At 44.8% G+C, this 103,871-nt stretch overlaps 2 protein-coding genes and 1 non-coding gene across 13 annotated transcripts; all 3 read left to right on the plus strand.

Annotated features, from left to right (window-relative positions):
* Positions 1-18,053: 18,053 nt before the first annotated feature.
* Positions 18,054-18,160, plus strand: LOC122233299. The gene has a single exon (XR_006210861.1). It is a non-coding gene; the product is annotated as a U6 spliceosomal RNA (small nuclear RNA).
* A 13,765-nt stretch (positions 18,161-31,925) lies between these two features.
* On the plus strand, positions 31,926-53,965 carry ZBTB43 (zinc finger and BTB domain containing 43). 4 transcript variants are annotated; one of them, XM_015543096.2, is made up of 3 exons: positions 31,926-32,046; positions 35,324-35,447; positions 49,235-53,965. In XM_015543096.2, exon 3 carries the CDS (start codon positions 49,258-49,260, stop codon positions 50,659-50,661), a length of 1,404 nt encoding a protein of 467 aa, XP_015398582.1. In that variant the 5' UTR covers positions 31,926-32,046; positions 35,324-35,447; positions 49,235-49,257; the 3' UTR covers positions 50,662-53,965. The 4 variants fall into 4 exon arrangements, with proteins under 4 accessions (XP_015398582.1, XP_007094470.1, XP_007094471.1 ...); XM_007094408.3 differs by having other exon boundaries at positions 31,926-32,023; XM_007094409.3 differs by having other exon boundaries at positions 31,971-31,992.
* Positions 53,966-56,178: 2,213 nt separating this feature from the next.
* On the plus strand, positions 56,179-102,880 carry ZBTB34 (zinc finger and BTB domain containing 34). 8 transcript variants are annotated; one of them, XM_042965082.1, is made up of 3 exons: positions 74,849-74,891; positions 78,039-78,155; positions 95,314-102,880. In XM_042965082.1, exons 2-3 carry the CDS (start codon positions 78,124-78,126, stop codon positions 96,836-96,838), a joined length of 1,557 nt encoding a protein of 518 aa, XP_042821016.1. In that variant the 5' UTR covers positions 74,849-74,891; positions 78,039-78,123; the 3' UTR covers positions 96,839-102,880. The 8 variants fall into 8 exon arrangements, with proteins under 8 accessions (XP_042821022.1, XP_042821021.1, XP_042821016.1 ...); XM_042965083.1 differs by lacking the exon at positions 74,849-74,891 and adding an exon at positions 75,133-75,385; XM_042965086.1 differs by lacking the exon at positions 74,849-74,891 and adding an exon at positions 92,539-92,762 and having other exon boundaries at positions 77,352-78,155.
* Positions 102,881-103,871: the final 991 nt, after the last annotated feature.

Consider the following 103,871-nt stretch of genomic DNA (forward strand, 5'->3'; position numbering starts at 1 on the left):
TGGGTCCCCCCCTCCCCTGCCTCTCCCTGCTGAGGAGAGGGACTCCCATCACACCGACAGCCCTCCCCAAAAGTCCACGGTCAAATTCTCTTGCAGTAGCCACTGCCTTGCCCCTTTCCGACACTCAGTGTGGTGAGAGGTTGGGGAGGTGTCTGGCGAGTTCCTTGCCACGGACCCTCTGCAGATCCCGCAGGGGAGCTGGTCTCCCGCTTCCCACCCGTACCTGGGTACCTGACGGCTATTGCTTAGGGCGTGGCCAAAACTTCCATTTCAACATCCAGTAACGCTGCTGTTGGACTAGGAATTTGAGAACCAGAATTACAGGGAAAATAGATCAGCATTTCCAGAAAGAGAAAACAAGTTACCGACAAGGGAAAGAAGAACAACTTGTCAATAGACATCTCATTTACCACACTGAGTGTGAGAAAACGTTCAAGGCTCTGAGGAGAAAGAACAGTGATGCTAGGATACCCAGCAGAATATTCATATGAGAAGAAAAAAGAAAATTCCAGACCCGGGCCACCAATATATCCCTTCTGAAAAAGTGATTCAGGGGCACCTGGGTGACTCAGTCAGTTGAGCATCCAACTCTTGATTTTGGCTCGGGTCACGATCTCACGACGGTTCATGAGATCGAGTCCTATGTCAGGCTCCACGCTAGGTGTGGAATCCGTGCTTGGGATTCTCTCTCTCCCTCTCTCTCTGCCCTTCCCCTGCTGGTGCACGCGCTCTCTCAAAATATATAAACGTTCTTTTCAACAGGGATTCAAAGAAGTATCTACTCAAGACAAAAACTTTTTAAAATGTGGTCTATAAGAACTTAAACCTGGTAAGATTTTTTTTTTAATAGCTTAGGTACATTTTATTGGTTTTCTTTCCGAACTGTTTAGCTTATAGTTAATTCTAACCAGTAGCTGGCAATGTGGGTGTGAAATTGTGCAATCTCTTAAAAAGGATTCTTGAAATATAAGATACATACAGTGACAATTAATAATAATGCAAAATTAATCTTATATGTTTACTTAATAGTGCTTTTTAAGTGTGGGTGTAAGGAACACTGTATCATTCTAAAGGGCAAATCTTGCTTGGAGATTATAGATACTTAAAGTTTTTTGACATTTTTATTAGAAATATGGGGTGCCTGGGTGGCTCAGTCGGTTGGGAGGCCGACTACAGCTCAGGTCATGATCTCACAGTCTGAGTTCGAGCCCCGCATCAGGCTCTGTGCTGACAGCTCAGAGCCTGGAGCCTGCTTCGGATTCTGTGTCTCCCTCTCTCTCTGCCCCTTTCCTGCTTGCTCTCTGTCTCTCTCTCTCTCTCTCTCTGTCTCTCTCAAAAATAATAAACATTAAAAAAATTTTTTTTAAAGAAATACAATTTTGGGGGCGCCTGGGTGACTTAGTCGGTTGAGCGTGAGACTCTTGATTTCAGCTCCCATGGTCTCAGGGTCATGGGATTGAGCCCCGCATCGGGCTCTATGCTCAGCTTAAGATTCTCTCTCCCTCTGCCTCTCTCCCCCACTCAAGCTCTCAATCTCTCTCTCTCTCAAAAAAAAAGAGAGAGAGAGAAATATAATTTTAAATACATTTAAAAATTTTTTATATTAAAGAATAGTATGGGCAATAGAGAATGGCCCAAAAAAGGAGAGAGAAAAAGAAGAAAGATCACGCTAATAAACGTCAATAAAACAAAGAGAAGAAACAACGCAAAAGTAAAAGAAACAGGAAACGTAACACAAGATGTCAAATGCAAGACAATTATTAACAACTGTAAAAAATTCAACAGGATTACATTCTCCTATTAAAAGACAAAGACTCTCAGGTTAAGTAAAAAAGAAAAATCCAACTCTCTTCTTGGTTCAGTTATCTCCTGATGAGTAACAAGTCACCCCAAAACTTAGTGGCTTAAAACAACTGATGAATTGTTAGTTCTCACGATTCTGTGGGTCAGGGATGCTAGCAGGGCCTTATTGAGGTCTTTGCTCCTTGGGTCATGGTCTGAGGTCACCCAGCTGCATTCTGCAGGTGGCTGGGCTGGGCTGGACTCTCCAAATATACTTCACTCACATGTATGGAACCTCATGCTTCTCTACCACGGCCTCTCTTTTTCTAGACATGCTTCATCATTTAATGTTAGAGTCTGATCCTGAAAGTATGGTGACTGTCTGCCCAGACACAAGTGGAATTTACCTGGCCTGTTAAAGGCTAGATCTGGAACTGACCAACGTCACTCCCTCTGATTTCTATTGATCAAGGCCTGATACAAGGCTGATTCAATGAGACGGAGAAACGGACCCTACCTCCAGGTGAGTGGAAGGACTCGGCTTACAGGGAAGGAAAGAATTTATGGTAGCCACCTTTGGCTGTCTCTTTGGAAACTGTCTACAATTGTTCTTTATAAGAGATCCATCGAAACTTGAATAATTATGAAAGATTTAAAATAGGCAAATATAGGGGTGCATGGCTGGCTCAGTCAGTGGAGCATGTGACTCTTGATCTCAGGGTCATGAGTTTGAGCCCCATGTTGGATGTAGAGCTTACTTAATAAATAAATAAATAAATAAATAAATAAATAAATAAATAAAATCAAGAAATGTATTTTGAGAAAATTCAAATAGAATAAAGACAGTGGCAATGTTCACATTTTTAAAGGTGTAATTTAAGGGGGAAAGCATTAAATGAAACTGAAGGTTATTTCTTAACTGACAAAATTTGTCCAATCATCAAGAAAATGTAATAATGGCCATCTATTGAACACTCCCATGGATAATTCTATTTAATCTCACAACAATTCTGGGAGGTCAGTGCTATTCTTTGCCCTATTTAATTTGGGGATAAGGAAACTGAGGCTTAGAAATACTAAGTAAGCAAGCCATCCGCATGTACATATTTTGTAAAAGGACAAACCAAGATTCAGATGCAGAGAACCTAACACCATAGTTCCTGCTCTTAATCACTAAGCAATTGATCAATTATTAATCTGGATCATACACATGGACAAGTATGCTGAAAATAATATATAAAACAAAAACTGAAATATGAAGAGATTTTTACAAAACCACAACCAGATTAGGAGATTTTAAAACATCTGTCTCAGAAGTTAACTGATCAGATATTTTAAAAATCATATAGACAACCTAAATAACAAAATTAACAAGATCGTTTTAATATATCTAGATGGATCTTGAGCAGGGAATGCCTTTTCCCCCAAATGCTCACAGAACATAAAAACACATTGATTAAGTAATGAGTCTCAAAGTAAACCTCAATAAATTCCAGACAGTAGAAACTACAATTTCTACAAATCAATAATAAAAAGACAAATGACTAAACAGCAACAACAACAACAAAAAAAAATGGGCAAAGAATAAGAAGGAACAATTTACAAATGAGGATATATAAATGACCCAAAATATATGAAAAGATGATCTAACCTCACTAGCCAACAAAGAACTTGAAATCAACTCAACAAGATATCTTTTTTCACCCAGAAGATTAGGAAAAAAATTTAAAAATTGGATATCAGTTGTTGGTATAAAGGAAGGATTTTGTATCATGCTCATGGACTGTCAATTGATATGGCCATTTTATTTTTTTTAAAAAAATTTTTTTCAACGTTTTTTATTTATTTTTGGGACAGAGAGAGACAGAGCATGAACGGGGGAGGGGCAGAGAGAGAGGGAGACACAGACTCGGAAACAGGCTCCAGGCTCCGAGCCATCAGCCCAGAGCCTGACGCGGGGCTCGAACTCACAGACCGCGAGATCGTGACCTGGCTGAAGTCGGACGCTTAACCGACTGCGCCACCCAGGCGCCCCTGATATGGCCATTTTAAAGAACAATTTGGGAGTATCAGTTAGTAGTTTAAATATATGTGACTATGTTACACAGCAACTCAATCTGCAAAATCTACACTGGGCTTCTTCTGGTGCTGGCCAAGATAAAGTGAGCCACTTTGGCCGATCTTTCTCTCTGATTACGAGGAAAGGTCTGGACAAAAGGCAAATGGCAATTGCCTGAAGACACTGAAATTGGCAAGGGGGCCAAAAACTTGAAGGTTGACTCTTACGGGGTACGTTTTTAGGGTTTTGTTCCTCTTTTATCATCCAGCTTTCACCAGCCCTGCATCAGGCTCTGCAATGGGATTCATCCCATCTCCCCCTCTCTCTCTCTTTCTGTCCCTGGTTCGTTCTCTCATGCTCTCTCTCTCAAAAATAAATAAATAAACTTAAAAAAAAAAAGAGTAATCCATCATTAAGGGGTTTATTCTTGGAAAGCAAGGTTAGTTTCACTCAAGAGTGGGAGTTTGGGAAGCAAACTGTCAGGTTCTGAATCTGGCTTCACCACTTACCAGGAACTGGCTGGGTGACCCAGGTAAGTGCTGTGGCCTCTCTGTGATTGTTCCCCAGTTTATAAAAATGTAAATAATAGCATCTGGTTCAGAGGGATGGGAGGATTAAATTAATTTGTTTGACAAACTTAGCCAAGAATTGGTACGTAGCAAGCGCTCAACAATGGCTAAACATTAGTATTAATTTTAAAAATAATTTTAGGGGCACCTGGGTGGCTCAGTTGGTTAAGCGCTCGACTTCGCCTCAGGTCGTGATCTCGCAGTTCCTAAGTTCGAGCCCCACATCGGGCTCTGTGCTGACAGCTCAGAGCCTGGAGCCTGCTTTGGTTTCTGTGTCTGCCTCTCTCTCTGCCCTCCCCAGCTCATACTCTGCCTCTTTCTTCCAAAAATAAACATTAAAAATAAAATAATAATAATTTAAAAAACCCTTGATGATGTAGTTGGCAATTGGCTTGAGCTCTCCATTCAGACCAACTTCTCAACCAGGGGTCAACTAAATGCCTTAATTTCTGAGTGGGAGGAATGGGGACGAAGGGGGAACAGGGCAGGAAACGCAAGGGGCAAGAACGGCCCTCTGTTCCCAATATTCTTCCAGCCCAGCCTCCCTAAACTGGTTTTACAAAATTAGTATCAAATAAACTAGGGGATTCTTAGAATTGTTGCTCTTAGCCTAGAAGTCTCAGCCAGCCGTAGAACTCAGAATCATCCTCATGGATACTTAAGTCACAGCAGCAAACAACTCCCAGGAGGCAGTCTGCTGTCTCCTGGTAGCACAGGGACATATTGGGCGCTACAGTCAGACCCTGGGAGCCCCCAGCCTGCTGGCTGCACAGTCTCATCCTGTTTCTTCCACCATCAGGTGATCCTGTGGTTTATTTACCCAATGGTAAATATCTTGAACCACACTTAATGCATTGTGGTGGACTTTATGCAAATTTAAAACCAGAAAACTATATGACCATCTTCACAGATACCTAAAATTCATTTGATCAAATTCAACTTCTACTTCCGTATTTAAAAAGAATTTTTTTGAATGTTCACTCATTTTTTAGAGAGACAGAGAGAGACACAGAGCACGAGCAGGGGAGGGGCAGAGAGAGAGAGAGACACGCACAGAATCTGAAGCGGACTCCAGGCTCCGAGCTGTTAGTACAGAGCCCAACACAGGGCTCTAACTCACAAACCGCGAGATCATGACCTGAGCCGAAGTTGGATGTTTAACCCACTGAGCCACGCAGGCGCCCCTACACTTCTTCTTCTTCTTCTTTTCTGTTTTTAAGAAAATTCTGACTAAACCAGAAATTGAAGAAAGTCATCTCACCGTGATAAAACTATTGGTGCCCTTCCCCCACCCCTGCCCAGCAAATTCCTTTCCCAGAAATCACAGCAAACATTGTACTTGCTGGTGAAACCTTAGAGCAGCAGTGCTAGCACTATCCTGTTAGAACACTGTTGCAGGAGATGTTAAACAAAGCGGGACAAGAAAAGGTCGATGGTCAAATCAGTCAAAGATATGTTACTTAGTCTTGGACATTCACAAGGCATATTAGCATCATATTTTCAGATTGCAGAATTAAAGAAACAGATTTGTCTCTGTTTTCCTCCACATATTCCAAAGTTATTTGGGCCCAGCACACTTCTTTTCTCAATAAAGCTGCCAGCATCTTGCAGGCCAGCAGATGTCAGTTTTGGAAACATCACGATAGACTCTTCTACTCGAGGTAGCAACATTTCTGTCTGCTGTCACTCCTGTTCCTTGACTTCGTTCTGAAGGTTCCAGCCAAGACAATAAGACAACAAAAAGAAAGAAGGGGTAGACAGCTCTTCAAGGCAGAGGCAAAATTATTATTTGTAGATGGAGTGTTTGCCCTGAGAAGGCAAGAGGATAAGCTGGAAAACCACAGGAACTAATTAGAGCATTGAATACAGAGGACAACAGCAGGTGATAAATACACCAGGATCGATGTCTGTCCTCTACACCAGCAATAACAAGTTGGAAAGCACCAGGGGATAAAAAGAATGCACTTAGCAAAATATGTGCAAAGATATATGTCAAAGTTGGATGAAGGACATTAAAAAAAAAAAAAAACAAACTCGAATCAATGGAGAAACAGATCCCGGGCTTGGCCTGTATTGCAAAATTGTCAATCTTCCCTCAAGTAATCTATAAATTTGATGTGATTTCAATAAAATCTCCATGGGACACTTTTATCTTGAGAAATTGGTCCTGTAGTTCATCTAGTAGAGTAATTGCACAGAATGGTCAAGAAATTTGGAAAGTAAAAGGCTATGATGGGGGACTTGCCTTACCAAGTTAGTTTCAGTACTATAAAAATTAACTAAAATACTGATAGGAAATTCGGCAAATATCAACAGAGCTTTTAAAAAAAAAAAAAAAGGCACAGCAACAAAACACCCAGGTATCTGTGGTGGTTCTGTCATGGCTTTAGGAGTTGCAAAGTTAGATTATCTGACGGAATCCAGGTCAAAGGTGAACACGCAGACCTCGGACAGGGCAGGAAGCAGGGCTGTGCCAGGAGGATCAGCAGCGACCTATGGACCTCCCCAGACCAGGTGCTCATCCCTGGTCCCACTAGACATGGCTGGTATTCAGGAACTTACTTCCGGTTGGAGAAAGGAACAACTTTCTGACAAGAAGCATGTAGGTACCTCGATGCCCCAAAAGATGCCTCCACCCTGACCTCACTCGTGATCTTCATAGATACATCCAACTCTAGCGTGAAAAAAACCGGGCACAGGATCTCCCCCTCCCCCATCTCCCGCCAACCTGGTCCTTCACCAAGGGTTCTCTGGTTCTGAAAGATACCCTCATATTCCCAGGCAGACAAGTCAGAAGCCAGAGGTCCCCTGACCCCTCTGCTCTCTTCCATCCCACACGTCCAACCTGCCATGGAGTCCAATTGATTTTATGTCCTAAATACTTCTAGAATCTATCCACTTTTGTCACTCTCTATCACTGCCACCCTAGTTTAAGGAATTGTCATCTTTCACTTCTTTGTAGTGCCACCTGCCACACTATTCACCACACTGCAGCAGTGACCTTTAGCAAAGGCAAAGCTAATCAAATCCCTTTCCAGACTCTCCCGCAAGACCAGCAAGTCTCTGTAGGCGGGTCTATCCCATAACCATGAGATCATGACCTGAGCCCAAATCAAGAGTTGGACACTTAACCAACCGAGCCACCCAGGCGCTCCGATTTGTTGTATAATAATTTTAAGGCAGCTTTATTGAGATATAACTTGCATATTTATGTTTATTTTGTATTGTTGAGACAGCACAAGCAGGGTAGGGGCAGAGAGAGGGGGACAGAAGATCCAGAGCAGGCTCTGCACTGACAGGCTGACGACAGCAGCAAGCCGGATGTGGGGCTCGAACTCACTCACCTGAGATCACGATCTGAGCTGAAGTCAGACGCTCCATCGACTGAGCCACCCGGGTGCCCCAGAACTTGTATATTTATAAAATTCACCTCTTCCTGGCGTATAGATCTATGAGTTTTCATAAACATACAGCTGTGGAAGCAGCACCTCAATCAGGACATAGAATTTTTCTACCACCCCAGAAAGTTCTCTCATGCCCCCTAGAGTCAATCCCCCCCCAAGTCCCTGGAACCACTGATCTGATTTCTGCAATTAGAGTTCTGCCTTTCACAGAATGCCGTATAAGTGGAACCTGTGGCATGCAGCCTATTAAGTCTGGCTTCTTTCACTTAGTCATTGTATAATAATTTAATGTGTGTCTTCCCTGCCAGTGGGTAAAGCTCTGAACAGTGAGGGACCATGTCTGACTCAGTAGCTACCACATCACCAAAGCCTACCATGGTGTTTCTCAACCTTTTTTTTTTTCTTTCATTATTGCTCCTCTAAGGAGAAATTTTTAATTTAATTTAAATTCTCCCTGATGGGAGAAATTAAATACTAAGGGATAAGATATTGTTGAATAGGCTTGAGCTTTGGAGGGCCACAAAACATTGTCATAGCTAAATATTTTTCACCTACCAAGAACGAATTTTCATGCCTGGGGGGGGGTGAAAATTTTCACCACCACCACCCCCCCCCGTTGAACGTGCATGACCTAACACATAGTAGGTGCTCAACAAAGGTCTGTCAATGAATGAGAGACCACTTGCAGACATTGCCACATGGTGGTGCTTCCCAGCTCATTTCATTGGAAGATTCTGCTGGTTTCAAGCAGGGCTAGGAGTGACCGTCCACCCACATACAGAAACACCCACCCCCCCACATTCCGCTCTTGAAAACACCACCAGGAACTGCAAAGTGCCATGTTAGTGGCTTCAGAAGTGAGGCCAGCATCTTTGTACTCAGAACACAATCAGATCTGTGCTTTTCCAAGTCCACTCTGGCTCCAGAGAGGGAGAGGGATTAGAGGAAGCAAGATAGAAGTGGAGAGAGCAGGTAAGAAACTGATTCGTGATGGCAAGAAATTAGTGATGGCAAGAAAACTGCCTGTTGGTGATTAGTGATGGCAAGAAATAGAGACAAATGGATGTTCTTGAGAATAACATCAAGTAGAATCAACAGAACCTAGTGATGAGTTCGTTGTGGGAAGGGGAGAATGTGGACATCCATATTTCTAGCCTGCATATCCAGGAAAATGGTGGTGCCACCCACTGAGCTCAGACCCCCGATTGCAGGAGGCTGAAGGTGACACATGAAGTTTAGTTATAGACTCTTGAGGTTGAAGTGGCTTTGGGTTATTCAAATGCAATGTCCAGATGGCTGTTGGATATACAGGTGAGAAGTTCAAGAGAGCTATCTGGGCTGGAAGTAAGGATTTGGGAATGGTCAATGTGGATGGTCTTCCAGGCCATGGGAGAGTGTATAGCATGGGAAGAGGCCTGACTTCCCCTGGGAGTCCCTCCCATGGGAGAGCATGGGAAGATGCACCATCAAGACCAGACCCCTGGAGAACAGCAACAGTGATGGATACCCCACCGGGAGAGAGGCACAATAGTGCAATTAAACATGACTCTAGCCCTAACATTTAGGTTGTGTCTAGTTTTTTGTCACTGTTACTGTTTGTTTTGGGGTTTTGCTCATATAAACAATACTGTCATGAACATCTTTGTGCAGAAAGCTTTTTTTTTTTGCATATAGGATTGCATATAGGATTTTGCATATAGGATTATTTTCTCAGGACAGATTCTTAGAATAAGGATAACTAGATTAAAAGATAAAAACAGTTGTGACTATTGACGCATTCTGCCACACTGCCTTGCAAAAGGTTATCATTGTGACCTCTTGTCATCAAAGTATGAGAGCATGCTGTCATCAGTATGGGTAGTCTTTAGTCTTGTTCTTTTAATCTGTGCTAGTTTGATAGGAAAGGAAGGAAGGAAGGGGGAGAGAGAGAGAAGAAGAAAGTCGGGGGCAGGTGGACGGACCCCACAAGATTTGGTGACTAATGAGACATGGAGAATGGCAGCCACAGAGAAGCCGAGGGTGAGTCTTAGGCTGTCCACTTGGGTGGATGCTGGGATGGACAATTAGGAGGAGAAACTGGTTTGACACAAAGGTAATGATTCAGTTTCGGCTTCTTTGAGTTTGAGGCACATGCGATGTCAGAGTGTCAATCCTGTTGACGCATCTGAAGCTCAGACAGGAGACAGGTTCCAGAAGGAAATGGCGGCCATAGTAGCTCCTGATCCCGTAGTGGAATGGAATGGTGCAGTGCAGAGGGCACATTTCAGGGAATCCAGGACCCCGCTTTCCATCCTCTCGGCTCCCCTCTGATTTCCGCTGCAGCTGCAGCGGACAGTTCCATACAAGCTCGGGCTCCCCTGGAGCTGCCAGTACAACCTCAAGTGCACTCCACACGCTTCTCCCTTCTCCGGCGCCCTGGCTGCGTGCTCGGCCTGCACTCAAGTGCCACCTGGAAATGTAGGGAATCCGTGCCCCTGCGGACACCCTCCCCCAAAGGGCGCAGGAGCCAATGGATCCGTGTTCTGCCCCCATCCTTCAGGGAGATAGTCTGGGGAGGCATTCTGTACACTTCACCGGAGCCCTGGGGGAGTCGGCCCCTGCTACAGGCCGCGGTAACCTCAGTAATGCATCCTTACGCTCCCTGCCCCCTCACTCCTGCCTCCTGGGATCACAGCCCAAATAAACTACTTGCACCCCGGTCCTTTTCTCAGACTGTGCTACAGGAGGCTGCAGGACCCCCCTGGCCTCCACTCTCTTTCCTGCCAGGCAGACTCATCACTGGGCTGGGCAGCTTTACCTTCTCCCTCTGGTGGGGCCGGCTTTTGGGAGGGCAGGCAAACAGCTGGGAAAACAGCCTGTTGGTGAGGAGAACTTGTCAGGACCCATTGGCACCTTGGTATCATTAAGAGTGACAGCTTCCTGTCTCTCCGTCTGTACCACGTTGGACACAGAGGGGACCAGCCCTGTTTTTTTCAGCAAGGATGGTGGCACCCCCAGGCAAGGGTTCAAGAAATTCATTTTACTCGTTTGCTTATCCGTATATCTATTTATTTATCCAACAATTATTTAGCAAGCACCTACTGTTTGCCAGGCTACGTTCCCAGCGAAAAGCCCTGGGATCCCTTCCCCAAACTCTGGTGATTCTTCTCTTGGCCACCCACGAAGGGAGCCGTGTTTACGCCACACAGGACTCCTCTCTGGCCAGAGGTGAATTCTGACCAAGCTGGGCAATGAGATTCTGTCTTGGGCATATGGACCTGGGACAGCAGAACATTGGTCAGCAAGGTGATGGGGGTGGAACAACAGGAAGTGTCCCTCCAGACAGGGGTGACCATTTCCCGTGTGCAGGACTGGGCAGAGAAAGACAGGGTGCAAAGGGAGAAGCAGAGGGAAGAGGAGAGGAAAGCACATGTTTCTGCCCTGGTTCCAGAGCCTCCATGTGCCCGGTACCGGCTGCACACCCTGCCCTCTGATCCCATGAAAGATTCCTATATCCTTCTCAGGATGCCTCCCTCTTCCCATAAGCAAATTTGCGTCCGTTTCTGTTACCTAAGAGCAAGCAGGCTCCTGGGCTTCTGTTCCTTTCTCCCTAACCCCTTACCTCTCCTACCTCCCCGCATCATGGTTGCCAAGCGCCTGGGCCTCACTGATCAGAAAGCATCTGAGGACCAGGTCAGTGGAATGACTTGGGGCTAGGGATAGCCCATGGCCTGCCTTGCAGTGCACTCACTCTCTGAGCCTGAGTTCCAATCCCCCCGCTCCCAGTCAAGTCTTTTGAGGAGACTACATCTGGCCTAAGGCCCCAAAGGTCACCATAAAGAAAAGAAGGTAGGGGCAGAAAGACCCTTTCTTTAGCAGGCTGATCGAGATTTACCTGCACATTACTGAAATCCTGACCCTAAACTCTCTCTACAGAGCCCAAGTCTTTATAAAACAGTGTCCTGGAAGGTGTATGGTCTCAATGCTCTCCATGGATGAGGTCAAGAAAGGAAGGCGGGTCTCCAGTCCAGGACTCTGCTCTCCTGGCGGGCGATCAATGCCCCTGCCATCTTCCCTGCTCTGTATAGCCTCGCTTGCTGGTGAGCAGGGCCTCACCCAAACCCAGAACAGCCTTTATCGTCCTCTGAATGTCATCCCAGCCCAGCCTCACCAGTGCAAACGGATCACCTGTCCTTGCCCAACTGCAACAGCGCCACCTTCAGGCCATCTTGGACAAATGTATTTTCTGAACCCCACAGGGATTACAATCCTTTGGGCAGGGAGGCACGATGGCAGGGGCTGGGTTTACGTTGCAAACTGATGGCGTTGGGCACTTCTCTAAGCCCTGTTATAAAATGGGCATGGCAGTAGCTTGAGGAGTCGCTATGAAGACAATGTAAGATGGTCACCTATCACACCCAGAATGCGCCTAGCACCCAGCCAGTGCCCAGTGACTGGTTCTCAGGTTCAATAACATGCTTGTTGCCTTGGTGTGAAAACCACCAAACAACCAACAATTTCTGGGTCTTATTAAAAATTTATAGAAGTCCTCGGCCCCCTTTTCTGTCATTCTTTGCTTTTTTGCTTTGGATCTCAGAGGCACAGAATTCGATTGCTCACGTGGTCAGTTCAGCTGGCAGTCGTTATTGGGCACACATGGGTCCCCTTGTGTATTTGCTTTGTTTTTGTCTTTTCATCTCCCTTCTCCAACTGCCTCCCTTCCCTTCCCCCTCTCCCCCCAGGCAGACATTCTTAGGTTGTCAGTGTTTGAGTGTGTAGGACCATGAAAATATATATTGCAACATATATAAGTAGTATTTGCCAGACATCTTTTTTTGGCATTACATTTTTACGATCTGCCTGTGTTAATACACGTCATTCTAATTCATTCCATTGAACTGTCTGCATGATGTTCATCATTTGCATACGCCACCTGTGATTTATCTATCCCTTTATGAGTCGGCTTTTTGGTCGTTTCCATCCCTTGACTATTACCCGCAAATGCTTCGAGGAACATCCTTGGGCAAGTCTCTTTGCCTACTTGTGTGAGAGATGTTTTGGAGTATGTGCTCAGAAGCGGAACTGCTGGGAGCGCCCAGGTGGCTCAGTCAGGTGAGTGTCCGACCTTGTCTCAGGTCATGATCTCATGGTTTGTCGGTTCGAGTCCCGTGTCGGGTTCTGTGCTGACAGCTCGGAGCCTGCTTCTGATTCTGTGTCTCCCTCGCTCTCTGCCCCGTCCCCACTCATGCTCTGTCTCTCTCTCTCTCTCGTGCTCTCAAAAATAAATAAACATTTAAAAAAGAGTGGAATTGCTGGAGTGTGGGGTCTATGCTCTCCACAATGGCCCCACCGGCTCAAACTCCTACTAGGACGAGGGTTCCTGTGTCCCCGCATGCCCATCTGGTGGTGACAAAGTAGGGCTTATGGACAGCTCCTTTTGCTGTTCTGCAATGGCCGTCCATCCTGGATGTGCTGCAGAAGGAATTGATGAGGCCTACTCTGTTACCTTTTTTTTTTTTTAAGTTTTTAAAATTTATTTTTGAGAGAGAGAGCGAGAGTTCAAGTGGGGGAGGCGCAGAGAGAGAGGGAGACGCAGAGTCTGAAGCAGGCTCCAGGCTCCAAGCTATCAGCACAGAGCCCCACGCAGGGCTCGACCCTGTGAACCGTGAGATCATGAGCCGAGCTCAAGTCAGACACTCAACTGACTGAGCCACCCAGGTGCCCCTACTCTGTTACCTTTTCAGACAAGTGGCTCCAGCCGCTGGATGTGCCCACACCCCATCACTTGCTATCATCCAGGCACAAAGCACCAAGTTGATCAGAGCCAGCTGAATAAGGGATGGCACCTGAGGCCAAAGACATACCAAGGTGAGTGAGCAGCCCCAAGATGGACCCACAAACTCCATCCATACTGAGAGTGCCAAATCGATCCATCAAACGCAGCGTGCATGCCCCCCACGTCTCTCTAGGAAATAGAAATGTGGGGCAAACAACAGTGATGTCGGTGCTTTTGTTTGGACTGCTGTCCTGAGTCCCCATTAGCAATTTTCTCTGTGGTCTCTGAGGCATGAGGGGCCAGCGAAGTGTGAGACAAACTAGAGTCTGGGACTGGGTGGCGGTGTCCCCTTCAAGCTCACATTTCTCTAAATACCCGAAGTGACTTTGCATATAAGCTTTCTGAGTCATGGGCTCAGGAGTCAGAATATCATGGGTTCAAGTCCCAAATTAGCCATCTCCCGGGACTGTTACATGCGAAGCCTCAAAAATGGTCATCTATTGTTAGTAACAATTCATAAGTCAACATGCTCTACTTTAACAATAACACAAATGACTCCCAGAGAGGTCGAGCCACTTGCAGGAGAGCAGAATTCAAACTCGGGTGTGTCTGTCTCCGTTTGTTACCATTTTCTCAGCAGCCTGACTTCACTGACTGGTTCTCTGCCAGGACCTTGGGCTGCATCCAGCACTGGATGCCTTCAGGAGTCCTCTCCAGGGTGGGGAACGGCCCCCAGGGCTGTCTTGGCACACGTCCCTTAGGGGGTGGGAGGCCCAGGGCAGGCCTGGGCCCAGGCCGGGCTGCAGGAGGCTCCCAGGTGTGGGGGAAGAAGGCGTCCTGGCCGTTCTCCAAGCACATTCGGAGCCAACCCAAGGGAAACCCCAATTCTGTCAGTGCCTGTACGCCTGGGGCACAAGCATTGGAGACATTAAATATTAAACATATCGGCTGGCTTCCAAGCTTGGTAATTAAAACTCTTATTTCATATTTTACAGAGGATGGACGGGGAGGTCATGAGGCTGCTCTAAGAGGTTTCATAGCTCCCTTGTTCACAGACGAAGTGGCTCTTCTGAGGAAAACCTCCCTCTCACTCAGGACCCAGGCTGCCCTATTTATAAAGTGATTTCCTGAGAGGGTGGGGAATGGAGGCCTGGGGGTTTCTAAGGAGGCACCATTCAGGGCTCCCAGCAGGGTCTTTCTACTTCTCCAAAATGGGTCTGTGTGCCTAGGAACCTGCAGAAGGCTCGGCCTCAGGCTCCTCACCCCTGCTGCAATGGCAGCCTGGGAGCTGGAGATGGCTCTAGAAATGGGAAGGGAGAGGAGCTCCAAAGGGGGCGGACTGGAGGGAGGGCCAGAGGGAGGGCAGCCTTCCCTTAGCCTCTAGCGCCATCTGCTGACCAAGTGCTGAACTGCAGCTCTCCCAGAGGCCCGCTGGAGACCAAATTCTAGCTTTGCGCAAGGACTGGGAAAAGAGGGATCAAGGAAAATCAGACCTGGTGCTTCAGGGAACACTTTTAAAGCAAAATTTAGACTTGTGAATTGTTCGTGCCATCATTCTCCGGGGTCAAGGACATGGACTTGGATGTGTGTGGACATAACAGGGTGTGTGTGGTCATTGTGGCCTGTCCTTTGAGTGTTCATTGTGCTGAGCACTGGCCTACATGATTTGCACCGGTTATCTCCCTGTGGGTGCTGTTCTCACGTTGCACGCCCATTTTACAGATGCAAACTTAGGCTGAGAGAGGACCCCAAACCAGATTACCCCCCTGCCCTCACCCCCAGAGTCAATCTTTATTCAAGGCCCCTCCTTTCCACCTCCAAACAAACCAAGAGCCCTCTTCTTTGTCCCATAGTCATTGCTACCTCAAGCACCTCTCAGCTTTCCTTGGACCACTGCAAAAGCTTCCTACTGGGATCTCCCACAAGGATTTTGATGCCTCCCACCTTGCCCTCTCTAATCTATTCTTCACAGAGAGCCATTATGATTTTAAGACGTGAGTCAGATCACACCTGTCCCTTGCTCAAAAATGTTGATAGCTTCCATTACCTTTTAAATAAAATCTAGGGGCACCTGGGTGGCTCAGTCAGTTAAGCGTCGAACTTTGGCTCAGGTCACGATCTCACAGTTCGTGAGTTCGAGCACCGCATGGGGCTCTCTGGTGTCGTTGCAGAGCCCACTTCAGATCCTCTGTCCCCCCCCCCGCCCCTCCCCCACTAGCTCTCGCTCTCTTTGTCTCTCAAAAACAAATAAACGTTCAAAAAACTAAAATAAAATCTAAGCTCCTTGCCATACTCAAAAAAGCCCAAAGAGTCTGGAGGGGTGCCTGGTTGGCTTGGTTGGTAGAGCATGTGACTCTTGATCTTGGGGATGTAACTTTGAACCCCATGTTGGGCATAGAGATTACTCTAAAAAAATTAAATCTTAAAAAAAAGTAAAATCTTAAAAAAAAAAAAAAAAGCCCTAGTGGTCTGGAGGTGGGGTTCTCACCAGCCCCATTCATACCCCTCTCCCCTTCTCCCCCTCAGTGCTCCAGCCATGAGGGCCCTCAGGTCTTCAAACATGCTAAGTTCTTTCTGACCTCAGCCCTGTTGCCAAGGCTGTTCACTCTGCCCAGGGGGCTGTTCCCTTTACTGCTTCTCCCCTAATTGAAAATTCTCTATGTCATGGGCACTCTTCACAGAGGTCTTAGAGGTGGCCTAATTACATCTTTCCTTGCCCAGGTCACGTCAGATGTAGCCTCACAGGATGCTACATCAGGATAAAGTAGAGAACCAGGAGGTTGGCTAGCCATATAAAACAAAACAAACAAACAAAACAAAAACACACAGAAATCCACTTGAATTGGCTAATGCCCCAATTCCATATTTCATACACTGAAAATCAGAAATCCTGTCAGAGCCCAGAGGACCTGGAATCAGGAATGAGAGATCCTCTGGGAAATGAGTGGCCCCTCCTCTTCTTTCTCCCCTCCTCCCCCCCCCCCATCTAAAGCCTTTCAGTTACTGGAATACAGATAGACGTATAGTTCAATGAAATAGAATTGAGAGTCCAGGCATAAACTTACATATTTATGGTTAACTATTCTTCAACAATGGTGCCAGGACAATTCAATGGGGGAAAGTTTAACCTTTTCAACAAATGGTGCCGGGACAACTGGACATTCTACATGCAAAAGCATGAAGTTGTACCCTTACCTCACACCATATACAAAAATTAACTGAAAATTGATCCAAGACCTCAAAAGAAGAGCTAAAACTATAAAACTTTTTGAAGAAAATGTAGGTATAAATCTTCATGACCTTGGATTAGGCATTTGTTCCTTGATAACACCCAAAGCACAAGCAACTGAAAAAAAAAGCGGGGGTGGGGAATTGGACTTTGTCGAAATTAAAGCTTTTGTGTTCCAAAGGACACCATCAAGAAAGTGAAAATATTTGCAAATCACATAAATGATAAGGATATAGTATCCAGAATATTAAGAATTGTTATAAATCAACAATAAAATGGCAAATAAGCCAGTTGTAAAATGGCTAAAGGGTCTGAATAGACATTTCTCCAGAGAAGTATACAAATGCACAATAAGCCCATGAGAAGATGCTCAACATCATTAGTCACTAGAGAAATGTAAGTCAAAACCACAAATTACACCCACTAGGCTGGCTACAATAAAAAAGACAAAAAACAAATGTTGGCAAGGATGTGGAGGGATTGGAACTCTTCTATCCTGCTGGTGGGAATGTGAAATGGGACAGCCACTGCAGAAACATTTGGCAGTTCCTCAAAAACTAAGCACAGGGGCACCTGGGTGGCTCAGTCGGTTAAGCATCCAACTTCGGCTCAGGTCACGATCTCAAGGCTTGTGAGTTTGAGCCCTGCGTCGGGCCCTGTGCTGACAGTTCAGAACCTGGAGCCTGCTTGGGATTCTGTGTCTAGCTCTCTCTCTGCTCCTCCCCCACTCACGCTCTGTCTCTCTCTCTCAAAAATAAATCTTTTTAAAAATTAAAAAAAAAAATTGGGGCGCCTGGGTGGCTCAATCGGTTAAGCGTCCGACTTCAGCTCAGGTCATGATCTCGCAGTCCGTGAGTTTGAGCCCCGCGTCGGGCTCTGTGCTGACAGCTCAGGGCCTGGAGCCCGTTTCAGATTCGGTGTCTCCCTCTCTCTCTGCCCCTCCCCTGTTCATGCTCTGTCTCTGTCTCAAAAATAAATAAACGTTAAAAAAATTAAAAAATAAATAAAAATAAAAATAAAAATTAAGCATAGAATTACCATATGACCCTGCAGTTTCACTTCCAAGTATGTACCCAAGAGATCTGGAAAGATGTGATGTCCACGCAAAACTTGTCCGTGCCCATGCTCTGTGGCAGCGTGATTCTTAATAGGCAAAAGGTAATCAAATGGCTTTTAACAGATGAGTGGATAAACAAAATGTAGTGTGTCCATACAATGAAATATTATTCAGTGATTTTCTTTAAAAGTACCAACAGTGCTCGCTTCAGCAGCACAAATACTAAAATTGGAACAATACAGAAAAGATCAGCATGTCCCCTGCACGTGGATGCCATGCAAATTTGTGATGCATTAAAAAAAAAAAAAGTACCAATGTATGTGACAACATGGATGAACCTTGAAAGCCTTATGCTAAGTGAAAGCAGTCAGACACAAAAGGCCACATATTGTATGAGTCCATTTATGTGAAATGTCTAAAACAGGCAAATTCAAAGAGACAAAAAAGTAGATTAACAGTTTCCAGAGGCTCAAGGAAGGAAAGGATGGGGAGTGATTGCTAATGACACGGGGTTTCTTTTTGGGGTGATGAAAATGTTCTGGAATGCAATAGTGGGGATGGTTGCACAACTTCATGAAGGTGCCAGAAACAGTTGAATTGTACACTTTAAAAACATGAAGCTTACGGTATGCAAATTATATCTCAATTAAAAAACAAAACAAAACAAAAAACTCCCATGGTTCCCGTGACTTTTCACCATCTAACCCTTGCTTACCCTTCCAGCTCTACCTCTGGCTGGTCCTTCCACTGATCCCTTTGCTCAGAGAGGCAGAAACTCTAGGAATGATTTTTTTTTTTTAAGAGAGAGCATGACTGGGGGGAGAGGGGCAGAGCGAGAGGGAGAAAGATGATCTGAAGCAGACTCCATGCTCAGTGCAGAGCCCAGCGCAGGGCTCGATCCCAAGACCTGGGACCATGACCTGAGCTGAAATCAAGAGTTGATGCTTAACCGACTGAGCTGCCCAGGTGGCCATGGAGTGATATTTTAAAGAAAGGATTTAATTTTGAGATTTGACCTTAGACTGTAGACATGAATGAGCAGATTTTCTTTCTTTATTTTTTTAATTTTTAAAGGTTATTTAAACCCAAGTTAGTTAACATATAGTGTAATAGTGATTTCAGGAGAATTTAGTCACTCATCACTTACATATAACACCCAGTGCTCATCCCAACGAGTGCCCTCCTTAATGTCCCTCATCCACGTAGCCCACTCCCCCACCTCCTAGTTTTCTGGATTTAAGAGTCTCTAATGGTTTTTCTCCCTCTCTCTTTTTATCTTACTTTTCCTTCTCTTCCCCTGTGTTCATCTGTTTTGTTTCTTAAATTTCACAGATGGGTGAAATCATATGATATTTATCTTTCTCTGACTGATTTGAGCAGTTTTTCTGAGTCTGGGCCGGCGTCCACATGGGAGCCTCAACAGCGCCAGAGTAACCTGGCTGCTGCTTCATCCCCGCCCTCCTAACTTCACAGAAAGTTCTAGCAGAGCCAGCCTGTCAGAAGGGCATTCTGAGCAATGCAGCGTCAGCTTCGCTAAGCTGGCTCAGCACAGAGCCCCCCACTGCTCTTCTCACCCGCTCATCCAGACTCAACCCTTAAATCTCAACTGCCAGCACGTGGTGTCTCTGGCCCTTCCTTCAGACTTGGGTGGGTCCCTCATCTGGCCGCCATTCAGTCCTGTATATGCGTCTTTATGTGACTGTTTTCCCATGGGCGGCAGTAAAATGACTAGAGCAATGGGCATCTTCTTCTATTCTAACAAAGGTGTTCATAGGCTGTCACAGGGCTGGCTGCGCTTCCTTTTTCTCAAGGGATGGTGGTTCTTTCTGGACCTTGGGCCCCAGTTGGCAGGGACCACATTGGAACAACTCATCGTGGGGTCCCCAACATTTAAAATGAGGCCTGGCACACAGCAGACCTGGCACTCAATGTTTATAAAACAAAGGAATAGGGACACCTGAGTGGCTCAGTCAGTTAAGTGTCCGGCTCTTGACAGCGGCTCAGGTCATGATCTCACAGTTCGTGGGATCAAGCCCCGCATGGGGCTATGTGCTGACAGTGTGGAGCCTGTTTAGGGTTCTCTCTCTCCCTCTCTCTCTCTCTCTGTCCCTTCCCCACTTGCACTCTCTTTCTCTCTCAAAGTAAATAAAGATGAAAATTTAAAAAAAAAAGGGGGCGCCTGGGTGGCTCAGTCGGTCGAGCATCCAACTTCAGCTCAGGTCATAATCTCACTGTCCGTGGGTTCGAGCCCTGCGTCGGGCTCTGGGCTGACCGCTCGGAGCCTGGAGCCTGCTTCCGATTCAGTGTCTCCCTCTCTCTCTGCCCCTCCCCTGCTCATGCTCTGTCTCTCTCTGTCTCAAAAAAAAAAAAAAAACATTTAAAAAATTGTTTTAAAGAGTAAATAAACATGAAAAAAACCACAAAGTTATAAATACCTAGGAGACAAAATAGGAGTAGCAGGAAGATGGTGGAGGTGGGGGCCTCAGGCAGACGGAAGAGGCTGCACAGCAGGGTAGTTCAGAGCACAGGTTCAAGAGCCAGGCTCCCAGCTCAGTCACTTACCAGTTGTGTGATCTCCAACAAGTTACTTCACTTCTCCGTGCCTCAACTTGCTCATCTTTAAAAAAAGAGATAAGAGGGGCACCTGGGTGGCTCAGTCAGTTGGGCGTCTGACTCTTGATTTTTGGCTCAGCTGGTGGTCTCACAGGTTGGAGAGTTTGCGCCCCACATCAGGCTCCATGCTGACAGTGTAGAACCTGCTTGGGATTCTCTCGCTCTCCCTTGCTCTCTGCCCCTCTCCCACTAGAGCACATGTGCTCTCTCTCACACTCTCTCTCAAAATAAATAAATAAATTTAATAAAAATAAAAAGAGATAAAAATAGCACCTCCCTCAAGGAGTTAGTAGAAGAATTCATTGGGCTAATGTTAGCAAAATGCTTAGCAGTATACAAGTGTTTGTTGATAGATAGATAGATAGATAGACAGGTAGATAAATGAAGGAAAGGCCAATCATTCCGTTTCTCTCTCAAAGCCAGAGTGAAAGGCAATCCCTCTAGGGAAGCTGCCGCTGGGGTTCCCCATTTGAGCAGCTGGAAGGCAATGTGGCACTTCTCTAAAAATACAGAGGTTTAAAGCACCAAGACAAACGCCCACACTGCTAAGAACATCTAGACTAGAGGGTGTTGCATTAGCATACTGTTAGTTAAGGAATTATAGCTCTTAGGGTACCAGCTTCTGCACAATAAAATGATTTTTAAAACAACATTTTAAAAGGCTGATTAAAACATAATGCTCTGTTTAGTTACTGCCACAAAATGTTTCACTTGCAAATGATAGCCTAGCGGATTTAATTTACTTTCTGCTGACACCCGTATTAGATGTGATGGACCAGGCAGGCTCGGCAAAGGCTGCAGGCTGCAGGCTCCAGAGTGGCGGCGTGCGGATGTGAGCTGGTGAGTATTTTGGGAGAAGGTGGCAGGACCAGGCCTCCCCCCACCCCTGGGCCCTGAGGGCCTCCCAGTGGCCTGCACACTAGTCTTCCCCGTGGAGGACCTGGGGTTTGGTAGAACACCACGTGCTGAGAACACGGACTGAAAACTTGTTTTCCCAGGACCGAGTTCTGCCAACTGATCAGTGACCTCGCTCACATCATGATTTAAAAAACAAAAAAAAAAACAAAAAAAAAAAAACAAGCCGACATTTACAAACCCGGAGATGTCACTTAAAAGTCTGGCTGTTCTGCTACTTTGGGAAAATGGGGAAAACGAGCGGCACTGCTGCGCTGGTGTCGTCATGGCAACAAGAAGCTGGCATGTGAGAGGTCACGTGCTTTCCAGTTTGTCACAGTCCCTGCCCTTCCCACTGTCTCCCCAGCCGCCAAGTCCAAGTTAGGGGCCTCCTCTCTGCGACCACAGCCCTTAGCTCCCACGCTGTACCGAAATTGCCTTTTTACTTCTCTTTTCCTGCTATACTGCAGACTTCGTGAAGGCAGGAATTGTGGCTGCTCCTCTCCCCACTAGATCCCATAGCCTGGTGTGGGGGCTGGAATATTGCAGGCCCTCAAAAAACATTTACTAACTGTATCAATTTCCTATTGCTGCCACAACAGATCACTACAAATTTAGCAGCCTAAACACCACAAATTTATTATTTTAAAGCTCTGTAGAGCCATCCTGTAGAGAGAGGGTAACGGTCAAAAGTCTATCTGACATGGATCTCACCCTTCCTAGAACTTCTAGGGGAGGATCCATTTCCTTGCTGAGGTTGTTGGCAGGATTCGATTCCTTGCAGGTTATGGGACTGACAGTTTGCTCGCTGGCTGCCAGCCAAGGGCCATTTCCAGCTTCTGGAGGCCACCCACATTCCTTGGCTTGTGGCTGCCTTCCTCCATCATCGGAACTAGCAAAAGCGGGTTGAGCCCCCTCTAATGCTTCAAATCTCTCCTTTTTCTTCTTCCACCACATCACAGGCCCAGGCAAGAAAGGTTTTTCACTTTTAAGGACTCATGTGTTTAAATTGGGTCCACCCAGATAATTCAGGTTAATCTCCCCACTGCTGGGTCTTCAACCATCATCACACCCGCAAAGTCCTTGTTTCCACGTAAGGTAACATACTCGTGGGTTCTGAGGAATCGGACGTGGACATCTTTAGGGAGCTGTTATTCTGCCTACCACGCTAGTGAATGAAAGTTATTGAAACATCAGCCGGATGGAGAAACAGGCATGAGATGTGTACCCGGCACAGTGTGCTACCTGCTGACAGGAAGGTGGAGGAGTGAGTTAGTGGTCCACAGGGAGGGTGGGGACTTATGGGAGGCAGGAAAGGAAGACTTTTCTCCATCAAGGTAAGGATTACAGTACAACCCTCTGGGGCCAATGAGGAAGCTGGGTCAGGAAGAATTAAAATCCCAGGCAGAACAGCAAGGATGTGGGTTTAACTTCCCTTGGACTAGAAATTTATCTTCCCAGTTATAAACCAGATTTCAGTTAGACTCCTGGCCCTTTAATGCAAATATGGTCAGGGGCACCCAGGGGGCTCAGTTGGTTAAGCGGTTAAGCGGCTGACTTCGGCTCAGGTCACGATCTCATGGTTCATGGGTTCGAACCCCACGTCGGGCTCTGTGCTGACAGCTCGGAGCCTGCTTCAGATTCTGTGTCTCCCCTCTCTCTGCCCCTCCCCCACTCACGCTGTGTCTCAAAAATAAACATTAAAAAAAATTTTTTTTAAAAGAAAGGCACTTACTTGTATAGGAAAACTGAAGAAATCAGAGCATGCATAACAGGAATCAAAGAACAAATAAAGGAAGAACTTATGTATAGGATGAAGTTGGTAGAAAAGAGGTCAAGCAATGGCAATCCATGTGATTTGCAAGGAAAAAAAATGGGCACTCGACGGTAGAGCACAGTAGATTGTGTTGAAAGGGATAGTGTGAATAATGAAGTACTTTTTACGAACTGCTTCCAGAGCAGGAAGAGTTACATTCTGAGATTAGAGGATGTGGACCAATGACAGAATTAAGACCAAAGAAGCAAACAAGTTAATGGCAAAGAAACCCTCAACCTCCGAGAAGCAGAAAGAGTAGATTCTCCACGGGAGGAGGACTGGCTGGGCCTTGTCCTGACTCAGGTACCTCATGAGGCACCTGCTCCTTGGGATTCTCCTGGTCATCTCACTCTTCTCACTGGTTGCACCCTGCACCCTTCATAAAGTCAAGCCCAGATACTCTAGGCTTAGAAGATGGGCATTATCAGCAAGAGAGAAGAACCTACGAGGGCCTAACTGTGTAAAAGTGTGTGTGTGTGTGTGTGTGTGTGTGTGTCTTAAAGGAAGCCAGTCAGGTTTTTTTTGCCATTGAAACAGTTCTACAGGGGCGCCTGGGTGGCTCAGTTGGTTAAGTGCCCGACTTCAGCTCAGGTCATGTTCTCATGGTTCATGGGTTTGAGCCCCGCAACGGTCTGTGTGCTACCAGTGTGAAGCCTGGAGCCTGCTTTAGATTCTATGTCTCTCTCCCTCTCTCTCTGCCCCTCCCCTGCCTGTTCTCTCTCTCTCTCTCTCTCTCTCTCTCTCTGTGTGTGTGTCTCTCAAAAATAAAATAAAATCATTAAAATACAAATATGATCAGCTGAAAAGCACCACCTCTTCTCCCGTGGAGAGCTCAGGGTGCTTCTAAGGCACCTGCAAGTAGCCAGGGTGTACCTCTCACTAGTAACCCCTGGATCTAAGTGCCAGGTTATGCTGAATTTGTGCTATTTCTATCCCTGTACCTCGCTGTCTCCAGAGGAACTTGACGGTTCCTTTGATGCACACACACACAGACACACACACACACACAGACACACACACACACACACACACACACCACTCTTGCAGAGCCTTTGTGGGTCTAACAGAATTTATTGAAAGACTAGGATGACAGGGGTGGGGGTGGGGGGTGGGGAGGGGTTGGTTAACATCACAAGCATCCAAGCAAAAAAGTCCTTAAATTCACATATTAAATGTCCTTTATCTTAAACGAAATTTCATGCTTCCTGCATCAGAGATTTCTCTGTAGCCACACCACAGAGCCATACCGTCATGCTGTCTCCTCTATCCTTTCCTTCTTGCTCTTTACCCCCCTCCCCTGGATGGGCCCCTCTGAATTCTCCCCATTCTGGGATACAGAGTAATGACGATATGTTGTGCTATTGGCCCTAATTCTAAACCCCTCCCTTATCCCTTTACCAGGTGAGTTTGCAGCTCCCGCCTCACTAGAAGTGGGGTGCACTTTCCTACCCCCTGACTGTGGGCTCAGCCACACGACTTGCTGTGGCCCGTGGGATGCGAAACGAAACGATAGAGGTAAAAAAACCAAGAAATGTGTTTGCACGGTGCAAGCAGTTGCACGTCTGTATTTCCTGAGAAGCGTTTCCCCTGGGTAGCTACTGTCCCTTCAGCCAGGCGCAGAATGAAAATACACGGGCCGACCTGAGCCCAACCTATAATGAGGAGCCAGGCCCAGATGGACCTCCAGCTTGAAGCAGAGTTGCCCCATTGAGCCCAGCTCAAGTGAGCCACCCCAGAGCTGACCTGCAGACACATGAGTGAGGATAAATGATTGTTGTTTTAAACCCCTGAGTTGTGGGGCGAGTTGTTTTGCAATAACAGCCGACCAATACAGTCATTAGCTCTGGAAGTTGGGGGGGGGATGGGTTGCCATCATAAAAACCTCAACTCTGTGGCATTGGGTTTGGGGCCGGAAATAAGTAGCAAGGAAACACTTACAGAGGCCTGGAAAATGGTGGGGAAACTCTTGTAGGAGACCAGAAAAGGCACCCCGTGTTAAGTAGTGAGAGACAGCTCATAAAACGGTTGTACACGATGAGGCGAATAGCAGCAGATTTGCCTAAAGTACTTTTAGAGTTGGGGGAAGACATCTAGAGGCAAAAGGTGGAACATAGGGCTTTACTGCTACTAGATACATGTAAAAAGGTCCTACCACAAGAAAGAGATACACTCAACAAACTGCGGTACATCCATATAATGGAATACCACTTAGCAATAAAAAGGAATAAACTACCAAAGCCACAGCAACATGGATTAATCTCAAATGCATTATGCTAAGTGGAAGGTTAAAAAAGCTATATACTAGGCACTCCTGGGTAGTTCAGTCGGTTGAGTGTCTGACATCGGCTCAAGTCATGATATTGGGGTTCGTGAGTTCGAGCCCTGCATCGGGCTTGATGTTGTCGGCACGGAGCCTGCTTTGGATCTTCTGTCCCCTTCGCTCTCTGCCCCTCCCCCGCTGACACTCTCTATCTCAAAAATAAACAATGCCCTTTTTTTAAAAAAAGGCTACATACTATATCATATACGATTCCGTTCTGGAAAAGGCAAAAGTATAGGGACAGAAAACTGTTCAGTGGTTGCCAGGGCTGAGGAGTTGGCTACCAAAGGGCATTAGGGAATTTCTCCAGTAACTGGATCTCTTCTACTTCTTGATCATGGTGGTAGTTACATTATGGTATGCGTTTGTCAAAAATCATAAGACTATACTCCAAAAGGGGTAAATTTAACCGTAAATTGTACCTTCATTAAAAGATGCGAAGATCTAGGGGCTCCTGGGTGGCTCAGTCGGTTGAGCATCTGATCGGCTCAGCTTATGATCTCATGGTTCGTGAGTTTGAGCCCCATGTCAGGCTCTGTGCTGACAGCTCAGAGCCTGGACCATGCTTCTGATTCTGTGTCTCCCTCTCTCTCTCTGCCCCTCCCCTGCTCGCATTCTGCCTCTATCTCTCTCAAAAATAAGCATTTAAAATTTTTTTAATTTAAAAAAAAAGGAAAGATCTATCTGCCCTAGTCATGATAACATAGATTGTGCTAAAATAGTAAATACCCAACTCCAAAGTTTTAGAAGCTTATAGCTTCCAAAACATATCTCTTCATTGCTCTCTATTTTTATCGCTGGTTACGCTCTGCTTCATTGCTATCTTTACTCTAGGACATATTTTGTTGTTGTTGTTGTTGTTGTTGTTGTTGTTTTTAAAGACACACATTTTTTTCTTTGATATTTTATTTATTTTTGAGAGAGAGAGAGAGAGAGTGTGAGAAGGGGTGGGGCAGAGAGAGAGGGAGACACAGAATCTGAAGCAGGCTCCAGGCTCTGAGCTGTCAGCACAGAGTCCAATGTGGGGCTCGAAGCTACGAATCGTGAGATCATGACCTGAGCCGAAGTCAGACACTTAACCAACTGAGCCATCCAGTCACCCCTTTAAGACATATTTTGATGAGGCAGTCACCTTCCAGAGCATTGCTGGTCCCCACGGCAGGGAGAAAAATAGAAGAGGGAGATCATGCCAGATGGAAGCTTAAGAACCAGGGCATGATCTCCCTCTTCTATTTTTCTCCCTGCCGTGGGGACCAGCAATGCTCTGGAAGGTGACTGCCTCATCAAAATATGTCTTAAAGGGGTGACTGGATGGCTCAGTTGGTTAAGTGTCTGACTTCGGCTCAGGGCTTCCATCTGGAAGTGACACGTGTCATTGCAATTCCTTTCTCGCTGGTGAGAGAAAGTCACATGGCCATACCTATGTTCAAGGTTTACCATGCACACAGCAGAAAGACTGCAATTATTTGATAGACAGCACTAACGAATTCCACAATCTCCACTATGATGGTGAATTTGTCAATTTCTTTTCCTACTACTATCAATTTTTACTCTATACTATTCTTTGAAGCTCTAATATTGTATGGATACGATTTAGAATTATTATGTACTTCTGGCAAGCTGAAGCCTTTTAATTATAAAATAGCCTAATTTCATTAGTCATCTTTTGCTAAGTTAGGCTACAATATAGCAAGACAGTGCTCTTAAAGATACTGCTCTTAAACCACCCGCCTGAGAAGGGACACTTTTCATATCGCATTAGTCAAAGAAAGTTACATGACCACACCTAACTTCAACACGTCAGTGCCTTAGAACAATAAGGGTTAATTTCTCACTCATGTTATACGTCCTTTGTGGGTTATTGTAGTACTACCCATTCTTCATTCTGTGTTATCTTCATTCAAGGACCCAGGCCGCTGTATACTCTTGGGACATAATCTTGTGGCAAAGGGAAGGAACGATGGTTCTTAAAGCTCTGCTCAGGAATGCACACATAACTTCCATTCAGGGGGCGCCTGGGTGGCTCAGTCAGTTGACGGTTGGACTCCTGATTTCGGCTCAGGTCATAATCTCAAGGTTGTGAGAACGAGCCTTGCTTCAGGCTCTATATTGACAGCACGGAGCCTGCTTAGGATTCTCTCTCTCCCTCTCTTTCTGCCCCTCCCCACTTGTGCTCTCTCTCTCTCTCAAAATAAATAAACATAAAAAAAAGAAAAAAACTTTCATTCCTGTTTCAGTCACAAAGCCTGAGTCCATGGGGTGGAAAATACAGGCCTCTTATGGGGACGGGCTATAAATTATTGAAAACAATAATGCAAGCCACCACACTATTTTTGGCAATGCTCTTTGCCTTAAGGTCTATTTTGTCCGAAGTTAATATAGCCAACAGATCCAGCATGGAATCTCTTCTACCATTCTTTTACTTCAAATTTTCCATCTTTGTATTTTAAACAGTATATAGCTTGATTTAAAAAAAACTGTTGTTAGAATCTCTTTTAATTAGAAGGCTTAGGGGTTTTTTTAATGTATTTATTGCGATTACTGATACATTGGAATTTTTTCCACTTTATTTTGTACTTTGTTTTATGTTCTTTCATTTCTGCCTTTTTTACCTTCCTTCCTTTCTTGTTTGCCTTCTTTTTAAAATGTTTTTTTTTTTTTCGGGGTGCATGGGTGACTCAGCCGGTGAAGCATCCAACTTCAGGTCAGGATATGATCTCACAGTTTATGAGTTCGAGCTCTGAGTCAGGCTCTCTGCTCTCAGCACAGAGCCCGCTTCAGATCCTCTGTCCCCCTCTCTCACTGCCCCTTCCCCCCCTCCTTTCTCTCTCAAAAATAAACATTTAAAAAAATAATAAAATTTTTTTTCTTCTTCCGGTTTGGTCCATAACTCTATTTTTATTCTTTCAATGGTAAGCCCCCAATTTTAATGTTCATATTTAATTAAAAGTCTAATGTTAATCAGTATTTTTATGGACAGTGCACAGATTTCGATTAATTGAACCATTGACCACAATGCTTTGCTTTCCCTGTATGCAAACCCTTTGCGATGATCCTTCATACCTCCCTCCTACTATAACACTGAACTCAGTGATGTGCCTTGCTTTGGCCAATTAGATGTAAAAAGAGTTTTGAAAGTGTGCTTGTGTATTTCCATTGCTCTCTTTTGTGTCCCTGCCACTGCCATGAGAACTTATCCTGTCAGCCTGGCTGGCGAGTGAGACACACAGAACAGAGTAAAGGCCCCCAGCCAAGACCATTCTAGATCAGCTGATCCCAGACATGTAAAAGCAAGTCCAACCAAGCTCAGCAGTGCTTCTTAATCCACCCCCAGCTGACACCAGATGTGTGAGCAGTAAACAAATATAGTTGTATCCCTCCCAGGTTTTGTGGCTGTTAGTTATGCAACAGACAACCAAGGCATGCTTCATAACACTCTTACACTTTATATACAATCATTCCATTATTTGTTTCGCCTTTTTGAACCCCACAAATTGTAAGTTGTACTTGTTTCTTGCCCTGATACTTGTTCATATTTACTCATGTTTGCGTCTTCTTTACTCACCAATCTTTTTTTTTTTAGTTTTTTTTTTAACGTTTATTTATTTTTGAGAGAGGGAGAGACAGAGCGCAAACTGGGGAGGGGCAGAGAGAGAGAGGGAGACACAGAATCTGAAGCAGGCTCCAGGTTCCGAGCCATCAGCACAGAGCCCGACGTGGGGCTCGAACTCACGAGCCGTGAGATCATGACCTGAGCTGAAGTCGGACGCTCAACCGTCTGAGCCAGCCAGGCGCCCCATTTTGCTCACCAATCTTTATTGTTCCTCCGATTGCCTTCCTGGGATCACTTAATTTCTTCCTGAAATATATCTTCTAGAAGTTCCTTCAGTTAAGTTCTGTTGGTAGAAACGCTTCGTTTTTGTTGATCTGAATAGTGCTGTGCTTTCATCCCTGAGAGACTAAGTATACAATTCTAGGTAGACAATTATTTTCTCTCATCACATTAAGGCGATTATTTCATTAATGATATTATTTCATGCTCTTCTTATCATCACTGCTCCTGTCATTGAACAATCAGGAGTTGGCATCACTGTCATTACATGGTAGATTATAGGACTTTCCTACTTCTAAAATCATTTCTTGTGCTGGCGTGTTCTGCCGTTTCAGCAGAATGGATCTCAGTTTTTACGTCTTTATCCTACTTGGGGATTCATTGCATTTCCTGAGGATTCTTATCTCTCATCAATTCTGGAACGTTCTCAATCATTATTTGACAATTGCCTTGCTCATACTCACATTATAATCACCTAACAGAAGTGACAAGCTTATGATGGACGTTCTCACTCTTTTCCATTTCTTTATCTCTCTGGGATGCCTTTTGGGTTGTTTTCTTCAAATCTCTCTTTTAGTTCACAAACTTCTCTTCAGCTGTATCTTAATTTGGTGCTTAACCCTTCCAACGAGCTATACATTTAAAACAGATCTGCCTTTGGGACGCATGGCTGGCTCAGTCAGTAGAGTATGTGAGTTTGAGCCCCATGTTGGGTGCAGGGATAACTTAAAAAAATAAAATATTAAAACAAACAACCCCCCCTCCCCAAACAAGATCTTCCTCTGTACTGGACTTCTCTGCTTATTTCCTTATGGGTTTTGTGGTCATTGATTATGAGTTCATATTCATTTGGAAGACTACCTGACCTCTTTGGGTTGATAGTGAGTTCTTCCAGAGAGGTCAGGTGTTTGTTTCAGCCAAATACCATAGGTACTATCAACACAGGCCCATTTTAAACTAAAGCGTCCAGCCTGTGGGCTTTTGGACCATGCAAACATTGTGGCCATGTGATGGCCATTTGAGTAAAACGCATTACCTCTCCATCCAGAGCCAAGGCAGAGAGACAACTTTCCTTGTTGCCTATCGCAGCAGGGCAGATTTTCTTTCCTTCAGTTTATCCTTCCCTTAAAGAGATATTCCTTCTTGGGTCCCAACCTGACGTTCCAATTTGGCTCTCATCTTGCCTGGACCCATAGATGTCCCTACGGCTTGTAGCAGCATCATTGTTTACCTACCTCCAGAGACAATTTTCAAAATATTCATCAGTATAGCACACATGCTAACCCATCAGAACCGATGCAGACTATGTCTGTTCAAAGTTTCTAGTAATATTTTTAAGTTTATTTCTTTGAGAGAGAGAGAGAGAGCACACGTGAGCAGGGGAGGGTCAGAGAAAGAGGGAAAGAGAATCCCAAGCAGGCTCCACACTGTCAGCGCAGAGATCAACGTGGGGCTCAATCCCACCAACCATGAGATCACAACCGGAGCAGAAATCAAGAGCCAGATGCTTAAGAGACTGAGCCACCCAGGGGCCCCATCTGTACAAAACTTCTGAACATCAACTCTAACTTCCTAGGCTTGTGTTTCTGCTTCTCCCTAGCCTCAGATGATTTTCCTGACTTTTTCACAAGCTTATCTATGTTTTGAAAAGGGTGCTTTTCAATATTTCTCTTAGTTTTTTAATATAAATTGTAGCTGCTCTATTTGAAGAGTCTACAACATTGCTAAAAATAAAGTCTAAGTAAGAAATGCATTAGGCTCATAAAACAGAACATCCAGAGTTAAGTTATGACTGTAGCTTAATGTCATATGAGACCTAGGCTCTTTCCATCTTTTCACTTTGCCAGCCTTAGCATTTGCTTTTTACATCATAGGCACATGATTGGGACTGAACTTCCAACCTTAAGATCTGCTAAGAGACAGGAAGAAAATAAAAGTGGCAAAGCACTTAAGGGGCATACTTAACTAAAAGTCCTAGTGGATTTTGTTTAAAAAAAAAAAAAAAAGTACTACGTGCCAGAAGCTGGTCACATGACTATGGCTAGTTTAACCACTGGCTAATAATGAGAATGAGATTACCATTAATAGTTTGGACTGATTATGAGTCATTCCTTCTAGCAGGGGTGAAGATCTACCTCCCAGAGATCAAAAGATTTCCTCTGGTACCTGAACAAAATGAGCCTTTTTCCTGAGGGTTGGGGAGGGTACCCAGCTCAGCGCCTGCCACACAGAGGGAACTGTTTCATTCGTTGTAGATTTACTGAGCATCCACTACGTGCCAAAGGCATTGTGGAGGCAAAAAAGATTTGATACGATCTCTGCTAGGTAACATGAGAGAGAGAAAGTTTGTAAAGGGTTTAGGACTTGGAATCAGCTTCCTAATTCACAGTAGTGGCCTCACTCATCGTCCGTAAAGCAGATTAACCTGCTCCCGGTTACACTGCGCAGTCGCTGGCTACAAGGGCGCCCTCTCCTGACGCCCCGCCCCAAAAGCGAGTCCCGCATGCGCACACCGCCTTCTCTCTGACGCACCCCCGGAAGCACTGGCAGTCCCGGGGGCGGAACCGGGAAGCATTTCCGGGGGCGGGAGGCGCAGGCTGAGTCGGTCGCGGCGGCGACGGCTTGAACGGGCCTGAAGCCGGTGGCGGAAAGTGTCCCGCGGGTGGGTTATGCGAGTGCGGAGCCCTTAGCAGGTACTGCGAAGTTGAGACAGCAGGTAGCGAAGGGGAGGGGGGAGGCCAGAGAGGTTTAAGGGCTTCTCTGCAGGACCCGGCGCGCGCGCCCCCGGCAGGCAGGCCCATTCCGCCGACCGGGATGCTTTAGCCGCGCTCGGGCGGTTGGAGTCCCGGAGCCCCGGGCCGCCTCCAGCCAGTCCGGTGCGCTGACCGCGACACCAAGGCCCCCGAGGCAGCGTCTCGCCCAAGGTCACCCCGCGGTGGCGGACCTTGGCGGGCCAGAGCGCTTGGAGATCCCGCTCGGGTTCGTCCGCTGGCCTTTCGGGGGCGCCGTGTGGGTGCGGCGCGGTGGCCTCGGGTTCGAGCCAAAGCCAGGAGAAAGGTTGTGCCCAGACTTTGCTAGTATCTGTCTCTGTTTACTTCTAAGTAGTGTTTCCCCTCGCTTGCGGTCTCTGTCACCTGTTGTCACCTGCCCTTTTTGCATCTCAACTGGGCCCCTGTCAACTTTGTGTTTCTTTCCAGTTTGTCTCTCTCGAGCCCGTCTCTATCTGGACCCTGTCTTTATTTCTGCCTCCACCTTGCTTATGTGGTTTTTCACCCTGTGTTTCCCTCTCAGCCCTTCCTCTCATTCATGGCCTGCCCGTCAGCTCTGCTCTTTGGCCGTCCGTGTTGGTGCCAGTGTTGTGTCTTTCTCTCTTGTTTGTTGCCTCTCCTAACTGGGTTTGTCTGGGCGGGGCAGGGCAGGCCTGCCCGGACCTCTGAGCCATGCAAGGTGACTCATGACCCTGTGAAGCTTCTTGCCCTGGTGACATTCTCAGTGACTAGACTGCAGTCTGGCCTCAACTCTGACAGGTGTCGCCCAACCTAAGTGTCCGGTGCAGAAGCAGGCAGACCAGAGACCATCTCAGGGCCAGCGTACCTTGATAAATCCTTGCCTTTTCCTACCCATGGCATTTTAGGCCTGCACAGCTCCTGAATTCCCTTCGATCCCTCCACGTACCCCAGGATGGCCTCCACAGCTCCCAGGAGCCTCCTCTTTGAATTACAGCTGCTTAACTAGGCCTGTCTACAGGCTAAGGAAGGGTCCGTCTGAGATCTTGTGTCCCTGGGGGCTCATGGAACAGTAGCAGGATTTCTAGGAGAGCTGTATGCTTAGTGCAGAAATTGTGTCAGTATGTACAGTTAGATTATAAGAAACCTAATAATTTGGTATTCATTCTTTGCTTTACTAAGGTACTCCCTGGAGAAATAAGCCAGACCCAGAAGAACAAATGCTGTATGAGTCCACTTATACTTTGTCCAAAATAGGCAAATTCATAGAGGCAGACAGAAGGTAGAATGCAGTTTACCAGGAGCTGGTAGAGGAGGGAATGGAGAGTTATTGTTTAAGGGATACAGAGGTTTAGTTTGGGATGATGAAAAGGTTCTGGAAATGGATAGTGGTGATGGTTGCACACAACATCGTGAATGTGTTTAATTCTACTAATTGGACACTTTAAAATAGCAAATTTTATACTAAGTATATTTCATCACAGTACAGGGAGGAAAAAACCCTTGCTCATTGGAGAAGCTCAGTACTAGCCAGCTCTTTGAAAATGTGCTTTTAAAAATTTATTTTGTAGCTCTTAGGAACATTAAGTTGTTTGTTGATGCCTGCTCTTGTCAGAGCTAATGTCCTTAGAAAAGGACTTCGGTCAAAATAATTCAGTTAAAATCTTCCCTCAAGTTTTTTACTTGAGGCAGATTACCACTCTAGCTCTCCTCCCTCCATAATCCTCGGATTCAGTGCAGGAATCTGCTGCATAAATAGGGAATTTCAGGAAGACTTTACTTTTCACATGAAGAAAACCGTTAGGGTTGGAAAAACAGCCCTGTTATGATAACACAAAATTATGTGTCATTTCCTGTGTCTTTTCTGATGGGGGGGGGGCTTTGTATTATGTTCTTATTTAAGCTATTTTGTCTGCTATGGTAGTTTATCAGGCTTTCTTGTGAGATGTAGCAGCTGAATTACTACTGTATTGAATCCTAGGATACCATGGATTGAGGAGAAAACACCGCCAATTAAGCTATGGCATGTGCTTTTGTAATCACTTAGGCTTATGAAAATTCTTTTTGAAAACATTTTTAGACTTATTTAGACATTTTTACATGATACCATTCTAATGCCTAAATTTTAAAAAATAAGTGAAATAAATTGGTGAAAGTGTTAAACTTTTAACATTCATACTCTTGAATACTTGTAAGTTCAGAGATGGGTCCATACTTTCCCACAGTGTCCTTTGTGCCATCAGAAACATTGATGAGGGTCTCAGGCAGTGACAAGTATTAAAATTTCCACTTGACCATCACATCCTGATTGCAGAAATTTTGAAATATGCCTCTTAAAATCCGTTGAATGTGCTGTGTATTATTTTCATGAACTTTTCCTTTTTACTTTATCTACACTTACGGTTGGAAAGATTTTTGTCTTATTTGCAACATGTCGAGAAGACTTTCCTTTTTTATTTTGTTTTGTTTTGTTTTGTTGGTATGTAGCTAATCATTATCCTAAAATCCAGTGCTGTGTCTGCCTTCTGTTTTTCTCGATTTGAGCTTCTTACCCCAGTGCTAATGAATATGAGAGTGCATTTAAAACCATTTCCTTGGCTATATTGTAACGTAATGGCAGGATGACCGATAAGTGGGGTTTGTGGTTAGAACAATACCTTCTCTTTTGAATCTCAGAGAGTTTGCTACAATGGAGTATTTGCTTTTGGCTTTTTTTTTAAGTAAAACATTCAGCTGTGTCTTAAAATTAAAGGGAGACAAGATTCAAAGTCCATAAAGTAGGTAGCTTATTTTTAAAAAATCCTAAAATAGATTTTAACTAAGTTCTTTGGCTAAAGTGTTCCAATTAGGAGAACCTATAGGGGTGCTGATTGGCAATGGTCTGAAGACTGAAAACACTTTTCCAAAGGATATTTTAATTTTGTAAAATTACATAGACTCTGATCCATGTTGGTTTTCTATTTTTAACCAAAGTACCATGGTAATGTAAGACGGTTATTAAAACTGGGTGAGAGATTTAGGGGTGTACAGAACTCTCGGCATTTATGTAACTTTTCTGTAAATCTAAAATTATTTCAAAATTAAGTCCATTTTAAGTACAAGGCAGAAGCTAAGATAGTACAGACTAGAAGTTAATATAACCCAAGATACCAGTTTTCTTTCTGCTGCTCAGAAATAAATACTACACATGTAGTATTTATTAGCGAGGCACATGTATATGCTGAATGTCATCTCTTTTACATTTTCAACGTGATTTTTTTCTTTCAGAAGTCAGTGTGATTCTAATTTGAAGCAAAACTGAGAAATGGGTTCCTCTTCCTCATTCATCCATACTGCTTTGTGATGGCCATGGCATAAGGGGCTTTTTTCCAGGATAACACCTTTGCATTAGGTAGGTAAGCTATAAACTTACTAAAAATACAGGTTTTTAAAATTATTTACTAAAATGGTTTATTTTTCAGCAAAAATGAAGACGTATTTGTATTTAATTGTTCTAGACCATAGGTTCTCATACTTCTGAGCAGGAACTGTTGCACATTTTAAGGCCAGTCCCTGCTCTACATTGTACCATTACAGCATCTCACTTCAGAGAAACTTCTCAGGGACTTTTTTTTTTTAACTTAGAACAATATTAGATTTAAATTAAACTTTTAAAAAAAATTTTTTAATGTTTGTCTATTTTTGAGGAAAAGAGAGACAGAATGCAAGCGGGGGAGGGGCAGAGAGAGAGGGAGGCACAGAATCCAAAGCAGGCTCCACTCTTTGGGCACAGAGCCCGATGCATTGCTCAAACCCACGAAATCCAAGATCATGACGCAGGCCGAAGTCTGATGCTTAACCGCCTGAGCCACCCAGGCACCCCTAAATTAAACTTTAAATTTGAATTCTGACCTACCACTTTTGAGATATATAACCTTGGGCAAGTCTTTTAACCTTCCAGAGTTTAGTTTACTCGTCTTTTTTTTTTTTTTTTAAGATTTAATTTCTTAAATTTTTTTATTTTGAGAGAGTGAACTTGTGCATGAGTCAGTTGGGGAGGGGCAGAGAGAGAGAGAGAGAGAGAGAGAGACAGAATCCCAAACAGGCTCCATGCTGTCAGCACAGAGCCCGACACAAGGCTTGCTCCCACGAACCATGAGATCATGACCTGAGCCAAATTAAGAGCCAGATGCTTAACCTGACTGAGCCACCCAGACACTCCTGAGATTTATTTTATTTTTTCATTTTATTTGTTAGAGAGAGAGAGAGCGCATGAGAAGGGAAGGGCCCAGAGAGAGAATCCCAAGCAGGCTCCACGCTCAGCTCAGAGCCCAGGGTGGGGCTCGATCCGTGACCTCAGGATCACAGTCTGAGCCTGAGCCAAAATCAAGAGTTGGATGCTCAACTAACTGAGCCATCTAGGCACCCCAAGATTTGATTTTTTTTTTTTTTTTTTTTAACTAATCTCTACACCCAGCACGGGGTTCAAACTCATGAACCTGAGATCAAGAATCACATGCTCATCCAGCTGAGCCAGCCAGGTGCCCCTAGTTCACTCATCTTTAAAATAAGTGTAATGATTCAGGAGTATCGCAGTTGCAAGACCCAGGTTTACATAGCTTGCCCTTTGAACTGCAAAGCATCTGGCTAATATAAAGAAAGAACTTTGGTAGGCATGGGGTTTTGGTATTTTTGTGTATTTGTGCCAATCTTTAGATTTACTGAAGTAGTATTTACTGTGTTTAAATGTGCTCTCTACAGTAAGTATGCAAATTACCTTTATGGTCTAATTAAGAAATCTTTGGAGGGCTTTAAGACCAATGGGTCTGCTTCCCTATTGTTATCTGTGTTTTAAGATACGTAATTGTGTTTAAATAATGCGTAAAATTTGATATGCTGTTCTTTAGTTGTATAAGAAATACATTAAACTCATCAAAATTGAAAGAGATCGTGGAGGTCATCTAGAGTTTGGTGATTTCTTCAATATTTTCCCATTGTCTTCTGCTTTTAAAAAAGCCTGCGTGGCTCAGTTGGTTAAGCATCCGACTTTGGCTCAGGTCAAAGATCTCACAGTTTGCGAGTTCAAGCCCAGCGTCAGGCTCAGTGCTGACAGCTCGGAGCCTGGAGCCTGCTTCTGATTCTGTGTCTCCCTCGCTCTCTGCCCCTCCCCCACTTGCACTCTGTCTCCCTGTCTCTCTCAAAAATAAATGAACATTAAAAAAAAAAAAAAAAAAGCCAGAGAGCATCCATGAACTATGGAGGGAATGAACTGAGATAGGTGTGTATGTTTTAGAACTGTTACTATTAGTTTAAAAAAAAAAACAAAACAAAACACTGTGTGTAAGATGACAAATAAAATTGCAGTACCTTATTAAGTCTGAGGATGGTGAATAATTTGCTCTGGGGTTTAGGAATGCATCATATGTTATAGACGATTTCAGTTGTTTATTTGTGAAAGTAGTATTCACCTTTACTTTCCACACTATCATCGCAGGCTATATTAGGCCTGAGCAAGTGTTTTGAATTTAATTCCAACTTCACCACTTACTAGTTAAGCAAGTAGTTTAGCCTCTTTGTATCCTATTCTTCTTTTTTTTTTAATGTTTATTTTTGAGAGAGTGCATGCGCGTGCAAGAGAGGGGCAGAGAGAGAGGGGAACAGGATCTGAAGCAGGCTCTGCGCTGACAGCAGAGAGCCCGATGTGGGGCTTGAACTCACAAACTGTGAGGTCATGATCTGAGCCATAGTTGGATCTGAGCTTAACCTACTGAGACACCCAGGCACCCTGTGTCTATTTTCTATTCTGTACAGTAAGATAAAAACTACCTATCCAGTGGATCGTTATGAGGATTGATGAGATAGAATACATACAGTCCTTTTGCACAGACTCTGGTACAAAGCACACATTTAATAAATAGTAGATGCTGTTATTATTCCTACTAATTACAACATTTTCCTAGTTATCCAGTTTGGAAACTTCAGAGTCGGTATAGGTAACTAGTTTACCTTGCATTACTTTATTTCTTAAACAGCTTTACTGAAACATGATTCATGTACAATTAAAAGTTTTTTAGTAGGGGCACCTGGGTGGATCAGTCTGTTGAGCGTACGACTTCTGCTCAGGTCATGATCTTGTGGTTTGTGGGTTCGAGCCTTGCATTGGGCTTTGTGCTGTCCATGCAGAGCCTGCTTCAGATCCTCTGTCTCCCTCCCTCTCTGCCCATTCCCCACTCTCTCCCTCTCTCAAAAATAAATGAACGTCAAAAAAAAGTTTTTTAGTGCATTCAGTGGGTTGTATAAACCCATTCTAAAATTAGATTGTGGGACAATCTAATTTTAGAATTTTCATCCTCTCTCCCCCACCTCAAAAAAAAAAAAAACAAAAACACACAATTAGCAGTGATTCTCCTTTCCTTTCCCTGTAGTTTCTGGCAGCCACTGATTTACTTTTTGTCTATAAAATCTTTCTGTTGTGGACATTTAATGGAATCATACAAGATGTGGGCTCTTGTATCTAACTTCTTTCACCTGGTATAGTGTTTTAAGGTTCAGCCATGTTATCACATTTGTCAGTACGTCATTCTTTTTTATTGCCAAAAGAATGGCATAGTACAATAATATATGCATAGTACATAATAAAATGGAGTAATATTTCACTGTATGGATATACCACCTTCTATTTATTCCGTCATCAGAGGAGGACATTTGGGTCGTTTCCATTTTTTGGCCATTATGAGTAATGCTGTTATGGACATTCGCGTATAAGTAAGTTTTTGTGGATATCATATGTTTTCAATGCTCTTGTGTATATACCTAGTAGAATTGTTGGGTTACATGGTAACTTTATGGTTAACTTTTTGAGGACCTACCTCAAAAGTAGCCACACCATTTTATATTCCCACCAGCAATGTATAATGATTTTAATCCTTCCATATCGACATCAACACTTGTTTTTGTGTCTTATATATCATGGCTGTCCAAATGGGTAATATCTCATTGTAGTTTGAATTTGCGTTTCCCTAGTGAATAATGATATTGAGCATTTTTTTGTGTGCTTATTTGTATATCTTCTTTGGAGAAATGTTCATTCAAATCCTTTGCCCATTTTTCAGTTGAGTTGTCTATTATTAAATTTAAGAGTTCTTTATGTATTCTGGATATGGGTCATTTAACAGTGATGTGTGATTGCATATTTCTTCTCCCATGTTGGAGGTTAACTTTTCACTCTCTTGACGGTATAATTTGTGCCTTGCATTAGCTTTGAATCTTCCTGCCTACCAATTCAGTCAGTCCTACTGATTCTACCTCTCTGTTTTCCATACTCACTGTTACTTTCATTGCCTCAAACCTGGTTTCTTTGCTGAAATCTTATAATTAAGCCTGTACTTCAGACTCACTCCCGCTTTTAAGTGCATCAGCAGATTGTCTTTCCAGAACACATTTCACAACATATCACTGAGAAGTTTCCAGTGCTTCCCGGGGCCCACATGTAAATAGCAGATTCCAGGGGTTCCTGGGTGGCTCAGTCGGGTAGCTCTTGATTTCGGCTCAGGTCATGATCTCATGGTTCATGGGATCGAGCCCCTAGTCAGGCTCTGTGCTGACAATGCAGAGCCTGCTTGGGATTCTCTCCCTACCCCTCCTCTACTCATGTTCTCTCTCTTAAACATTTAAAAAATAAACTGTGCTCTTAAGGGACACCTGTCTTAGTAGAGCATGTGACTCTTCATTTCAAGGTCCTAAGTTCAAGCCCCACATTGGGCATAGGTCTTAACTTTAATAAAAAAAGAAAAAAAAGAAGAAGAAGAAAGAAAGAAAACCTGGGTGGCTCAGTTAAGTGTCCACCTCTTGATTTTGACTCAGGTCATGATTGTGGGATTGAGCCCCACATGGGTCTCTGATGCAGAGCCTGCTTGGGATTCTCTCTCCCTCCCCCTCCCCCTCCCCCTCCCCCTCCCTCCCTCCCTCCCTCTCCCTCTCCCTCTCCCTCTCCCTCTCCCTCTCCCTCCCTCTCCCTCTCCCTCCCTCTCCCTCTCCCTCCCTCTCCCTCTCCCTCTCCCTCTCCCTCTCCCTCCCTCTCCCTCCCCCTCCCCTCTCCCTCCCTCTCCCTCCCTCTCCCTCCCTCTCCCTCCCTCTCCCTCCCTCTCCCTCCCTCTCCCTCCCTCTCCCTCCCCCTCTCCCTCCCTCTCCCTCTCCCTCTCCCTCTCCCTCTCCCTCTCCCCCTCCCTCCCCCCCCAAACATTAAAAAAAAAAAAAAACTGAAACAATACCCTCAAAACTGTTCTTTGTTTATCCCTTGCTATTTTCTTTTTTGTTACTGTAGAATGTATTTACAGACCCCATGTACTTATAGAATAAAACTAACCAGGTTTTTAATTCTTTAGAGGGAAACATTCTGTTTGGGTCTGAAAAATTTCCCTGTGTGGGTGGATTGTTTGGGGGTCTTTTTCCCCCCCAATTTTTTTTTAATGTTTATTTATTTTTGAAAGAGAGAGGGCACGAGCAGGGGAGGGGTGGAGAGAGAGGGAGCACAGAATTGAAGCAGACTCCAGGCTCCAGCTGTCAGTGCAGAGCCCGATGTGGGGCTCGAACGTGCGAACCACGAGATCATGACCTGAGCTGAAGTCACAAGTCAGATGCTTCAAGGACGAAACCACCCAAGTGCCCTTTGGGGGTCTTTTACCGTAAACCTGAATGCTGTTAGAATCAACTCTTAGCTCTTTAGCTGACACCAGGGGTTAACTTGAGTTGAATGGCTGGGGCCAGAGGCTAGGTCTTACTCTTAGGACAGCTTGAGCTCTGTGTACTTTATTCTGTGTTCGTGAAATTGTGATACCACGGACCTACTTTAGTTTCTTTGGCCCAGCTGGCAAATGATGGGCCAATGTCTTTGCCGGTTACTAACTGAACTCCACCCTCTTGTGCCAAGTTTTTAAAAACTTTCTGCTGAGGCATTATACAAACATTGGTATTCCAGTACAACCACCTCTTAATGTTGCTAATCTGCAGGACCTGTCCCATAGTCCACCCTGGGATTTGAGCCACAGCCAGACCGTCCAAGTGAACAGGTGTTAGTGTTCTTCTCTCAAGATTGCTACTATTATACCAGGATTGCCTGGGGAACTAGGTGGAGTTGCAGAGGTAATGTCTCTTTCCAGTCTGGTCCCGTCTCCACTATGTCCTTAATTAAGATTTACCAGATAGCTCTGGTCCCTAGTTTCCAGGACTCAGGCCAATTTTTTTCATTTTCCTTAGATTAGTTTGGTTAGGATGTGGTAGATGAGAAGAATTATATACTGCTCTCAAGTCTTCCTCTTACCCTGGTGATACTAAAATTTATTGTGAAAGGATATGTAATTGTAGGCTATACCAGGTCCCCTCCTCTGAATTTCTCTTGGGTTTATAGTTCTCGTGTGGTGCTTCTGTCATGCTTTGCCTTGAATAGCAGGGCTGTATGCATGTTTTTCATTCCCCCCTACCAGATTATAAACTCTGGACGGTGAGATTCCTTGATCATCTTAGAAACCCACCCCCCCAATAATGTGCATATAGTGCTCTATGTCGGTTTACTTATTTATGTGTTCATTTTAGTGAGTTAATTACTTCTGTGAAAGTCGTTAAAAATTGAAACAGCACCTGTACTATCAATACAGATCACAGCTACCACAACTGCCTGTGAGTTTGTAAATATGGCTTATATGGCAGGAAAATCTGAAGGAGAGTTTCAGTCTTTGCACGTTAGTAAAATCAGGGAATATATAGAAATGCCGCACCTGCCCAAAGTTAAGGGCAGAGATCAGATACTTTTTTTTTTTTTTTTAAATAATCTCTACACCCAACACGTGGCTTGAATTCACAACCTGAAATCAAGAGTCGCATGCTCCACCAACTGGGCCAGCCAGGCACCCCAGAGGTCAGATACTTTTAAATTATAAGGACCATTACCACCTTGACATAGTTGAAAGTAAAGTTACATGACATTTTCCCCAAGTTTTGTTTTTAATGTGTGATAAAAAAATATATCACTAAATTTACCATTTTAACCATTTTCAAGTGTACAATTCAGTGGCATTAATTACACTCACAGTGTTATACAAATGGCAACACTTTCTAATCCCCCAGTTTTTTCATCACAAAACAGAAACTCTACCTATTAAGTAATAACTCCCATTCCTAACTCCCCTGAATCCATGGTAACCTCCAATCTACTTTTGTCTCTGAATTTGCCTGTTCTAGATATTTCACAGAAGTGGAGTTATACAACACGTGTCCTTTTCTGTCTGGCTTATTTGAGTTAATGTTTCTCATGATTTAACACAATGTTGCCAGGTTTATGTTGTAGCGTGTATGAGAAATTCATTACTTTTTGTGTTCTGTATTGTCTTTTAGGTATCATTGATTTGTTATAATGTTCAGGTTCTCTAGATTTTAAGTCTGGTTTTTCTATCCATTACTGAAAATGGGGAATTGGAGTCATAACCTGTTGTTGTAGATTGGTCTGTTTCTTCAGTTTTGTCCATTTTTGCTTCATATATTTTGCTCCATATAGATTTCTTAGTGAATATATGTGTATGGTTCTATCTTCTTGATAGAGTGAACCTTTTATCAATCTATTAATGTCTTTCTTTGTTCTTGTAACCTTTTTGACTTAAAATTTATTTTGTCTGGGGGCACCTGCGGGGCTCAGTTGGTTAAATGTCTGACTTCAGCTCAGGTCATGATATCACGGGTTCATGAGTTCGAGCCCCACATCGTGCTCGCTGCTGTTAGCTCATAGCTGCTTCAGATTCTCTCTCTCTCTCTCTCTCTCTCTCTCTCTCTCTCTCTGCCCCTCCTCTCATTCAAGCGCACACACGTGTGCTCGCTCGCTTTCTCTCTCTCTCTCTCAAGATGAGTAAACATAAAAAAAAGTCTATTTTGTCTGATAATAATACAGCCACTCCATCTCTCTTGGTTACTCTTTCAATGGAATATCTTTTCTATCATTTTACTTGTGTGTTATATGTTGTCTCTCATAGAAAAGATATAAATAAACCATGTTTTTTAGTCCATTCTGTCAGTCTCCACCTTTTAATTGGAGAGTTTAATCCATTTACATTTAAGTACTGGTGAGAAAGGATTTACTTCTACCATTTAGCTGTTTTCTGTATACCTTGTATGTTTTTTGTTTCTCGATTTCTCCATTACTACCTTTTAAAAACATTTATTAAAAAAATAAAGCATTTATTCTTATCTGGCATGCCATTTTGATTCCTTTCATTCCTTTTCATGTATATTATTATTTTCTTAGTAGTTACATTGAGATTTACAATTAATCTCTTAAACTGTTCCTTACACCTCCATCCCTTTCCCTTCATTTTGTTATTGTCATGGATTACATCTTCATACATTGCCTATTTATGTTGATTTATAAGTATTGTTTTATGAATTTGCATTTTCAAGCATACAGGAAAAAAGTTATAAGTCAAAATAATAACAGCTTTTATGTTTATGTTGTTAACCTTTATCATTGGTCTTTATTCCTTCATATGCCATTGAATTACTACCTAGTATTCTTTTTTTTTTTTTAATATTCATTTATTATTTTTGAGAGACAAAAAGAGACAGAGTGCAAGCAGGGGAGGAACAGAGAAAGAGGGAAACACAGAGCACTTGAAGCAGGCTCCAGGCTGTGAGGTGTCAGCACAGACCCCGATGCAGGGCCCGAACCCACGGAGATCATGACCTGAGTGAGCTCAAGTCGGATGCTTAACCGACTGAGCCACCCAGGCGCCCTTACCTAGTATTCTTTTATCTCAGCTTGAAGGATCCCATTTTATCATTTCTTGTAGAAAAGTTCTGGTAATGAGTGGGGCACCTGGGTGGCTCAGTCGGTTGAGCATCCGACTTCGGCTCAGGTCATGATCTTGCAGTTTGTGAGTTCGAGCTCCACGTCGGGCTCTGTGCTAACAGCTCGAAGCCTGGAGCCTGCTTCAGAATTCTGTGTCTTCTCCATCTCTCAGCCCCTCCCCCGCTCATGCTCTGTGTCTCTCTGTCTCTCAATAATCAATAAACGTAAAAAAAGAAAAGTTCTGGTAATGAATACCCTTACCTTTTGTTTATCTGGGAGTGTCTTAATTTCTCCTTCATTCAAGAAAAGGTAGTTTTGCCAGATACAGAATTATCGGTTGACAGTTTTTTCTTCTAGCATTTTAAATATGCCATACTACTACTTTCTGACCTGTATGTTTTTTTTTAAGGTGTGAATCTTAATTGAAGATGTCTCTCATGTGATGAGGCATTTCCTTCTTACTGCGTTCAGCTCCCTTGTCTTTGACTTTCTACTTACTATTTAACTTACAATGTGTCTAATGTGGATCTCTTTCGTTTTATCCTGCTTGGAGTTTGTTGAGCTTCCTGGATGTATAGGTTTCTCTTTTATCCAGTTTGGGAAGTTTTCTACCAGTATTTCTTTTAATACCTTTTCTACTCTTTGAGACTCCCATGGTGTGCATTTGGTACATTTAATGATGTCCCACAGTTACCTCACACAGTGTTCATTTCTCTTCATTTTTCTCACCACTCCTCTGACTCAATAATTTCAATTGCCTTGTCTTTGAGTTTGGTGACTTTTTTTTCTTCTGCCTATTTTAAATCTGCCATTGAACTCCTCTTGCGGACTTTTTACTTCAACTTGTATTGGTTTCCTGTGTCTTTCAAACAAAACACCACAGACTAGGTGGCTTAAATAACAGGATTTTTTTTTTTTTTTTCTCACAATTCTAGAGGCTAGAAGAGCAAGATCATGGTGTCTGTAGATTTGGTTTATCCTGAGGCCTTTCTCCTCAGCTTGCAGATGGCCACCTTTTCACTGTGTCTTCACATTGTGTACCCCCTAGATGCTGCTGTGTGTCCAAATTTAATTTCTTACAAGAATACTAGTCAGATTGGATTAGGGCCCACCCTAGTAACTCTATTTTAATGACCTCTTTAAAGGCCTCATATACAAATACTGTCACATTCTAGGGTTTTGAGGGGCGGTTAGGGCTTCAGCTATTCTTCTCAGCTCCAGAATTTCTGTTTGGTTCCTTTTTATAATTTCTATCTCTTTACTGACATTATTCTCCCAATTTCCTTTAGTTTTTGTCCATAGTGGGGTTTTTCGTGTGTGTGCACGCACGCGTGTGTTTTAAGCAATTTGAGCATATGTAAGATAATTGATTTACTTTAGTATGACTAGTAATTCCAATGTCGAGAATCCCCCAAGTATAGTTTCTAATATTCTTTTCCTTGTGAATGCATCTCTTTATACTTTGTAATTTTTGGTTGAGAACTAGAACATTTTAAGTATTCAAATATGGTAACTCTTGAAATTAGATCCTTCCCATCCTATGGGATTTCTTTTGTTACTTGTTGAGGGCTGCAGTTGTCGGTTTGCATGACAGTTTTTCCAAGCTATTTTTGCCAAGTCTGTATCCCTTGTTGCATGTGGTCACTGAAGTTTCTGTTGTTTTATCTGTGTGGTCAGCCTGTGACCTGACAGACTTCCTTAAATACTTTGACCCAGGCTCGGGGGTGGGAGGGAGGGGGAGCATGTTTGTCTTTTGAAATCTTATGATCAAAAAAAAAAAAAAACAATTATGCTCAGTGCTGCTGGGGAAGCCACTGCTGCCTGAGAGGGCCAGAACAAAGCTGCATGGATCCACCATACTGGCCAGAATGTAAATGCCCCAGTTTTTGGCGGACATATTCCTTGTTGTCCTCCCTGCCACGAGCCAGCCACTCTAGGAGTGGGTCGGGGGTGGGGAGTGGGGGTTATAGCTGGTTTGTGCGGGCAGCACTGCTAGTGAGGTTCAGCAGCCTCTCTCTTCAGCAGGCATTGCCTTGGTTGCTACAAGTGTCTGATCAGATTCCAGAGTTCTCAAATAGTTGATTCTGATCCTTCAGCAGCTTACTGGTTGTTTTTGATGGTGGGACTGATCCCAAGAGCTTCCTACTCCACCATTTTCTCTGTTATCACTTATGACATTTATTTTTATAGAGTTGTTTTTAAAAGTGTTGTTCTCAGTCATTTAACATTCCACAACATTATTTGAAATCTTGATGAGAAGATTAATATTCAATAATAGTGTTGGAAAATAGGCTAGACATTTTGGAGGGAAAAGGGCTGGATTCCAACCTTACTCCTTATGCCAAAACAAACTCTTTGTGTATTAAACATTTAAAAGCTTTAAAAAAAAAAAAAAATGCTACCAGGGAGGGGCACCTGGCTGGGTAGCTCAGTCAAGTGTCCAATTCTTGATTTTGGTTCGGGTCATGATCTCATATTTTGTGAGTCAAGCCCCACATCAGGCCTGCTTGGGATTCTCTGTCTCTCTCCTTCTCTCTGTCTGCCCCTCCCCTGCTCTTGCTCCCTCAAAATAAATTAATTACTTAAAAAAAAAAAAGTGGTACCGGGGAAAAAAACTAAATCTTTTTATTTATTTAAAATAATCTTGGAGTTGGGGATGCCTTTCTATGTCTAACACAAAACCCTAGAGCCATAAAAGCAAAGACTGGGTAATTTATATAAATTTCAAAGTTAATTTCTTACATTTATAAAAAACTAAAAATCAATAAGATGAATTGCCCAATTTATTTGAACAAAGACTATAACTGATAATTTATAGGAAAAACACATGACCAGTAAACATGAATAAAAAATATCGTTCTCATTCATAATTAAATAAATGTTGATCTAAATAATAATGAATCATGGATTATTTACTTAGGACGCTTGCAAACTTTCTTTTTCTTGTTTGATAACGTCCAGAATTGTTAAGGGTGTGGAGTGTTATTTACTGTTGATAGGAGTGTGACTTGGTGCAACCTTTCTGGAAAGTAGCTTTGTAATACACATCAAAATGTCAAATGCACAGTCCTTTGACCCAGCAATTCCGCTGATAGAATTTACCCTATAGATGTTTCCAAAGATACGCCAAGATAGTTATGCACAGTATAATTACATTGTGTATTTATCATAGCATTCCTCATAATTTCAAAAGCCTAGACAATTGAAATTCTATAAGAGAGCTGCTTAAATTATGGTAAGTCCATATAATAGGAACTATATAGTCATTAAACAGCATTGAGTTCTTTTTGTGCTAATGAGAAAGTGAGAGAGAGAGCACAAGCTCCAGATGGCAGAGAGACGAGGACAGAGGATCCTAAGCAGGCTCTGCACTGACAGCGAGCTGGATGTAGGGCTCAAACTCGTGAACCGCAAGATCATGACCTGAGCCAAAGTCGGACACTCAACTGACTGAGCCACACAGGTGCCCCTATTTTTGTTTTAAATTACTATGAAATGTTTTAAGAGGTATAAACCATAAATTAATACTTATTTCTAAAAACACCATCTTACCTCTTAAAATTATTATTGACTTATCTGGTATTTTGTTATCTTCCTAGAAGAGGGAGAATGATGTTATAGGAAAAATAGGATAGGCTTTGAAGTGATGAAGACCTAGAATCACAGCCCAATCTCATAAAAATTAGCTCTGGGGTGCCTGGGTGGCTCAGTCGGTTAAGCGTCAGACTTCGGCTCAGGTCATGCATGATCTCACGGTCCATGAGTTTGAGCCCCGCGTCCAGCTCTGTGCTGACAGCTCAGAGCCTGGAGCCTGCTTCAGATTCTGTGTCTCCCTCTCTCTGACCTTCCCCTGTTCATGCTCTGTCTCTCTCTGTCTCAAAAATAAATAAACATTAATAAAAATTAGCTCTTATTTTAACCTTGGTAAAGTTACTTGAACCTGAGTTACTTGAACCTGAGTTACTGAACCTGAGAATATTGATCTCTATATTTGCAGTCATTATAAAGTGGAAAAAAGGAGTACAGTCCCTGCTATACAGTACCTACTCAAGAAACATTAGTTTCTTTTCTTGGTCTTTCTCCCTATCTCTCAAAGATGACTTTCAATCTTTGGGTTTTTGGGGTTTTTTAAATGTTTTTTATTTATTTTTGAGAGAAGACAAGTGGGGGAGGGGCAAAGAAAGGGGGGCAGAGGATCTGAAGCATGGTCTGCGCTGACAGCAGTGAGCCCAGTGTGGGGCTTGAACTCACGAACTGTGAGATCATGACCTTAGTAGAAGTCGGACGCCCATCCGACTGAGCCACCCAGTGCCCCTGGGTTTTGGTTTTGGTTTTGGTTTTGGTTTGGTTTTAATCTCATACTTAGAAAACCTGGCATTTAGCAATGTTTGGATATAGTTTTAGAGCCAGATGATGGATAGTGCCAATAAATCTCTTGGGTTTACTGGTTTATTTTAATTTACTGTGGAATTATGGGGCATGAGTAGGTGTCTGACAGAGTTTATCTTGTGGATTGCTGCTGTTAGCTTCTCTAATGCTTGACTACCCCACTAAATATATTTACAGTAACAACACAGGCAATCCTTTATTCTTTGTTATAACTTTATCTTCGGATTGAGGTCATTCAGTAACAGGGACAATATTTAGTATGCTCTTTGGTCTGTAAACAATTTGGAAACCATCAGATAGAAGGAATACCTTGCCTTACTTACCGCTTCATTCTGCTTCACGTCAGAATCTCCTAAAAGGGCTAAAATTCTGCTGGCAACTCAAGAAAGTCACATTGTTTGGGACTTCAGTGAGTTTGCACCTTTGGTGCTGAAGGACCAAAGGCAAGATTGTTCTGACCACTTCAGCTCCCTTCCCCTCACTCCTGCACTGGATTTTAGGCTAATGGTCTCCTTTCAGTTCCTTGCACTGGCTGAGTTCATTCTAGTCTCAGAAACTTTACATAAGTCTTTCCTTCTTCCAACAATTCCATCCTCACTTCCTCACCCCACCTTGGCAAATGTGGATTAAATCGGAGGTCTCTTAAAAATTCTACTGCTTGCACAGGCATCATGTTTGTCTTGACTAGAAATATGTACTTTGTTTTATTCAGGAGATTTGTACAGCTTACAAAGCACATCTCTGAATTCTATTCTCATTCATAGACATAGGCAAAATCAAGAGTTAATACCAGGAAGAGTAGCGGGTCGTTCCTGGCACCCCCGCACCTGCAGGCTTTGCTCTGGGGGATGAATGCTCCACCCACTAATGCCCACAAGCAAGGGGACTCTATGGAACTGTGGAACTTGTCTTAGTTTTCTTAGTGATCAATAAGCGTCTCTTTGGGCTGGAATTAGCACTCGTTTTTCTTTCTCTTGTAGCACTGAACAAGATTTGTGATGAAATGGAGCCTGGAACAAACTCTTTTCGAGTAGAATTTCCTGATTTTTCCAGCACCATTCTGCAGAAACTGAACCAGCAGCGCCAGCAAGGACAATTATGTGATGTCTCCATTGTTGTCCAAGGCCACATTTTCCGGGCACACAAAGCTGTTCTTGCTGCCAGTTCACCCTACTTCTGTGACCAGGTACTCCTGAAAAATAGCAGGAGGATTGTTTTACCTGATGTGATGAACCCAAGAGTGTTTGAGAACATTCTCCTATCTAGTTATACGGGACGTCTAGTCATGCCTGCTCCAGAAATTGTTAGTTACTTAACAGCAGCAAGCTTCCTCCAGATGTGGCATGTGGTAGACAAATGCACTGAGGTTTTAGAGGGAAACCCTACGGTTCTTTGTCAGAAGCTAAACCATGGCAGTGACCACCAGTCTCCTAGCAGCAGTAATTATAATGGCCTGGTCGAGAGCTTTGAGCTGGGCTCTGGGGGCCATGCTGATTTCCCCAAAGCCCAAGAACTGAGGGACGGAGAGAATGAAGAGGAGAGCACCAAAGACGAGCTGTCATCTCAACTCACTGAGCACGAATACCTTCCCAGCAACTCGTCCACAGAGCATGACCGGCTGAGCACGGAAATGGCGAGCCAGGACGGGGAGGAGGGGGCCAGCGACAGCGCCGAGTTCCACTACACCCGGCCCATGTATAGCAAGCCCAGCATAATGGCGCACAAGCGCTGGATCCACGTGAAGCCCGAGCGCTTTGACCAGGCATGTGAGGGCATGGATGTGCACGCGCCCTACGATGAGCACCAGGTCACTGAGTCTATCAACACCATGCAGACGGAGCACTCGGTCCAGCCTTCGGGAGTGGAGGAAGACTTTCACATCGGGGAGAAAAAAGTAGAAGCGGAGTTTGACGAACAGGCCGATGAAAGCAATTATGATGAGCAGGTGGATTTCTACGGCTCTTCCATGGAAGAGTTTTCTGGAGAGAGGTCAGACGGTAATCTCATCGGGCACAGACAGGAGGCTGCCCTGGCATCGGGCTACAGTGAGAATATTGAAATGGTAACAGGGATTAAAGAAGAAGCTTCCCATTTAGGATTCTCAGCCACCGACAAGCTGTATCCTTGTCAGTGTGGGAAGAGTTTCACTCACAAGAGTCAGAGAGATCGACACATGAGCATGCACCTCGGTCTTCGGCCTTATGGCTGTGGTGTCTGTGGTAAGAAATTCAAAATGAAGCATCATCTCGTGGGGCACATGAAAATTCATACGGGCATAAAGCCCTATGAGTGTAATATCTGCGCAAAGAGATTTATGTGGAGGGACAGTTTCCACAGGCATGTGACTTCTTGTACCAAGTCCTACGAAGCTGCAAAGGCTGAGCAGAATACGACTGAGGCTAACTAAAAATAGGATCTGGCCCTTGAGTGGCAGGCACAAAAATAAACTATGGTAATTATGCAAATCTGGGCACAGATGATGCGTGCTGCTTGCTATTATGAGAGAAGCTTAAAAAAAATGGGAGATATTTCTGAAAGACCAGCTCTAAGTAGGCCAATTTAAAAATCTAATTCCTCAAATTTGTATGTTCCTGTCCAGGCCTGGAGTGGGTAATGGGGATAAGTTAACCCACTTCCCAGCTGGCAAGGTAAATCTTCAGGCCTGTTGTGATTGAGGCAGGTGGACTTGGTGATACAGACATCTGCACTTGGAACTGGACTCCAGCCCACCAGTTCTGTTTCAGGTGGCAGCACATTTTGATCGCTCGTTACAAGGTCACGTTGGCATTTTACTTAGCTCTCACTATAGATACTTAGGTAATGTGGGTTTGTTTTAGTAGCTGCTTCACTGAATGAAAGGCTACTTCTGTAAAAGCTAACAGACAATGTGATTCCTAGGATGCGAAATTGATTAACAGAGCTCTCTTGTCTGGTTTTATTCTTTCTAGAGGGTATTTTAATGAAAAACTATGGAGACGCTAAAAGGGTGACATTCTAAGTAGGAAACAACTTATGGTACAAGCTTCAGTTTCTGTAAGACGCCACTGTCACGATGTGTTTCAGACTCTTGATAAGGCAAAAAAGTTTTGTATTTTAGTACTAACATTTAGTTTGGACAATTGTATCTAATTGTAATTCTCTAGGGTGCCAGAGATAGGTATTTCTAATTGGTTTGCTGTCCCAAATCCTGTGTAATTATAGCATCCACACAGTGGGATCTGCTCTGTGGCTAATAGGCGTCTAGCCTGCTTTGACCCTGACCATGGTACCATACTGGCTGCTCCAGCCATTTCTCTCTTAGGTTATGATGCTTCCTGAAGAGTTCAGTCCATGACCACAGTTGGTGGGAGGGAGCCAAGAGTCACTGCTGAGAGTTACCTGTGAGCGTAGGGAGTTTATGGAGTGCTCCAGTGAAACTCCCCAACTGTCAGCGAGAGTTGCTGAGTATCAGAATGTTGAGTGGCAGGAAAAACAACTGTCCAAGAAAAGAGGAGTCTTGAAGATACACTGGTAGGGGAGGTAGTCCCAGAGGGGTACATAGAGCTAATGCTGCCAGTTCTTTAGGAGTGCTGGAGTGTGTTTTAAAAGGGGGAAAGAGGGAGTCCTAATTTTAGAAAGTAGTCTACAGATTCATGCTCCCGGATTCTAGATAAAGCTGCATAAATTTCCAAGTCCACACAGCTGTATGTACCAAAAGACATCGAGAAAAGCAGCTATTCTTGAGACCTTTTCTGCAGCTCAGTCAGATGTTTTAGGTTAAAAAGGAAGCATATATTCAGGATGCTTTTAAGCTGTGTAATATACCTGAAGTTCTCACCAGGGTAGGACAGGGTGCTACTATTATGTCAACTTTTCCATAAATTACTGGTCTTTTACTTCCAAGTGGAAACTTTTTTTCCCTTAAAATAAAAAATAACTTTTCCTGGATTTGAGGTGAAATTTTTTTTCAGAAGTTTGGCTTTGCTCTAATGCGATAGACATTGCTGGCAATGGCCTCTGGTCCTTAAGCTCCAACCACGAAGGAAGGCATTTACTTGTTGAACAGTATCTGGAAAGGGGAAAGAAAGTACTTATTTACCAGTCAATTCTTGTAATCAACATTACAAAACAGGGATCTGTTCATTAACACTGTATCATTCTCGATATATAAAAAGCACTTTGTATTTAAAACTTTATTATAAATATATATATATATATTGATTTTTTTAATCTAGAAACTAGATATTACCTCTTGGTTGTTTGCCACATTAATATTCTCTTGGTGTTGAAGCTTCACCGGTTAACAGTCCTTTCTCTGCATACATGACAGATGTGTATAGAGGAGACTGTACAATCAAAGTTCAATTTTTCCTTCTCATTTTTTCATGTTAGAAGCCAATGGATTTTAGGTATGATCCTGGCCATTGTGTGTGAGGAGAAATTGTTTTATTATTCCTACTAATTTCAGTACTAAGGCATTGAAGCCGTTTAGTTCTGCCAAAAGCCCATCACCCTCTCCCATGTTATTAGCCAATCATTTTCTGCCTGTTTGGAAGGTTTGATGTGCTGTTTCCCATTAAAGATTGTATTCAAATGAGCATTGGGACGTTTTGGGAGAAGAGTCTGAGAGATAGAATAAAAACGTTCTAGAAAAGTCATGGTTCTTCAGTTATGCTGAAATTAGCACGGCACCTTTGTTATGAGTAATGATGAAGAATTCTTGTTTAGCCAGGAGTGGTGGGCAGCCCTTGGGTGGTAGTTTTGCAAGTAGTCAGTTGTGCCGGGACTTATTTAATGTGTTGTGAAGAAAGGTGTCCTTTATTGAAATCCTTATATGTACATCAACTAAGTATAGAATTTAAAGTGTAAGTTCCTCACACCTGCTGTTTTAAGTTTTTTATGGTAGTTGGGGTTTCCTTTAAAATTAGGGTTGCTAATCGGGTCAGCCAGACCCTGTGAGATGGTTGGGCATCGGAAATGCTGGCCATGTTCAGAGAGGCGGGGAAAAGAGATTGCCTTAGTTTGGATAGTGAAAGTGAATTTTTATAAACTTTGCTTTTTAGGATTAGGAGATCATACTGTATTACTACCTTTTTTTCTCCTGCCCACTCTGGGTTGGATAGTCTCTCTCCTTAGCCTCAGTACAGCTTTAGAAAATCTTTATCCTTCCAAATGAGTTTGGATAGTTGTGGGTAACATTTTCCAAACAGTCTTTCAGGGATCGTGTTAATGGCCTACAACCAAGGTATTTGTCCCCTACTTTGAGTCTTAACTGTGGTTCTTCTCCAGTCCCAGCGGGAAAGGGCTTCAAGGCACCACCAGTGGTATCTAATATTAGTATTTATACCATGCCTTTAATTTTAGGTGTACACATTACAACAATCCACTTGGTAAAGTAGGGATCACCGTCTAAGGAAGGACTGCGGTAGCCTTCCCTCAAGTGTTGAGGGTTACCCCCAGGCGCTCCTGGGCCCTGGCCTGTTGATTCTCATTTCTAGATCTCACCTTCCTCTAATCCCTTCTTTATGCCACTGCTTTCAAAGAGTCTGCCCAAAAGGGTCTTCTCCATTCTCATGGTCATCTGCTGAACGAAACTGACCCTATGTTGACTTCTAGCTGTTTAGGAAAGCTGCTTGGTCTCAGTGGCCCCTTCCTGCAGAGGCACGCACATCCCCAAGCTGCTGGGGAAGTGATGTGGGGGGCAGAGCAAAAGCAGCCCAGTCGTGTTTGCCCTGGAGCGGGGCGGGTGGGTGGGGGGGGGAGGATTGGCCACAGCCCTCTGGGTGGGTGGAGAGGACTCTGCCACACCAAATCCAGGGGTCTGTGTTTGTAAAGGTCTCTGATAATTTAGGAATGCTGGAAAACAAGCAACATACTTACCCCCTTCCCCAGCCCCCATCTGTGCCACACTAATTTTGTGATTTAATTGCTTTCATGGGTGACTAACTTTGTTCAGTAAAACCAGGGTTTGTTTGGGTTTTTTCTTTGCTACTTACATATTTAAAGGTACATGTTTCTTGTTTCTTATTTCAAATCTCTACTGATAGTGCCCAATGGGAAGATGCTGGAACACATTTTGCAAATGTGACATTTTTTTTTTGTTTGTTTGTTTTTGTTTTAGTGTTGCTTGAAGCCTGTGTCATAATGTCAGTTGCTGCTGCCTTCTTTCCTTTTATGAGGTTCCCAATGTTTCTTCCAGAAAATTACTTTATTTATGCAAGTCAGGTGACTCTTAGACCACAAAACCATTTGATGATAAACAGATTATCATTAGGTGCATATCTTATTGATATTTTGTGAAATGTTATGCCTGTGTTGCAAAAGTTGAATAGTTTTGTCTTTATATATTGCTGTCTTCGGTGTACAGCATGGTTTTACTTAATTGAATGTTACTGTTTAATATTTTCTTCTTATAGAAGAGACCATGCCCTTTTGTATGACATGTTTTAATAAATGTTATCCGTCAACTTTGTAAAAGTTTTGTTTTTCACTCTGGTTATATGACCACATGTCTTTGTTTTCATCCTGGCTTTTGCCACCTGAGAATAAGAGTTATTTTGTGGCCTTTTGATAAGTAAATGCCAAATGCACAATCTGATCAAATGGGTAGTGAGTGAGCATTTGCTGTGCCAGGCATTTATGATGCTGATCTCATTTTAACCACCACCGCCCCCCCCCCCCCAGCTCTGTCAGGAATTTAGATGTGCTAGATATTCTGTTGGCTTCTCCAGATCCCCTCCCTACTGTGCGCCTCGCTCTGGAGGCTGGCCTCTGCAGACCCGTCCTGTCTTCTGGTCAGGGTATGCCAGAGCTACTCTGGGAGGAGGCTGGCGGATCAGAGAGAGAAGTCTGGGAATTCCCTCCCCTGGCTCCTTCCTGCCAGGTGTGGGTTGACAGTGGCAGGGCTCCTCTGCCTAGGGCCATAGCTCCAGTCTAGCAGCTTCAGGGTTTGGTAACCACATCCTGTCCTTGTCCCTTGCAAGCCGAGGACTGGTCCTGACTCCCTGTTTTGCCAGCCCTCGGGAGCTTCGCTGTCCTCATACGAGTTCCTTAACCTGCCCACGCCCTTTGTAAATAGTCCCCTTATGAAACTCAGGCACCCCAGCCGAGTGTGCCCGCTGTTTCACACCAGGCCTCTGGCTGATGCCTTAGACACACTCATTTCACTATGAGCCTGTCGTGATTGAGAGAAGGTAGATTTGTTACCAAACGTGGAACAGTGACTGCAGAGTGGAGCTCGGATTCAAATGGAGGACTTCACGGCTGCAACACTCGGAGATGCTTCTTTCCGCTGCTCTGAGATGTCCCCATGCTCTGCAGTTGGGTCTCTCCCTCACCTCGCCGGGCCTTTCCCCGCTCATCCCCCCTCCCTAAGAAAAGCCTCAAGAAACAGCAACAGTGCTCTTTAAAAGTGCTGCAGGCACCGAGGGCCCCACGTATTTCCTAACAACAGCTCATTACCAGAGACACTGCTTGTTTTAGACCAAACTTAACCGTCTTCCCACACAAACCTTCTGTTACCACTGTTTGTTGTGAGGGATTTTTTTTTCCCCTCCCCATTGCTGATTTTAAAGCCAACTACAGATTGCCTCAGCTAGCTTAGCCACTCTCTGTGTGGGAAGAAGTCCAGAAGAACCATCGCTAGCCCTTTTTGAGGTGGGCCCGGTCGGTCCGTGCTGACCGAGGGCAGACGGTCGGGCCCCGGGGCCTGGTGACCCCTCTGACCCCCGCAGGCCGGCCCACCTGGGAAGCAGGCTTCCCCACACCAGCTGCCACAGGGGCGGAGGCCTCTGGGCTGTGAAGATGAGAAGCACCGCGCGCCTTGTCGGGAGAAAGGAAAAGATGGGATGTGGCTCGTTTGTATTTGGGAACAGAAGGGGGGTGGGGTGTGAGGGTGTAACCCAGATGGAGCATGTCACACCTGTGCGGTTTATTTAGATTTCCTCACAGCCAATGCAGAGACTGCTTCCCACCAGACCACCGGCGCACTCCTGGAGACGGTCTCCGTGCCCAGGCATCTCGGAGGGTACGCCGCTCTAGAACTTGCCCGCAGTCAGTGGACCAGCCAGCAGGTCGGCCGCAGGAAATGAGGTAAGCGCGAGCCTGACGTAGCAGTCCTCTATGACTTGGCGAATGATTTTAGACATGTCCTCGGTGCAGAAAGTGAAAGATGGGAACCCTGTGCCCTTCCAACTCTGTCTTGTGTTCATAAGAAAACTCGGTCCGTGTTCTGTTTAGAGTTCAGTGAAGGAAGATGGGCGCAGACGGCATTTTTTTTTTCCCCCTTAACGAGAAACCAGAAGGGCACTGAGAGTGAGGAAGGAAGTTTGTCTTCTGAGCTGGTCTGACTAGTTTGAGTCAAAACCAAGTAATGGGATTTTATAAGCTACCACTTTCTTGTCGGTTGCTGCAATGACAGGAGAGTCCCCGTGGCCTCTGAGGGAGTATGCGGGCTCTATAAAAACAAGGTAATTCATAAGCAGTATTGTAGGTAAATCTACATTCTAAAAAATAGTGGCATGATCCTTAGACTCTAATGATTTTGAGTTCTATTTTTTTTTTCTTCCTATTCCAAAATAAGAAACCAGTACTGAAGCCATTAAATGTATTTATAACTTAATAAGATACTAGTTACTCCCCAGAGTATACTGGTCTGCCTAATGTAACAGCTAACCTTTATTAATGGAGGCCAAAGAGTGCTTCTAGAACTGCCCCTGTCTTGTTAATTTGGGGGGCCAGTAATGCTGTGATAAAATCCCACTTGTTAGGTTTCTCTGAAAAGATCCCCAACCGCACGACACTTCACTCAATGATGGATGGATGCCAAATCAGCAAACGCTGCTAGAATTCCTGCAGGATCTGGCTGAGTAGAAATTGTAAGGCTTTAAAATGACAGCAGTGACCTTGAACCAAACTCGAAAGGATTAATTTTTACATAATTTATATAGTGTGTCCTAATGTGTGAGGTATCTTTTGTCTACTGAAAATGTGAACATACAGAGAATTTTCTCGGAGAGAATTTTTTTTTATTGCAGTTCTGTAGATTTATTAGGTTCTGAGCACACACTCAACCCGCTGAACACCATACCTACTTTAATAGGTATAAGAAGAATTGGGATTACAGCCTAAAAATAACAGCTCTAAGTGAAGGTTCATTGCATGCTTAATATGTGCTAAGTACTTCACTTGCATGAACTCATTTATTCCTCCTAACAGTCCCATTGAGGTCAAATTTTATTCCAGGCCACTCCACGTGGCAGAAAAGGATGACAGCTTCCTATTCTGTTGGACAGATGGGTATTTTTCCCCCTTAGGGAAACCTCTCTTTCTAAACCTTTACTCCTGGGACAGCAGGCTGCCTGTGTCTGAAGGTGAGATTCAGAGAATCTCTGAGAGTTGTCCCTCTCTATCTGCAGGACACTGAGCACGGCTTCTGATGCTGGGGAGCTTGCCCCTGGGCTGGATTATCCTTCCAGTGCCTTTAGGTGGTGGGTGACTCACTGAGTACCCCTCGGTTTTTTTGCACTTTGCTGTCTTTGGAGAAATAGAGACCCTACGCAGAGACTGCCAGGTCTGGTGGTGGCAGCTAACCCTACGTGAACTCCCTGGGTTCAGGAATTACAGGTAGAAATTAAATCCAGGAATAGAGAGAGTCCACGAATTTTCAGGCTGGTAGAAAAGTTCTATCAATCAGGCCTTCCTCCAAGGAATGGACAGAGAAAGGGAGCACCCTTCTGACCAGAGCAACTTTGATTTCACGTGGTGCGATCGACCAACTGCTCATTCCATAGAGCATTCGTTTGCCCGGAGCCCACTGTGTTCCACACTATTCTAAGCACTTCCCATGGATTAGCTTTTCACTCTGACACTAACCCTGCAAGGTAGATCCCCATCTAGCAGGATGCTGACAGCAGAGCCAGGATTCCAACCCAGGCAGCCTGAGTCCTGGGCTCCACTGGGCTTACTTGTGCTCTGTTGCTGTCCGGTGACTGCCCAAGAGGAAACCCCACTCTACCGGCTGGTGCCCCACGTGTTTAATTCTGAACGAAAATAACCTAGAGAGGGGTTCCAAAGGCCAAGGGCTTATCTGGGCCCCCTGACCACCGCCCTGGTGTTAATCTCCAGGAGATTTTGGGTTTCAGCACAAGTAGCACCTGCTTATCTCTGGGTCTCTGGGCCCCAGGTTGGCCCACCCTGTTCCCATCAGCCTCTGGGACAGCCACTCCCTCACAATGATCTCCACTCCTGACATATTCTCCTCCCATTTGACTGCCCCAAGGCTTCTTCCTCCCTAAGCAGACCTAATCCTGTCACCCTCCATGATCCATCTGATGGGGATCTTAGCTTGACATCCAAGGCTCCAGTCTGACAGTGGCCTACTTGTCCATTCTTACCTGCCAATCCCCACTTGGGCTCTGGCTGCTCTCTGTAGGCTTGTCTTTGTCCTTGCCTTCTCTTTGTCCTTGCCTTCTCTTTGTCCTTGAATACTCATCTTCTCCTTGTCATCCACAACTCGCTAACCTTTGTCCTCCTGGAAAACTCCTTTTGCGTGTTCGAGGCTCTGCAAAAATAATCTCTGCGGTATCTTCCCCGAGCACCCCTGGAAATTATTCACACCACTCAGTGATTCCATGTCATTTTGAACTTAGTCCTGCTGAAGCGTTGTCCCTGTATTGTAATCTCCTATGTACCATCCATTCTTTACACACACTCACGTCCCCTGCTAGACAATGGGCTCCTCAGAAAAAGGAACTATGTTTTAATTATCTCTGAGCGGATGTTTCTGGCACCATCCTGTTCCTGGCACAGTCAAGAAATACTGCTGAATTTAAAAAATAATAATAGATGCAGATTTGCTGGTCAGTCTTTATCCACGTTACAGCCATGGACTTTTTGCTTTGTCAGAGACCTCTCTCAAGAAGTATAGGCACCCAACAGTCCTGAAGTGACCTCTTCCAACAGAATGTCACCCAAATGTCACAGAAATTGCCTGTTGGCTGAGAATTCTGAGATAAGTATAGGTCCTCTTGCTTAACCCAAAGGAAAGATTTTTTATCGGGGAAGGCACTTAGCTATGGTGCTGGACACTGGTTTATGTAAGCCAGGTCAGGCAGAAGAGGGTGTTGAGATTTATCAAACAGTGATTTCTGGTGGAGAAAAGTCAGTGTCCGGCTCAAACCAAATGGTTAGTAGAGTAACTTACAGTTGACAACTTGCTTTGGAAGCAGAATAAGCTGAATTGTCCCACTCCCTGTGAAATATATCAGCCCTATGGTGAAGAAAAGGGACTAATTTTTGTTGTTGTTGTTGTTAATTTCTGCAGAGAAATGTATTTTAGAAGAGGGCATATTTTCAATGAGATTTTGGCATAGTTAAAACACATGTTACATGTTATTTGGTGCTTCATCTAATAGTAAAATTTATGGCAATTGATTAAGGACCAAAATTGCTTTTAGGGGCACCCTAAAAGGGTGGCTTAGACAGTTAAGCGTCCAACTCTTGATCTCAGCTGAGGTCTTGATCTCAGTGTTGTGAGTTCAAGCCACATATTGGGATCCATGCTGGGTGTGGAGCCTCCTTAAAAAAAAGTTGCTTTTGGACAACAGTCAAATTGTGATTGTGCCGACCTGAGCTTTAAGTAACAGTAGAATGTTGTAATCAGGAAACACAATCTGGGCTAGACAACTGGGGGGAGTATATGCAATAAAGACTATTTGTTTTGTGTGACTGGCTCCGAGAGAGCATGGCAGGAGACTCTCTTGGCCATCTGAAAGTAGAAAGGGCAGCAGTGAGCTTGTGACTCTCACAAGGAGCTCTCCCGAGAAGGTGTCAAACAGTTCTGTTGGAAGTGGTTTCAAAAGCGTCTTAGGCCAAATGCCTCTAATCTTCTTTTTCTTTTCTTTTCTTTCTTTTTTTTTTAATTTTTAAATGTTTATTTTTGAGAGAGAGACAGACATACAGAGCATGAGCTGGGCAGGGGCAGAGAGAGGGAGACACAGAATCTGAAGCAAGCTCCAGGCTCTGAGCTGTCAGCACTGAGCCTGACATGGGGTTTGAACTCACAAACCACGAGATTATGACCTGAGCCAAAGTCAAACGCTTAACCCCCCGAGCCACCCAGGCACCCCTAATCTTTTTAAGTAGAAGAGTCATTTCTGAATATCAGAAAATTTTGCAGAAACCTCCCCCCCGCCCCCCCCCCACACAAATAGTTGATAAAGAAAAATTCAAAATCTCAGAACACTAGTATGACTTCCATAACGCTTCAGTGCATCTGTATTTCTTCTTTAAAAAGCATAGTTGAAAGGTACCAGTGCAAATGTGGAAGACCACAAAAGGAGCTTTGTATCCTTCCAATCTATTCTTTGGTTCATTCATTCACTCATTTGGTATTTATTTACCAAATATTTATGGACCATCTGTGTTGGCCCGAGGCTGGGCCTTCAGAAGCTGATTCTCTGGTCTCCAGAGGTTGTGAAAAGCACTCCAGGAGACAAAGAAATGGACATTTCAGGATAGGTCCTTTGCTGTCTGTGTCACATAATTGACTCAACCTTATGAATCCACCTGGAAATAATATGAATCATAAACTTCAAGACAACATTTCTCAAACAAACCTGATAGTGGGTGGTAACCGGGTCACTCTTGGGTGTGGTGTAAGCCACCGAACTTAATTCATCTACAGGCCCAAACCCAAGTGACAGCCATTTCCTGTGATAGCTGTATAGCTTCCCTCAGTCTCACCTGCTTTTCTGGGTTTTGAGTTAACTCATCACAGTCATCTCAAGGGTGAAATGGAGAAAAACTTCCCCATCACCGACTCATTTCTGCCTCCCAGCATTTTTTAATTCCCCTTTCTTGAGCAGAATCCTTTGATCATAATTTGTCCACCATAGTTCGTCCCATTGAATTCACAAAGGCAATATAGAAGCTATAGAATAAATCAGTAACAGGTCCTCAAAGAGTGCACTATCTAGTAGACAAGAATCATGCTTTCAAAAAAAAGTTAAGAGGCTACTATTATGTGCTATTCTAACTGCTGGGGATATAGCAATAAATAAAACAAAATTTCTTCTGGAGTTCCCATTCTGGAGGCAGGTAAGACTGGTACCTCTCTAAGGCTAAGAAGTTGCCTTGGAGAAGTAGCACGTGGGGTGCTTGGGTGGCTCTCAGTTGGTTAAGTATCCAAGTTTGGCTCAGGTCATGATCTCGCAGTTCATGAACCTGAGCCCTACCTTGGGCTCTGTGCTGCCAGTGATTCTTTCTCTCTCTCTCTCTCTCTCTCTCTCTCTCTCTCTCTCTCTCTCTCTCTCCCCCCCCTCCCTCCCTCCCCTGCTCACAGGCACTCTCTCTCTCTCTCTCTCTGTCTAAAAAATAAACATTAAAAAAAAAAAAAGAAGCCCAGACTCACACAGGGACAGAATGACTAGGGGTACGCAGGAAGCCTTCCTCATGCTGGCATCCTCTGAGCAGAGATGGGTGGAATTCTGACCAACCAAACTGTGGTTTGGAGTGAAGAGGAGGCCAACCCCTCCCAACCTCCCAACCCCCCCCCCCCCCCCCCCCCCCCCCCCCCCCCCCCCGCCGAGAGAAAAGTATGAAGAAGAGCACAGAGATGAGGAAGTATGAAAGGAACCGTGGAAATACAGTAGGAAAGGTAGCTTGGGCAGCCAAGTTCTTACTATGGTAATACTACTCATTTACTGTATGCCGGGCTCTGTGCTACAGTCTTCACATATGATATCTCTTTAGATCTTTACTGTAACCCAGATTGCAAGGTAAGGGAAAACCGAGGCTCAGAGTGGTTAAGTAAGCAGCCCAGCCAGAATTCTAGACTAGGTCACCTGACTCTGGAGCCCAAGATCGTAGCGATTACACCATGTTGGTGCCCAAGGTCATGGAGGGCCTCTGATCCCAGGCTAAGGAGTGTGGATTTGATTTCGTAGGCAATGATCAGAGCTGTCACAGAGATTAACCCAATGGAATGAGAAATGACCTAGGACGTGTTGTTTGTGCTGCGTTCCCTACATGGGCTGAGTGACAGATGATAGGCCTGGAGGGAGGAACCATCACATGCTAGGTAAGCCAAGTTCGGTGTCAGTAATGGAATGGGGCAAGCTGTACTAGTAGCCTAATGGAGGACTGTTGTTAACCTAGATAGGGCCATCAGAACAAGAACTGTGGAGGCTCCTTCTACACTTGGTTTTCTTCCACGGGGTTTTGGCCACCGGCACTCGTCATGTACTCTCCAGGCCTGCATGCCAGCCAAATTCCTTTAATGTAATTGAGAAATGTCTTCAAGAATGGGTAGCACTCACCCTCTTCTCTACACGAAGGTCATGAGAGGAATCTCAAGAACCCTAACCCCACACACAGTCAATGAAATCCAATTCTTTGATGATTAAAAGGAAGCTGTCACCACCCCTGTCCTCATTATCTCTCACCTACGTTATTGCACCAGTCTAGTCTCCCTGCTCTGCATCCTACCCACACCTGTCAGCCTCACTCTTTTGTTGTGTCCCCAAGCTGTTCCCAAGGCCCTAAATCCCACCAAAGTAGGCCCCCACTCTCCGAACTGTAGGCTTAGACTTCCTTTCTGGTTTGCTTCCACTGTTTCTCCATCCTACCTATTCTTTCCAGCCAAACCCCATTTTCTTTGAGCTTGCCCTCAAATTCCCTGCAACCAAGGGCATCACTAATGCTCCCTCTCCTGCCCAGAATAAGGGCCATTTCCAACACCACCTCCTCTGAGTAGCTTTCACTGTCCTGCCCAGTTCAGTTTCCTCTGTCCTTCCTTAGGGCCCCATAACGCTTAGGTTGTATCCCTCACGCAGGCATCATTTGCACGCACCTTGCTAAGCTTTGTGAGGACCAGCAGGTGTCAACACCTTGTGCCTGCATCCATTCCATTTCTGTGTCCCTTCCAGCACGGGGCCTGGTGCCCAACATGTTTGTTCGGTTGAAGTCAGAACCGTCCCCTGTGTCTGTAGGAAGGCTTGAGTAGGACAATTGCAAGATGGGGAGACCAAATACTCGCTAAAATAAAAAGACCTCAAAGTCTTGTTTCGTTGAGAGCTGAAAACGTATGACACTGTACCATTATTGGCTGTGTTCCCTCTTGTATACCCGATCAGCCAGCAAATGCAGATGTTTTTATAACCAGCCACCCCAAGGCCAAGAACTGTTTCAGAAATGACTGGGTATTGAAGGTCAGCCATGTCGCATTCAAGTTAGTCCGTTCTTCAAGACTGAATTGTACTGACTCACAATGTACAGTCATTGCTACACCTCCACCAGCCCCTAAGCAGCTGTCACTGCCTGGTGCCTGGGATCAGGGACCGAATGCTGGTCTCAAACCAGGTCACGTACAACAGTCACACCCACAGCCAAGCTGCTTCTGCACCTCCCGATCTCTCCAACCTCTGCAAATGGAGGCTGATGATAACTCAGCTGCATTTTCTTTTTGAACTTAGAAAAATGCCTAGCTTGGCTAACTTTAAAAACACAGTGTCTTCCTTGTTCTTTGAGTAATCTTATCACAGTCACAAACCACTGCTTTCAGAAAGCCGACCCCAAAGAAACACCCCCCACCACCCGCTGCCTTGAGTAGGATCAAAGTCAACTTGCTATTCGATAGAATGCCTGGGAGGCAGCTTGTCCTGTGATCAGAGGGTATTTGGGGGAGATTCTGCGCTGTGCACGGGCAGCCTCAGGATCTCTGCTTGGGAGCCTCTCCCCAGATACGACCCTGTCAGCTCCAGGCGAAACTGTTAAATGTTTTCTCCAGACAAGAGCTGCACTTTCTAGCAGCTACTGACCCCTGGCCCCCATTAGGGGTCATGATATAGAACTTGTGCAGACAGTGATCAAGGAAGAGACTCTGGACAAGTTCCTCTCCTGCGCTAGCAAAAGAACATCTTCCCTTAGTAGATTTTAATGATCCCTATGGACATAAGCGAACTAGGCTGGGCATGCTAGTCTTTTCATGGTTCTGTGAATGTGTTTAAACATACAGAAACTTACACAAATATTTGCATTATCATTGTGTGATTCAGTCCTGGACCTCAGGATTTCCTGCAGGCCACATGCACTTTTTTTGTGTAACTGAAGTATGATCAAGCATAAAAGAGCACAAATCATAATGCACAGCTCAATGAATTTTCACAAAATGAATGTATCCGTGTTGCCCGTACCCGGATCAAAACACCCGGGGCTCAAAATTCCCCTCATTCTTCTTTCCAGGAGTAACCTATCCTGACTAGTAGTGGCACCATTAGTTTTGGCTGTCTTTGGACTTTATACAAGTGGGATCATACAGGGGCGCCTGGGTAGTTCAAACAGTTAAGCTTCTGACTTCGGCTCCAGTCATGATCTCACTGTTCATGGGTTCGAGCCCCATGTTGGCACTGTGCTGACAGCTCAGAGCCTGGAACCTACTTTGGATTCTGTGTCTCCCTCTCTCTCTCTGCCCCCCACCTCCCCACTTGTGCGCGTGCTCTCTTTCTCTCTCTTTCAAAAATAAGCAAACATTTAAAAAATGAAATAAAAAAACAGGGGCGACTGGGTGGCTCAGTCGGTTCAGCGTCCGACTTCAGCTCGGGTCATGATCTCGCAGCTCCTGAGTTCGAGCCCCACTTCCGGCTCTGTGCTGCCAGCTCGGAGCCTGGAGCCTGCTTCGGATTCTGTGTCTCCCTCGCTCTCTGTCCCTCCGCTGCTCAGATTCTGGATCTCTCTCTCAAAAATAGACATTAAAAAAAATTTTTTTTTATTGAAAAAAAAAAAAAGGTCAGCTCAGACTGCATCAGCGTACCATACTCTGCAGCAGGCCATTTCAGTTTTGAGTGAGATTGTCAGACGTAACTCTCATCTGCTAGAAACAGCATTCCCAACTACAGGAATGTGATGCAGACAAGGGAAATGAGGGTATTTGGAGAGATTCCTGGGTCAACAGTACGGCTTGAACCCTGCTGAGCTTTCAAAAAAGGGCCCTGCTTACACTTTTACCTCCAACTCTTTCCCCTGAGTTTCTAGGTCTCTCAACATAAAGGGCCACGGTCAGTCTTTTTGGGGTGTGTCTGAGAATTCAAAAGGGCCTTTCTGCCAAGGAAGTTTAACCAGGAGAGGCACCTAGAAGCTGAAGCAGCAGTAAAACTTAAGAGCTCCGCACAATTGATTGAAACAAATGGCTGTCCCATGAGTACGTTTCTAGAACACATCATCGGTACAAGATCGTTAATGTGTTGACGGAAGAGAGATTGTTTTAGGAGACCATGGACTCTCCCACTGGGAGAGGGAACAACGTCAGGTACATGCTACTCTTGGCACCTGGGGTATTGCTTGCTGTTGCTCACTTGTTAGAGCTAAGGTGGCCTGTTTTTCAGTTCTGTGGAAAGGCAGGGTGAGCAGCAGTTCCAAGAGAAGGTTGGAATGAGGACTCAGGAGGGCTGGCGTGGCAGGGGGCGGTCCGCCTCCAGCAGGGCGGCTAGACTGCTGCCTGCTCAGGAGGGCTCTGTGAATCTGTATTTCCTGGTTCGGAGCCATCTCATCCTAGTGGGAGCCAGCTGGAGCCCGACCTCTTTTTGTCCTTCTTTTGTTCCTGGCTTTAAAACATTTATTGAGCCCTTGCCTTGTGCCCAGCTTGGTGCTGGGCACAGGAACCACAGTGAGAAACGAGACATCGTCCCTGCTCTCAAGTCACAGGAAGCCCCTGACAACAGGAAATGCTGGTAACTTCTAAGAATTGCAAGAGAGCAGGACAGCTGCTTATGCCTGACAGACAAGGTAGCAGATGCCCGGGAGCCCAGTGTGATAGCTCCCAGGTCGTTGGACATACTAGAGAAGCCTCAGCAGGAAAAGAAGATTCATCCTAACAAACCCCAATATGGACATATGAGCTACTGGTTTTTGTGTGTTTATCATATACTCATGAGGCACTTTGCAAGAGTGTTACAACTGCGGTCTCATTATACCACTACTGACAAGCATCTGGAGTCAGAACACTTGTTAGCTCCATTTTACCGATGAGGAGACAAGCTCAGAGGGGTTACGGATCTTCACTTTGCTCAGTGAGTTTTTTTTTTTTTTTTTTTTTAACGTTTATTTATTTTGGGGACAGAGAGAGACAGAGCATGAACGGGGGAGGGGCAGAGAGAGAGGGAGACACAGAATCGGAAACAGGCTCCAGGCTCTGAGCCATCAGCCCAGAGCCCGACGCGGGGCTCGAACTCACGGACCGCGAGATCGTGACCTGAGCTGAAGTCGGACGCCCAACCGACTGAGCCACCCAGGCGCCCCGCTCAGTGAGTTTTAACCATAGTCCTTAATGTATTACATGACCAGAAGCTGAACCACCCCTCATAAGACTTCAGGCTTAAAAGGCCTGCCTAATAATCCAAAGTAGATGAGCACGTCCAACTTCGTTGAAACTTCAAGGAGCTCAAGGAGAAAGAAATAAGAAGAAGCTTAAATGAAGAGGAGAATGGGTAGAAGGTTACTCACTTATCTGAGTGTCTTGTGAGTTCCCGGGGGCAGGTTAAAAAATAAGAAGTGTTGGGACACCTGGGTGGCTCAGTTGTTGAAGCCTCCGACTCTTGCTTTTGGCTCAGGTCGTGATCTCACAGTTCGTGAGTTTGAGCCCCACGTCAGGCTCTGTACTGACAGTGTAGAGCCTGCTTGGGATTATCTCTCTCTCTCTCCATCTCAAAATAAACAAACTTAAAAGAACAGGAAGTGTTGCGGTGTAAATTGTCAGCTAAGCCTGGCTTCTATGTTGGGAAATAGCAAAGGTGCCTTGGTTCTGACCAGGAGAAGGAACCAATGCAGAGATGTTGAGATTCTCTCTGAGCAAAGGATTATCCTGGACAAATTGAACCCACTGATTAGTTTGGCAATGAATGCCAAGGTTGCTGAAAGACTACTTATTTTCAGAGAGGAGAGAAATCATGTCTTACAAACCAGGTCTTTAGGAATGAAGAAAAGGCCAAGATACCACCATCTTCTTGAGTCTTGACTGACAGGGAAGGCATCAAGGCCTTTGAACAGAGACTGTTCTTTGTGGGGTTGGGGGATGAGAGTAGGAGGGAGGGAGGGAGCAGATGAGTTGAAGAGTTTTTCTCTTTAAGTGGCCAGAGGCAAAGATTCCAGGAGCTAAGCTCCAATGATGAAAGGGGATCATCTCAATGATGAAAGGAGAATGACAGTGTCCAGTGGAGGGGAGGGGAGGGGACATCTGGAGGAGGGGTGGGGAGAAGAAGCTAGGGTGCACCTCCATACTGTGTTGCCCCTTGCATTGCTGCCATTGGTTCAGTCCCTCATATGTTAACAGCTCCTACTGATTCAGCACCCACCAAGCACAAGGCTCTAAAAACCATTTTGCCTCTCCTATCTCATGGGATTCTCATAACAACCATCTGGAGCAATTACTATTACCATCCCCATTTTACAGATGAGAAAACTGAGGTTCAGAAGTCTGATGAACTTGCCCAGGGTCTCATGTTTTTTATTTTTTTGTTTTAGTTTTGTTTTTTACCATGGGACCAATCTTGGAAATACAATGAAAGAAGCACTGAATCTGAAAACAAAGTCAACCCAGTTCAGGGCCAGGGATGGACAGAGCTGAGACCAGGGGACAGAAGGGACATAGGAGCTAGTGAGGAGCAGATCCTGGAGGAGCCCAGATGAAGAGGACTGATCAGAGCAGGGTAGGTACACAGGGTTGAGGCAAACCCCAGGTCAACATCAGCAGGGAGGAAGGAGATTAAGGTCAGGAAGGCAGGGAATGGTGCCATGGGCCCCTGTTCACACTGTAGGTGGGACCATCCTCTTGTTTGACATAGAGGGTGAGAATTTCAAACTAGTATCAGACTCTCTCACTGGGTGATGTAGTGTCTTTTCCCCCTTTTCCTTCCCTGTTCACTTTTTCCACAGCCCTTCTCCCCATCTAACAGGCTATATGTTTTGCCTCTCTTTCCCTGACCATTCCTGAAAGGTGGAGATTCCCCCACCCCGCACCCCATCCACTACGATATCCCCAGGATGTAGAGCAATGTTTGGCACTCAGCTAGCCCTCAATAATTATTTGTTGGATGAATAAATATGGGACAATAATATCACGCCAGGGTTTCTTAGGCCTCAGTTGCCTCCACTGCCCAGCTGATCTGCTTTGAGCCCGGTGATCTCACCTCTCCTGTTGGGACTCCCTCAGCCACTGATTTCTGCAGCTTGCAGGAGCACGGTGAGGATGCGCACGGGCTCTAGGCGGCAGCACCTTACTCCTGCTCAGCAAGAGCCAAAAAAGCAAAGGTCGGGGTAGCAGTTGACAAATGTCTACATTGGCCAAAACTCATTAGACCTCACTAAAGCTGATTAAGAGAAAAAGAAAGATGGACTCTCCTCCCTCCACAATGCCTGGGACCATCCCACAGACCCACAGAATAGGGACTCTATTCCCAAAGGGCTCCCCTTTATTCTGATTCTGTTGTAAGGAGGAAAGGACTAAAGGACTAGCAAGAAGGAAAAAAGAGATAAAAAGAAACACCCCCTCGTCAGATCCTCATATTTGAAATCGTTAGTGAGGCCTTCAAACAATCAGATGTCATGACTTTTATTTTTAAATAGCTCTCAACTCAGAAAAGCACTGAAGTCATGTCTAAGGTCAGTGGAACTATTTGCTCTAGGGAAATTTACTTAGGGAGGAAAAGATCCGCCTCCCCAGGTATCTTTTTAAAGAGTCTTGGTCATCAAAGTCCTCCTGCAAAGCCCTCTGACTTCTGAGCGACAGCAAGCAAAGTTTCTAGTCTAGCGTTTGATGGACAGGATGTTGGCTTGACATTAAACACATGTGGTGGCGTGAATGCTCTTCACGTGCGGTTTGCTCAGTTCATTGAAATCCAAGGCGTGCCCAGCGGGTTTATGCCTGGTTTATAACACTTAGAGCACAAAGTCACCTTTTAAACCAGGCTAGATCTTTGCAGATGTCTCCACTGTACTGACTTTAGTCAGACATATGCCTTTGAGAAAAAGCGATGTGAGTTACAACAGTCCCCCTTGACATAGCTCTTAAGAATGCTATTGATTCTGAGATATACTCTGGATTTATTGATCTGCATTTGGGACAAAAACAAAAACACAACCAGATTAAATATACTCATTGATTGTAAGGTGTCTTCTGATTTCAAGAATGTTTCAATGTGTCAAAAGAGGAAATTTGTGAGTCTAGTGACTTACTAACGCAACTCTAAAGACTCCCCCATTCTTGGGGTGCCTGGCTGACTCAGTTGGTAGAGCATGGGACTCTTGATCTCACTCAGATTGTGGGTTCAAGCCCCATGTTGGGTATAGAGCTTACTTAAAATAAAAAAAGATATCCCCATTTTCTTTTTTTTCTTTCTTTCTTTTTTTTTAATGTTTATTTATTTTTGAGAGACAGAGCTCGAGCCAGGGAGGGCACAGAGAGAGAGAGAGAGAGAGAGAGACAGAGAGAGACAGAGAGAGACCCAGAATCCGAAGCAAGCTCCCAGCACTGAGCTGTCAGCACAGAGCCCAATGCAGGGCTGGAACCCACAAACTGCAAGATTACAACTTGAGCCTAAGTCAGATGCTCAACCAACTGAGCCACCCACGCACCCCCCACTCCCCCATTTTCTTAACCAGAATCCAACACTGCCCTACCACAGTATGTATGAGTGTAAGTATGAAACTTTGCAGTTAATAGCTTTGATGAAAACTAGGAGGCAAAGGCACTAGGCCAAACGTGGTCCTGTATGTGTTCGTGTACCCTCTTTTGAAGAGCAGCTACCCTTTTTGCCCAGGTAGCTGTGTCCTACGCAGGAAGTAGGGCAGAGAGGAGCCAAGCTACAAAACAGGGGCTGGTCAGGACCAAAGACTATTTACACAGATGGGGAGACTCAGTTGTGAGGTGTGATGCAGGTAAAAGAAGAGAAGAAATAGGGGTTCATTCTCTTCATTCACTCATTCATCCACTCATTCATTCTTTGTCTCACTCAGCAAATATTTATTACTGATCATTTAGCACCAGGTTCTCTGCAGGGTGCAGAGGAAATGGATCAGTTAAACAACCCCTGACCTCAAGGAACAAAGACCTAGATGCAAAAACAGGTAACCAACCATTATCTATTAATGCAATGGATATTTATTGAGTGCCAAGCACAGGAGATACAGCAGGAAAGAAGTCAGGAAAGGTCTCATCCTCATGGAGTTTATAGGCTAGTGGTGGGGGACATATATTAAACTCATAATTGTACAGGTAATTAATTAATTACCACTGTGGTTACTACAAAGGAGAAGTACAGAATGCCAGCAAAATCAATTAAAGGGGCGGTCCTGGAGAATCAGCCGGAAACCAAGAGAGACCAGACCAAGAAAAAAAAAAAAGACAGTGAGGCAAGACTCTAGAGGTGGCACCTGTGCCCGGTGGGTGTCAGCAGGGCTCAGGTCTAAGGGAAGCCAAGCCCACTCAGCAGCTGGATAGGTGAGCTAGGAGAAGAGGAGACAGCAAGCCATCTCTTCAGGAAGTGAGAAAAGGCTTCATAGAAATGGGTGAGGGCTCTTGAAGCCAGCCTTTCTCCCTTGCTTTCTTGTTGACCAAAATAATTATTGAGTGTGCCATGCTGGAAGCATTATATCATTCTCTTTCTCTTTCTTTCTTTTTTTAAAACTTTTTATATTTATTTTTGAAAGGGGAGGAGGAGCAGAGTGAGAGGGAGACACAGAATCTGAAGCAGGCTCCAGGCTCCGAGCTGTCAGCACAGACCCCAAGGCGGGGCTCGAACTCACAAACTGTGAGATCATGATCTGAGCTGAAATCAAGAGTTGGACTCTTAACCTACTGAGCCGTGTGGGTACCCCGTGTCATTATCTTATGCACACGTAGCATAGCCTGTGTGCGTGTGTGTGTGCGTGTGTGTGTGTGTGTGTGTGTTTAATTTTAGAGAGAACGAGAAAGCTCAATCAGGGGAGAGGGGTAGAAGGAGAGAGAATCTTAAGCAGGCTTCATGCTCAGCATGGAGCCCAACGCAGGGCTTGATCCCATAGCCCTGGGATCATGACCTGAGCCGAAATCAAGAGTCGGACACTCAACTGACTGAGCCATCCAGGCGCCTCGCGTTATATCATTATCTTATTTACCCACGGAAGAGGTAGGTCCCGAAATCCTGTACACAGACACAGAGGCCAGTGCTGAGCAGGATGAGTGTCTTCCCCTGGATCGGATAGGTCATGGAGCTCTGTGGCTGAGAGGGACCTGAGACCTGGATCTGTCTCACTGCTTAGTGACAGCATTCTTCTGCCTAGTCTTGGCTGTGGGAAGGGAGTATGAATCGTAGCCCACGGGCCAATCACCACTGAATAGATGAAGAAGAGAGATTCAGAGGGGTGAACCAACTACCTGGCCCCTATCACACAGGCAGGGAAGATGAGAGGAGTCTCTAAGGAAGAGTGCTCTTCCTGGACTGGGTGGAATACTGACACTACTCTGCAGAGGTGGCCAGGTGGAAGGAACCCTGATCCTCTGAGATGTTCTAAGAAGTCAGTGGACATCTTGGGACTATTTGGAGAGACAGATGCCCCCTGCTGGCCCAAAACGACTTATGTAGTGAGGCATTTGGAAGGGACGTACCAATGGGTCCTGGTGAGGGGAGCAAGAATGAGGTAACTCCAAATAATTCATACAGTTTTTTTGTTTTATTTATTTTTAATATATTTTTTAAAGTTTATTTATTTTGAGAGCGAGAGAGAGGGAAGGGGGAGAGATAATCCTAAGGAGGCTCTGCACCCTTAGTCTGTGAAGCCTGATGCTGGGCTCCAAATCACACTGTGAGATCAAGACTTGAACTGAAGTAGGATGCTTAACCGACTAAACCACCCAGGCTCCCCCTTTTTTAAATTTGAGAGAGAGAGAGGGAGAATATCTTAAGCAGTTTCCACACTCAGCATGGAGCCTGATTCAGGGCTCCCACGATCCTGGGATCATGACCTAAGCCGAAATCAAGAGTTGGACGCTCAACTGACTGAGCCACCCAGGGACCCTGGAGGTTTTTATTTTATTTTATTTTAAGATTTTATTTTTAAGTAATCTCTATACCCAGCATGGGGCTTGAACTCACACCCCCAAGATCAAGAGTCACATGTTCTACCAGTGGAGCCAGCCAGGTGCCCCCAAACTCTGGGGATTTTGAAGTGGGCCAGAGCCACATAGCATAGCCTGATTTCTGACAGAAAGGGTCTCCTTGTAGGAAACAGAAGAGAGAGAGGCTGGAATCTGATAACTTGGCTATCTTGACTCATCAAGTGCTCAGGAATCTGGAATAGGTGAGAAGTGGAGGTCCAGGAGCATCTGTCCTAGGAAGGGAGAAGAGGAAAGAAGGGGAAGGGACTTCATTTACAAGTACTTCACACACCATTTCCACTGACATGTGACATGGAGGGGGAGGCTGGGAGATGTGTTTCAGCCATGTGCCTCAGAAGAGGGGAAGGCAGAACACAGATATTAGCAAACACCAGCTGTCACTGTCACAAATGCTGACCCCCATGATGGCAGAACCACTCTTTGACCGGACGGAAGGTTAACGCCAGACTTTGATGAGACGTGAATTTGATCGCTTCATAAACACTGCCGGCAAAACTGGGAAACTGTGGAGTGCTTTAATGTACTTCATTTTAATATGAAGCCCATACATAACCCTCTAGACTCTTTTTATTTCAAATGGGCTAAAAAATCATTTTTAAAATGCCACCAAGATTATGTGAAAGTCGAAACGCATACACTCCAATTGTGGAGGAGTGACAATTTTCTAACTAAAATAAATTAGTAAGGGTTATGACACATAATCAGCCAAATGACAAAAATAAAAGCAGGGCACTGGAAAAATATATGAGTTTAGTGGCCCAAGTAGGTGGGGGCATAAAAATAAATGTGTGAGGGGAATACCCAGTGTCCATTGGACAGATGGCCAGTAACTTTGAGACACATGGCAAAAAGGTTAAACACTTAGGAACATTTTAGTCTTTATGGTCCTTAATGGCGTGCAAATACTGTATTATAGCCAAGAAGACGACCCCAACTCTTACCAATAAAGTGAGCAAAAATCAGTTAAAATGATGAGGCCTACAGCTGGTGTGACGGGAAACAGGAACTCACTCATGTGGGCTTTGTGAGTCAGCCCAGTGGTCCTGAGGAAACCTGGCCCTGACAAGATGACGCGTTCCTGTGCCCTGGCGTTCACTGATCTCACTCTTGGGGACAGATCTCAAGGAAATAGCTCAAGAGGAATAGTAATTAGAGAGCATGACTGTCTGCCCAGGTGCCTGCAGTTAGGAACTGGTTACCTAAAATTCTGTGTTTGGAATATTCTGTTGCCATAAGAAGTTCCTGTCTGGAGTCAGAGAGAGAGGGGAGCTCATCCCAAATCTGCCACTTAGCTGTGTGACTTTAGATATGTCACTCAACCTCTCTGAGCCTCCGTTCCCTCCTGGATAACACGGGGATAAAAACAGATTGCTACCCCTTGGGGTTGTGTATTAAAGGAGATAGTGTCTATAAAGTGTCAACACAGTGCCCTGCACAGACCGCTTAACAAAGGGCAGCTGTTGTTACTGGAAGGTGACTGCTTGGTCGATCTCAGAGAAAGAGGTCCTGTTTGCAAGGGATGAAGTGGCATCAGGAAGTCTCAGCTTTGTATCTTTAAGAGCTGGCATCTGGACTTCTGGTTTGTTTGTTTTTTCACGAAGTCAGAAAAGGGAAAATAAACCTCTGCCACTACTACTCAGGAGTCCACCAAAATGCAAAGGGGGTAGACCTCTTCACACGGGGGTAAATTCGCCTGAAGCAGAGAGGAAAATGCCGGCCGGGCTCGCACTTGAAGCAGAGTGGGGTCAACCCTGGGGTGTCTCCAAGGATTTGGAAATGCACATTTTTTGAGGCCTGCTCTGCGACACGGGTTTTATAAACCCAAGTTCGAAGTTTTTATCTCCAGCTTTGGTGGGGGCGGGGGGGGGGGAGAGTAGGTAATCTGCCCAAGGTCACACGTTAAGTGACCCGGTATGACTGGTCCCCAGGCTGGTGCTGGTAACCACTGCACCTTACTGCCTTCAGCTGTCCTGCCGAGCGCGGCTCGGGGGACGGGAAGGCACCCGAAGGGCTGCGGGATCGAGGGTGTCAGAAGGGGAGAGCTGAGCTGAGGGTGGTCGCAGGCTCCCTGTGGTGGCAGGTCGAGGGTCCTGGCCTATCCGTTCCTCTCCGGGAGCCCCGGGCGCGCCCCACTGCAGAGTCCTCCTCCCACCAGCAGGGGGCGCCGAGGAGCATGCGGGCGGGAGGTCGTGGGGCGCAGAACCGCCGCCGCTCCCTTTCGGAGTTGACATCAAGGCCGCCGCTCGCCCGCGCGCCCGCGGTGAGGCTCCGGGACGCGGCCGAGACGGGATCCGGGCCCCGGAGCTCCCCGGCAGAGGCCAGTCCCACCGCGCCACCACCCCCGTCCAAGGCTGCCCGGAAGCGCTGGCGCCGAGGGGGCGGGGCCGGGAAGCGCTTCCGGGGGCGGGGGGCGCGGGCTGGGGCGGCAGCCGGAGCGGCGGGGACGGGCCTGGCGCCGGCGGCGGCGGAGGGGGCGCCGCGGGCGGGCGATGTGAGCGCGGCGCTCTCGGCAGGTGAGGCGCGGCGGCCGGGGGCGGCGGGTGGCGGGCGGCGGCCGAGGCGCGGGCGGAGCCGGCGGGGTGGGGGGCAGCCCTCGGCCGCTGTCCGGCTCCCTCTGGGCGCGGCGGGGCGGGAGCGTCCGCGCCTGGTCAGTCCGGCGGGTGGGCGGGTGGCGCGGGCTGGAGCCGAGGCCGGGCGGGGTCGGGAGGCCCGGGCACCTGCTCCGGCCAGGCGCGCGCCCCGGAGGGGCCAGTCGTGCTCGGCCCTGGAGTCCGGGCGCCGCCGGCGGGGCCGAGGGTCGCGCTCGGCCAGCTGACCCGGGCTCCCCAGCCTCCGCCCCGGGCGTCTCGGGATCCCCTGCTTCCGGGCCCCTCGCTCTCAGGGGCGCTCCCCTTTTGTACCGGGAGGCCGGATGGTTGAGTGCCCTGAAGGGCCTGGCCGGGCCGCGGGGTCGGCCCTGCTGGCGGCTGTAGCGGAGCCCCTGCCCCACGCCACCGCCTTTCTTCAGGTAAACAGGCGGCGGCGCGTCCTGCTTGGCCCTAGACGTCTCCATGGTCACTCTCGCCCTCAGTCGGTCTTCACATTAAGGAGGGCCGGGCTGGGGTTGGCCTCGGGCTGTAAACACTGCCCTTCTCGGTTGGGCGGCTGTGCTTTAGGCGGCACTAGTCTGGGAGTTGTCTTGAGGCTTTCAGCAAGCCATTTCCGCGCTGGGCCTCAGTTTCCCCATCTGATCAGTGAGGGTTTTAGATTAGCTCTCTAAAGACCCCTGTAGCTTTACCGTTCTGTGTCTGAAATTGGAAGGGTTGTCCCTGGTTCAAGATACTGGGCAGTTTCACTGAAGACTTTTTGCAAATGTGGACTTTTTAGCCACTTAATGCACTTGGTTTCGGACAGGCTTTAAAATGATTCCAAGACGCGTTTGGAAACCTTACCTTAATATTTCATCCCTTGCTTTTGTCCCTAGTAGTAGTCAGTCACATCCCGCTGAGTTTTTGCATGCAAAATTTTTTTTGTTGTTTATATTTGCCCATTTTCTCTTTGTTCCTTAGTCCAGGCCCTCTTTGCTTCACATCTGGATTATTGCAACAGCTTCTTAGTTGGTCTGTGACTTCAGAAGTCCCCCGCCTCCCCCCTCCTTCCTTTATGCTAATGCCAAACTTAATATAGGAAGTCAGAAAGAGAGTTGAGTGCTTGCTTATTAAATGTCAAGATGCTGTTCCATATGGTGGGGGAAAGTAGTGGAAGACCCACAGCCTCCAAGCAGCTTTACCCTAGGTGCTGACACTTTACCTGTGAAAAGGTAATTGATGAGACAGGGCTGTATGCCATAGAATTAAGAGGAAGGAGAGATGGAGGTCACTAGAGGCTGAGTGGTCAGGGAAGGCTTAGCGAGGAGGCAGGATTTGAGCTGGCTGTTAAAGGATGAGTAGGATTCAGCTAGGAAAAGAGGAATTGGGCCCAGTGATCTGATGGAGTTAGTGAATAGACCAGTCTCCTTGTAGATAAGTGTTCATCTAGGAAGGCAATAGGAGGAAAGATTGGTTGAGGCTTGTTCCTGAAAGAACTTGAACACTAGGCCCACACTGAAGCTATTTGAAAGGCAGTGGTGAGCAGCAGGAGACTCGGGTGGTTTGTGATGATTTGCAGGAGGGGAAAGGAGACGCTAGGGGCCAGAACAGCTAAGGGGCCACGGCACTGAGTAGTGTCCTCTTGTCTGCCACATTGTGTCCAGCCATTGCCCACCCTGTCTTTTCAGGACTCTACTTGGTTTGGCTCCCCCTCACCTCCCGGCACCTTATGGCACCTTATTCCTTGCTTCTCCTTCTCCGTCTGCGCTCTGCAGAACCAAGTTTATGACTGCCTCTAGGGCTTTGCTCCTGTTGTTTCCCCCTTCTGAAGTCCTGGCCTCCTTTTTCTTCTCTGTGTAAATTCTCCATTTCACTTCCTTCAAGCCCTGCTGAAGATCTACTTCCTCCAGAGGGTGTTCCTGACTGCCCTACCCCCATGCCTTTGTGGCACTCAGAATCTAAATCGCAGGATTCTGCATTTGTTCCTTGGTTTTTGAACTTGTGCTTGTACCAGCTGGAGTGGGAGTTCTTGTGAGGGCATTGTGTCTTCATACTTGTCGCGGAGCCCTGGTGGTATCTAATGCTGTGGCCAGACTTTTATAATAGGTGCTCAAACATTTCCTGATTCTTGTTGGTAAACGACTCTTTAAAAACATTGTGATTCCCCTCCTTTTTAAAGGGGAATCTGTTATTAGTTATTAGCTTTCTCTGTTGTATATTAACTTATGTGTAATGCTGCCATTCGGATATTTTTGGCTTTCGTTCTTTTTTTTTTTTTTTTTTTTTTTTTAAGTGTATTTATATACTTAGAGAGAGAGCTCGAGGGAGCGGGGAGGGGCAGAGAGAGAGGGAGAGAGAGAATCCCAAGCAAACTCCAAGCCTCCAGCGCAGAGCCCCACGCAGCGAAACCATGAAATCATGACCTGAGCGGAAACCAGGAGTCTGACGCTTAACCGACTGAGCCACCCAGGTGACCCGGGTTTTCATTCTGAGAGTGCAGATAGCGTGAAACGAATCTTTGAAAGATTAAAAAGTTTACTCTTGATTATAGGAAAGAAAAAAGCCATGTAATTCTTCTGTTGGAGACTGTTGGGAAAGAACATAAGCTTTTGAAACAAGATAGGCCTGGATTTGAATCCCAACAAGGCTACTTACCATCTCTGTGAACTTGGGTAATTTGTATAATGTCTCTGAGCCTCTCTGTCTTCTCATCTCTAGTGTGGGGATAATAAAATCCATCTGATAGAGTTGCTATGAGTTTTAAAATGGATAAAATAAAAATGAAGGAGGTAGAGTTTGTGGCTCCTATTAACTGTTTAATACATTTTCATTACCACCACCATCACTGTCATCATCATTACGCGTAAATCTATCAAGGTGGAGAAATGATAGGCTGCTGAACCTCAGCTGCTCTGAGCTGTGAATTTTTGCATGTTTCTGGACCGTCTCCGTCGAAGCACTCGTTGATGCCAGTATCCTGAATCTAGAATGCTATCATTATGTTTTATTCCCATTAGTTTTCATGTTACTTTGGTTTAAATCCTGCTTCATGTTTTTCAGACTTCTTCATTGTACCCATTTAATGTTTTATAGCTGACTGCTGAATTTAGCTTAGTGAAGGCCATCAACTGAATGCAGTTTAATTTCTAATGGTTATTTTCTGGTTGATATTGATGGCATGGAAAACCTCACGGAAGAAAGCGATTCAAGGTGAGCTTTTCTAACACTTCTGTCCTCAGAGGCGGGTCTTCCTGTGTTTCCTAGGTCCAGTGTCCTGGGAAATGCCAGCAGTAACCAGATAAGATGCCACTTTTGAGCTCTTGGCCTTAAGAAAGCTTACTCATTGCTGTACATGAAACACGTCTTTCTCATTTGTGATGAATTAATTAAACATCTATTTGCCTACTTCATAGAAGTAGAAAGATGTTGTTGGATATAGTGGACATGACGCAGAGAAATGGCTGCAGACTACTCAAAGTGCAACGCTGTAAACCCTTAATTATCGTTATGCCAGTGTAACGATACATCTTTAAATGAGAATTCCCGTTCCACTCAAAGTTGATCCGTAAGGGTCCAGTACCGCTACAAACCCTGTATCTCACCAGCGTGCCTGGATTAAAGCCATACTCTTACAGGAGATAAGAATTCCCCCTCGGGAGACTGACGAATTCAGGTTCAAATCCTGGCTCAGCAGTCCTTAGTGACCTTGGGAAAGGTTCTTGGTCCCTCTGAGTTTGTTCCCTTCCCTGGAGGATGGGGTGGGCCGCACTATCTCTCAGAAAGGTGTCAGGAATGTTCAGTGAGGAGGTACGGGGCTTACGAAGCCTTCCTTCCGCGCAGTAGGAGTATGACGGTTCATCCTTGACATTCATTGCAGGTGAGGTTAAAGAGGCCATCCCTCCCCTGCTCGGACAGCTCAGAAGAAGCTTCTGATGTTTTGCCTTGACTGCAAGACAAACCCCACTGTCAAACCAAGCCGTACTCTCAGAATTAGTGTAACTGAGCAGACTTGGAGAATGTTAACGCCTTGGTAGGAAATCTAACAGTTTGGATAAAAATGTTCTTTCAGGCTCACATGAATTAATGCAGTAAGAACTCTAGACTTGTTTTCTTTTAAATTAGGATGAGTGCTTCATGAATATCCATCACGGAATGCCATTTTATTTATTTTTTTCGTGCATTGGGTTTCAGCAGCACCAGAATGTTTTATGCAGCCCTGGTGTTATTCGGCTGGTGCTTTCTAAAGGATTAGATTGTAATTCATGACAGCTCAAGTTTAGTTTTGATCTAGACCCAGGCAGAAATACCTAGAAAAGTTATTTTTATATAGTTGTTACTGCTGTTACCATGCCTGCTGTCCCTAGTGCTTCCATCTGTGGTCTTTTTCGTGACTTTTTGTATGGAATGGAAATTAGGGATCTTAGGTCTTCAGTGCCTGGTAGAGGAAGCCTAGATTGGTTTGTGGCTCCGATTCCAGCAAGTGACTGAATCCCGCAGGTGCAGATCTGGGTTTGGAATTGTGAGCATCTCGATTGAGAATAATGGTATCTCCTGGTGCCTTAAATAACTTCCAGATTTGTAACCTTGCCTTCTTTCCTTAGCAGCGTCACTGGGTATTTTTAAATGAGAGAGTTTGTGGGTTAGATGGGAATGAGCCACCTTGGTAGATGCCACCTTGGTAGATTTCACCTGTACCTCTTGGGTCTTCAGCAGGAAGAGTTGAGGGCTGGGGGTGTGGTGATGGCGGCAGCCGGGGATTTTGCGCCACCAGTTTGGTTCAGGTTGAGTCAGCTGACATGTGCCGAGAGCCTCTCTCTGCCACACACTGTGCTGGGCTCACATAGTCCCTGCCCTCTGGTCACCGCCGCGAATGTGAGCTCAGTGGCACATTCCCAGTTGCTCATGCGCTTTTGTTCCAGTTGCCATTATGGGGAAACACTTCGAGAGCTTTACCCACGAATGTTGTAGAGGAGATCGGGAGGCCCATGTGGGTGTTTGCCCAGATGGCATCTAAGCATCCTGTCTCCTCTCTAGGCTCTCTTCTGAACGGGTTAGCCGTGCCGGAAGATGACACTAGTCTAGGTCCCGGTTTTCACTGTGCAGTTTCCTCACAGCTTGACAAAAGGCATGATGCAGAATTTCATTAATGAAGTGATGTGCTGAGGAGAGGGCTGAGTGTGTGGGGTACCTCGTTCTCCAGACCATGTTACGGCACCCCTTTCATAGGAGCAAACAGCAAAACGTTTCTGCTCTCAGCTAAACTTTTTTCTGTTTTCTCTCCCTCAGTAACCTCCTCTTACCACGTCAGGCCTCGGTACAATTTTTGGTTCCTTCCAGATCGGTATCTGATGTTTCTGTGCAGCTGCACACCCCTACTTCCCACTACCTGTCAGACAGCTCTATGCAGATGCCCAGAGGGCAGCCCAAACTCCTTGTTTGGGGCTGGACCCTCTTGCCTCCTAGGACAGTTGGCGTCCGTCAGTCTCCAAGTCCTGTTGAGTCCTTCTTTGGACTCATGTTCGAGTTGGCTGCTGCCAGAATTCAGTTTGGGTTCTCTAGTGTTCAGGCCCTTCACCTTCCAACAGTGGTTCTCGTCTGTGCTGTGTCAGCCCTCAAACCCGGGTCCTGGCCACTACCCCAGACACCCCACATTTCACTCCTATGTTCCCCGCTCCTGCCATCCCTTCTGTTTGAAGTGTTCTTTCTGTTTCTATTTGAAATACAAAGCCCTGTTCACATACTACAAATACCAGGAAGCTTTCCTTTGTTCCGTTTTGATTTTTTGTAAAGTCTTTTTGGTCAGAAGTAATCAGCTTGTCATTATTCCTCATAGCTCTCGGGTTCTGCCTCTATAATTGTCTTCTTGATACACTAATTATCCACTTGCAGCCTATCTTTCTCTTTCTCTAGAATCTTTGGTTTACAAAATTATATATTTTTAGGTAGAATCTTACACATGTCTTAAAAAAAACTTTTAGTGAGAATAATACAGCTATGTGATAAAACATTCGAGAAGTATAAACTGAAGCCTGTTTCCCTTCCCTTTCCCCACTCCTTAGTCCTCATTCCCAAAGTCACCGACGCTAAGTTTCACGTGATTTCCTTCCAGAGCAGATACAGCAGTGTATATTTATTCTTTTAAGAAAAGTACACGAAGGGGCGCCTGGGTTTACTCAGTTGGTTAAGCGGCTGACTCTTGATTTTGGTTCAGGTCATGACCTCATGGTTCCTGAGTTCGAGCCCCACATTGGGTTCTGTGCTGACAGTGCAGAACTTGCTTGGGATTCTCTCTCTCTCCTTCTCTCTGCCCCTCCTCCCCTCGTGCTCTCTTTCTCTCTCTTGAAAAGTAAATAAAAACTTAAAAAAAAAAGTACACGAAAAGAATTGCATGGATGCATACATACTGTTCCATAGCATGCTGGTTCGGGGTAAATAATAAAGTTCTTTTTATATCAAAGCATATCGGTTACCCTTTTTAATAGTTGTGTAGTGTTTCATTGTTGATTTTTTTTTTTTAACCAGTCTCCTCTTGATGGATTTTGAAGTTGTTTCCTTTCTCTTTCTTTTTTCTTTCTTGCCTTTTTTTTTTTTTTTTTTTTTTTTTTTTTTTTGCTACAGCAAATAAAAATGCTTAGTGCCCATCCTTGTTAACATATATCCTAACATACTTTTGTATGACTTTTGTAGGCTCAATTCATAGCAGTTAATGGTGGACCAAATGATGAATTCCTTTTACATTCTTCTGGATCTTACCAGGTTCTCTCTCAGGATTACACTTGCCAGTTCTTAAATGTGTGCAGGTCTGATGGGTTACAACTGGTTTCTCATTTTTCCTTGTTTAGTCATGAATAAAGCTGAACATTTTTTCATGTGTTCTTTGGTCATTTGTCTTTTCTTTTTCTGTGCAATGTTAATTCTTTTGCCCCTTCTTCCGTAGGATTTTCTGTGTCGTCCCAATCTGACTGACTGACAGACAATATAAATTAGGGAATTTGGAAAGTAGCCCTTTGTCAAATGTGCATGTATTTTTCCTCAGTATGTCATTTACTTTTGGTTTTTGCCGAGGGTATTTTTTTGTCACATGTTGGCAGATGTATTCATCTTTGCCTTTGTGGCTTCTGGGATTTCTGTCGTGCTTGAAAAGGCCTTTAAGTCGTTATTATAAATAAATTCATCCATGCTTTTCTCAGTTAATTTTTTGGTGATAATCAAGCCTTATAAAAATATTGCCATAGAACGTAAGAATTAATTCCATTAAATGGAAAATAATGGGACCCTTTTTCCATTCCCTGGTGCTTTATAGGATCGGTAAACGTGCAACACCTTTGAAAACTCGCGCTGCCTCCCTTAGCCATGTTTCCTTCCACGTGAGCCTCTAGTGTTGCCGTATCTGAGGACTGTCACTGCCTTTTCCCCCTTTTGCTCAAAGTCGGTGGGAGGAGCGGGGTGAGAGAAGAACAGAGTATCGATTATCGCCAGTATCTTTCACCCCTGTCAGGATCAGTCCTGTCTGCTAGACTGTGGCTTTGCCATCTTTGCGAAGTGGCTTTTTTATTCTAAAGCTCCTTCGGGTAAAATGTGTTGGTTCTCAGTGAGCTTTGGAACCGGGATTAGGGAGAAGGTTCCCTCGTTTGTTGGATTTCAGAACAGTGCCTTGTCCTGACGCATGGGTGTGGCAAGACTAGACGGTTCTGTAGCTTTTTTGGGTGGGATCTTTAGAGATTTCCAGCAGCGTCACTAACTAAGCCTCGTTGTCTGTGGTCTTGCGTCGGATCTTAGTTTTCTTTTCAGACCATGCGTGCATGTCTATCTGTAGGACCCCTCTCCTTTGCTTTTTCCCTCCAGTCTGTGGGAGGGGCTTCCCAGGCTGGCTTTGTACGGTGCACAGTGTGGGTGTCCCCCGTGGCTTGTGCCCACAGTGCCTTGCTGTGTAAATGTCCACCCTTCTCTGGTTGCGCAGTCTGCCTTCACTCCCTGGCGTGGGTCCCTTTTCCCGAACCTGCTCCTTCTCTGCTCCTCATGGTTCTGGCCTGCCCCTGGCCTCGCTGGCCTCACTGCTGTCCTCGGTGCTTGGTCATCCCTGGATAGCCCCTCACGCCGGCTGCTCTGGCTCTTTGAACACCAGTCCCAGTGCTGCTTAGAATGCTATTGAACTTGGGCTGAACCTGTGTCTCGGCAGTGTCTGCTCTGTGACTTTCACCTGTAAACACCAAAAGGACCAGTTACTTGAGCCTCAGACCAGTGGTTTCTAATTAATTCAGGCGTTAGCATGAAGACAAGTGTTTATTTAAAGGGTAAGGGGCTCTGACCAGGAAAAGCTGTGAAGATGGAAAGCATAATATACTTTAGCCGCCGGGATGCCTGGGACTCCCCCCCCCCCCCCCCTTTCCCCCAAAGCCCTTAATCTCTAATCTCTATTGGAGATTCTGCTCTAGGAGGAGGGTGCTGTAGTAAATTGCTAGAGCTGAAATTGGTCACAGGGGACGTGCATTTGTAACTTTGGTGGATATTAATAAAATTCCCCTACTTGGCCACCTCCATTCCCTTCCTCACAGAAGGAGTAGCAGCCCTTGGCAGCAAGAGGGGGATGCTTGCCACTAGTCCCTGTCCCTTTCCCTGGCCGGCCACCATGCCAGGGCAGGAATGTAACTTGACGCAAGCTTTCTTCTTCGCCTGCCTTTTCCTCAGCTCTTCCTGACTTCTGCTGGTCCTGCTGTTCCCCTCCAGCAAATGAAACACGGATTAGGAATTACTGTGTAGGAAGTCTAGATGGGCAGACTTTGGACCGTCCTGGGACAGTTAGCCTCTTGGAGTCTCAGTTTCCTCATCTCTAAAATAGAGGCGGGGCACCTGGGTGCTCGGTGGACTGAGCATCCGACTCTTGATTTCAGCTCAGGTCACGATCCCAGGGTGGTGAGATCGAGTCTGCGTCGGGCTCCGCTGGAGCCTGCTTGGGGTTCTCTCTCTCCCTGTCTCTCTGCCCCTTCTCTGCTGTTTCTCTCAAAATAAATAAACTTAAAATAAAATGAAATAAAATAGGGGTAATAGTACTGCCCTCTGCGGGGAGGGCAAGAGGATTCTAGAAAATCATTCAGAGAAGTCCTTTGTGACATGCCTCGTCTTTGTCAAGCATTCAGTGTTAGTTATCGATGATGATGATGGGCTCTCCCAAGGAAGGAAGAAGGCTAAAGGTGTGGGAGGTGGCCAGTGACCCCCTTTTACAGTTGCTGAGGTTAGTGTGGGGGTGGGTGTCAGGACCATCCACCTCAGGTAGTCCTTCCCAGACGCTGTTGAGACCCGTGGCGGTGGCGAAATGTCACCGGCTGACCATGGCAGAGGCTGTGTAGGAGGTGAAAGCTGCTTCCAGGGGTGTGAATGTATTGTCTCATTAAAGAAATTGGCCGAGCAGGAGGTGTGTGTGTCTACTGGTTGAATGAGCAGAAGAGGACTGAACAGGTTGAGAAGCTGACAACTTGAACTTCCCAGCGGCCCGCTTCAACTAAGTCCTCATCACATGTGGTTTTTAAAAGAGGTGTTTCACGTTCTTATCCATTACAAACAAGTGAACAAAACTATTGTTAAAATAAATACTAAAGGTGTCGGCTGTGAGCAGCTGTGTGGTGGGAGGAGCTGTTACGGGAGCCGGAGCTGCCGATGAAGCTGATCGAGGTGACAACCTCCCAAAAGCACCGGGACCTGTGGCAGAGCCCATGGGGGAAAAGCCAGTGGGGAGCCTGGCCGGGATTGGTGAAGTCTCGGGCAAGAAGCTGGAGGACAGGGGCTTTGACAAGGCCTGTGTGGTCCTTGGCCAGTTCCTGGTGCTAAAGAAAGATGAAGCTCTCTTCCGGAACGGCCGAAGGACGCATGCGGGGCCAATGCCAGGAGAGGTGCAACGCCTTCTTATGAGGCTCTCCGGGGAGCCCCCAGCCCCTGGCCCCAGCGTGGAGTCTCCAGAGTTTGCAGCCGCGTGGGGACTCCTCCCCTGTCCTCTACAAAGGAAGAGATTGCTGTTGTACTCCACCTGCAATCTACTCCAAGGTCTTTTGGGGGTTCTCTTCCCTCACCATTTCCACTTTTTTGAAATTCTCGCTCTTGCATGCATCTCCCTTCTCCTTCCCTGTCAGTTTCATGTCAAGCGTCATGTCAGATGCTTCTCTGAGTGGATTCCCAGCCCTGACCCCACTCCCACCCCCACCTCTGGCCTGTTTTATGCTATTTGGCTCTTTTTTTGGCGAAATAGTCACTGTTGCAAAGGTTTTTAAATCAATAAAATCAGTGGCCTTCAAAAAAAAAAGTATTGATGAAAATGTCCAGCCAGGGGTGCCTGTGTGGCTCAGTCGGTTAAGCATCTGACTTCGGCTCAGGTCGTGATCTCACGGCTCGTCAGTTCAAGCCTCACCTCGGGCTCTGTGCTGACAGCTCAGAACCTGGAGCCTGCTTCGGATTCTGTGTCTCACTCTCTCTCTGCCCCTCCCCCACTCTCTCTCTTCTCTCAAAAATAAAATAAAAACATTCAAAAATTAAAAAAAAAAAAATGTCCAGCTGATATATGCTTGTGTTTTTTTTTTAATTTAAAATAGCAATGCAAATGTCTAGTTTGGGGATGGCTTTTTGCTTAATATAATATGACAGATCAGTGATTAATCTTCTGAATTAAAGAATACTGATTCTGATGTGTTTAGTGAGAGGAATAATCAAATTCATTATTGTCTTCTGAAGCAGCTGCAAACTTAGTCCATGAAAAACTAATATATAAATCACATCTCTGCATTATCAGAAATGAATTTCATTCCCACATCTCTCTGAGTTGGGAGGAATCCGTGTTAAGCCTGTTTCCAATTGCAAGACTGGGAGTCTTATTCGTCTTTGAATTCCCTTTGGTTTTGTGTGTGCGGAAGATCGAGAGTGAATGAATATTTCCTATAAATGTAGAAAAGTAATTTAAATTCCCAGTCAGTATGCGATTTAGTGATTGCAATTAAATGTAATACTTGTAGCACATAAGACAAAAGGCTAATTTCCTTAATTTACAAAGAGCTCTGACAATTCAGTAAAAAATGCAAATACAGGCAACGGATATGAACAGGCAGTTGGAAGACAAACTTAGACAAATTGCCATTAAACGTGAAAATAGATGATCAACCTTATTTATAATTAAATAAAGGCACTTCAGAAGCATGAGATGCCATCTTAAACTCATCAGTCTGGCAAAAGTGAAAAAGTTGAATGCTCATTATTGGTAGGTGGGGGGGGGGCGGGGGGAACAGGCAGTTCGTGTGCCATTGGTGAGCGAAGCTGCTGCGGCCTTTGGGACATAATTTGGCATGATCAGTTGAAATGAAACCATGATCCTAGCAAAGTCCTCTGCTTGGAGGAAATATCGTGGCTATGTCAATTTTTTCCTGTTTAGGATATCTTTTGAGGCCTGGCTGAGTGCATTGTGACACAGCCTTCCATGTCAGAAGTCAGAAAAGATAATGAAGTAGATGAGTTTGTGCTTCTATGGAAAGATTTTAAGGTATATTAAATACTTTTTTTTTTTTTTTTTTTAAAGCAGGGTGCAGGGGCAACTGGGTGGCTCAGTTGGTTAAGTGTCTGACTCTTGATTTCGACTCCGGTCATGATCTCACGGTTTTGTGAGTTTGAGCCCCACGTGGGGCTCTGACAGTACAGAGCCTGCTTGGGATATATTCATATTCTCTCTCTCCCTCTCTCCCTCTCTCCCTCTCTCCCTCTCTCCCTCTCTCCCTCTCTCTCTCTCTCCCTCTCTCCCTCCCCCTCTCTCTCCCCCTCCCTCCCCCCTCCCTCCCACTTGCATGCATGCTCTCTCTGTCTCAAATAAATTAAAAAACAAATAAAGCAGGGTACAGAACAGCTTACGCTGATATGTGTTTATAATTTTCTCTGAAAGAACAGTAAGAACTCTTAGCAGTGATTATCTTTGTGAAGAGGAACAGGGGAAGAGTTTTGCTATTCATTTTATATTTTTCTGTACTAGGATTTGAAGTTTGACCATGTGCATATATTTTATTTTTTAAAGATGAAATTACTGAAGCATTGACCTAAGTTAGGTGTAGGCCCACTGGCACTCTCTGCGGGGGAGGAATCAAGACCTACAAGAAACAACGCTGGGAAACTGCTGATACAGAGGAGCCGAGGATCATAGTTGAACTTGGTCATCTCATCAAGAGGTTCTGACTTGCTTTACCTCAGGACCACCAGACCTGACAAATTGGGTCATTGGATGTAGAACTGGTGATCAGTTATGTTTTTTACTCCTTTTAGCTTGGTGACGTGCTTAGGACTGAAATTACCTGCAAATTCCCCCGTGTGTCAGAGTTTTAGAAGCCTCTTTCTCTGGAGTGTTACTTGTTAGCAGCTTTAGGCAGAGGGCTTTGGATCTCATTGTCGTGGCCAGAAGGAGGCGTTAATGTAAAGGAGAGGAGAGTGATGCACTTCCTTTCTCATTTGCAGAAAAATGGAATCCCTCTCTTAGGTGTTAATCATGGTCTTTGGTTTTTCTCTCCAGTGATTTTCTTTCAAGTGTAAGATTTTCTTTCAAGTGAAGCCTTACTGTGAAGCTATTTTCAGTTTTAGACTATTTCGGAAATGCTTGTTTTCCGTTTTCTACTGGATTTAGCCTAGGACTCTACCTTTAAAAAGCCTGAGCCCTTGGGGCGCCTGGGTGGCTCAGTCCGGACTTCAGCTCAGGTCTTGATCTCCCGGTTTCTGAGTTCGAGCGAGCCCCGCATCAGACTCTGTGCTGACAGCTCAGAGCCTGGAGCCTGCTTCAGATTCTGTCTCTCTCCCTCTCTCCCTCTCTCCCTCTCTCCCTCTCTCCCTCTCTCCCTCTCTCCCTCTCTCCCTCTCTCCCTCTCTCCCTCTCTCCCCCTCTCCCCCTCTCCCCCTCTCCCCCTCTCCCCCTCTCCCCCTCTCCCCCTCTCCCCCTCTCTCCTCCTCCCCCACTCACACTCTGTCTCTCTCTCAAAAATAAATAAACATTAAAAAAAAAAAAAAAAAAAAGCCTGAGCCCACCTCCCTTTTGCCCTTGAATTCCCAGCGTCACTATTTACATACCCTTGTGTCGCAACCATGCTATAATGCGTAGGTAACATTTGACCACTTGATAGGTGCCAGGCAGTATCTGCATTTCTAGAAGGCAGTCTGTGATAGTCAGGGTCACGACTTCTGGAGTCAGACTAAGTTCATCTTTTAACTGTGAGACAGTATCTTAACTGTCAGTTACCTTATCTTGGCAGTATCTTAACCGCTTTCCCTCAATTTCTTCATCTATGAGATAGAAACAATCATAGTATTTCCTCACAGAGTTGATAAAAGGATCAAATTAATATATATAAGGTGTTGGGGTGCCTGGGTGGCTCAGTCAAGCATCTGACTCTTGATTTCAGCTCAGGTCATGATCTCACAGTTCATGAGTTCAAACCCCATGTCAGGCTCTGTGCTGCCAGTACAGAATCTGTTTGGGATCCTCTCTCTCTCCCTCTCTCTGTTCCTCCTCTGCTCCTCCTCTGCTCTCTCTCTCTCTTTCTCTCAAAATATATAAACTTAAAATATATATATATATATATATATATGGTGTTTAGCACAAGGTGAGTACTCGTGTGTAAGCTTTTATACACGTTCAGTGCATAAATTTCCCTCATTTAATCATTACAGCACTCCTGTTGGGTAGTAGTTATTCTGAGACCTTTTCTCAATAGGAAATCAAAGTTAACTGACTTGTCCAAGGTCACATAGCTGTTTAAATGTTCATTGTTATTATTTTTATTAGAAAGTGGCCGAGGCGGGGTTCATATCCAAGGCTACCTTTAAAGTCAGTTCTCTTTGTTGCTCCTGTCCCCCTAGAAAAAGTCTTTTAGAGCAAACCATGATCACTATGGACCAGGCAGCCACTGTGCTGAGTGCTTCCTGCTTCTACATACTTGTAGTCGTCACCACGAGCCGAACCGTGAGGCAAGGACTGTCATCATCATTCCCATTTTCAAGACAAGAGAACTGACGCTTGAAAAGATTCTAAAGCTCCTTGCCCAGAGTTTTATAGGTGGAAAGCAGGTATCGTTTGAACCCAGATCTCACTTCCGATTCGTGCCCCTGACAGTTCTGTTACGATCTTTTCCTACCTTAAAAACTGGATGAGGCATCTTAAGTTTTTGAAAAAATGTTACTGGTTTTTAACGACATATTCAGATAGTTTAGAAATGTGTCTAAAAAGATTCATTGAGAGCTGGCAGGGCTCCCAGCTGCCCTGTCCCCCGCCCCCCCAGGAGGCGGTAGAGGTTATTGTTGTGGTGCATCCTTCCAGAAGTAGTCTGTGCACGTGTACAATGTGTGTATATTGACACAGTGGTGTGTGTCTTTTCACAGCGCTTTGTTCAGACAACACGTATACTCTTCCACACGTCACCCTTTTCCTTGAGCAGTACACCATGGTGATTATTTCATGTCTGAATGAAAAGAGCTTCCTTGTTTGTTATTTTCTGGCTGTATAGTAAGTAGTTTTAAGTGTGGATGTCCCGTAAGTTATTAACCACGCTCCTCTTCATGGGCAGGTAGTCTGTTTCTAATCTTTTGTCATTCTGTCCGGTGCTGTAGTCGGTTCCTAGGGCACATGGGGAACGTGCGTTTGTAATTTCGTTGGACATCACTAAAATGTCCCCAGAGTATTTGCTCATTTTACACTCTACCACCAGCATCTGTCAAATTATCATCTGGCAGGGATTTGGAAATATTTTTTATTTTACTTTTTTTTGTCATTCCAAGTAATAAATGTTCACTGTTAGAAGTTTGGAAAACACAGAAAAATGCAAAGAAGAAAGTAAAAACATTTTGAATCTGGGGCGTCTGGGTGGCTCAGTCCGTTAAGTGACTTCTGCTTGGGTCATGAGGTGACTGTTCATGAGATCAAGCCCCGCATAGGGCTTGCTGCTGTCAGTGCAGAGCCTGCTTCAGGTCCTCTGTCCCCCTCTCTCTCTGCCTGTCCCCCACTCATGTGCTCTGTCTCTCAAAAGCAAATAAGCATTTAAAAAACTAACTAAATAAGCCATTTTGAATCTTACATTAATGTATGCATTTTGTATATATCTCAGTATTATTTCTATGTATATTTAATATCTGCATATACATACATAATTTTAGAAATCTCCTACTTTTGTTGTTACCTGTATTTCAACAGCTTTATTGAGGTATAGGTTACATATCCTAGAATTTGGTCGTCTTCAGTGTACAATTCAGTGATTTTTAATAAATTTATGACATTGTACAGCTATTACCATAACCCAGTTGTAGACCATTTCCATCACCCGTGAAGATCCCTCCTGCTCACTTGCAGTCGATTTGTTACCTGATTTTTTGCTGTATTATTAAATGTTCATTCAGCAGATATTTATTGAGTGTTGAGTGTCTGCTATGTGCCAGGCAGTAATCTGGGTGACAGTTAATAAAAGAGAGAAAGATCTTTGCCCTGGTGGAGCTCACATTTTGTAGAGCTACCTTTGTATTCTTCCTTCCCATCAGTTTCATCACGACATAGTATTCAGTACATAGGTGTGCTATACTTTAACAATTCCCAAGAAGTCAGACATTTAGGTGGTTTTCATCATTTTGCTATTGTAATTGAACAGACTTATGGATAAATTCTTGTGCCTGTATCTGTGATTTTTGTTACAACAGAGCGCTGAGTCCAAAGGAATGCCCGTTGTAAAGCTTTTGTTACATGTAGTATATGAGGGCACTGAGCCCTTGTAGCACCGCCAGCTGGGTCATTTTTAAATCTTGCCAATTGAGAAAGTTGTGTCTCATGTTAATCTTTGTTTATCAATGAAGTTGTCAATCGCCGTATCTGTATTTGAAGGCTATTTTAATTTTTTTAAAAGCATCTGTTCATAGTCTTTGCTCATTTTTCAATTGTTATATTTGCTTTTACTGATTTGTAAGAGTGTTATACTTCTTGGCTGTGTATGTTGTATTTTTCATAATTGGTCTTTTGTTCATTTGGTTTTGGTCAAAAGTTTTTTTAATGTTTAAAATTTATTTTGAGAGGGTGGGGTAGAGAGGGGAGGGCAGAGAGAGAAGAGAGAATCTCAAGCAGGCTCTGCACTGTCAACACAGAGCCCAACACGGGGCTTGAACTCACAAACTGTGAGATCATGACCTGGGCCAAAATCAAGAGTCAGACACTCAACTGACTGAGCCACCCAGGCACCCTCAGAAGGTATTTTTTAGATGTACAAAAATTCTTCTGTAGTTAAATCTGTGTTTCTTCCTCTGGTATCTGTCTTTGTATGTAAGACCTTCTCTAGAAGTTATTTTTGGGTATGTGGTGAGGACGATGTAACTTTATTATTCTATATACATATTATCCAAGCAGCATCTATTTCAAAAATTCTTCCTTTTTCGTTGATTGGAAATGGCCCACAGGGCCCATCCTAGTCTAACTTCCCCCCACCTTGACAGCCTCATGTGGCCTCAGTCCTCCCCCTTGCTCATTGTCCCAGTTGTCCCACATTCTCTAAGGCTTCTTTCCTTCCCGCTCAGGAAGGACGAGTCTCTTTGTGTGTGTCGTTCCTTATGTCTGGAAGACTGGACCATTTCCCTGCAGCAACGCCCCTGCCCAATGTGAAAGATCTCGTAGCTCTTGTCATAATTTATAACAAGAGAATTACAGCTCCCCGGGACCCCTAGTGCCTGGCACATAGAAGGCAGTACATACTTAGAGTGAATGAATTGTAGCCTAATCATACATTTTGACATCTAGATGTTTAGCTGGGTTTGTTGTTGTTGTTTTCTAAAATTTCTTCAGTGTTTATTCTAGATCTACACAGTCCAGTGTGGTAGCCACTGGCCATGTGTGGCTATTGAGCCCTTAAAACGTGATCATTCCAAATTGAGATTTGCTGCAAGTGTAAAATACACATAGATTTCAAAGAGTTAGTATGGAAAAAAAGAATGTAAAATGTCTCATTAATAACTTTCTAATATTTCTTCTATGTTGAGAATGTTTTAAATGTTAGGTTAAGTAAAAATGTATAAAATTTAATAATGTTTATTTTTAAACAGTGTTAACTGCTAGAAAACACTACGCATGTGGCTAACCTTCTATTTCTGTTGGACAGCAATGTTCTAGATGAATTGTAAAATCATTTTGTGAAGTTACCGAGAATGTTCTTCATTGCGCTGCATTATATTTATAAATTAATTTGGTGGGAAAGTGCCTATAGTATTGCATTTTTCAGAAGCGTGATATGTATCTTCATTTACACATACATATTTTTGTCTTTACGAAAATGTTGGTTTCTTCTTGCAGATCCTGACTATTTTTTGTTTAGCCCCCAGGTATATTATGGTTTCTGTCACTATTGTTGGTTGCAACTTGTCATTATCTTACTTAACTTGTGTTTTATGTACAATAATTTATGAAACGCTCCATTTACTAGATCCTGCCTCTACCAGATTTGTTCCAGTGGTTCACTGTGTTTTCTGTGTAAATAGTCCTGTCTGCCTTGAATAGTAATTTCACCTCCTCTTTTCTAATAGCTTCGGGCCTTAATTTTTTCTCGTCTGTTGCTTTGGCTAGAACTTCCAGAACAATGTTAAAAGTAAGAGAAGTGATGGGCAGACAACCTTGTATCCTCCCAGGCACTAATGGGAATGCCTTATGAAAGTGTTTACCAGAGTGTGCACCAGGGAACACTAATTCTTGGGAATATTTACATGTGTACCTTGGGAGAAGAGTTACACGCTAAAATGAGTGTGCAAACCACTGGGTTAAATAGAATTCTTGTCTGCAGGACTTTTCAGGTGCGTTATTATGCTAATATATTTTTTACTTCCTAGGAGGTAGGGATATTGACACCAACTCATGGGCTTGTGTTCTATTAAATATATTTTGGGAAATGCAGGTATAATGTTTTCCTTCTAAGGATGATGGTGCTGTTGGTTGGCAGTAGATACTGTTTATTATATTAAGAAAGTATATTAAGAAAATACTCTCTTCGTATTTTTTCCTTACTTTGAAAAGGCATTTAACTTTCTAAAATCCATGTTTGGCATAGTTTTGATTTGGTTGTGTGGTTTTTCCCCCTTTGACTTACTGATGTGGCAGATTATATTTATATATTTCCTAACATGTAGCTATCCTTACATTTGGTCACAATATATTATTCTTTTAATAGGTTATATTTGCGAGGATTTCCTCGAGGACTTTAAAATCTGTTTACTTAGGTAGGGTTGACGCTTGTCTTCTTTATCCTGTTCACCATCTTCTGGTATCAGATTTATGCCATATAAATGGAGATGCTTTAATTTTCTTTCTTTCTTTTTTTTTTTTTTTTTTTTGAGATGCCTTAAGTGTTTTAACATGCATCTAAAACAGTGTGAACGGCCTGAAGATCATTTATGCTTTGGCACTTCTGTTTCTTTTTGTTTAATTCTGCCAATTTATGTTACTCTAAAAATATGTCCTTTCCGTACAGATTTCAAACTGATTTCAGTCATAACTCTAGGATAAATAAGGGCACGGTATTCCTCCTTAACTAAAATGTTTCAACTCAAATTCTGACATGATAAAAAAAAAAAAAAAATCTAGTGTGATCTAGTCAAACTAACTGGTTGATCCTTTCCTGCGAGAGTCAAATTAAATTGCACGTTGTCGTGTCTTGTTATGGCTATGTGGTTTTTCTCCTTTGACTTATTGATGTGGCAGATTGTATTTATATATTTCCTAGCAGGTAGCCATCCTTACATTTGGTCACAATATATTACTCTTTTAATGAGTTATGTTTCCGAGGATGTCCTTACAATTTTGAAAATTTAAAAAACTTTCTCTATGATAATGTGCTGTTCAGTGTTCTTACTTTTTTGCTTTCTTTGGGTTTAACTTGTTCCTTTTCTGACCTCTTCAGTGATTTCATGTATATTTATTATTTGTTGTTTAATGATAAATACTTTTAAGGGGTGCCTGGGTGGCTCAGTCAGTTGAGTGTCCAACTGCATCTCAGGTCATGATCTCATGGTTCGTGAGTTTGAGCCCCGTGTTGGACTCTGCTGGCAGCTTGGAGCCTGCTTTGATTTCTGTGTTTCCTTCTCTCTCTACCCCTCCTCTGCTTGTGCTCTGCCTCTCTGTCTCTCTTTCTCTCTCAAAAATAAATAAACATTAAAGAAGTAAATAAATAAATTTGGAAACAAAAACGCTAAATACTTTTAAGGCACTGACTTTGCCTGTTAAAATTTGTTGTTTCAAGATCCTCAACATTTTTTCTGAGAAATTTCAAATATACAGAGAAGTTGGATTTTGCAATAAACACCTGTATACACTCACCATCTATACGCTTGTTAACATATTACTCTGTTTGCTTTATCACCTATCTGTCCATCTCTTTTTTTGGATACATTTTCAAGCAAGCTGAAGACATAGGTAAATTTTACTCCTAAACCCTTCTTGCTGCAGATTTTATGTGAGTTTTCTTTTTTTTCTGAATAGTTCTATTCCTTTCTGATTTTCTCTTTGATTCGGTGCTTATTCAGGAGGTACTTACATTTCAGTTGGTGGGGTTTTTTAAGCACTAAAATATAATTGTTAGATCTGATTTTGTCGTATTTTGGTTAGAGTGTGCAGCCTGGGCTATAGACACTTACATGTTTGTGAGAGATTTAGTGCTATGGATTCTTGGCAAGGGTAGCCAGCCTGTCCCAAGGTGTGCCCACCTGCAGTTGGGAGCACTGTTGGACAGCAATATGCTCGCGGTGTGTCCATCACTCTTGTTACTCCTCCTGTCTAAAACTCTTCACTGAAAAGGATTGAGCATTGTTCTGTCCGTTACCAATCCAAAAGGATATAAAGGTGTGCAGACCTGAAGGGGAAAAAAGGCACATCAAGACAACAACTCAAATTCTAAACTGAAAAAGGTTTAGCTCCATTCGGTGTATCCAGTGTGCCATCTTCTTGAAAAACACCAATTGGAAACATACAAATGAGGCAGAACATTCTTTACATGAGTTTGCTTATTTTTTACAAAGTATTCCAAATCCTCAGAAGGAAGTGAAACAGGGAAATATTTTTTCTTGAGCTGAGAGGACTTGACATATATACCATGTGATAATTTTGATGAAGATGAATGGTAGGCAGTTGGGGCACTAGGCGGATTGATCTTTAGGTTATCTGACTTTCGGTGAATTAACCAAGACATGAAAGACTGAAAATAAGTAAGAGGAAGAATGCTAAGGCTGACCCTCAGGCGGCATGGTAGCTGCAGTGGTGGTGGTGGTGGTATTATGTTTGCAAGCTTGTGTTTATGCCGCTTGTACTTAGTGAGGAGTCACTGGTGAATTATGAAACTCTCTCTTTCTGCAGATTACGCTTCATGTCAGTAGAAATGGACAGCAGCAGTTTTATTCAGTTTGATGTGCCCGAGTACAGCAGCACTGTTCTGAGCCAGCTAAACGAACTCCGCCTGCAAGGGAAACTATGTGACATCATTGTCCACATTCAGGGTCAGCCATTCCGAGCCCACAAAGCAGTCCTCGCTGCCAGCTCCCCCTATTTCCGGGACCATTCAGCATTAAGTACCATGAGTGGCTTGTCAATATCTGTGATTAAAAATCCCAATGTGTTTGAACAGTTGCTTTCATTTTGTTACACTGGAAGAATGTCCTTGCAGCTGAAGGATGTTGTCAGTTTTCTGACTGCAGCCAGCTTTCTTCAGATGCAGTGTGTCATTGACAAGTGCACGCAGATCCTGGAGAGCATCCATTCAAAAATCAGCGTCGGAGACGTTGACTCTGTTACTGTTGGTGCGGAGGAGACATCAGAGAGTCGTAATGGAGTTAAGGACAGCAGCTTCTTTGCCAACCCGGTTGAGATCTCCCCTCCGTATTGCTCTCAGGTACGGCAGCCCACCACGAGCAGCGATCTTCGGATGGAGACGACGCCCAGCAAAGCTTTGCGCAGCCGCTTACAGGAGGAAGGGCACTCGGACCGAGGGAGCAGCGGGAGCGTTTCCGAGTACGAGATTCAGATAGAGGGGGACCACGAGCAAGGGGACCTGTTGGTGAGGGAGAGCCAGATCACTGAGGTGAAAGTGAAGATGGAGAAGTCTGACCGGCCCAGCTGTTCCGACAGCTCCTCCCTGGGGGACGACGGGTACCACACAGAGATGGTGGATGGGGAACAAGTTGTGGCAGTGAACGTGGGGTCCTACGGTTCCGTGCTGCAGCACGCATATTCCTACTCCCAAGCGGCCTCACAGCCAGCCAGCGTATCCGAAGCTTTTGGAAGTTTGAGTAATTCCAGCCCGTCCAGATCCATGCTGAGCTGTTTCCGAGGAGGGCGTGCTCGCCAAAAGCGGGCTTTGTCTGTCCATCTGCACAGTGATCTGCAGGGCTTGGTGCAGGGTTCTGACAGTGAAGCGATGATGAATAACCCCGGGTATGAGAGCAGCCCCCGGGAGAGGAGTGCAAGAGGGCACTGGTACCCGTACAACGAGAGGCTGATCTGCATTTACTGTGGAAAGTCCTTCAACCAGAAGGGAAGCCTCGACAGGCACATGAGGCTCCATATGGGAATCACCCCCTTTGTGTGCAAGTTCTGCGGGAAGAAGTACACACGTAAGGACCAACTGGAGTACCACATCCGGGGCCATACTGATGACAAACCATTCCGCTGTGAGATCTGCGGCAAGTGCTTTCCATTCCAAGGTACCCTCAACCAGCACCTGCGGAAAAACCACCCTGGTGTAGCCGAAGTCAGGAGTCGCATCGAGTCCCCCGAGAGAACAGACGTGTATGTGGAACAGAAACTAGAAAACGATGCGTCGGCCTCAGAGATGGGCCTAGATTCCCGGATGGAAATTCACACAGTGTCTGATGCTCCTGATTAAGATGGTAACGAAGTGCACCCAAACAAAGCACATTAATCAATGCATATTTGTGATTTGCTTTGTTGTAATCTTTGGTTTTCCCAACCATCTGGAAATCTCTCCGTCTCTTGGCAGTTCTTCTAAGGTTTCTGGAAGGAACACTTCATTGTGTTTATCCTTTCCCCCGCCCTCCCTCTCCCAAGGAGCTCAAAGCATGAAGGGCAACGTATCCAGGGAAAACACAGGCTGACAGTATTCCTCTTTGGCTGAACTCTTAATCCCAAATCTGCCAGTGATTTAGCTATGCCAACTGGTTGACCCTACATTCTCTGCCAAGAGGCATACTCTCTCGTGTGCACTGGCACCAGTGCGTTTCCACGGAGAGAGACTAGGATGCCGTCAGCTGATACAAATGGGTAACCTTTTCTAATTTAAAATTACTTTTAAGGGGTAGTTAGACAATTTATATATATATATAATAAAGCGATTATTATATATATAGTATATATACATTCTCAAATTTGATTTTATTCTGGTTGAGGTGAATGTAAGAGGAATATATAATTTAATACAATGTGAACAGGGCTTTTGACTCTGTCTCGTCCCCACCCAATGTTAGGGTTTTGCCCCTTTATTTCCCTTACAAAAGAATGTTGATAGGTTTTCATATATATTAATCATTGTGTCCAAAAGCAAGCAAAGCAAATCACAGTGTTCATAGCTCTGCTTCCTAACAAGTACATAAACCAAATGCCATAAAATGTATTCAACTCTAGTTGGAAACCGTTTGGAATTTTTGTTCGTTGTCCAGTAGGTAAGCTGGATGACCCGTGGTGCTGACCTTTTTACATATTGTAGTGTTATATTAGCCAGCCCCAAAGGAGCAGTGGTTTTCAATGTTTTTACTGGCCTACGAATCTACCTTCATTCCGTACTGTAGAAACACACCAGGTAACTAAATCGAATCACTCTACCATGAGTTAGTACTCACACTAAAGGAAAGGGATTTGTAGTTCTGTCTACAAAATTCTCCAAGCAGTGTTGTGGGTTTTTTTTTTTTCCTCTTTTCAAACAGCTAGTTCAGGTGCACAGCAACTTTTTCTACATGCAGTTCCCAGGGAAACTGCAGAACTTGGAATTTGTACTTTTTGTAAAGATATACTCTATGGGAATTGCAAGCAATATATCTATCTTAGTATTGTGTGTGCTAACGAGAGCCTCAGTGGCTCCCCCACTCTCAGTGTTTCCTGCTTAAAGAAACCAACAGTCAAAAAGCCCTCTAAGATACTCTGTGTGTCACCAAATCTGTGTGTGTCACCATTTTTTGGGTCACGTGGTGCTATTTTTATGTTCTGTATCTTTTAGGTCAGTATAGTTGTAGAAAATGTGAAATCTAACGGTGATAGTGAATTACAATTTTTTTTTTCCCTCTCCTGAGTTTATAGCTTGAAAAGAGACCTCAAAAGCATGTGCTTGCTGGCAAACGCATTACTGTATCAAAACACACCTGAGTCCTATTTGAAAAATGTCTTGTCAGTACTTTCGAAGTGTCTTCAGCTCTGTACTTTGTTTACCCGTCTGCTTCTAGTAAACAAAACAGGCTCTACGAGTTCGCTTTGGTACTGTGCACCCTGACAGAGTACTTTCGGAAGCAATTTGACGGTGAGTTTGTGCTGCGGGCCGCCCTGCCCGTAGGATGTCAGCGCTCCAGACTCCCTGCTGGAGAACCTTGGCTCTGAAGCCCGCAGCCAGTACGTCTCCCCAGGAGAACGGCGCAAACCACCCAAAAGAAAAATAGACATAAAAAGACACAACTCGAGAGGCTTAGGAGTTGAGGGAGTACAGAAATGGACGTTTGCTGGTTTTCCATGCTTTTTTGGCTCTTAAGATACCAAGAATGGTGGGAGGTAGGGGGTGTCCGGGGGAGGTTTTGGGGGTTTTTGTTTTTGTTGTTTTGTTTTCGTTGTTTTGTTCTGTTTTGTTTTGTTGAGAAAAGAAAATCATTCGGGCCCTTGTGTGTGCTAAGCCCCCGGGGGTGGTCGCTGTGCGGTAGCTCGTCTCTAGCACACAGGATCTGTCTGTTCCCGCGTGAACGGCTGCGCCACACATCAGTGTTACTACGTACAGATGACACTCTAGTCCTGCTGCTCCCGAGGAGCAGCGTTTGCTAAATCGGGTATATAGTATGCCTTTTCCTGTCAAACTGCCTAAGTAAGGGGTGCGCGCTCTCCCTGAAGCACTCGCTCAACTCCTGTCCAAGCTGCGTGCCTCAAGGGGAGGCCGGACCCCCAGTGTTTACCCACTTAAATATGTTCTGGGGTTTCAGGTAAACGTTTGTGATTTTTTTTTTTTTTCCTTACACGAATACGTTGGGTTTTGATTTTTCTTTTAAGAATTAAATGCAAAAAATTTGTGTGGTGGTAACAAGTTAAGTTCGTGACAAGAAACGCCCAAATGGAGGACATGAGAGGTCAGGCTCAGGGAAGGAACACCTCCTTTTCACTCAGGCTTGGGGCCTTCTGAGAGGTTTCCAGAGCATTCCGCGATAGATGAGACAAGTCAGGAGGGGAGAGCACTTGGGGCAGGTACCTCGAATATCCTGGTTCTTGTCACCGTTGTCAGTCTTAACCTTATTTACACGGAGTTCTGTGTATTTGTCAATTTGTTTCACTGGTTTGAGTTTACCAAAGAGTGACTTATCCAAAATTGTCTTTGACAAAACTATACATTGCTTTGATTGTACAGTTCAGGTTCAACCATTGTAATGGGACTGTTAAGGGGCAGAAAATTGATTGAGTTTCTCTCTAAGAACCGTGATTCCGCATTTTGCAAGTTCCACTTGCTCCCATTCATGTTGCTAACACTTTACCCTTTCCACTGCTAGCAGTGTTAAGAATGAATTCTCAAGCCATAACCCAGTACTGTAAGGTTCCACAGGGCTTCGAGGAGGCAGCGCGTAGGCCAGCACCGAGCTGGGTAGCCTCTCTGAGCGAGCACGCTGTCGTGTTTCTCGGCGTGCGTGGCGGGTGGAAGGTTAACTCCATTCAGATCGGGCAGCAGCAATCAATTGTGCCTTGTCACAGGAGGATGTGCCAGGAGGATTAACATGGCCACAGAACAGAAACGTTCTCTCCCCGAAGTCCCCTCCACGTCTCCGCAGACGAAGTACGCTGTGTAACTCCTTAGAGCAACTCTTTTTTTGGAAAGCAAAGTCCCTATCTCTGTACAGGTTTAGGTTAGATGTTTCGTTTCTAACAGATGCAAAAACCAATTCAGATAAAAGCGATCTGTGAAGAAATCTTTTACAGCAAAACATATCCTGAATTCATACAGGTCTGTTCATAATTGAGTCTCTCCTTGAGCTACCTTTTCAAATACGTAGACAATGTGAAGACAGTGACAGCGTCCTTTTCTATAGGTGTTTAACCTGCTATTACAAACTGTGAAAACAAAGAATTTTATACTTTACTAACGTTTGTGGGTTTTAAACAGTTCCTTTCGTTCTGATCAGTTCTTTCCCCTCTAATTTCTACTAAAGCTGTAAATACATTTAGAAATTATATTTGTAAATACAGCACACGAAGACAAGTTCATTTTTTGGTTAGCGGAAAGCCTCCCAATTGGCTCTGCTTTGGCAGTTTTGGTTTCGTGTGTGTGTGTGTGTGTGTGTGTGTGTGTGTGTGTGCGTGTGCGCGCGCGCGTGTGTGTATGGTTGGTTTTGTTGTGTGTGTGTTTGTGTGTTTTTTTTTTTTTTAATACAGCAGAAAGGATACTGTCGGTTCACTGTTAAGCAGAATATACTGTAGAACTAAATTGAAAAATTTTCAATCTTCCAGAGCATGAGTAGATGTCTTTTCTCATGACAGCAGTTATAACCAAGTCTTTGTTTTTCCCTTAGCCCAGACCATAGGCCTGCATATGTTCGTGTGCGGTTTTATTTTTACTTTTATTTTGACGGCCTAGACTCTAGGAAGAATTTGCAGGAACACAAAACAAGGGCTGGGGGTGGGGGTGGGGGTGGGAATCATCTCTGTGAATGAGCTTTACTTTCAAGAAATCAATGTATTTTATTTTAACAACTTTTTCTATTAGTTACTGTGATTTTTGTTGTTGTCTTTGTTATTGTTAAATTCTGTAATGGTTTCCTGTGAAGCCTCCACTGAAAGGGACTCAAATATGCAACACCTAAACTATTTTCCAAGGGCACATGCCCCTTGAATGGTGCTTCTAGACTGGTCAGGGTTATTTATTAAATTTTATATATGAAAGTATTGGGGAATTATGTAAATTCTTTATATGGAACTATCTAGTTCATAAATCATAGATTTCATATTACTCAGTGCAACTGAACTGAACGTTCAGAAGAGTCATTCACATTGTTCCAAATTTGTAATGGTTGTCACACGCCACACACGTCTTCTTCAGTAAGTGCCAGAGCGTTCCCACTGTTTCTGCCCAGTGCCCGACTTCTCTGCCCGGAAGAGGACCTTGTTTCCCCCGGTTCCCCTCTGGGGCTGGCACAGACAGGGCTGCCCTAGTTCTGGCTCCAGCCCTGGAGTAAGCCTTGCAGCAGATTCAGTAACCAGACCTCTTGCTGCCCCTCGGTGACGAGTATGCTGTGAATTCAACCTTTGGACTTGCCGCCCAAGCCCTTGGTTGCTGCCCTGACTATAGTAAGAGGTAAACTTACCTGGTTTCTTTGAGAATGACCATTTTCCTAATGTGAAAACCATCTCTCTCACCACTTTTATTAGTAGGGCTAACATTTTTTTCCGTTATAAATGGTTGAGCAATTTGAATGACTTAACACAGTGTCATTATCTTGCAATATAAACTGGTAACCTCACAAGTCCACACTTCATCGCCATATGAAGTAAATGAAGCTAGCTAAGCGGATGCTGTATCAACTAGTAACTTGCCATTAAGGATTATTTTATAGCATGAATTTAAGACTATTTATTCAAATGATATTTTACTCTTGTATTCATTTTGTTTTAGATTTGTGACATGAATATTTCAGTGCTGCTTAATTTTGTTCTGAATTCTCGTTTCTTGCTTGTAAATGGCTTTTTTATGGTATAAAGTCAATGGAAATTGCTGTTTGTAAATAAAAATGCTGCTAGAGCAAATGTGCTGTGGCCTCCCTCTGCATTTGCCCCTCCGGCCTCCGAGAGTCCCGCTGGCTCTGCCGACGTCTGCCGTGGCATAATTTCTGTAACCGCTGCTTTTGAGAGGTTGGGATTTCACAAGAAGCTCTTGTGCCACCGCGGTGCTGCGAAGAGGAGAAAGAAGTAGGTGTATTTCTATATCCCTCTCTCCCGTGTGGTGAAGACTGATTGTCGGGGGCCGCTGTGTGCGCCCGGTCTCCCCTAGAACGAATCGCTGGTGACTCCTGTGCCCACGTGCCTGCGGAAGCACCCCTTCGGCTCCCCGGGATGTGCCGTGTTCGCTCCCGCCGCAGAGCGTGGAGCCGTACGCGTGGTTTCCGCTGCCTCCAGTCGTCTTCTCCCTGCCAGCCAGTTAACTCGTCCTCAGATTGCAGCTCAGGCCTCCTTCCGTCAGGCAACCCTTCCTACGGTCAGGCCCCTTCCCACTTCCTCCTGCCCTTCAGAGTATGTATTTCTCGTGCGCGCGCGTGTCCATCGTTTATTTACATTCTAGTTAGTTAGCATATAGTATAATACTGGTTCTAGGAGTGATTCATCACTTACATCATCAGCGCGTATTTTAACTGATAATTATATACTGATGTGTTCACTTAATGTCTCTCCCTCTGGCCTATGATGTCAGCTTCATGACAGCAGGGATCCGGGACCTGGCACTGCAGCAATAAGGGTTGAACGAATGAGCAAATAAGTGCCTGTGTTCTGGGAGGTTCGAGCAGGGAGGGCAGCACGGTTGGGAAACAGGCAGGGATTAAACTTGGCTCCTAGTCTGCTGGAGCTGACTCGTTCCTTGCTCCTCGCTGTAAAACAGGGCCTCCCCTCTCAACAGGGCTCCTGTTCAGCGAAGTGGGCAATGAGATGGGAGGGCAACGAGATGGCCCCCGGTGTGAGAGCTCTGCGTAGGGACTAGGGACTAGCTTCACGTGCCAGCTGGGGGGGGGGGGGGGGGACTCCCGAGGCAATCAAGGGCTCAATGGGGAAAGTGCATCGACTTCAGGTCTGACTTCTAGCCATACCTGTGCCTGACCATGACGGTAAGCAGGTGCCTCACCCTCTTTCGTCCCGGTTTATCCATAAGATGGAGCTGGACTCTCGTGGCTCAGATAATTTGTGAGGCAATGGCTTCCGATAGATTTGCTTTCTCTTTAAGGCTGGAAAGGCAGCCCAAGTCCAGAGTCTGGGGCCAGCCTCTCTGACAGGGCTAGAGGAATATCCCGAGGGGATGTGGTTCTTGAAATGGGAGCACCATTTGAAGCAGATCCACTGAGTTGGAGCAGGGGTGTGTAGACTGTGTTGAGCTGCTTTGCTGACAAAGGCCACCGCCAGCAGCTGGCTCTTTTCATTTGTCCTGAAGGCACGATCCTTTGGTTTCTTCCTATTGTAATTCATACAACTGGCTGAACCCTTCTGGCTTCATTATAAAGTTTATGATGTCCTTTATAATGTCAAAGGACAACCAACAATCCCTAATTGCTTGGCTGATTTTCATCCCTGTTTCCTGGGCCATTTCCTTGAAAGCCCCTCATGCCTCAATGACTTTTATGTTTAACGTCCTGTGATGTTTTCCTTTTGTTTTTCACAACAGACCTAACTTGCATACCTTTTGTCAGCAAATACAGCTCAAAACTTTTCAGAACACAAATAGCAGAAAGAGGCCACCTGGAAGGAAACGTGCAGAACACATCAACTTGGGGTCATGCCCTGGAACCCTCACCGGGAGCCCTCACGGGGGGATTGCTGTCCACTGCTTGGCGGAAGGTGTATCGTGAAGCCTGCTGACCTAGCTGTCGGTGGTCGAGAAAGTACTATCACTCTAGAGGGGGTGGGAGGAGAATCGTCTACATTAATGGTGGATTATAATGCACTCACCCACACGGCCGACTTGGGCA

Source organism: Panthera tigris, chromosome D4, assembly GCF_018350195.1.
Source record: "Panthera tigris isolate Pti1 chromosome D4, P.tigris_Pti1_mat1.1, whole genome shotgun sequence".
Lineage (NCBI taxonomy): Eukaryota > Metazoa > Chordata > Mammalia > Carnivora > Felidae > Panthera > Panthera tigris.

Bases quoted from the DNA above. Each gene is read 5' to 3' on its own strand.
- ZBTB43 (XM_015543096.2), top strand. From the start codon at position 49,258: ATGGAGCCTGGAACAAACTCTTTTCGAGTAGAATTTCCTGATTTTTCC.
- ZBTB34 (XM_042965082.1), top strand. From the start codon at position 78,124: ATGGAAAACCTCACGGAAGAAAGCGATTCAAG. The intron at 78,156-95,313 runs GTGAGCTTTTCT...CTCTTTCTGCAG, and splicing joins ACGGAAGAAAGCGATTCAAG to ATTACGCTTCATGTCAGTAG.